This window comes from Xyrauchen texanus, chromosome 33 (assembly GCF_025860055.1).
Source record: "Xyrauchen texanus isolate HMW12.3.18 chromosome 33, RBS_HiC_50CHRs, whole genome shotgun sequence".
In the NCBI taxonomy this organism is placed as follows: Eukaryota; Metazoa; Chordata; class Actinopteri; order Cypriniformes; family Catostomidae; genus Xyrauchen; species Xyrauchen texanus.
The window spans coordinates 23174320-23318498 of NC_068308.1; the positions used below are offsets into that span (position 1 = coordinate 23174320).

General features: G+C 37.7%; 7 protein-coding genes across 9 annotated transcripts in view; 2 read left to right on the top strand and 5 right to left on the bottom strand.

The window, feature by feature from the left end:
- Window positions 1–30583: 30583 nt before the first annotated feature.
- On the bottom strand, window positions 30584–53597 carry LOC127627039 (suppressor of cytokine signaling 5-like). Its single transcript, XM_052103244.1, has 2 exons — window positions 53322–53597; window positions 30584–33429 (listed from the first exon to the last, which is right to left on the bottom strand). Exon 2 carries the CDS (start codon window positions 33408–33410, stop codon window positions 31824–31826), a length of 1587 nt encoding a protein of 528 aa, XP_051959204.1. The 5' UTR covers window positions 33411–33429; window positions 53322–53597; the 3' UTR covers window positions 30584–31823.
- A 7246-nt stretch (window positions 53598–60843) lies between these two features.
- Window positions 60844–74305, top strand: LOC127627043 (GTP cyclohydrolase 1-like). Its single transcript, XM_052103251.1, has 9 exons — window positions 60844–61044; window positions 61495–61581; window positions 61762–61857; window positions 69425–70333; window positions 70781–70890; window positions 71079–71134; window positions 72224–72255; window positions 72538–72622; window positions 73528–74305. The coding sequence occupies exons 4-9, from the start codon at window positions 70027–70029 to the stop codon at window positions 73655–73657; spliced, it is 720 nt and encodes a 239-aa protein (XP_051959211.1). The 5' UTR covers window positions 60844–61044; window positions 61495–61581; window positions 61762–61857; window positions 69425–70026; the 3' UTR covers window positions 73658–74305.
- A 246-nt stretch (window positions 74306–74551) lies between these two features.
- cript (cysteine-rich PDZ-binding protein) lies at window positions 74552–79666 on the bottom strand. The gene is made up of 5 exons (XM_052103257.1): window positions 79579–79666; window positions 79118–79183; window positions 77531–77585; window positions 77271–77374; window positions 74552–75739 (listed from the first exon to the last, which is right to left on the bottom strand). Exons 1-5 carry the CDS (start codon window positions 79592–79594, stop codon window positions 75675–75677), a joined length of 306 nt encoding a protein of 101 aa, XP_051959217.1. The 5' UTR covers window positions 79595–79666; the 3' UTR covers window positions 74552–75674.
- Window positions 79667–79949: 283 nt separating this feature from the next.
- LOC127627044 (phosphatidylinositol-glycan biosynthesis class F protein-like) lies at window positions 79950–93219 on the top strand. 2 transcript variants are annotated; one of them, XM_052103253.1, is made up of 6 exons: window positions 79950–80144; window positions 80626–80875; window positions 81043–81134; window positions 81213–81329; window positions 87188–87296; window positions 92354–93219. In XM_052103253.1, exons 2-6 carry the CDS (start codon window positions 80648–80650, stop codon window positions 92465–92467), a joined length of 660 nt encoding a protein of 219 aa, XP_051959213.1. In that variant the 5' UTR covers window positions 79950–80144; window positions 80626–80647; the 3' UTR covers window positions 92468–93219. The 2 variants fall into 2 exon arrangements, with proteins under 2 accessions (XP_051959213.1, XP_051959212.1); XM_052103252.1 differs by having other exon boundaries at window positions 79950–80124.
- A 22-nt stretch (window positions 93220–93241) lies between these two features.
- rhoq (ras homolog family member Q) lies at window positions 93242–119121 on the bottom strand. Its single transcript, XM_052103254.1, has 5 exons — window positions 118676–119121; window positions 118324–118382; window positions 97522–97686; window positions 93587–93682; window positions 93242–93402 (listed from the first exon to the last, which is right to left on the bottom strand). The coding sequence occupies exons 1-5, from the start codon at window positions 118815–118817 to the stop codon at window positions 93247–93249; spliced, it is 618 nt and encodes a 205-aa protein (XP_051959214.1). The 5' UTR covers window positions 118818–119121; the 3' UTR covers window positions 93242–93246.
- A 19893-nt stretch (window positions 119122–139014) lies between these two features.
- On the bottom strand, window positions 139015–141672 carry LOC127627047 (cytochrome c oxidase subunit 7A-related protein, mitochondrial). The gene is made up of 3 exons (XM_052103256.1): window positions 141487–141672; window positions 140593–140727; window positions 139015–140229 (listed from the first exon to the last, which is right to left on the bottom strand). Exons 1-3 carry the CDS (start codon window positions 141556–141558, stop codon window positions 140089–140091), a joined length of 348 nt encoding a protein of 115 aa, XP_051959216.1. The 5' UTR covers window positions 141559–141672; the 3' UTR covers window positions 139015–140088.
- Window positions 141673–144003: 2331 nt separating this feature from the next.
- The window catches only part of kcng3 (potassium voltage-gated channel, subfamily G, member 3), a 6169-nt gene continuing 5993 nt past the window's right edge, over window positions 144004–144179 (bottom strand). For both annotated transcript variants that reach the window (XM_052103246.1, XM_052103245.1), the window contains one exon: window positions 144004–144179. This exon is cut by the window's right edge. The gene's annotated coding sequence lies outside the window, so the exon portion shown is untranslated.

Below are 144179 nucleotides of genomic sequence, written 5' to 3' on the forward strand. Positions count from 1 at the left end.
ACTCGGGGGTTCCGAGCCATGGAAAAATAGGCGAGAAAGTGCGTCTGCCTTGAGGTTCTGGGAGCCTGGACGAAAAGTCACTGTGAAGTTGAATCGGGTGAAGAACATAGCCCACCGGGCTTGGCGAGGGTTCAGTCTCTTGGCTGCGCGGAGGTACTCTAGGTTCTTGTGGTCGGTAAAAGCGACAAAGGGGAACCTAGAGCCCTCCAGCCAATGGCGCCATTCCTCTAGGGCCAGTTTGATGGCCAGCAGCTCTCTATTCCCGGCGTCGTAGTTCTGTTCAGGAGAGGACAGTTTGTGAGAGTAAAAGGCACACGGGTATAACTTGGCAGGAGTCCCGTGTGGTTGGGAAAGCACAGCTCCTACTCCTACCTCAGAGGCATCTACCTCTACCACGAACGGGAGAGCGGGGTCTGGTTGCTGTAGGACTGGGGAGGTCGTGAAAGCTTCCTTAAGGGCTTGGAAGGCCTGCTGGGCAGGTGCATTCCAGGTGAGGAACTTCGGGTTGCCCCGTGTGAGGGACGTGAGGGGTGCGGCGATCTTTCAGAAGTCTTTAATGAATCGGCGGTAGTAATTGGCAAAACCCAGGAATCGTTGGAGCTCCTTGAGCGTACTGGGTTCGGGCCATGATAGAACTGCGGCAACTTTGTCGGTCTCCATCTCCATAGTTCCTGCCGACAGGACGTAACCCAAGAAGGAGACAGAGGGGCGGTGAAAGGCACATTTCTCTGCCTTTACAAACAGGTCATGCTCTCGGAGTCTCTGCAACACCTTCGAGACATGGACGGTGTGTTCAGAGAGGGAGGCTGAGTAGATTAATAGGTCGTCGATGTAGACGATGAGAAAAAGGTCCAGCATGTCTCGGAAGACGTCGTTCATGAACGACTGGAACACAGAAGGGGCATTGGCGAGGCCGTATGGCATCACCAAATATTCGTAGTGCCCCCTAGTGGTGATGAACGCAGTCTTCCATTCGTCCCCCTTGCGGATACGCACCTGGTTGTACGCACTCCTGAGGTCGAGTTTGGTGAAGACTCTAGCCTTACTGACCTGTTCGAGGGACGGCTGGATGAGAGGTAGGGGGTAGGCGAACTTCACGGTGGCCTTATTTAGGGCCCAGTAATCAATACAGGGGCGAAGCCCGCCGTCCTTTTTGCCCACAAAAAAGAAGCCGGACGCCACCGGGGAGGTGGACGGTCGGATGAAGCCTAGTTTCAGTGCCTCGTCAACGTAGTCCTCCATGGCTTTGGTTTCAGGTAATGTCAAGGGGTAGACTCGGCTCTTAGTGAGTGGGAACCCCGGAAGGAGCTCGATGGCGCAGTCCACACTACGGTGGGGAGGAAGGCTGACCTGGGTTCTCTCAAACACGTCAGTGAAGGAAGAGTAGTCAGGAGGGAGGGAGACAGAGGCTTTCACTTCGGGGCTCTCTACAGAGGTGGAAGACACAGGAAGGGAAATGCACTGTGAAAGGCAATGGTTGGTCCAGCGCAACAGCTCCCCCGTGCGCCAGGAAATGTGGGGGTCATGAAGCGCCAGCCAGGGGTGGCCTAAAACCACAGGGTCTCTGGGTGAGTGCACAATAAAAAACTGGATTACCTCCGTGTGAAATAAGCCCACTTGGAGGGACAATGGCATGGTCCGGAAGGAAATGAGACCCGATCCGAGGGTGCCCCATCCAGAGAGTTAACTTCGGAGAGGTGGCACGACCGGAAAAAGCGGGAGGGATAGCTTCTGGACCAAGCCATCGTCTAAAAATTTCCTGCTGCCCCGGAATCCACTAGGGCTGAGGTGGAAAAGAGACATCGTTAAAACTCAACATAACAGGGAGACAGACTTGTTTTTGGGTTACGTTGAGAAACACGGATGTTCTCACCTGGCTTCTGGAGAGGGAACGCCGAGGGCCGGCAGGGCAGGAATCAATACGGTGGCCCGGAGTGCCACAGTACATACAGAGGTTCAGCGTCAACCGTCTAGTCCTCTCTGCCAGGGTGAGCGGAGCGCGACCAAGTTGCATAGGTTCAGCTGGGGGAGAGCGCTCGGGAGTCGCGGGTTTGGACGGGTTGTGGCCAGTAGAAGGCTCGTGGATGACAGAGGGGCTCCGAACAGAACGGTCCCACAGAAGGTTGTCCACAGTGATGGAGAGCTGGATGTAGTCCTCGAGTGTCAGCGATTCTCCGCGGCACGCCAATTCCATTTGGAGCCAGTCATTCAACCCCAGACGGTACACAGTGAGTAAAGCAGGATCGCCCCACCCGCTGCCCGCGGCAAGGGTGCGAAAATCAAGTGCGTAGGCGGCAGCAGTGCGTGAAGCCTGTTTTAAGAACATGAGACGGCTGCCCACATCTCTACCAGCTGCGGGGTGATTAAAAACTACAGAAATCTGGCGGCAAAACTGGTCATATGACGACAAAATGGGGCTATCGGCAGTCCATAATCGCGGTGGCCCATTCCGTGCTTTACCGAGAGTAGTGAAATTAAAAAATGCACTCTCTCACGGTCAGTGTGTAAAATGGGGTGATAAGTCATATACACTGAACATTGCATTAAGAATCCCTGACATGCGTCTGACGAGCCGTCGAACCGCTCGGGGGTTTGAAAGCTCGCCGCGCTGGGAAACACAGTGGGAGCGTCAACGGGCACAGGGACAGACACAGGGGGAGCAGGCAAAAGCTGATCGGAAATAGTACGTACCATCTGCAGAATTTCCTGAATTTGCTGTCCCTGAGCCGTGAGTGCTCGGTCGTGGTTGCCAATGGTGGATCCTTGGGCAGAAAGCGCTGTGCACATCCGCTCTAGTGAGCTGCGGAAATCCTCGGCGGCTTCCATTGTGACTGCCTTCGGTGTGGTTGGTTATTCTGTAACCCGCACAAGAAGAGACAGTCACAATGTTGTAGAAAACTGCTTTTTATTATAAAGAGCAGGCAAACGAACAATAGGGCAAATCCAGAAGAAGAGTGGTCAATGGGCGCGTAGGGTCGGAGCCGGGGAGTCAGGATATATATAAGGGGCAAATCTACAATAGAATAGTCGAGGAAAGCGGGAAGTCGTAGCCGGATAATCAGAATAAGAATAGCACGAAAACTAACAAATAGAATCACAGGGGAACTAGGGGAACACTAGTGTGCTGGCAAAGTGCAGGGGTAAACTATACGATAACCAACACCGGAGAAATGAATGTGCCGTAGTAGTTATAGTGAAACAAACAGAGGTGCAGGTGAAACGAATGACTGGTGATTGGGACTAAAGCAGGTGTGTGCAATGAGAGGCTGAAAGAGGCGAGTGCGGAAGTGTCTAATACTCTGGCGATCGGGAGCGGGCATGAAAGCTCGAGGAAACAGAACGAGTACGGGAACTCGAGCGAATGGGTTGAACTGAAGGAGCGGGGTTCGTTACACTCATATGGTTCTGTGTTTGTCCTATGTTATTTTATGTAGCACCATGGTCCTGGAGGAACGTTGTCTCGTTTCACTGTGTACTGTACTAACTGTATATGGTTGAACGACAATAAAAAACACTTGACTTGACACTTGACTTGTGTGACTGTGAGGTCACTGAAACAGACAGGGGTGCTTGGTCATAAGGTTGTGAAATGCAGTATTTTTCCCTTGACAGTACAGCTGCTGTGCAAGTTTGATGCATGCAGGCATTCATAAGTAGAAATCAATTGAGGCAGATGTTCCAAGCTTAGCTTTCCACTATTACTACATCACCTTGAAAAACAATATTTCCCTTCCTGTTTCATGCTCCATAAAACAGTGTGTGTGCAGGGGTAATGTTAGGATTTTTTGGCCGCATGACCACTTTGCATTCTGGGTACTTATCGCAATCAGTAAAAAGAAAATCAATTCTCATAAAAATTATGATTATTAATAAAAGTAAACAAAAGCTTGACTGCACATTAAATAAGTGACACTTAAAAAATCTATTTAAGTTTGAATAGTTTGTTAAAATAGCTTAATGTATTTAATTAACATGGATGTTTGATCATGTCATTTTAGTGAGTTGGAACTGTGCTCCAAATGGAAATGTGGTCATTTTATGTGTTAAATGTTGATTTAAGTAATCCCTTGGAATATCTAAAGGCATATTCTGCGATCTGCGGGGCAAGTACACCTCGAGACAAAGCAACCAACAGAACAGGTAATCGACACTAACACAGGAGAACACGGTTAGCACAAGACAATAAGCAATAAACCAGCAAACATACAGGGGAAACAAGGGATAAATTAGGGAGTGCAATCATAGGAATCGTTGCCTCCCTGGGAGAGTTCAGCGTTCCTATGGAAATGCTGATTACACCATAAATACTGTAGTAGGTCACCCGGGTATTTCTTGCTTACTGTTCTATTAATACTGAATTTTCAGACATACTACTCCATTGGCATACTCTTTTTGGAATACTGTATAAAGTAGTATGGAAGTATGATTATTCGACGCAGTGCTAGTTTATGATGGGTCCACTAGTTTATGTGCGAGGATCCGTGCAAATCAGTTTATATTTTACTGCGTGTGCTCATATTTAAATGTACATTTAAATGTCTCACACAGTGGTGTGGCGAATGCCTGAATGTTCCCAAATAGTATACCGTTGCTCGGTTGTTTAGAACTTATTTTGCCCTGAATGAATAATCCAGAAGTATATCAGGGTCTTTAGTATTGTCCCTACCAACCATGACCCCACCTCCCATTACGTTGCCCCTGTGTGTGTATATGTAAAGAGTATTATACATTGCATTGTATCAAAGCCAATCCCTCAATTTTAATAACACAGGCCATGGCAGAACAGCGTCAGAACAGCTTTTTCAATGTATCTGACCAGCTCCAGGCTTCTATTAGCGGCTTGACAATGCTTATGATCAAACTTGTGTGCTAACTGCAGCATGCGAGCCTCTGACACTATGAACACATCAGAGATGAGAGAGGAGAAAAGAAAATCAAGGTGATGAAATTCTAGTCTGACTTTTTATTATTCTCTGTGAGAATTCTCTCTCATCCATGTTTTAAGCTCCTTTCTCTCTCTCCCACAAAGAAAAGGACTTGCTCAAACTGAAATGTTAATTACAATACCAACAAAGGAATTCTGAAAATAGTTCTTGTGTGTTTGATGAGGTCTGTTTGGCCATCAGAAGCCGAGAGAGCAAGGGAAAAGAAGGAGGACTGGATTATGGAACCATGGAACGAGAGCTGAGAGGAGAGAGAAGATAAAAGGAGCGGAAGAAAGCAGAGCAGCAGTGGAGACAGTGGCAACAGAGTTGAAATGGGAGGAGAGTGGGGGCGTATAGAGCTGTCATTTCATCTTAGATTTTGCTCTCTCGTTGTCTCCACTCATCTTGCTTGGTGAAATGTTAATCTGGCATGGAGTGGAAAAATGCATAGAAGATCACAAATAGGTCAGAGGGAAAGAAAAAATAGAGAGAGAGAGATGGAAAGAGAGAGAGAGAGAGAGAGAGAGAGAGAGAGAGAGGAACGTGATCAGGTTCAAGATGACGATAAAGAGTTTTACTGAAACTGAAAACAGATTTTACCACAGTATGATGACAAATATGGATAAAACAAGGAGAAAGTGAGATATTGCGATTAATGCATTTCTAAACAGTTGTAACCTATCCTGCATTATAACATAAAAAATCAACAAACATCTGACTACTAATATTCAGTGTAATTCAGCTTGTGTAGTAGTTCCCCTGTGCACAGGTTTGACTTGGAAAAAAAGTTTTTAATAAGCATTTTTTATTATATAACATTTGATTATGTTATCATATAAACTATTACATGTTCAATTCAAGTTATGCTCAATCGACAGTCTTTGTGGCATAATGTTGGTTACCACAAAAAAACTAAAAAGAATTGAACTTGTCCAACCCAATATCACGAGAAGCCGTTACAATAGTATGAGGTGGCAACTTTGTACCAATTTGTTCATAGTTATTCACCCATAAATGATAGACACTTCCCTCGTATCTTTATAGTTCCCGATTTGCCAGTTTAGTGCTAAATCAAAACTGTGTTTTTGCAACTTTAACCCCAAACCCCATCCTTAAACCTAACCATATAGTGTAACATCTTACCATACCAGGACGTAAACATAGCCATGATATAAATGTTAAAAGACCTGATGTGTAATACAGAAGAAAGGGACACTTCTGGGTTCCAAAAGCGTGTTCGTTAAGAGTATGTGAGTGGTTGATGTATAAGTCACATGTTTCCATGCAAATTAAGTCAAACAAATTGGTAGGAATTTGCCACTTGGCAGAATTGTGACAAATTCTCATGAGACTATGTTGCGGTTAAAGTGAGGTGCTTACAATGGAAGTGAATGGGTGACATTTTGGAGGTTTTAAAAGGCAGAAATATAACGCTAATAAATTTCAATTTGACATTTAAAATGTACTACTGCACTTAACCTGCACTTAATGTACAGAAGAAAATAAATGATCTTCTGTCTAGGTCTTTATTCTGTGCTATTATCTTTACAACTCCAGCCACTGTGAGAACTTTGCAGTCCTATACTGCATATGTTGTTAGACTTTGCTTGCTATGTGTCTCATTTGTAAGTTGCTTTGGATAAAAGCATCTGCTAAATTACTAAATGTAAATGTAAAAGATATACTTCCAATAAAGCACATCAGTCTGGTTCAGGAAGTTAAAATCCCATGAATTTCTTCCATGGCCAAATTGATTTTACATGCTAACTTATAAATGTTTAAATACAGACCTACCATGAACTCAGAGATTGTTTATCAATGATATATGCTTCTGTTGAAGCCATCCGTCTGCATTATTTCGACTTTGCTGTTTAAAAATCATCTTTATTAACGTAATTCCTGTTGAACGATTACATTGCGTTCTATTTGATGCGAACACTCTGCATCTGCGTAGAGTCCAAGCAAGCCTGTCAAAGTATACTCCAAATAACTGTGCGCGCATATACAGACAGTTGGTGCATGCGCACTACGACTGCTATGAGACACCGGACTTTCTCTTTAGGAGTTTAGACCCATAAGCATATCTTTATATTCCTTTAGACTCAAATGATACAAATGCAGGTATCTCTAGACCAGGCGTACTCAATTAAAGTTCCACGAGGTCCGGTCTCTACATTTCCTTCCCAGCAAAGATCTGGATAATAATACGTTGCTTACACATATTATAACTTGTTACATTGGCAGCAATAGTACTTTGTATATAAAAATAAAAAAATAATAAAAGCAAATCCTAAACAGTCAAAATAGTCTCTTCAAATCTGGGCAGGGATGAGAACATTGGGGGCCCAGAGACAGCCAAATTAATGGGGTCTGAGGAATCTTTTACCAAAAGATTCAAATATTTCATCAAGATTTCATCAGTCGAGGGCACTTGAATATGAATAATAAAAGATAAGATCAACAGTTTGTTTTTGTCATGATTCACTGTTGTTTTGCCTTGTGTTTTACCTTGTGTTTTACCCCTGACATCTGTTTTCCCGGGACTACAATTCCCATAATCCCCTGCCCTCATCACTGCCAGCTGTTCCCTATTGTTCTCACCTGTGTTTCATTTCCTCATTTACCCCTGTGTACATAATGCCCTGATTTCTAACTAGTCTTTGTGTTTTGCTCCTGTTTGATGTAATGGTTGTTTTTGTTGCCTGTTCCTAGTTTTGCCATGTTTATCCTGTTTTGTACTTTGGTTATTTTTTGATTAAATTAAGCTGCACCTAGATCCTGTTTTTTGTGTTTAAATATTTGTACATTCAGATTATATATGTATGGAACATAATATCATTTTGATAGATAAAAAAAAAAAAAAAAACACTGTATGGAGGTTCCTTTGCACTGCATAGAAGTATCCAATGAGAAAAAATGTAAAAGTCTAAATGGAGCATTTTTATATTTTCCTTAAAGTGAAAATCCAAAGTTGTCTGATATCTGTGTTTGCCTACTCTAACCTTTTTTTTTGTTTGTTTCAAAAGTGGCTTTTTCTTTGCAATTCTTAAATAAGGCCTGCACCCCTGAGTCTTCTCTTAACTGTTGTACATGAAACTGGTGTTGAGCGGGTAGAATTCAATGAAGTTATCAGCAGAGGACATGTGAGGCGTCTATTTCTCAAAATAGAGACTTTGATGTACTCTTGATTATTTGTACATCTGGCCTTCCACATCTCTTTCTGTCCTTGTTAGAGCCAGTTGTCCTTTGTCTTTGAAGACTGCAGTGTATATCTTTGTATGAAATCTTTTTGGCAATTGCAAGCATTGTATAGCCTTCATTCCTCAAAACAATGAATGACTGACAAGTTTCTAGAGAAAGCAGTTTCTTTTTTGCCATTTTTTACCTAATATTGACCTTAAGACATGCCAGTCAAAGAATATGTTGAGCTTCATTTAATGAACCAAATAGTTTTCAACTGTTTTTGATATAATGGCAAGTGATTTTCTAGTATCAGATAAGGATAAGGTGTTGGAGTGATGGCTGCTGGAAATGGGACCTGTTTAGATTTCTGATTAGCATTTTTTATTGATTCATAAAGATAACAAAGAAAATCTAAACATATATATACTGAATCATTTAACCCCCACTACTATCCCTCATCAACCCCCACTCCCACCCTGACCCTCAACAAACATCCCTGTGGTCACATATAAGTATACACACAAAAACAGTATGCTACTCCCAAAAATAGTACAGAAAAGGTGGCACAGCTGTAAATACCTAAAGAACTGAGATCTGGGAATCCCAGATTTCAAAGGATCTCAACACTCCACTCTCAAATAGGTCACAGAGTATAGTAATCCCTCTCATAATCCACTCTGACCAGCAGAAAGGGGACTTATACCCTTATTTGGCGTTCAGCCATATGCTCGAGACAACATTTAAATAAATGTCAGAATTAAACACTCTGGACACTTTTGTCCATACCGAGTGCAAATGCAAGATAACAGGGTGTAACTTAACTTCTCCGATTAGTTTGATAGAAAGGCTTTGCAATGGTGAAATAGGGACAAGAACTTCCTGTTCAATACTAAACCAGGGAGGGTGGAAGCAACCAATGAGCCAAATGTCTGAGACCGAATGCATAATAATAAAACAAAATCTAAAGTAGACCTGGCCCACCTTTGCCAATCGGCCTATGCAACTTACTGAAATGTAATCTGGGACATTTACCATTCCAAATTAAGGACTTTGCAATGCTGTCAAATTGCTTGAAATAAGAGAGGGGGACATCTATAAGTAGAGACTATAGCAGGTAGTTGAATTTTGGAATACAAATCATTTTAATAACGTTAACCTTCCCAATCATAGATACCTTTAATGAAGCCCACCTGCACACATCGCTCGAAAACCTTAATTAAAGGGTCAAAATTGACTCAAATTTGCTGGGCATAAAATACCCAAATACTTAGTCCCCTGATTGGGCCACTGGATGGCGCCTGGCTGAAAAGCTGTTATCTGGCATTACACTGAGCTTCGGATTTAGACCAAATAATTCTGTATCCCAAGAATGTAGAAAAGGAATTGATAATTCTGTGGAGGCAAGGCATAATTCTTGTAGGGTCAGAGACAAATAATAAAATATAATCTGCATAATACAAAAGCTTATGTACCACATCTCCCGCCACCACCCCTGGAAAATCATCCTCTTTTCTTATAGTGGCTGCTAATGCTTCCAGGGCAAGAAAGAACAATAATGGGGAAAGAGGATAACCCTGCCGAGTGCCCACATGTCATAAATCAATCAATTTGACATTTTGACACATAGTATAGGTTATAACTACTCATGCACGCATATGAGAGCCCCCGTGACAACTTTGCCATCGGATTCCTCAAGTCCGGTATTTCTATATAAATTTGTGTGAAAGAGATACATAACAAAATATAATCTATAAAACAAACTCCAGCCAATAGGCAGAATAAATGCAAAGAACATGTAGATTCATCCATGTAACTGTCCCGAAGGTAAATTATTCCACAAAACGCTCTCAGTTTCCTCAGACAGTCAAACGACTGTTCAGTGAACCGGCCCATTCGGCTGCTGAATGAGTGCAACAAATGACCCAATCAATCCAATGTCTTGCAAGAAATACTCCACAAAACAAACGCCAGCCAATAGGAGGCATAAGCACAAAGAGCGTGTAGATTCATCCACAAAACAGTCCCGAAAGAGTGTTACTCAACAAAACAAACTCCAGCCGGTAGGCGGAACCAGCACAAAAAGAAACAAAAAAGGCTCTCAGTTTCCTCGACAGTCAGTGAGTCATTCCATTCGGCTACAACATGATTACCACAAAATAACTTACTCCACTGACTTTATGAAGGATATCACTTGCTGTGGGCATGTAAATATTTTACGGCCATCCTTAGCATCTATTCTCAATTTGGCCGGGAACAACAGTGCAAGAGCGACCTTCCATTGATGTAAGTGTTTCTTGCGTTCCTTTTTGCAAAGTCTGAGAACAAAAAAATATTGTGGTTCTTCCAAAAAAGCCTTCCTTTACTCTTCGCCTCAAGAAACACGTGATCTTTATCGGATGATCTCAGAAATTTTGCCAGAATTGATCAGGACTGTCTCACTCAGTGGATGGCCAAGCCAGAACCCTGTGAGCTCGATAGACTTCCATCTTATGGCCTGTTATGTCATATCCTGACACTCTTCGGCTTCAGGAATTCCGACGATTCTGACATTATTCCGCCGGCTACAGTTCTCCATATCCACCTTGGTCACTAGTGGTTAAGCAGCTAATTACCTCTCCATTGACTCCAAATAATCAATCAGTTTCTTGACATCCCCCACTCTTGTAACTACCTCAGAGAACTTCGTCTCCATGGCAGTGATCGATCAACGTATTACAGCAAGATCTTCCAAGTCAGCAACGACCTTCGTCAGCATTGCCGACATGTTCAACATTTCTCGTAGAAATTCCATCATTTCTCCGACCAAATCTGCTTCCTGGCTCGCGGCCTTCTCAGGGGTATCAGCTTGAGTACGTAAGTGCCTTTTAATGTCTCCAGAGCCCGAGTTTTTTAATTCTTTGACATATTGTCCTCCTAAAACAGATATGTAACAAAGTGTAACGAATTTCACTGGTTTATGTCATTAATAGTGTTAAAAAAAGCAAAGTGCGCAGAGCTCACCGTTCACACGTCCGAACCTCGCATGGCATCACATGACTTTTCAACCTGTCTAAATTTGATAAAAAATAACTTTTCAAACAGTAATGGTGCTGTTATTTACATCAATAATGTCCTGACTATACATTGTGATCAGTTGAATGCCACTTTGGTTAATTAAGTACCAGTTTCCTTCCAAAACATAAAAATCGGTACATTATTCCAAACTCTAAAGGTGGCAAGTTAACGTGTCCTGACACAAATCTGGCTTTGCTGAACCATCTGAATCACATATCAGACAGATGAGGATAGTTTCACTTTGCTTCATTTTAGATTTCTGCAGTATGTTTAAGAGAAAGATGAGTCTCTGTAGTGGTGTCTCCACTACTGTTGTTAAAATAACAGCGCCTGCAGTAAACGTACAGTAAATTAGGCTTTGTGGCACCTCTATAGCTGGGAGAGATGCAGCAAGCAGGAATAAAAGTGCATTCAGCGCTAGGGAATAATTGCGTAGTGCTGTACACACTTTTATTCCCACTCTAGTGAGAATATATTTCACTCTGGTGCTGAGCGCGCTTTATTCCAGCTCAGCAGACGTATACACGTATGCTTACACAATCACTTTGCTAGGTGTCAGATAACTAGCACAAAGATTTATATCTCTGGCCAGGTACTATCGAGTACCCCTGCTCTAGACCTCCTCGCAAATGCGCTCTTGACTTGCACATAAACTGTTGTTGTTTTTACCTTCATCTCCTTATGTTTTTCTTCCAGCGCTTTGTCGTGACAGCAATAGCTCAAATGTGAGTGTTGCCACCTTGTGGACCCTCTAATTAGTGCAAATAACTCCATTCTGCATGTTTAAAGATGCACGGTAAGAAAAATCGGGCTGCGCACGTTCAGTGCTCGTACACTCTGCTGATGACGAAATTCACGTCACGCATCCTGTACACGTCTGATCGAAGCATACTTCTCCATTCACTTCCATTGTAAGTGCCTCAGTTTTTTTTTTTTTTGCAATGTTTTAAGGATGTTTAGAAATGTTTGGTAAAACAAGACAAAATACTAAATAAATGCTGTGAAAATACTCAAAAAAATCCTTAAAAATCTTTTTTTTTTTTTTTTCATTTTTATATCTATGGCAGAGATCTTCTTATTCTGCAATGTCATGCTTCATACAGAGCCTCCAAATCCTTCTTGCTTCTCTCTCTCTATTGCTTCATACTGTATCAACGTGCCCTCTTCAGCTCCACTGTCCAGCCTCAGCTTCTCAGGATCTTCGAAGGAGCTGTGTGCAGATCTTAATTCCTCCTCCACTCATTCCCTCTTTCCCTAACTGCAGAGTTGGTTTTGTAGCAGGGGGTGGGGAGTCAGTCCACAGACTGCATTTCCACACTGATGAGTGGAGGAGAGAAGCAATAGAGGTTAAGGAATGAGGGAGTGTGATGAGGAGAGAGTGGAAGACAGAGTGATCTAGGAGTACATGAATTAATGCAGAATAATAAGAAGGCACAACAAAGATGCTGAGATAGGAAGCACGCACACATAACGCAAATGCACATACTCCTCAATTAACTTGCCTTAAGAGTTCCTTTCCTGTCACAGAGCTCTTTAGTGTCCTCTGCTGGTTGAGATACAAATAGCATCACCAAACACAGATCAACATCAGCGCTCAGCTAATAAAGGTTCTTATGTTAAAGAGTTTCATGTACTTGGCCCTTGGTGTGCACCTGCTGTCAGGCCAGAGCTCAGGAGCTTTGCTAAGGGCAAAACTTTGAAAGCCTTGAGTATGTTCAAAGGTAAGTTGGAAATCTATATTCACAACCTTTTCTAAGAAGACGTGAATGATGTAGAAATATTATTCTCTGGGTTCGTTTAATGGATTCTCAATGTGGAAGCTGTTTCTCAGGGTTTCCAGAAAAAGCAAGGTACAGGAATCAGGGGATGCACATGTAGTTTGATTTTACTGAATAAAAAGGTAAGATTAGTTTTATAAAGTGAGCTTAAACTGAAATTCAAACTACCCTGCTTACAAGACCAGCTTAGGCCAGGGTAACCAGATTTCACCAATTAGAACATGTTCTTGAATAAACAAACTTTTTTGGCCCTTGAACAACATTTCTATCTATATTTCAATCAGATTTTAGGGTTAGATTTAGGGTCAATGTTAGGGTTAGGCTTAGAGCTAGGGTTAAGAGCTTGTATACCATTTGTATCAACCTATCATTTCCCTCTAATTTAGAGTTGCTAACTTTTCACTACGAGGACACTTGAGCATGTTCAGCACTTAAGTACCCCTTGAGTGTTCCGGTGGCATTCCGCCACTGAAAAATGGGACAAGAGGCACCCCATAGGGGGCATCATAATTTTGGCCAAAATACAGGACGTCCCAGCTAATATGGATCAGTTGGCAACCCTACTCTAATTTTAGGGTTTGACAGTGGTTAGGGGTATGGGTATGTCTTTTTTTGACATAAATGTTGTTCCAGGATCAACATAAGATGTTCTCACTTGACAAAATCACAATTAACTTATACCAGCATAAACTTCCACATTGGTTCAGGCTGGTTTATAAAGCTTGGTGCTGGTTTGATGCTAGTTTAGCATAGCCAGACCTATGACTGTGGCATAGATCTGGGATCTATAGCTTCTTCATTTGACCAAGATCCGCCCATGTAAAGTGGCCAATCACAGTCGATTTTGTCATTACAAGGTAATGTAATGTTAGGGTCTGGGTTATCGGAGATTTATCATACCATAAATAAAAACTGACATGGGGGAAAAATTCTTTATATCATGGCATGTGAGTCTCCGTGAGCGACTGCACAGAAAACACATGGGAGAATAGCAGAAAATATGTACAGAGTCTAAATACAGCACAGAAAACCACATTATTGAGAATTTCACAGACTACTCTGCTCGTGGATATCCACGCAGACTGATGAAACATCCTGTGTCCGTCTACTCACGGAAGTTCCATCAAACCAGCCAATCAGATTTGCTCTGATTGATCGAGAAAGTGCTTTCCAGTTTATGCGCTATAACCATCAGAGTGTTAGAGAACGGATTGTGGGTGGTCCGTGGGCGTGCCATCTGAGGCTGTGACTAATTTGATGCTGGTGGAATTGTATAGCATTGCAAAACATAGCTGATGAAGGTTGACCAGCAAGATCTTTCTGATGAGGCAGCTTAACCAAGGAAGTTTAGCTAGTAAACATAACATTTGTTGGTGATTTTCAGGTGGGTATATTAAATCATAATTTTGTTCCACACGAAACTGTGATATTGTCCGAACACCATGTTCTGTGCTCTCTGCATTTTTTTTAAATTATTTTACATCATTCCATCAGCGTACAATTGTATTAATATTAGGGCTGTCAATCGATAACAATTTGTAATCTAATTAATTACATGGTGTCTTATCGCAAATACAAATATTTGCTGAGAAAGACCCTCATATAACAATAATTCAATATATAATGATGAAATAATTATACATGGTTATCTTTAAATCTTAAAAAAAAAAAATATATATATATATATATATATAAAATAAAAAATATTCAGATCATTAAAATGCATTATATTCTTGTAGCAGAAGAGTTAATCATTGATAAGATGATACAAAAAGCAGCTTTAGAATACAATGTATTGTTTACTACCATATTATTGATCATAAGTCAATCATTGGCATACAGTTCACAGCAATCCATTGCACAAGTGAATTTGTCAATCAGTTTGAGATTTATTAAGGGTCCTTGTTTAAGGACCCTTCAATTTACACCTGTGTCAGACATTTTTATTTCTTTTTTAGAAACAAGCCAGGGGTATACATATTACACAATACTACAGCTATATTTTACAATAATGCCAAGACATTATAATCATTACATAGTGCAGTGGGTTTCAATGCTTTGGAGTTGTTGGAGGTACAAAGAGTATTTAAATAATATTTTAAGTCTTTACAAAAAAGTGCAAATAGGGGCTTAATAGACATAAATTTACACTTATGTATAAAAACACTTGGGAAGAAAAATAAACAGATTAATCAGAAAATATTAACTTAAGTTATCAAAACTGTGAAAACCAAATAAAACGTCTTTATAAAGCAAAGAAGAACTAGTTAAAATAGAGGTACGTACAAACAAACAACATTTTCTTCAAAATACTAGAGCGTGGACACATTCCCAAAAAAATGTGAGGGGCAGATTAATCTACAGCATTACAGAAAGAGCAAAGTGGATCTATTTCAGGGAGCATGTTTCTTAAATAAAGATTGACTGGGTTATAACGGTGTAACAGTTTAAAGGACACCTCCTTCACCTTGTTGGTAATTAAATATTTGTGAGGTAAAGACCGTACGACCTGCGTTAGACATGCTTGTGTTGCGTCTCGGGTGTGTTGCGTCATAAAAGTAAAATGTTTAGGTCACTGTGTCAAATTAAATATAGTTTAATACTCAATCTTTAAACACATCTTGTGATCCCTGATTTTGCACGTTTATGTTGAAGAGTTGTTAATGTTTTGTTCGCTGTAATAAACTGTGTGTTGCTCACACAGCTAAAATTTCACTTACTGCCCTCTTGAGTAAACAGGTGGTACTACAAGCCCTGGAAAGCATTGCGATTAAATGCGTTAATTTTTATAACACGTTATTCTTTGTAAAATTAATCGCACGTTATTAATACTCACAACATCAGATGTGCCAAAATGTTCACTTGAATCCTCTGTGACCTCATAATCACAAAGCTTAGCCATTTTATTATCTGAAAGCAATTTGCTGTTCAACTGTTTTCATTTCTCTGTTTTGGTTGCGTGCATGTAATATTTGTATGTGTGTTTTGCAAAAGCCTGGTTTGTAATACTGTGCTAATGTAATCCAACTCCACTGCACTCACAGACCCCCATTATGAAACTAAAAATGAGTAAAGAGAAGTGCATCTTTTTAAGGAGGCCAGTCTCATCCCTTGTTCCTTTCTTATAAGCCTCTCTTCCATCCAGTTGGGGTTATCATTTTACTTCAACTTCCACCCACCCATCCCCATTACATTGCATGCAATCCCCCAGCTCAGTAGGCCTACTCTGAGAGGTTATAATCTGCTCTTATTGCCATCTACTTAATCACTTCTATCCACCGCAACCTACTGCAGAGAGAGAGAAATGGAACGCCACCGTTCATGACAAAATGAGCCTTAGGTAGAAAAAGCGGAGCCTTTTCAAAGTTCAAGAAAAAGTGACACGTCCAAGGCCACCTTTTTCCCTCAACACTCACACACATACACACTAACACACCTCTCTCTGGTTTTAGCTCTAATTATAATGAGAAGTAGGCTGCTGTTCTAGTTCAGCGCACACAAGTGGGTGGCCTGATTCACCATCACTGGGTGTGGAGAGGATTGGAGGGGGTGAGAGAGAGAAAGCGAGAGAGCTCACAGCATAATGTGAAGAGGGAGATGATAAGCATGGTCTTACATGGTGTTCTCTGATCAGCAGGAAGTGCTAAAAGCTGTTCAGTCTATTGTGGTCTGCTGAGAGAAAGGGAACTGAGATGAACTCATAAAATGCATTGGAGATTATTTGTTTGTGTTGATACTGTTGTCATGCTGCAATGTGGAAGGCAATTAAGCATTTACGTTATGCATCATGGCATTTATTGATTGAGGTCTTGCACCCTCTGATTGGGTTTATTTTGCAATAATGACCACCTGACTGTACATAATCTCAGTTATTACATGGTTACTTACCAAATATATAAATAAATGCATATGGAATGCTGATTATTTTTTATTTCTTTTTTTTTTTTGTGAGAAAAAAGAGACCATGGAGTAGTAAGAGAGACATGCAACTAGGACACTGCAGAGTTTGGTTTCCAGGGATAGCAATCACATATTAGTTTAAAGGTCATTATACAAAAATATTTGATGCCAAATGACAATTGGCCAATCAGAATCAAGAATTTCAGAGACCTGTGCATTAATAAAATATAGACTGGAAGACTGGGGCAAGTTGACACAATGGCTACAGTATATCTCAGTAACAGTAAGATTTTGAGTCAAAAGTCCATCCTTCAAATGTGTGCTTTCACTAGCAGTGGTTTTATATGTTGGTTTTAAACACATAGTTCAAACCCTTCTTAAATTAGAATAACTTTTGTGAAATTACATTTTCATATTTTTGTTGTTGCCCATAGGTAAACAAGCAAACATAATCAAATCATACCGGCATACATTCAGGCAACAGTCAACTATATTATGAGGGTAGATTTAGACCAAAATGTTTAAATGTGTTTTTAGGACAAATACATTTTTCATGCAAGTCAGGTTGGGGCATGTTGTCCCATTTTTATCGGAGCACGTTGTCACATGTGTTTTAAATGTCCGAAATGTATTTTGTATCAATGACAATATTATTAGGTCAAACAATGTTTTATATTTTTCCATGTTAAGTTTTCCATTTTTGTTGTTTTATGAATATGTTTGTGCATTTTACTTAATTAAAATGTTCAAATTTGGATGAAAAGCCTATAATAGGCTGTTTAATGGATGCGTAGATTTACAGAGACATACCGGTAGATTTTCCCTTTTGATGGTGGGACGTTGCCCTGTCACCCCCCAATGTCACATGAAACATACACCACTGGTTTAATGAGAGGTTCCAGTGTGACAATATGACTTGCTGTTGGGACAAGTTGTCACAAAAGCCAACATGTGTTCAATGGACTGTATCTTTGTTCCCAGGCAGGATACAGGTTTTTTTGTAATCAAGACTTCAAGGTATGTGGCTATGCAGAAACTGACTTTCAAAAATAAACACATTCTGAGAAATATTGACTAGAGTAATAAGTGTGACAACTAGCCATGGTTACCCTTATTTTTTACTATTTCTCCTGTGATCAGGCTGTTTGGACCATCCAAAACACACCTGTTTATCTGATTGTTCACCTTCACATTCAGAGAGACAGACATTATTTGATTGTAAGTTGTTGTTTAGCAACTAGGCATCAGCCTAATCAGGACACCTGTAGTCTGATCCTCCACCTGATATTCTGGAGTCCATGGGCATAGATATGTATCCTCAAACACACACACACACACACACACACACACACACACACACACACACACACACACACACACAAAGTGTTAAACAGAGATCCTCTCATCTTCAGATAATTATCCCCACCTCCAGCGACCAAATTCATGAGTCTGTCGTGTGCCTGGACAATCTTTGACAGATTTGACAACTGTAGCTAATCATCAACAATAAAATACACACTAATCTGCACTTAGAAGAAACAGGCCCTAATGAAGAGAGCCTAGAGGTGACAAATGAAGATTAATAGAGAGAGAGAGAGAGACAGCGAGCGAGAGAGATTCTTTATTAATTCTTTGGCAATATTGTATGTAAACACAATCATGCTAATAAAGTACTTTAAATTTATATTGAAAAATTTAATTGAGAGAGAGAGAGTAAATAAAGAGCAAGGACTTGCATAACCATGAGCATGGTTGGGGAGTAACGGAATACATATAACAGGATTACATATTTAAAATACTAAATAAAAGTAACTGTATTCCACTACAGTTACAATTTATATCATTTGTATTTATTTATTTATGTATTTATCATATTTTTTTTTTATCAAGAAAATTCACGTTAGATCATAATTTCATTTTTTCTAGTAAGACCTTTGATATTAGGGCAAAAATCATATTCTTGATAATAATTTTTGTATTGTTTTCCTGTAAAAATATCAGAAAATCCTTAAAACAAGATCAATTTGATTCATCTTGATTTAGAAACAACACTGCATATGATATTTAGGTTTTTCAGAGAATATATTTTTAACATGTGTTTTGTCTTACTGTACTGGCAGAGTTTTTATCGTCAAAATAAGTAAAACAATCTACCAGTGCTGAAGAAGTAATCCAAAGTATTTAGAATACGTTTCCCTTGGGTAATCTAATGGAATAGGTTACAAATTACATTTTACTGCATGCATTCTGTAATCTGTAGTGGAATACTTTTCAAAAGTAACCCTCCCAACCCTGACCATGAGTAGCTTCTGGTGAAGCGGTGGTTGCTAAGCAACGCATCCACGCAGCAGCTGCATTGCGACATACCGAGTCTGTAGTTGACCACTCTCTCCCCTTCCTGTTCTCTCTCTCCCCATTTGACATACTTTCTATAAAGCTGTGAATTTGAACGGAACCCATGAATTAGAAAAAGCATCAAACAATATATTCCAGTCTGCTTTATGAAAAACAGGCGCTCATATGATGACTCAAATGCACAGATTGTGCAGATCATGGATCAGTCTATGAGCTGTACTGCTGAGTCAGACTGAACCATAAAGTGTAGAGTTAAACAAATCATGTATGGAGGAGTGTAGAAGAGAGAGACACCACAGAGAAAAGAGAGAGTAAAAGAAAGGGTGGGAATGATATAATCAGGGCAGGAAAGAGAGCGAGAGAACTTAATTATTTTTTTATATTTTGTAAGCCTTTTATCCAAAGCAAATTCCTGCACACTAATTGTAAAGACAGTACCACTGCAGCCTGTTTGGTCCTCAGCGCTGGCCTGCCACATACAATAAACAACAGCAAGTAACAAAGAAGAAAATACTTCAATATTTCAGTTACTCAAAGTTGGAGTTATGGCTCCAGAGCGCAAAAACAGCAGAGGAACCTGACGCTCTTATCTCATTACAAAGTAGCAGCTTTTCCTGTTATACAGCAATGACACCTGCTGGACACAGAAGAAAACACAAGAATGCTCTCCTATTACACAACATAATGTTGTTCCAAACCCCATATTAGGGGCCGTTCACACCAAACTTGGTATTTGCCTCTGTCTGTGCTCATTTTCATTTGTAAACAAACAATATGGCCACTTTGACCACTGCACCACTTCTCTCTGTTTTGTCAGCATCTCTCGGGAGTGCTAAGTTAAAAAGAACTGTTAACAATGCATCTTGAAACACCTACGTCTTGCTTTTTTATGCAAGAAGTTGATGGGCAGTTTCTTTCTTCTGTGAAACACAAATAAATAAATAAATGTTTTAAATATACTGGTCGTTTTTTTTAAAGGGATATTTCAACCAAAAATGAAAATTACCTCATCATTTACTCACCCTTATGCTATCCCAGATGAGTATGACTTTCTTTCTTCTGCAGAACACAAAGATTTTTAGAAGAATATTTCAGCTCTGCAGGTCCGTACAATGCAATTGAATGGTGACCAGACGTTTTTAGCTCCTAGAATCACAAAATGAAACAAAAGTAATCCTTTTTTTATATAATTTAACTCCTTTTTTTGCTCTAAATCTCCACTTTTACTTCCACTTTCAGATGTGAAAGTGAAAGTGAAGATTTAGAGAAAAATTACTTAATTTTGTTTACTTTAATGTTTCCTTTATGTGGTTTTTGGAGCTTGAAAGGACTGGTCACCATTCACTTGCATTGTATGGACATACAGAGCTGAGATATTCTTCTAAAAATCTTCATTTGTGTTCTGTTGAAGAAATAAATTCATCCACAGCTAGGATGGCATGAGGGTGAGTAAATTAGAGAATTTTCATTTTTGGGTGAATTATCACTTTATATGCAATTATGATGGTAGGGACTATACATTTTTAAGTTTCTAAAGGAAGTAAATGCACCATGAAAGTCCATACAACTTGCACTATATTCCACCTCTCCAAGTCTTCCTTAGCTTCATGTGAGGATCAGATTTAAGTAAATTCAGTGATGGGAGAATTTCCAATTTTAGGTAAACTATTCTTTTAAAGGATTAGTTCACCCAAAAAATGTAAATGTGCTTATAATTTACTCACCCTCAGGCCATCCAAGACTTTTAGGATTTCATTTCAGGCCTCCTCATTTAAACAATGCAAGTGAAAGTACTAAATTTTTTGACAGTCCAAAATGCATATTTAGGGTGCAACAAATTAAATGATATTATCAATATAAAACATTTAGAAAGCAAAATAATGCTGCTTCTTCCACATCATGTATTTACATAAATATGCATTTATTTAAAAAACAAATTGCCATTTTAATCACTATGGGTGGCATTTTGGTTTCATCATTATGGCATATCAAATGCTTTTCAATTAATAAAAGTGCATTTCTCATCTATGGAGCATATTCAATGTTGAAGATGAAGTAGATTGCCATCAGAACCACTAGAGCCACTGTGACATCTTCTACCTCACAGACCTTCTTGACTTCATCATTATTTCCAAAATTGAATCTGCACCCAAGGGGCTTCCTTTAATATATAGTACAGGGTTGGGTATATTTGGTTCCTACACAAGGAAGGGCTAATGTTATACACGGCTAATATATAGTGAGTATATTATGAAAAATCTTTTTTTTTGTCTTAAAAAAAAAAAATGGAACCTTTCACAATGTAATACAAGTTTTGAAAAGTTAAAATTGAAAAACGGGGCAGTGCCCACAGTACACAGCCTGTGAGTAAAAAGAGGGCATGTACAAAGAAGTCTTAAATGACCAAATAATTATCCGAGAGAGGGTGGAAAATGATTATGGAAAAGTAAAGGAAGTGTTTTTGGTGCAAGAAACTAGACTAACATTGTAAGTGGACCACTGAGAAAAATACAATTATAAATGTAAAATAAATTATGAACAAATGTATGACCCTATTAAAGGGATAGTTCACCAAAATATGAAAGGTCTTTAATAATTTAGTCACTATTATGTTGTTCAAAAAGCAGTGTCAACATTTTTCAAAATTCCTCTTAGTGTTCCACTAGGAAAAGAAAGTCATACAGGTTCGGAACAACATGATGATGAGTAAATCATGACAGAAGTTTCATTTTTTTGGTGAACTGTCCATTTAATCCTTCTTGTTGCTGTTACAGCTGAATCTGCAAACAAAAATAACCCAGTAAACACTAGTAAGAAATTAGTTGTAGATATCTGTAATTGCATTTTGAATAGGTTTGAATGACAGATCATTGTGAAATTCTACTAGTAAAAATTTAATTACAGATATCAAGAATTGCAGTTTTTACGAGTAGATTCTATTTTTGATATCAAGAATGTGTATTTCGGCAAGTGATGAGTTCATTTTCGAAATCAAGGATTAACTTTTACTAGTGCAAATGTAATTACTGATATCAAGATATCATACTGATATCATTTCAACTAACTAGTGAACATTTTATTGTTGAGATCAACAGTTCCTATCTTGCGAACAATTAAAAGTCAAAAGGGCTTGCCATTAGCCACATGCAGTTTATATTTGAAGCTGAGCTGTGTGATTTATTTATTTTGTATTTTTTTCAAAGGTGTCTTGGGAAATGTATCATAGTAAAAGCATCCTTTTAATCTTCTCAAGTAAAAGTCAACCTAAATATTTAGGCTATACTCAAAGTAAAAAAAAAACCTTCAAAACAGTACTTAGTAGGCCCATTAACAAAGTATTTGTACTTTGTTACAGTACATTTATTCGAAAAAGTCAGTACAAAAAGCCACTTTGCTTTGGATAAACGCATCTGCTAAATGTTTAAATGTAAATCTTTGAATTGAAGCAATCATTTTGATAATTTGGCTGCTTTTTGGTCTTGAACGTCTTATCAAACCAAGAGGAGGCTAGCAGCTTATATACATGATGTACTGCACTACATATAGCAGTTGAACAATTCTTTTCTTACCTTGTTTGAGTTGGATGACTAAGCAAAAAATGCAAATCAGAAGTTGAAGAAAGAAATGTGTGAAGTCGATAAACTTTCTTGCGAACACTGTCCTGCGATTGTGATTTCTGTGAAAATACATGTATCCATTTTGTTCTACCCACATATTAGTTATTAGAGCATCATAAAGATGATTCTGGACTTGTGAGTATGTATTTTGCATGTGCTCTCTGTAGGTTCACCAAGGAATAACAAATCAAATCGACCGGCGTACACAGACACCAATAACATATCTGAGGTGTTTGTTTTAGATCTTTATGGCTGGAAAACATCACGTTTCTCAAAAATATACCATTCAGTTCTTGTTTAACCGTTTAGCAGTTAACATGATTATTCTAACACAAGAAGATCATGAGAAATGTATTGCAAGATTTTTATTTGCAAGGCCCAGCTTCCTGAGTATATTTATTCACTTTAAAGACTTGTTGTTCCAAACAACTGCTAGGCCTAGATGTCCCACCATTAGCCATTCCAACTGGTAGGATGAACTAAACACTTTCAGTCACATTGGTGCAGGTGTATAAGTCACCCTGTTGAGATTTAAACATGTGATTTGAAGTTAATAATGCATTACATTGAGTAATTTCAGTGTTCATTTTCTAAGTTGGATTCTTTCTCTCACTCCTACCTCTCGTCTTCCATCTCTTCCTCAATCACTACAGCCTTTGAGTTATTTAGAGGTCTACTAACTGAAACCCATAACACACGTGCTATTTTGACCTGACTTCAAAGGAATACACTGCAGAATGGGAGAGACCTATATGTCAACCAGACCCCGGCCATTGGCTCCTCCTTATATATATATATACACACACACACAGTATCTCACAAAAGTGAGTACTCCCCTAACATTTTTGTAAATATTTGATTATATCTTTTCATGTGACAACACTGAAGAAATGACACTTTGCTACAATGTTAAGTAGTGAGTGTACAGCTTGAGCACGTGCACTCAACTTCTTTGGTCGACCATGGCAAGGCCTGTTCTGAGTGGAACCTGTCCTGTTAAACCGCTGTATGGTCTTGGCCACCATGCTGCAGCTCAGTGTCAGGGTCTTGGCAATCTTCTTATAGCCTAGCCCATCTTTATGTATCTCTCAGATCTTTGCCATGAGGTGCCATTCTGAACTTCCAGTGACCAGTATGAGGGAGTGTGAGAGCGATGACACGAGCGATTAACACACCTGCTCCCCATTCAGACCTGAGACCTTGTAACACTAATGAGTCACATTACAACAGGGAGGGAAAGTGGCTTATTGGGCCCAATTTGGACATTTTCACTTTGGGGTGTACTCACTTTTGTTGCCAGCGGTTTAGACATTTTTGGCTGTGTGTTGAGTTATTTTGATAATAGTAATCATTGGTAATCAGAATACAGTTACATTAAAACAAGTATCTTGATTACTGAAGAGATTACTTTGCATTTTATAGTCATTTGTTCCATTTATTATTTAGTCCTTTAAGATGGAAAAATGTATCCATATAAATTATGCGATCCAAAGTGCATTTGAACAGCAGTGAAACACTTAAGATGTGTTACATTCATACGAGCAGACAGAGAAGTACGTTTGAAGTTTGTTTGTCATGTGAACCTTTAGATTTATAGGAAGCTAAAATGCCATATCTATTTTACATGCAACTCTTTCCAGGCATGATCTTTTTTTTATCAATAAAATTCATATTTTTTCCTCTAGTAAGACATTTGATTTAAGGGTAAAATGTGTATTCTTGATTAGAATGTTTATAAATGTTTGTTCTGTTAAAACAATTGTTTTAGAAGCAACACTGCATAAAGTATTTATGTTTTTTCTTCCAGAGAATGTATTTTTAACATTTATTTTGTCTCACTTTACTGGCAGATTTTTTTATAGACATAACAAGTCCAAATAACTCAGATTACATTACTGACCTTGAGTAATCTAACAGAATACATTACAAATAACTTTTTACAGCATGTATTCTGTAATGGGACACATTTCAAAAGGAACCCTTCCAACCCTGTTAAAATGTCAGAAATCAAATAGATGTGTATGGGAAGGGAGGCTGAAAATCTGAATCAGAACTAACAAAAGCAGATGACACATACAACACTTTTATTTTCAAATATTAAGACAATGAAGCGTAAGCCAAGAGCACCAAGAGTGGCAGCTACTGGTGAAAGAGGGGCATACAGAGCTGCATTCCTCTGCCCCCAGCAAAAAAAAAAAACTGTACTACAACAGAGCAACTTAGTAACAGCCTGTATGTACCATTAACTGTACATAAGATAAAATAAAGGAAAGAGAAACTCATAGGACATCAAGAGAGGTGCAATTTCTTACATTGTACAGTAAAAACCCTGGGAAGTGTAAAAAAGAAAAAAGAATTATAAAATAATGAAATTATACATAAGATAAGATGTTGTGAGGGATACCCATGGTGCTTGTTTCAGCAAGTGTTTTGAGGGGGCTAGTCCCAAGAGTCCTAGGTGGTGCAAGAGTCAACTTCAGTCTATCATGTGGTCACCACGGCACCAAGTCCTAAACCCCATCTTCAGCTCCTTCCTCTAAAACGAATGCGCATAAAGAGCTTTAAGGTGACACATGTAACCATGTGATGATTGTGAGTCAATCTTTTTTATTCTCAATGAAACAGAATTGAACAAGTCAGACAACCAATCAGTCTTTCCTTCTACTTTTGTTTCGGTCTAAACAATTCGTACCACCTCCCAATGATTTTAAACATCTCAAATACCATTCAACAGAAACAAGTGTTTCCTGTTGGCAATGTGCAAGGCTCTGCACAAACCCATAACTTGCAATATTCACTCTACTAACGCTTTGTACCATAGTGTTGTTACGTCTAAGGACAATACTCTTAAATTACATTTTTTAATTCCACCAACTGTACCAAGGCAAGTGGCAGGCATATGTGTAAGGCCACATGCTGCCAATCTAAGCATTAGTTTCACATACATCTTTATCCCTCTTTGTGATCTGTGATAAATATTCCATCCAAACATACTTTATCAATCAAACACCTAAGGGTATATGAAAAATTATATAAAGTCATGTAACCATACTTTACCTGTGAATGGGGATAGCACAACTCTGGATCTTAATATATGGAGGATTATAAAATATGGAGGATTAGATGCTTTGTGTACACCAATCCTTGATGATATATTCATCCTTTCTGCACACAATTACACACTTAAAAACTCATAAAACTAATGCATCCATGTTTGTTGCATTTTATACAACAGGGAAATTTGCCTGTTCACCCAAAAATGAAAATTCTCTCATTTACTCACCATCATGCCATCCCAGATGGGTCTAACTTTCCTTCTTCTGCTGAACACAAACAACCTTTTAGAGGAATATCTCAGCTCTGTTGGTCCATACAATGCAAGTGAATGGTGATTAGAACTTTGAAACTCCAAAAAGGACATAAAAGCAGCATAAAAATAATCAATTTGACTCCAGGATGATATGTGTGGGTTAGAAACAAATCAATAATTCCTTTAACCATAAATTCTCCTCCGTGCCTAGTATGTTGCAATATGCATGAAGAATGTGAAACGCCAAAAACAAAAGAAGAATGTGAAAGTAGAGATTATGGTACAAAAAGGACTTAAAATATCAGTCTTCTTCTCACCCACCTATCATATCGCTTAAGAAGACCTGGATTAAACCACTGGAGTCGTATGGATTACTTTCATACTGTCTTTATATGGTTTTTGGACCTTCAATATTCTGGCCACCATTCACGTGCATTTAATGCACATACAGAGCAGAGATATCTTAAAAAAAAAAAAAAACAGTTTAGCAGAAGAAAGTTATACCCATCTGGGATGGCATGAGGGTGAGTGAATAATGAGAGAATTGAAATTTTTGTGTGAAATAAATAATTTCCTGCAATATGCAAAGGGATGGTTCACCAAAAAATGAAAATTCTGTCATCATCTACTCACACTCATGTTTTCACTTTCATTCCAAGGAAAAAAAAAGATGCCATGAAAGTGAATGGTGCCTGAGACGAACACGTTTGTGTTCCACATAGTTAAATAGTCATAAATGTTTAAAACAACATGTGAGTAAAGTGTGAGTAAATGATGACATCATTTTAATTTTAGAGTAAACTATCCCCATAACTAGGGTATTGGAAGGGAGCGTACAGCGATTCTATGAGAAGGTACTTCTAAATGTTAAATGAACAAATCCATACAGTAAGCCAATTAGCATCCTTTAGGTCTAAATTTTTAGGCCCCTTTTTACTTTGAAATGTGTGAATTTTTTTTACAATTACTTTGGGAGGTGTCTGAATGCAAACACTAACAAATGTTCTGTTGATGACAGTGAAAACCAAAACCTTTGGTCACAGTAATATAGATTCTCTCATACACCTTAATGACACAATGCACCAAATCCATTATGTCATGATGTGAACATGATTGATTCTCCCCCCGAGGAAAGTTTCAAAGGAGACCTTCCTATCAGGCAAGGTTCTTCACAGGGTCATCCATATAGCTAAGCCCTAGGACATTATTGCATTTTTTTTTTTTTACAATTATTTATATTAAAAATATTTCATATAAAAAATGTGTGTGTATGCATGTATAACGTGTATATATATATACACACACACACACACACACACACACACACACATATATAGATCGATATATACTTTGAATCCATTACTACTTCAGTAAAACTAGGGAAAAGGAGAGAGACGAGACACCACATTCCCATTCTCTACTCCCATCTGAATGAGCTATAGTTCCTCCCCTGATAAAAATGGGCAAAACTTATGAAACCCATCAAGACAATTGGCTCATTTGAGATTAGCAAATTCTGCACAGAACCAATCACAGGCAGGTGTTTGCTGGTTAGAAATATGTCAGACTTGCTGTGATGTCATGGCGACGTATGTAAAAAATACTAGCAATGTTAAGAGCCAGGCAGCCAAGTCACTTTCTCCCAGCTGCGCAAACAGCAAGCACAACGGGAAACGACTTGCTGACGACACAGCTTAATGCTCATTGGCTCTTTTAAAATGTTTGATTTTTTTTTAACTCCGATATCATGTTTTTATGCATATAATTATGAAATATTCCCAACACTCTAAATGTATGGTGTCTGTATGGGATATACATTATACACTGGCCTCCAAAGTTTTGGAATAATGTACAGATTTTTCTCTTATGGAAAGAAATTGGTAATTTTATTCACCAAAGTTTACCAATGAGTTTCCAGAGAAAGCAGTTTCTTTTTTGACGTTTTTGACCTAATATTGACCTTAGGACATTCAGTTTATTGCATACAATAGCAACTCAAAAACAAACAAAAAGACAATGTGAAGCTTCATTTAACAAATCAAATATCTTTCAACTGTGTTTAATATAATAGCTGTAAAGTGATTTTCTAGTACCAAATTAGCAATTTAGCATGATTACTCAAGGATAAGGTGTTCGAGTGATGGCTGCTGGAAATGGGGCCTGTCTAGATTTGAACAAAAATTACTTTTTTAAATAATAATGGTGCTGTTTTTAACATCATGCTCTGACTATACTTTGTGATCAGTTGAATGTCACTTTGGTGAATTAAAGTACCAATTTCCTTCCGAAACTATCTGTACATTATTCTAAACTTATTTTTTTATTCTATAATCCTCACATTTATTAAAATAAAAAAAGACATGGTTTTTGGGATGAATTGAATAACAGGTACATCAGTTGACCCGTTCATCATATTAATTTTCATTTAAAAACAGAATTGAAATTCGATCCACTTTATCAGAAACCAAGCAAATTAACGTGAATCACAGAAAATCTGCCTTTGATCTCATAGGTGGCTGATACACTATTAGAAGTGAGAACTGTCCGACCTGCCAGCACTTATTTCACTCCTCCCCTGACTGCAGCCACTTAAGTCTTCTCTCAAGGCCAAGAGTTTGGCATCTCATCCTGGTTATATTTAACGCACGCACGCACAATATTTTGTGTTAAGTCTACATTTAGGACCATTAAGTAGCCATACATTTTCTAGATGCAAAATAGAATTTCTTATTTGATTCTTTTGATTTTTGAGTTAAATAGGGCCAGAACATTTCCTTGACAGGTTTCGTGAGAATTCACCATTATAGGTACAAATCAAGTTTGATGGGTTAGTGCACTTAATAGTCTGGAGGTAAGCCAAGCATGACATACTTTTACAGGAAAGCAGCAAGCAGGACAGCTGGCCCCTTCAGAATCAGATCCTTTTGATGCCATGTCAACCTGGAACCTGCTTCACTACCACCATCCCAGCAGCAGCTTTAAGTTGCACGAATTTCATCCACAATGTGCAGAAAATGGTGGCGAGAATACAAAAGACCCTTTGCTTGAATTTGAATTCATCTAAGGGAGACATGACCCCTGACATCCTCTCTTGGGCAAGAAAAATTATAAAAAAGACTCAATTGGACAAAGTGAAGGAAGACATCTTTAAATGCATCAGGATCATCTGTTGATTGTGTTGCCTTGGAGAAGCAGATAATACAAAACTTTATATCAGCAGAAGTCTCTTAAGGTTGGAAAGGAGGACAGGGGCAATGCAACACAAACACGGCTGGTTATAGTTGTACTGTAACAAACTGCTGTTTGTGTGTTGTTAGCCTGAGCTTAGCCTAACGTTAGTATTTGGCAGTTGTACCTGATCAGTATCATCAAATAAAAATAACACAAAGTCTGAAAGGTTCGGGAACCAATAGCCATATCACTAGTAGCACTCAAAATACATTATACATCAGCACCAGGCCAAGAGGATGACTCTCATGATGCCATTGACTCTTGGTGCAGGCACAGTTGTTTGAATATGAAAACTTGTCTTTTCCAATAGGACTACTGTTAGTAACATGTCCATTTAATGCACCATAAGATGAACTAAAAGCTCTAGATGTATGAAGGTGCACTGCTTAAAGGGACAGTTCACCCAAAAATGAAAATCTGTCAATTACTTACCCACATGTCATTCCAAACCCATATTATTTACTTTCTTATGTGAAACACAAAAAGAGATATTTTGAAGAATTGTTAAAAACTGAAAGCCTTACTCCCCATTCACATTCATTAAATATTTTTCCATACAATGACAAAGTTAATGGTCACACAAGTGTGAAAAGACATGCAAGTAAATTAAAGAATTTTCCTTTTTTTGTGAACTAAGTGATTGGGTCTTTTTACACGGTGTGTATTTTGGTACTAAACAGAGGAGGAAAAAAAGCACAAGAGTTACATAGGTGTCTAAAGACAATATACATAGGGTATAATTAAATCTTTAATTTTCCTAAAAGTTTTTGCTAGATTTTACAGATTCTGAATTGATCCAGAAGCTGGATCTAAGGGGCCTATATGTGATTTTTTTTCTTTCTCAGGTAAACCTTGAAAAGTCCTTTTTAAGTCACTTTGGATAAAGGTGTCTGCTAAATTAATAAATGTATATATACTGTATTTAATATTCATCTATTAACTACTAAACTAATCCTAGAATCAAGCTGGCCTCCCACAACAAGCCAGAACGACCATAGCCAATGACACTGATGGGGTCATAAAATACTCCATCCTCTCTAGAGCAATGTGGCTTAGACAAAGTGAGCGTAGTTATTTTCTACAGAATATGGGAGAGTGTTTATGCCTAACAACAATGGTCCCAGTTTAGAAGGTTTTATATTGCTGCTCCCACGAACATAAGCACAGATAAGGTAAAGTGCTCTTAATCAGTGCCCAATTACCAGGGCACTGACAAACCATTCACAACAATACAAAAAAGATGATATAGAATTAGTCCCCCCCCCACACCACACCACCACAGTGCAATTAGTGGTAGGAATTAATTATTACAAAACATTTAGAAACAAAAACAAAGTAACTCTGTTTTTGGAAAACCAAGCGCTCTTACATCAGATCACATCCTCTTCCTGATCACTTCCCGGAAGTGTTAAGGAAGCAGAACATCAAAGAGCCCTTCTCTCCATTGCTAGTCAATCCATATTTCATGGATCTCTCTGCCTTCTTTATGAGCAGGGCAAAACCCTTTCTATTTCCTGCCCTACAATGCTTCCTCCTCTAACCATGGAATGAGCACAGAATGTTACCATGGTAACCTAAGACAGAGCACCATGAAAGCTAAGGACTATGTAAGGAGCTAGAAAAATTTAATGTAACCACCCAACCTCCATTTCACCACCCATCAAAATGTGTCCAAAATATTATTTTGATTAAAAAAAAAAAAATTTAATGAAAGGGAATTGAGGGCAGACAGGGAAGTGAATTGGTAGCTCAACAAAAAGATGAAATGGCTCTAAACCACAGCCAACCAATTAAAAAAAAAAAGCATGAAAGAGGCATTAAATATAATGTAGAAGTGTAACCCCCTTGTTTCTTTTGAGCAAAGCTATGAGAACTGAGGGAGAAGGGAAAAGTAAAACTAAAAAATTCAGTTTTCCACGTACCGCTACATCTCGCAAATAGTGCGTATAGCACAAATTTTGTCAACAGCTCACTTGTACTGTGCGCAGGTAGGCAAGTTTTTGTAGACATGTGGACAGTCTGTGCTTGTCGTCCCCACATACCCCTGCCGTTGACTGTCCTAAAGAGTATCACAAAGCAGCAGTCATAGTGCGCATGCATTGAACGTGTCCATACAGTCGCGGTCAAAAGAGTATACTTTGAAAGGCTAGAGCACTCAAACGTGCGCAAGATGTAATTACAAGCGGAAAAACGAAGTACACCCTAGCATTAAGACCTCTGCTGATTTAGCCAACTCCAGAAGCTGTAGTGAAATGTGCACACTGGAGAGCCACATTGAACTGTATATGATTTCTTTGTTAGAGTGATAACAAAAAAAAATATAGAAGCTTATATTTTGTGATCAGTTTCAGGTCCCTCCTTACATACCTCCATCCCCAAACATCCAAACCCTTCCCCCCAAATCAACTCTTAATTCCTCCACCTCTGCAAAGTGCTGAATGGACTTTAGAAAGGAAGAGTTTGCCTTGCCTCACTTGGCCTTGATTGGCTCCCTCTCAAGCCAGCGTACTCTCACCCTCTGCTTATAATGATACTCCCTGAGGTAGTCCTGCAGAGCAGGGGGCAGTGACAGAGCCCTGATGCCATCGTAGGTAATCCAATGGCAAATGGAGGCTCGGGCAAGGTATTGCAGGCCGAAAGGGAAGGTCCGTTGCAGAGGCACGGTCAGCAGCGGCTCAAAGAACATGCAAGCGCTAGGGTCCTTGTAGTGCTCCAATAGTGCTGTGACGGTGGCTGCGTGGAACACGCAGGGGTCATGTGCGTCAAAGCTAAAGTTGTGATTCCACTGCTCGATGCGTGCATGGAGCGAACGGCCATAGCGGCGGAAACTAACGGAGAACAGGTAGTCTTCTTGAGCAGAGTCGCGAAGCAGAAAGGTGCCCTCGGGCCGACCATCCAGTAGCGCTTCAGCCTCATAACGGTCCATCACACCCCAGTAGCAGGGCAGTGCCGTGATCTGTTGGAGATCCGGAACCAGGCAGTGGATGTAGTCAATCTGGGTGTGGACCTTCCAAGGCCCTGGCTGCTTACCTCCAAGATGACTCTCTGCAGAAGCATGCCGCTGTTTGGGCCTGCGAGCTTGTAAGCAGAGTGTGGTGGTTTCATCGTCCTCAGAGTCACAGATAACTGCTGTTGCCCCCAAGCTATTGCTTAGTGTCTCACTCATTCCAGGGGTCAGCTTAGGTCCCAGCTTATAAAGAGAAGCTAGGGGGGCAGTGATAGTCTCCACGGTGTGGATCTGGGCATCTGGGGGTGGGTCCACACCCTCCTCAATGCTGAGCCGCCTTCTTTCTCGCAAGCGCTCCTCCTCATCTTCTGGTGTTGCACAGGCAGCACCACAGGCATCAGAGGATGAATCCACTGGCATCACTGTGACCGGTGCTGTGTGCTGTTTAATAAGATGCCATTTCCGGGCAAGGTCTGATCCTGGTGCGAAGGGGCATGTCTCCAGCATGAGCTCTGTGATTTGGATCTTACGTTTTGGTGGTGGAAGGTAGGTGCTTCGAGAGGATGAGCGCAATGGGAGGCACAGGCCTACTGTATCATGGATCTGCTGGCGTAGTGAACGTGTTGCCCCCGGATCGATCTCCTCTTGGCTGCTACCAGTCCCATGCCTGCGCAGAGACCGGCTTGATCGCCGATCTGTGGTCTCTAGTGAACTCTGAGCGTTAGTGGAGTATGAATGTCTCTTCTTTCCACTCCAAGGGGCATGACGTGAATAAGAGTCCCTGCGGGATCCCAGGGGGGCACGAGTATCTTCATTGTCCTGCTCAATTGTGATGTCTAATATCTGGGGCACATTCCCGGCACAATTATGACCCCGTCGCACCACACTCCCACTTGACCTCCATGCCACTAGAGAGTGAGCTGCAACACAGCTGGAGGAACTAGGTGCCTCCTGAGTGCCAACTGCCTGAGAATTTTCCACACTGTGGCATACTGTGTCTGCAAGTGGTTGAATCTCTGGTGGCATTTCAACACGGGTGCCCCCCTCTGGGTGAATAAGTGAATGACATCCCCTCTTCAGGTTGCTCCACACCTTTCCAACTTTCTCCATTAGGTGGGGGCACCTGAACCTGGGGAGTAAAACAAAGTAAGTTTTACATTAGAGCATGATTATGAAAACAGCATGTCAACAGAACAAATTAGATCAATTAAATTTTTTATTTTTTTTAAAGACGTACACATGTTTTAATGTGCCACAGAGCCAGCAAATCAATAAAAGTAATAACTATATGAAGATATACATTTTATATTGTTTTATTCTACACTCATTTGATTAGTCTACAGTCACTAGACTTAACTACACATAACACAATAACAATTAGTTATTTTTAAGTCAGACATGGTAAAAATAATAAACTAGCAGTCAGTTAACGAGTCAGATAGCTGGCTCCACTATGTTTTACGCTGTTAATTCAGAAGCATCACAGTGAATAATAGTGAAGGAAACACTGTTAAGAGTAGCCTATTTTCATTTGGTGTTCCATCTGCTTCAACTGAACATTGCACATTAGAGTTCCATTGACAGAACCAAAAGTCATGAGATTTTCTGTCAACAAACTTATAATGTGCAAAATTTGGCATAAAAAAAAATTGGAACCAGTTCCAAAAAATTCCTACCCCAATTAAAATAACTAACATTTTGCTCAAAATGTCATGTTTGTGATTAGATTGTTCATATTTTCGCCTTAAAATGTAGTAGTGACACAATGACGTAGCGAGTGATATATATCAGAGACACTCCCCACAGTTAAACAGGTTAATACCAGGTGAAAACGGAACTCTTTCTCAGCTGGCCACTTGCGATTGGATCACCCAAGACGGATGTTAATACCAGGTGTAAACAGGGTCCGAGTGATTAAAATGTTGCCAGGCAGACTCTCGGAGGCTCAAGGGCAGCGCTAAAAATGAACTTGTGGAAATGCTCGCAGTCAACCTGCTGCGGTGGGCTGAGTTATTGCTGGTCTGGGCCTGTGTTTTTATGGCCCACCACAGCAGAACAATTAAGAGCTTAAGGACAGAATGTAATTCATTAACTGTTCGCCCACTCATTATTAGTAAAATGCAATGTATTGTTTTTTTCAATTCTGAACACATGACATTTCTTGGGCTGAAAAATGTCAAAACAGTACAAATGTGTGTCAGCAATAGAAGAGTGATCCCCTCCCAGTGATGCATGAACTCAAGAACTGCATGTCCCCAGAAAAACTCTTCTTTATTGAGCACATGTACTCAGGGTTTGCAGAGAAGTCAAGTCAAGTCAAGTCAAGTGGTTTTTATTGACTTTAATTAACTTTCCTCCAATGAATACATTAAGCAAGCAGTATTATAAGCTCAAACAATAAGGTTTACATACACCTTAGCCAAATACATTTAAACTCAGTTTTTCCACAATTCCTGACATTTAATTTTAGAAAACATTCCCTGTCTCAAGTCAGTTAGGATCACTATTTATTTTAAGAATGTGAAATGTCAGAATACTATTAGAGAGAATCATTTATTTCAGCTTTTATTTCTTTGATCACATTCCCAGTGGGTCAGAAGTTTACATACACTATGTTAGTATTTGGTAACATTGCCTTTAAATTGTTTAACTTGGTTCAAATGTTTTGGGTAGCCTTTACATAAGCTTCTCACAATAATTTGCTGGAATTTTGGACTATTCCTCCAGACAGAACTGGTGTAACTGAGTCAGGTTTGTAGGCCTTCATGTTCGCACATGCTTTTTCAGTTCTGCTCACAAAGTTTCTATCAGATTGAGGTCAGGGCTTTGTGATGGCCACCCCAATACCTTGACTTTGTTGTCCTTAAGACATTTTGCCACAACTTTGGAGGTATGCTTTTGGTCATTGTCCATTTGGAAGACCCATTTGAGACTGAGCTTGAACTTCCTGGCTGAGATGTTGCTTCAAAATATCCACATAATTTTCCTTCCTCATGATGCCATCTATTTTGTGAAGTGCACCAGTCCCTCCTGCAGCAAAGCACCCCAAAACATGATGCTGCCACCCACATGCTTCACGGTTGGGCATGTGGATGGTGTTCTTCGGCTTGCAAGCCTCATCCTTTTTTCTCCAAACATAACAATGGTCATTATGGCCAAACAGTTAAAAACATTTTCAGTTTCACCGGACCAGTTATTTTCTCAAAAAAGTAAGATCTTTGTCCCCATGTGCACTTGCAAACTGTAGTCTGGCTTTTTATGGCAGTTTTGGAACATGGGTTTCTTCCTTGCTGAGCAGCCTTTCAGGTTATGTTGATATAGGACTTGTTTTACTGTGGATATAGATACTTGTCTACCTGCTTCCTCCAACATCTTCACAAGGTCCTTTTCTGTTGTTCTAGGACTGATTTGCACTTTATGCACCAAACTACGTTCATCTCTAGGAGACAGAATGCATCTCCTTCCTGAGCAGTATGATGGCTGCGTGGTCCCACTGTGTATATACTTGCGTACTATTGTTTGTACAGATGAACGTGGTACCTTCAAGCATTTGGAAATTTCTTCCAAGGATGAACCAGACTTGTGGAGGTCCACCATTTTTTTTTCTGAGGTCTTGGCTTATTTCTTTTGATTTTTCCATGATGTCAAGCAAAGATGCACTGAGTTTGAAGGTACAGTAGGCTTTAAAATACATCAAGAGTACACCAATGACTCAAATTAGCCTATTAGAAGCTAATTGGCTAATTGCCTAAAGGCTTGACATTATTTTCTGGAATCTTCCAAGCTGCTTAAAGGCACAGTTAACATAGTGTATGTAAACTTCTGATCCACTGGAATTGTGATAAAGTGAAAATCTGTCTGTAAACAATTGTTGGAAACATTACTAGTCATGCACAAAATAGATGTCCTGAACAACTTGCCAAAACTATAGTTTGCTAATCTGTGGAGTGGTTAACAAATTTGTCAACCTAAGTGTATGTAAACTTCTGACTTCAACTGTATGTGGTAAAAAATAAATACTGGAAATTATACAACTAAAATGCAAGTCTTTGACAGTCCTGAAGTGATCCCAAACCAATTAGCCTTTTTAAAAGGACTTAAAAATAAAAAATTGTTAAACTATATCATTGCATGAATTTGCACACGATCATAAACCAAGACTTAACATTTTTTTTATGAAATGTCACAACAGGAGCAGCTTGAACGAAAGAGAGAAATCTGCCATAAATACTTAATGACAGTTTATCAAGTCGCCTGATAAAAAGAACAGAATGTAGGTCATGTGGGAGAAAGAGCTACAGTACATTATTCACCTCTCAGATAGCAGAGAGCAAGAGGATGAGTGTCATGTATTTAGAGGCTGCTGGATGACATTGTGAATGGACTACAAATTTGAGATTGACCAATTAACGCCTTGTGAGGATGATATCAATCACAGATTTTGACAGCATGGATTCTGATACTGATCTGTGGTGGGGTGTAACCATGCAGACAAAGACATAAAAGATTACAGTACAGAACAAAAATAAAAATCCTGTCATCATTTACATTTTGTCACAAACCTGTATGACCTTCTTTCATTTAACACAAAAGGAGATATTTGGCTGAATGTTAGCCTTGGTCACCATTCACTTTAATTGTATAGAAAAATTATGCAATGAAAGTAAATGGTGACTGTCAGGGTAGAGACCAGGAGATCGGAGGTAAGTGATTCAAATATAGTTTTATTCAAGTATAGAAGGTGAAAGGTAAGTATCAGGTGACTTTTCAGGTGCTGGTTTAGTGAAGATAGTTTGTTGCATGGAGAACAACTGGAAATCCAAATGACTTGGATCGTAGAACATTCACTCTGTATCAGTTCGTTAACTCCTTCTCTTTTCTAGGAGCAATCGGGCCGGTTTGATCAGATCTCAGACAAGGGTTCAGGAATCGGATAAGTGATCTGGAGATGGCAGAACAACAGTGCATAGTGTTAGTATGAATCAGGTAAGAAAACGGAATACTCAGGTTTTCAGGATCGACGGAGATATCAGGACTCAGGGAGAAATGGTCTGTTCCTGTTGGAGGCTTGACAAAGACTGGATACAAGGTGAGTGTTTTTATGAGTTGGCTGATGAGGTGATAAGTGATGACCAGGTGTTTGTGATTTAGAATTCTGGGGAGAGTGATCTTTGAGTGGTGGACTGCAATGAACTTGACTGATCTCTGACATTACCCCCCCTCCAGAGTCTGCGCCAGCGGACCTAGTACCTTGACGTCGTGGGGGTCTACCTCGGGGTCGCGGAGCAGGCCTTTCAGGATGAAGTTCGTGGAATTCTGTGAGTAACATGGGGTCGAGGATGTCCCTTCGAGGTACCCAACACCTCTCTTCTGGGCCATAGTCTTCCCAGTCTACCAGATATTCGAGTAGACCCCTACGACGTCGGGAGTCCAGGATTTCTCTAACAGTATAGATGGGGTCGGCTTCAATGGGAGGTACTGGGGGGTTGTCATCGTGCACTAGGTCTGTGGAGGGAACAGGAACAAGCGGATGATGGGGTTTCAAGAGTGAGACGTGGAATGAGGGGTGGATGCGATATTGGGCTGGTAAACGGAGCTGGTAGGTGACTGGGTTAAGTTGTCTTACAACGGGGAATGGACCAATGTATCTCGGACTTAGTTTACGACAAGGGAGTCTTAGACGGATGTCTCTGGTCGAAAGCCAGACCAGTTGCCCAGGCTGATATTCGGGAGTGTTACTGCGGTGAATGTCTGCGAAGTGTTGTTGACGGTTCAAGGCTTGTTGGAGATGATGATGAGTTTGGTTCCATACCCTCTCACTGTTTTGGAACCAAGTGTTAACTGCGGGGACTTCAGATGACTCACCGGACCATGGAAACAATGGTGGTTGATAACCCAGTACACATTGAAATGGTGTTAGATTCGTGGAGGTTTGTCGAAGGGAGTTTTGAGCATACTCTGCCCATACGAGATATCGGCTCCAGAGATGTTGATTCGAATGGCAAAAAGTACGAAGGAAACGACTGACATCTTGTATTTTTCGCTCCGCTTGACCATTTGCTTGTGGGTGGTACCCTGATGTTAAACTCACTGTAACATTCTTTAGAGCAAAGAAGGCTCGCCACACCTTGGAGATAAATTGTGGCCCTCTGTCTGACACAATATCCTCCGGGATGCCAAAATTCCGGAAGACGTGTTCCATCAATAGCTCTGCAGTCCTGAAGGCTGTGGGTAAGTTCTTGAGGGGAATTAATTTGCAGGCTTTGGAAAAACGATCAATAGTTACCAGGATACATGTATTCTCGTCTGAGGGAGGAAGGTCAGTGACGAAGTCGACTCCAATGTGCGACCAAGGTCGTTGCGGGACTGGCAGAGGCATGAGTTTTCCAGTGGGTAAGTGACGAGGGTTCTTGTTCATGGCACAGAGAATGCATCCTTGGATGAAATTCTTGATATCCTGTAACATGTTGGACCACCAGTATCAAGTTTGAAGTGTGGAATAGGTCTTATTAACTCCAGGATGACCTGTGCCGACAGACGAGTGTGCGGAGGAGATTAGAGAGGTACGAAATTCTTCGGGTACGTATATCTTTCCGATAGGACATTCTGGAGGACTGGGTTGGTGTTGAGACATTTCAAGCAGTTGTTCATTTAGGTCCCACTGAATGGGATTGACAAACATTTTTTCGGGAGTATACTCTCAGGTTCTTCGTGGGAAATTTCGGGGGCATGGAGACGGGACAAGGCGTCTGCTCGGACGTTCTTCGAACCCGGACGATAGGAGATCTGGAAATGGAAGCGAGTAAAGAAGAGTGCCCATCTGGCCTGGCGTGGGTTAAGTCTCCTTGCCTCTTTCAAGTACTGCAGATTCTTGTGGTCTGTGAGAACTAGGAATGGATGTTTGGCTCCTTCTAGCCAGTGTCTCCACTCTTCTAGCGCAAGTTTAACGGCCAGGAGTTCTCGATTACCAATATCATAGTTCACTTCTGCAGGAGATAGCTTGTGGGAGAAGAATGCACAGGGCATGGGTTTAGGTGAGGAAGCAGAGTCTTGTGACAACACCACTCCTACTCCTGTTGTAGAAGCATCTACTTCCACAATGAACATCTTTTCAGGGTTCGGGTGTTGGAGTAAGGGGGCTGTGGTGAATGCGGTTTTGAGAAATTGAAAGGCATGTTCAGCCTCAGTGGTCCAGAGCAGTATTTTCGGTTTTCCTTTGAGTAGAGAGGTCAGAGGAGCTGTAAGCAGGCTGTATTGATAAATAAATCTTCGATAGAAATTCGCAAATCCAAGAAATCGTTGTAACTCTTTGACAGACTGTGGAGTGGTCCAGGAAGTAATGGCTTTGGTTTTACGATCATCCATCTCTACTCCTCTTTCACTGAGGTGGTAACCGAGAAATTTGACTGAGGTTTGATGGAAGGAGCACTTCTCTGCTTTCAGAAACAGGGAGAATTCACGTAGCCGTTGGAGTACCTGAGAGACATGTTGCTGATGCTCCACCAAGTTTCTGGAGTAGATTAGGATATCGTCTATGTAGATAATGACAAATTGATTCAGGTAGTCTCGGAAAACTTCATCCATGAAACTTTGGAAAACTGAAGGGGCGTTGACCAGACCATACGGCATGACGAGATATTCGTAGTGTCCTGCTGGAATGATGAATGCAGTCTTCCACTCGTCGCCCTTTCGGATTCGAATGAGATTGTATGCACTTCTCAAATCCAGCTTGGTGAATATCTTGGCTTCTCGAAGTTGTTCAAGTGAAGAGGGGACCAATGGGAGTGGGTAACTGAACTTGACGGTTATCTTGTTTAAAGCTCTATAATCTATACACGGACGTAAACCTCCATCTTTCTTAGGGACAAAGAAGAAACTGGCGGCAGCAGGTGAAGTAGAGGCCCGAATATAGCCTTGTTTTAATGCTTCTTCAATATACTGTTTCATGGCTTCTTGCTCAGGAATAGCCAGAGAGTAGATTCGCCCCTTGGGGATGGATTCTCCGGGAATCAGATCGATGGCACAATCCCATGCTCGATGGGGTGGTAACTTGGCAGCCTTGACGGGGTTGAATACATCTGAATAGTGAGAGTAGCATGAAGAAATGGATACCGACAAGTTGTCTATGGGGCTTTCAATGGAGGTTGAATTCATCGGGATGGTGTCGGGCAAGTTGGCGATGGGCGATACGGGGTGTTCAAAACTCATGGACGAGCACAGGCAACCCCATTTCAAAATCTTACCCGATTTCCAGTCAATGTTAGGTTGATGTCGTATAAGCCATGGACGGCCAAGGATAATATCAGTCTGGCTATTCTCAAGTACAAAAGGTTCAAACAGTTCATGGTGGGTGTCTTCAACACAGAGTAGAATAGGTTTAATTCGAGACGTGACATACCCCTGATTAATGGTTTCACCCGTCACTGCATGGATGGCGTATGGCTTGGAGGTGGCGGATTGTTGAAGTTGGAGTTTCTGACAGAGCTGCCCGGAGATGAAGTCTCCTGCTGACCCGGAATCCACAATGGCTGTAGCAGAGACATGGAAACGTGTAGATTTCAGAATCACAGATATCGTTAACGGAGCTGATACAGAGGCGGACGTGCAGACAGAACTCACAAGCACTCTAGGAGGTCGTGTAGGGCATGAACGAAGAAAATGTCCTCCCATTCCACAATATAGACACAGTTTTAACTCTTGATGGCGAAAACGTTCAGCTTGGGACAGTCGATAGTTATCCACCTGCATCTTCTCGACAGTGACTTCGAAGGGTCGTTTATCGGGGTACTGAGGTGGTGAAAAGGTGGGTTGCTGGGCTTCGCGATAGCAGCCTTGAGATCTTTGGTGCACACGGAGAGCTTGCTGTATGAATTTCTCGACCCCCAGGCTATCATCATAAATCGCAAGTTGAAGGCGGAGTGCAGGATTCAAACCACGTTGGTAGATGGAAATGAGCGCTTTTTCGTTCCACCCACTGGCGGTGGCTAGAGTGCAGAATTCCAGTGAATATTCAGCAACTGACTTCTTGCCTTGGTGTAATTGCAATAGCTTGTCACTGATGGATGAATCATCTACTGGATGCCCGAAAACTTCTTTGAAATGGTTTATAAATTCTTGTACAGAGGAAGTAACGGTAGATTCCTGCAGCCACAAAGTTTCAGCCCATCTTAATGCAGCTCCTGATAACTGTTGAATAATAAAAGCAACCCTTGACTTTTCAGTGGGGTATAACTGGATTTGTTGTTCTAGAGCGAGCGAACACTGTAACAGGAAACCGTTGCAATCCTCCGCCCGGCCGGAGAATGGCGCTGGACGGGAAGTTGGATTGGCGAAGCAAACCAGAGAAGGAGCGGGGTTTACGGAAGTGCTGGAAGCTGGCTGACTGGGATTAACAGCGGCGGCTGTCGGTTGTGCAGGGTTATCAATATTACAAACAGATTCCATCGCGCTGTTCTTCTTCCCCTTTTTTCGGCCAAGCCTTCTGTCAGGGTAGAGACCAGGAGATCGGAGGTAAGTGATTCAAATATAGTTTTATTCAAGTATAGAAGGTGAAAGGTAAGTATCAGGTGACTTTTCAGGTGCTGGTTTAGTGAAGATAGTTCGTTGCACGGAGAACAACTGGAAATCCAAATGACTTGGATCAGTAGAACATTCACTCTGTATCAGTTCGTTAACTCCTTCTCTTTTCTAGGAGCAATCAGGCCGGTTTGATCAGATCTCAGACAAGGGTTCAGGAATCGGATAAGTGATCTGGAGATGGCAGAACAACAGTGCATAGGGTTAGTATGAATCAGGTAAGAAAACGGAATACTCAGGTTTTCAGGATCGACGGAGATATCAGGACTCAGGGAGAAATGGTCTGTTCCTGTTGGAGGCTTGACAAAGACTGGATACAAGGTGAGTGTTTTTATGAGTTGGCTGATGAGGTGATAAGTGATGACCAGGTGTTTGTGATTTAGAATTCTGGGGAGAGTGATCTTTGAGTGGTGGACTGCAATGAACTTGACTGATCTCTGACAGTGACTGAGATTAACATACTGTGTTCGACACAATAGTCAGTCATGCAGGTTTGTAGCAATATGAGAGTGGAATAAATAACAACAGCATTTTCAATTTTGTGTGAACCATTCCTTTAATGTCTTGCTTTAACCTTGCCAGCTCTGCTAGTTCTAGGTTGGTTTAAAACTGAGTGGATCCAAAAGATATAGGTTAAACATTTCAGCAAATTGCACTGTATCTCAACAATAAATATCAAAACAAGTGGAATTTACTTTAAAGACATGCATCACAATATAATAACAAAGATATGTAGCATATGTAGCATAAATCAAAACATTTCACAAAAAAGATTGTTAGGTTTCAAATTACAAAACAATAGATATATTGTTCAAAATTAAGACAATAAGCATTTGGACACATTCTAGTTGACAAACGTTAGTAAAACATGTCCACAGTAATGTGAAGATCTACACATGTGGCAACTCTGATATAACACCTTTGTGAACTTGACGGTTGACCGCACACCTCCACAAAAATCTACTTGATAGAAGTTGGTTGAATTAATTGCAAAAATGGCAATGAAAACTTAAGATAGTTCTGAGAAAGGGTCTGGCATAATTTGTTTGCAAAAGCCCCTAGGGTTGATATTTTGTTGTCTAATGTAATGAAATGCATGCATTTTAAGATTTATTCCCAGCATCATCCTTATCTCTCTCCATTCCCTCCCACTCTTCTCTTTTTAGCCAAAGCATGGATGGTCATAAATCAAAGCTTAGATCTGTCAGTGCAGCTATGGTGACAATGTGAACAGAGGCCAACAGGCTTGACCTTTCCTCCAATCTCAGGAACCTTGCTCCACATAAAACTGAAATCGCAATACAGAACATTTGTAAAACTCTTGTGGTGTAGTCAGCAGTGTACATGAATAGGGCCAATGAGTTCATATATGAAGTGAAAGGTCACTTCTCAAATCTAACAAGATGATTGTGCAAAATGTGTTGCATAGCTATCATTAGAACTAGTGAAATGAGTAGAATAATGGTAAATTGCTATAATATTAGGGCAGGGAGATTTTATGGTTTACATTTTGAAACAATTTTTTATTATTTGTTTATTATTTTTATATCTGGGAATCTAGGTTTTGCATAAAAACATTATCAAATGCTATAGTTACATATGTTGTCAATTCATCAATAGCTGGATAATAAAAAGATAAAAAAGTAACTTGTTTGATGCCGCCCCAAACTTAACGTGGAGACTGAAGAGTCTTCATGTCAGAATCCCCTTGTGTCAAAGAAAGCCAGTAATATTTCTAGTGTGACTGCAGGTCGACTTTGTCCAGCATGCATGTATACATCTTAATCCGACCATATCTGTCCTTGGTGCTGTGCACATTTTGATTAACAAAATGGTCTCCTTTGTTATTTTTGAAATACACATAATAAAGCGTTACGGATGTGACCCCTACATGTGCTTCATATCAAATAATCTGAATACAAATAGGAGAATTAAACATCCCCCGCTCCTTTTACAATGATGATTCAGATAGATTGATAATTATTGTATTGATCCGTGACATGTTTTAAGTGTACTGCACCTATAGACAAACTTCGCAATTTGAATTGTACAAATTTATTCTCATATCAGGGCCTGAAACTCGGCACGGGATTGTGCACAAATGTAATTCCAGATTCATAATGCAGATTTTTCCTGCACACATTTATTCATGTTAACATGTACAGTAGTTGAAAATGTGTAAATTAAACCACACAGATTTACAAATCAAATCAATAATTTTGTCTATCGCATGCAATCGATGCTACTGCCAGTCTCTGATGTCTCGGTCTTGTGCAACATTCCGCAGCTCATTGGACGATTGTTGAGTTAAGCATAATATATTAATACTTATGTAATTATACAAATGAACACTTATTCTAAATATATAAAAAATTTGTTTACATTCACATTATGTTGACAACTTCCTTTGTGAAACGCCCTTAGGTTTGTAATTTTTTTGCCATAATCGCCCAGCCCTACAACATATAACCTTGTCTTGGCAAGCCAGGTTGGGAGAGACAGAGTGAATGTACATTAACCTTGCAGTGCACTCTGATCATGGGTCTATTAAAAGTCAAGTCTATCACCTAAACCAACCCCCTCTAAACACACACCAACAAAACCAATGGGCTAAAGACCAGTTCCCAGAACAAGAGTACATCCCTACACCTAATGAAATGTTCAGACCTGAGGGGTTTTCATTGGATGAAATGATAAAAGTGTTGCAGGAATCTGTAAATGTTCAATGCAATACAGGGTTGCACAATGAATTGAAAAAATAATCAAGATTACAATTACAGCTGCCACAATAAACTAATAGTGAAAAGCATCAATTACAAATTGTTACAAATCTATTCAAGCCAAATTGAGAATAGATACCAAGGATGGCTGCAAAATATTTACATGCCCAGAGAAAGCCATGTCCTTCATAAAGTCAATGGAATGAGTAAGTAATTGTGTGATGCTCTCGATGCAGCCGAGTGGACCTGACTCTCTGAACAATCACTTGACTGTCCGAGGAAACAGTGCGCCATCTTTGTTTCTTTTTGTGTTGGTTCCCCCTAGCGGCTGGAGTACGTTTTTTTGAGTAACACTCCTTCAGGACAGATTGTGGATGAATCTGCACGTTCTTTGTGCTTATGCCTCCTATTGGTTGGAGTTTTTTTATAGATTATTTTCTATTGTGTAATTCTGTCACACAAAATTTGTATAGATGCACTAGACTTGAGCAATCCAAAAGGCAAAGTTGTTGTGGGGGCTCTCGTAGGCATACATGGGCTGTTTGAGTTTAGAGGGATGGACGATAGTTGGCGCTGTTGAGCGTAGGGTTAATGTGCACATTTTTCATGTTTCTGTTGGTTTGGGGTTTGATTGTTGCACTAATGTTGGAAGGTGTTCTTTATAATTTTATTTTTTACACAATCAATTTTTTCTAACATGTCAAAATTAAAAATGTTAATATGAGTGGATTGTCTCTCTCCATGTGGAATGTGAATGGGTTGGGGCACCCTATTAAAAGGAAGGAAGGTTATTTCTTTTCTTAAATGTAAGAAATATTATATTGCATTTCTTCAAGAAACACATCATTTCCTGCGGGAAGCTGAAAAATTTGTGAAGATATGGGATGGACATGTTTTCTTTATTGCTGGCTCAAGAGCAGGGGAGTCATTATATTGATAAGTAAGCATCTATAATTCAAATGTCTCAAACAGATTGAGTCATTATTGTTTTAGCAGAAATTCAGGGGCAAAGGTTGATTTTGGCTAATATTTACAAACCTAATGCTGATGATCAGAGCTTCTTTATAGATCTTGCAGGGATGTTTCAAGCCGCTGGCACCCCTCATGATATAAAATTAGGAGGAGACTTTTATCTTTTGATGGACTCATTCCTTGATCATAGTGAAGCAAAAGTAAGCCCCCTAGAGCAACATTGACACTTATCATGAAGTGTGAATAGCTTGGCCTTATATTTGGAGACTTTTGAGCCCATCTGGGAGGGACTATACACTTTTTTCATCATTCCATAAGATTTATTCTAGAGTAGATTTTTTTTTTTACTATATCCAAGTCCCTCATTTAATCTGTTGTTTGCTCAAGTTAAAACAGCTTAGTCTCAGATCCCGCCCTGGTGAGTTTAGAGGTGTTACCACATACGGTGAAAAAGAAATCATATAATTGCCATTTTAATATACCCCTTTTGCAAAATCCTGAATTCCAATAAATGTTAAAGGCTGAAATCAATGTTTACATGGAAACCAATTGATCCTCAGTATTCTCTGTGGGCGTGGTTTGGGAGGCACTTAAGGTGGTTCTTAGGGGTCGGATCATACAGTATGCCTCCTTCAAAAAATCAAAAGCACGAGAACTCGTGGAACTGGAAGGGAATATTAAAAATGCAGAGGCAGAGCTGAAGCGCCGAATGTCGTCTGATGGCCTCAGAGAACTGACCCGATTGAAATAAAGATATAATACTATTTTGTCATGGAAGGTGGAGTTTTGGCTATTCAGAGAATAGTCATACTTTGAGTCGGGGGACAAGGTAGTAAAAAAAAATTATTAAATGTGCCATCACATTTCTTGTATGTATAGATACAGTCCAGATAGGTTAGGATCAATTACTAGATTGGATATATGTCTCTAAAAAGTCAGTTAACACCATTTACAAGAACCGTTTTAAATGTATTTCTGATTTGTTATATCTGCTCTGTAGAAATCTAAAGGATATTATCATTTGGCTACAGATTGCAGAGGACATTAAATCCAATAAGAATTGCATTTCTCATTTTCAAATAATTCTTCCTCAAAAGTACTACAATAACTACTGTACTCATTACTGGAACCGGAATCGTAACTGTTAAATTCCTAACGATTATCATCCCTAACAGAGAATGACCAGACTAGGGCTGCCACCGACCAAAGATTTTTCTAGTCGACTAGTAGGCGTTAGTTTAAGCCATTAGTCGACTAGTCATCACACGTTTATGATATTACTTTAATTACTTAATATATATATATATATATATATGTTGGGGGCCTCAGAAAATTGTTTGATTTTCATGGTTGAGAAAGAATATTATATGTAATATTGCTAACACTGCTCTACATTATAGAAAAATACTAAACCATAATAATGAGCCTTTAAAATATACATTTTACAAGTGCACGCATGAAGCGAGCCGCAGCGACACCGGTAAAAGTGGTAATGATTCTGAATGTGTCAGAAAAACCAGCAAGGAGACTGTCTGAACATTTTGTTAATTTATAGAGAAATGCTCATTAGGGTTGTGCCGACAGACGATGATCTCGGGGATCGTCGATGGTCAGAATGATCGCCAACAGCTGATGCCTTTGACCATGTCAAGACAATATTTGGCACGTATTCCCATGTATTAAATTATTATTAATATTATAATTAGGCTAATAATTTGCCCCGTGGCACACAGACACCCGCTTGAAGAAATACGCTTTATTATTTTTTTAAAACAGATGAGAGAAAAGCCGTCTATGTGTATGACACGCTCCCATTTGTACAGAGGCGTGCAGTCTCATGGATAACACGCATGTAAAAGATTCTCACTCTTTCTTTGTTTCTGTCTCCTGATTTATTTATTTATTTTGCAAGAACAGTATCGTATGAGTGCTGCAAATGACCTCAGACATCTCAACTCAGGAGGTGCTTCGAGTTCAGTTTGCTTTATTTCCACAGAGCAGTTCATTGTGACCAACTCTGCAGCCTATACATCTGTGATTAAAAAAATTTAATATATATACAGTGAGGAAAATAAGTATTTGAACACCCTGCTATTTTGCAAGTTCTCCCACTTGGAAATCATGGAGGGGTCTGAAATTGTCATCGTAGGTGCATGTCCACTGTGAGAGACATAATCTAAAAAAAAAAATCCAGAAATCACAATATATGATTTTTTAACTATTTATTTGTATGATACAGCTGCAAATAAGTATTTGAACACCTGTCTATCAGCTAGAATTCTGACCTTCAAAGACCTGTTAGTCTGCCTTTAAAATGTCCACCTCCACTCCATTTATTATCCTAAATTAGATGCACCTGTTTGAGGTCATTAGCTGCATAAAGACACCTGTCCACCCCATACAAACAGTAAGAATCCAACTACTAACATGGCCAAGACCAAAGAGCTGTCCAAAGACACTAGAGACAAAATTGTACACCTCCACAAGGCTGGAAAGGGCTACGGGGAAATTGCCAAGCAGCTTGGTGAAAAAAGGTCCACTGTTGGAGCAATCATTAGAAAATGGAAGCTAAACATGACTGTCAATCTCCCTCGGACTGGGGCTCCATGCAAGATCTCACCTCGTGGGGTCTCAATGATCCTAAGAAAGGTGAGAAATCAGCCCAGAACTACATGGGAGGAGCTGGTCAATGACCTGAAAAGAGCTGGGACCACCGTTTCCAAGGTTACTGTTGGTAATACACTAAGACGTCATGGTTTGAAATCATGCATGGCACGGAAGGTGCCCCTGCTTAAACCAGCACATGTCAAGGCCCGTCTTAAGTTTGCCAATGACCATTTGGATGATCCAGAGGAGTCATGGGAGAAAGTCATGTGGTCAGATGAGACCAAAATAGAACTTTTTGGTCATAATTCCACTAACCGTGTTTGGAGGAAGAAGAATGATGAGTACCATCCCAAGAACACCATCCCTACTGTGAAGCATGGGGGTGGTAGCATCATGCTTTGGGGGTGTTTTTCTGCACATGGGACAGGGCGACTGCACTGTATTAAGGAAAGGATGACCAGGGCCATGTATTGCGAGATTTTGGGGAACAACCTCCTTCCCTCAGTTAGAGCACTGAAGATGGGTCGAGGCTGGGTCTTCCAACATGACAATGACCCGAAGCACACAGCCAGGATAACCAAGGACTGGCTCTGTAAGAAGCATATCAAGGTTCTGGCGTGGCCTAGCCAGTCTCCAGACCTAAACCCAATAGAGAATCTTTGGAGGGAGCTCAAACTCCGTGTTTCTCGGCGACAGCCCAGAAACCTGACTGATCTAGAGAAGATCTGTGTGGAGGAGTGGGCCAAAATCCCTCCTGCAGTGTGTGCAAACCTGGTGAAAAACTACAGGAAACGTTTGACCTCTGTAATTGCAAACAAAGGCTACTGTACCAAATATTAACATTGATTTTCTCAGGTGTTCAAATACTTATTTCCAGCTGTATCATACAAATAAAGTTAAAAAATCATACATTGTGATTTCTGTATTTTCTTTTTTAGATTATGTCTCACAGTGGACATGCACCTACGATGACAATTTCAGACCCCTCCATGATTTCTAAGTGGGAGAACTTGCAAAATAGCAGGGTGTTCAAATACTTATTTTCCTCACTGTATATATATAGTGAAGGAGGGAACAAAACAAATTTATTCACAACAATGTATTTTCCCGGAAAACAAAATACCCGACTTGTAGAGAATGCACAGATGAAGTAGTTTTTTGTCAGAGAGATGTCGTCCTTTACAACTGTTGTAAAGCCATCTTTCAAAAAGTTGAACACACATTTTAAGTGCACTTAATTTTTTTCCAGTTTCAGTAACATTTTTAATTAAAATATACAAAATATAAAGTTCCAAGTTTGAAATCAAGGTGTCTTGCTTTATTGTGTAGGGCAGCCCTAACCATGCTTAATGAAAATTACCCCATAGAACTACCTAGCTCCCAACCAGCGGTAATAACGGTGTTCATCGGTTTCCTGTGGAGTTTTTTTTTTCTGCAACCAACCAACTAATTAATTAAAACTTGGTCGACCAAGACTCTTCTTCTTGACTACCGTTTGGTTGAGTATTGGGGCAGCCCTAGACCAGACTGGTTTGAGCTGACAGAAAGGCTATGTTAATTCAGATAACCACTCTGTGTAATTGTAGTGAGCAGATAGTACCTCAGAATGCACAACATGTCGAACCTTGAGGCTACAACAGCAGAAGACCACAGAACCACAGAAGGCTGGGCACTTTATTAGGACAATTGTGTTCCTAATAAAGTGCTTAGTGAGTATATATTCCTCTTAAGCACATTTTATAATAGCCTGGATAAAACTGTGTCCCTCTGACTCGACATATCACCCAGCCCTACAGTGTAGTAATAATAATAATAATATTATATAGCAATAATTATATAATGATATTTAAGCAATATCTAACAAGCAAGAGTGCTGTTGTAATGAATACAATTTTCATCAATGCATTAATACTGTGCTGGTCTGTTGTGCAGCACTGTATGACAAAAAGAAAACTAATTTTGGATTTCGTTGAGGATTTGTATAGAAGCATTTCTTTATTAAAAAATAATGCAAAGGTATGTTGAAAAATAATTGTTCTGTTTTTATTTGATTAAAGTTTTATTAATTAGTTTGACTTGATACACTTTTGATGATTAAATGTAATTAAACTTTAAAACAAAGAATTTAGAATAAATAAAACGAAATAAAAATAAATAAATCAAACCAATCTCACTGGACTCTATGCTTCAGATCCTTACCCTCCTAAACCGACAGCTTACTAAACACTCCATATCTCCGTTTCTGCTTAAACAGTTAGAGCATATTAGATGATCTTGATGGTTGCTAGCAAGCACCCATCTGTTCTTCTAGTCCCCTTGTTCTTCTGTTGACTAGAACAGAACTGTATGCGAACGACTCCTGGCACAAGATCACAAAACACTTGCCAGTTAAATACTATGCTATTCTCTGCTCAGCTAGGGTTTCTGCTACCAAGAACGCTAAAAAGCCTTGCTTCTGCTTCCTGGTAGCATGGGCCCAGCCCCTTCTGTCCCTCCAGGTCTCACCCCCCTTCACATGATACTGCAGCCAAGTTCTACACCAGACATCTCTAGCAACCAAGCGCCAGAAGAGGAAGCCATCCAGAGCACACACCAGTCTGCTTCGTTCTCATTCGGGACACATGCACACAAATCTAGTCGCTAAACTAAAAGTCAGTTTTTCCTGAGATGTCGCTGTCCTTTTCTGCATATCGCGGTGCCGTTTTTTTGGCCCTCTTCAGCCAGTCATGGCCCATTCGCCATAACATGGCGGCCCATTTCAGCTTATCGCTGCCCTTTTGTCTCCATTTCGAGTCCATTTCAGCTACGATGCTGCTCACTACGTTTTGGAACAGACCCATACACTTAAAGCTATGCCTGATAAATAGTTAGTTAACCTAAAACAATATATTTTGTCATCATGTACAGTACTTCCCCTTGTGTTGTTCCAAACCAAATTACTTTTGTTTCATCTGTGGAATACAAAAGGAGATAATCAGTGGTATGTTCGTTTTATACCTGGTAGTGCAAGTGAGGCTGTCATTCTGCATTACATCTAATTTTTTGTTCCACGTAATATAAAAAAACAAGTCTTTGGAAAACTTGAAGATGGGTGAATTATGACAGAATTTACATTTTTGGGTGAAATACCCCTTTAAATGTCACAATCTCCACTATGCTTGAGTAAAGTTGATACAAGTCTGTGCCCCACATGTGATTGAAAAAGAGTCACTACCATCAGTATGCAGCATCAGTAAGTGTGGCAACCAGATGTATACATTTTATGCATCACCACACCATACCTAAACAGACAATATCAGAAACAGCATTAAATACACAACATTAACAGTAACATACAAGTAAATACACTAACTGGTAGAGTCCTACTGACAGCTGATAACATCCATGCTTGGGATGGCAGAAAGTCAGGGTGGGTTGAACTTCCTTGCACAAAGATAAGAGTAGCAGAGCCACTGCACTTGTGTGTCAAACTAACTTTAGGTGCTCTATGAAGTTCCTGCTAGAAACAAAATGAGCTAAAGCCAAAATGAATATAAGTGACAACATAATTATGATCCAAGAAATTAATACATGAAGAAATTGTACACTGCTGATTTAATATCAAGCTAAGCAGCATTATGAAATACAATACAACCTTTAAGGGATACTCAAAAATGTCTTTAAAAATAAAAATCACCTTTATTAGTAAGGTGATATTTTCCTGACGATACTAAATTAAGCAATATCGTGAAGAGTTGTTTGAATCATATAACTTGGTTAATTGGAGGCTACACCTGGTAAACTTGGAGATGTACTTACTGATGTAGCTTTCTAAGAAAAGTATTTTGCAATGTCTAAGCCCTGCTCAGGACAACTAAAATATCTGGGCAGGCCTTAATCCCTGCACATGGAAATATGCCAGCAGGCGTTTACGATACGCTTCCCATTTTCTAATTGTCCTGCATGCCATGAGAACATATCAGTGATACTCTGAGCAAGCATATATTTAAAAAGCTCATTTAATTCCAGAATGAAAATTGTCCAAAAGTACATATTCTGTAAATCAGAAATAGAATATGTTCCCAGGCGTTCTCCTTATGCTGCACAAACCACACATTTTGGGGAAAAGCACCTAGACAAAATACTAGACAAAACTGTAAAGCTGTGGTATTGAGGACTTTTTATGCCCCATATGTGGTTATACCACTGTATATCTGATGCAACAATTTCCCAAAACTGCCTTTTTAGGAGATATGGATATATTGAGACACATTTCCAACTTGATAACATTTGGATCAATGCACTTTTTTGCTTACTTGAACATCCAGCCTGGCGAAGCACTTTGAGGTCTGATGGCTGCACAACACATTAATGAATCCTTTCTGCACAAAATGCATAGTTTGCGTACTTTGTCTACTATGGTGTATTAGTGTTCAATTTATGATGCAACATTACATTTGCATTAATGGTTTAAATGAAGTTCCAAAAATGACCTTAACCACACAAAGGTCTGCCTCTTTTATTGTAATGTAATTTAAAGGACAGTTAAGGATCGCCATGGGCATAGAGATACTAATCTAAAACAGTTGCAACAAACAAACCCCTCAAGTTAGGAAAACCATTATTGGCAATTGTATTTATTATTTAATTGTATTAAATAATTGTATTAATTGCAATTTTATCTAAATGCTTCATTAACTTTGTAGCTGGGCAATGCATCTCAGATAAACAAATTATATTTACTTGCCATGTGCTTAAAAGGTAGGCCTGTTCAAATTAAAGGTCCATGATTTATTTACTGACATGCATAGAACGTCTAGATAAACAGTCTAGGCCTTTGCAATTATGAAAATAGCGGTATTTATCTGGATACTTCAGGCTCAATCGAATTCAACGATTCAGACCTCTCCACACGTCACCTACTGTAAACAACTACTGTTGTGCACGAATCACATGTGGATTATAAATCAAAGTCTGGGCTGAACAACTCATTTTACGACATTTAAAATATATCAATGCATTTCTACAGGCTGCTATAGTTGAATCGGCCCAGGATCTTAGAAAAGGGGGCAGACTGACAGCAATACTAGTTAAAAAGACATCGAAACATGCGCGATAACATGACATAGTCGATGCGCGTTTACAACACACGGAGAGATACACTCACCGATACTTCTGTCGTGCTCTTTTAGAGTTTTTTCGGATGTCTTCTTTTGTTCGCGAAAAAACTGCGATGAGGAATAGTCGGGTACATTTTCCCGAGGCTCGAGACAACTGTGGATAAAGCAAACTGACAGGAGACGTTTGAGCTCATATTTCTGCGATAATCGAGAAGCAACCTGCAATAGTATATGTTTTACATTTTGTAAATATACAAGGCCGTAGATCCCTTCATCCCTTTGGCATTTTCGTTCCCTTACGGCCGATATGGTCGCCAAGTGCAGCAGAGAAGAGAATCAGGAGAGGTGGAGGCAAAGCTGCTCTTGACTGACATCAAGCAACTCCAATTGCACGGAGCTCTGCGTTCCGGCGGAAACTTATTTTTCTTCTTTGGGGGTTTTGGCGTATTCTGCACATCCGGCGTAAACGGATGGGGAATGGCTTTTTAAAATGCTTTTATTTTGAATTTAGAAACAGTAAAGGGTGATATATATTCAGCAAATACAGCATGAAATAAACAAGTTAATAAATGAGTGCAATAATTCACATACACACATAAAGTTTAATATATATATATATATATATATATATATATATATATATATATATATATATATATATATATATATATATATATATATGCACACTACCAGTCAAAAATGTATTTATAAATGTATTATAATTATTTTCTTCACATTTTATAATAATAGTAAAGTAATCAAAACCATGCAATAAGATAAATGGAACTATGGGAATTATGTTGTGACTAAACTAATCAAAAATAAATAAAAACTGTGTTATATTTTAGCATCTTCAAAGTAGTCACCCTTTGCCTAGATTTTGCAGGCATGTACACTTGACATTTTCTCAACCAACTTCTTGAGGCATCACCCTGGGATGCTTTTTAAACAGTATTGAAGGAGTTCACATCTGTGTTGTGCACTTATTGGCTGCTTTTCTTTATTATTTAGTCCAAGTCATCAATTTCAAAAACTTTTTTTTTTTTATTACATTTTAGTTTTATAATGAAATAAATTTATATGGTGGCACAATTTTATTTTTGTCTACAAAACAAATTTCAAACATTTAAGCATACACCTTCAGATCAAAAGATTTATATGATCATGTGAAACATTTCAGTCAATTGATTCAAAAGTTTTGACTGGTAGTGTGTGTTTGTGTGTGTGAGCGTGTATTTATCACTTTGTGGGGACCAAATGTCCCCATAAGGATAGTAAAACCCGAAATTTTTGACCTTGTGGGGACATTTTGTCGGTCCCCATGAGGAAAACAGCTTATAAATCATACTAAATTATGTTTTTTGAAAAGGTAAAAATGCAGAAAGTTTTCTGTGAGGGTTAGATTTAGGGGTAGGGTTAGGTTTAGGGGATATTAAACCCTACCCCCATATCTATGGGAAGTCCCCATAAAACATGGAAACACAACATGTGTGTGTGTGTGTGTGTGTGTGTGTGTGTGTATAAAACAAATTAAATAAATATAACATTAAATTACTAGTATAAAAGAAGCATTACTTCTGCCTCGAATTCCAGCCAGCAGGGGTAATGATGGAGCATTGCCTCAGGACGATGCTGGCTGCTCAGAGTGGGAAAATATTTGGTCCAGCAAAACAAAAATTATTAAGACAAGTGCACAGTTTATGGTGTCAACATAAAAGTAAATGTGTCAGAATTGATCGTAACTTACAAATAGAGTTTTCTTCTTTAAAAATATTTATTTAGGAGGATTATGTAACTATAGAGACTCAAGCAGTCACAGTGACACTCCACTGCTTCGGAAATAACTTGAACATGAATTTGAACAGAGATCTGATAACAACCACCGTGTTTTACCTATTCACCTAATGCGCCAGAGAAACTAGCGTACATACATGTTAAAATGATTGTCTATAAACTTCCATTCTAGCGGTCGCTATATAGATAACTATGGTGTTGATGTCAAAGTGTAATTAGATAGCGAAGTGGATTTTCAGGATATGGAGTTGTCAAAAGCTATCATGAGTATTCTAAGGTGTTCAGGGGATGTCATAACAACGGGAAATACAAAAGATCCTACCTTCACTCTGTGAACGTACTGCTATTCTTCTGTGTTCATGAAACTCCAAGAGACAACTCCAAGATCTGCAAGGTCCAATTTACCTAAAGTAAAAAACTAACATTTAGAGTGACAGAAAAAACACCTCACTAGCATTTTCACATAGTAAAGGGGTGGTGTAGACTCACACCATCAACTCCCAAACGTAATCCGTTTAGATCGAATCTTCTCAGTAGCTTCAATACAAACAGGAAGTTAGATGACAAAATTCGGAAGAGCGGAGCGCAGAAAAGGGGCAGGGCTGAATAAGGTGACCAGTAGAGCCTTGTTACTTCTGAAACCCTTTTACATTTTGTTGTGATGTGGGTGTGGCCGAGCAACATCTGTGGAGAGTGAGGCCGTAAGAAGAAGAACGGTAAGGATTAGCACTTGTGGGAAATTATCTCTAACGGCTGTTCTGGGATAAGAGGGCGGTCCAGACTGCCGGAGGGGAGAGAGAGAGAGAGGCATGCAGCGTTTTGATGTGTGCACTCAGTTGTGTTATGCTGAAAAGCAAACAGTGTGAGGATACTGAAAAGTATTAAAAATAAAGATTTACTTTGGACTGTTTCTCCCACTTCCTCCTTCACAACAGAGCAAGAAACATGTCACACATTTACATAGTTCTATAATTGTTAAATGTTTCACGTATTTACCAACGGATCTTTCCATCCTCGCGACATAACTTATTTGTAAGTGTACTTTTCTACTCGGTTAACATATTTATCATCCCCAAAAATAAACTCCAGCTAGGGCTAGCATAAGCTACATGATTATTACAAGATATATCGACGAGGCACCTACAAAGATTTAGAAAAGTATTTATATATATACTGGTCATGAATGTGTTTGTGCTCTTGTGAGGGTAGCTGAGAGAAAATTAAACAATATTGGGATAACTGTAATGTGGGCTAGTCTTCCTTTCCATGCAACCTACAGTAGTCATGTGACATGGGTGCACGTTGTGTGACAAAATGCAGACTGTTCTATAAAATCCCCCTGTAAGCCATGGGTGTCAACTGCTGGGCCTTACAACTACTGTGAAGTTGATTTGTGCAGTGTGCAAACTCTAAAACCCTAAATGTTTTTTTTCTTACAATCCACAGCAAATGCTGTTAATATGCTCCATTACTTTAGAAATTTACTTTGGATTTAGAAAGACCATATCAACAATATTCACATGAGCAAATTGTATCAATGACACTGCAGTACTTATCTTTGTGGCAATATTGTAAACATAATTGAAAGGAAACATGCTATGATAGCACATCTGCATCTCATGCAGAAGTTCTCATGTTTTTAGTTGTAGTGCATCTAATGTGTCTGCTCATTAATTTTATCTATGTTTAATGAATCCATAAGTAAACAAATATTACCTCCCTATCTCAGACAGGGGTAATTACCTTAATACCCAAGCCAAATAAGGATACTCTATCACTAGATGGGTGATGATGACTAAATGCAGCCGGTGCCAGCCAAACATCACTTCAGTCTATTATGATGGACTTCAGAGGATGAACTGGTGCCAACTCCAACCTGCATCACCTCGGTCTATTGATGGACTACGATCTTAAAATTGAATACATAGACTAACTATTGCCAACAAAAGCCTTCAACAGCCAATTAACAAGAACAATTGCATCTATGTGAACTTCTGTAGTTAATCCAGGATGGACTTCAAAGACTTTGGTCATTAATCTTACAGTTCAAACACAATCGATGTTTAAACACTGACCCTTAACACTTACTTAGTTTAATCATTTAAACCATGACTTTAACTATACGTAAGTAATATTTACATTATATTCATGATGTTAGTCAGAGGGGAACTGGCTCTCACAGTGAGTCTGGTTTCTCCCAAGGTAATTTTTCTCCATTAATCTACATCTTATGGAGTTTTGTGTTCCTTGCCACAGTTTTACCGTCTGTTAATTGCTGATCTTCTGTAAAGCTGCTTTGAAATGATGTGTGTTGTGAAAGGTGCTATACAAATAAAATTGACTTGACTTGACCCATACATTTTTTAAACAGTGTTTATGGGTTGGATTCCCTTATTGATCAATCTCAGTCAGGTTTCATGAATTGGAGGCATATTTGCAACAATATTCTTATTATTGTTGATCTTATAGATTATAACCACCTTCTTAATGATGACAACCTAATCCTGTTTATTGATTTTAATAAGGCATTTGATTTAGTAGAACACAAGTTTATTTTCATAACACTTAAATACTTTAAATTTGTGTGGGTGTTGCCGAGCGATGAGGGACGGCTGGGGGAGAATGATTGCAATCAGCCATGAGAGGGATAAAGTGGAGCCGGAGCTGCAATTTGAGAGAGAGACACACACACACACACACACACACACACACACACACACACACACACACACACACACACACACACACACACACACACAAACACAAACACACACACACACACAAACACAAACAAAGCCTGTCTGCGTGCATGCGTGCGTGTGTGTCTTTATGTTTATATGTAGCTGGTTGAAAGTAGTGTGTGTTTTTGTTTTGTAATACACTGAAAAGTGTTTATTATATGCCTGATGTGGATTGTTCACCCGGTCCTCGCTTCCTTCTTTCCACGTTGAGAACCTGATTTGCCACATTGGTGCCGAAACCCGGGAATCAAGGGAGGAAGAATGGCGCCATGGATGCCTCACCTCAGGAGGATGTTTTCAAGACCCTTGCCAGCATCCACCAGACACAACATCATGTCCTCCTCGAGCTGCGCACCGAACAGGAGTACTGGTTTATTGTGCTTCACCAAGCCCAAGCGGAGAACCGGCAGGTGCTCCAGAGCTTGCTTCACCAGGAGAGTGCTGCTGCCACGACTCCGTACCCCGCGACCGTCCCTCCCCATGTTCCACTGGTCAAGATAGGCACCCAAGATGATCCGGAGGCTATCCTGGAGCTCTTTGAGTGGACCTGAGTGGGTGCCTGCGGATGGACGAGCACCCAGTGGGTGGTCTGGTTAATACCACTGTTGTCCGGAGAAGCCAAACTCGTGGCGCAGTAGTTACCAATGGAGAACCTCCTGGTGTACGCCGAATTGAGGACAGCCATCTTGCAACGTGTTGGATGGACCAGTAGCGTCAACGCTTCTGGTCGCTGACCATTGTTGAGCACGGCCGCCCTTTTGCCTTCGTCCAGCACATCCGGGAAACCTGCCGGAGGTGGTTGCTGGCTGAGCAACATCATGTTGAAGCTGTGATCGACTGGGTGGTACTGGAGCAGTTTATCACTCAACTTCCGAGAGGGATGGTGGAGTGGGTCCAGTGTCAACACCCGGCCATTCAAACAGCCATCCAGCTGGTGAGGACCACAAGGCGGCGTATTCGGGAGCCGACAAGCCCCGAGATCCTTCTCTCTCTCTTTCTCTCTCTCTCTTCTCCCTCCCTCCCCTTCTTGCTCTATCTTGTTCTTTCTCTCCCCTCTCCTCCCACTCCATCCAGTTCGAGAGAGATAGAGACACATGTGAAGTGTGTTTATGTTTATACATAGCTAGCTGAAAAGCAGTGTGTGTTTTTGTTTTGTAATACACTGAAAAGTGTTTATTAAATGTCTGACATGGATTGTTCACCCGGTCCCTGCTTCATCCTCTCCACACTGTAAACCTGATTTGCCACAATTTGGAAGGTTTTTTTAGAGAAGCAATAACAACCCTGTACACAGAGTATAGCAGCTCTGTTAAAATGATTCATGGGACTTCTGGTAGATTTTTTTATTTCTAGGGGCATTAGACAGGGCTGCCCAATTTGTACCATAAGTCATTTTTCAGAGGTATCTGGTATCAAACTAAATATTAGCAAATGAAAGTTATTTCCACTTAAGAGTGTTAACTTCAATTAAATTGAAGGATCCCTGTTAAGGAGGATGCCAAATACTTGGTGCAAAACTTTGTAAAGATGAAACATCTCATGCCTCTCTTTACTTTGATCCCAGTACTAAAAGAGTTTAATTCTTGAATAAAGAGAGATTTGTCCATTTATGGTTGTGTTTTACGGTCTAAATCTGAAGGTTTGTTGAGGTCTGCATATATCTCCCAGGCTCCCTTTGTACCCAAGTCATTTAATAAAGAGTTTGACAAATTCAATAAACAAACCTCATTACTTAAAATATGCAATCCACATGATCAGGGTGGTTTGAATATTTTGTATTTCAAACTTCGAATGACACTTTTAAGATAAATTGGCTAAAGAATTGTATAAAAAATTGTTTCTCTATGAGGAATATTTTCCCTAACCATTTGTTTGAGCAACTTGGTGGTATACATTTTTTATTATTTAATTTTAATTTGATATTTTGTTTTTCATTTAATTTCTAAATATTTGTTTTTGGATAAGATTGATGTAATTAATGATTAATGCAGTAATCAGATGATTAGATCTCTCTTTGATAATATTTCTACCCCTCCATCGAAATTTGTATGGATAAATAAATATGTTTCCCTCTTTTGTTTGGGAAAATAGGTGGGGAGTTGTTAATTGTTACTGTGTAATGAATAAAACTAAAGAGGTATCCACATTTCACTTGGCCCTAAAACAATCAACAGTTTTACTTCACACAAATGAATATGACATTTCAAAAAGAAGTGTATGTTATTGGTTTTTTTTTTTATTAGGAAAATGTTATATTCATCAGAGTAAGTGGAGTGATTTAAAACCCAACTTTGTTCATTTCCAAACAGCCCTTGCAATTTATTTAGAATCTATCATTTTCAAAAAACAATGTTTGTTTTTATTTATTTTCTGTTTTGTTTTAATTTGTATTTGAACGGTTTGTGTCAAATGTCTGAAAACTTGTTGAAATGTTTTGTATTTTTTTAATTCAATAATAATACAAATATTAGTAATTCTCAACTCAACTCAACTAAATTTTATTTATAAAGCACTTTCAAAAACCACACTGGGTACCAAAGTGCTGTACATGGAGTAATAAAAAATAAATAAAATCACATTAATACAGCTTAAGATAGTAATAATAATGTGTCACGCCGTACCCCTCCCCACGTCAGTTGTTTTAAACATGTTTTGTAAGATATGCTGCCCTTTAGTGATTCAGTTGGTACAAAACATTAAAGTTCCTTTCTTTTTAATTCCGCAAACACAAATGAAAATAAGAAGACATCTCTTCAATGTATCTGTACATTTTTATATATAATTTTTTTATTTTTTTTTTTTTTTTTATTTAAATATATGTATATATACTCACGCTCAGGCCATCCGAGAGTTTCTTTCTTCATCAAAACAGAATTTAAGATTTTTAGGATTTCATTTCAGGCAGAGCCGGCCCAAGGCTCTTTTGGCCCCCGTGGCCACCAGGGGGCCCCAAGAGCACATGAAATGACAGCTTGATTGTTTTATTTTGTATTTATTTTATTTATTTTTTTGCGATATATTATGTAATGGACAATGGTAATTATACAAAAACGCAATATTAAACACAATATTATGTTAACGGGCTGCAGGATGCAAGCACAGTCAGACAGTTAGTTGATGGAAGAGGCAGCAGCGTTGCAGCAAAACAGCCATGACACAAAAAAGGACATATCCCTCTGGTGCAGAGAAAAGGAAAAGGAGAAACCCGAGGAAGAGAAAAAACAGCAAGATAAAGGTATGTTAAATAGCTAGGCTATGTTGCGAGCTAACGTTAGCTGGCTAGTTAGTTAACATAACATAACCTAGCTAGCATATCTTTTTGTTTTATTAAACATCCGTAAATGGCTTTGACATCTTAATATATTATAATACAACATATTACTAAGCTTGTTTTGGTTTAAAGTTTTTGTCTCCTGTGTAAAAAATAACTTGTTCCTGTGTATATATTTTTGAAATACAAACAAGCTTCTGTTCCATAAACTTGGCACTGATAACAGCATAACATTATTTAATTTAGCCTACCATTTTGGCGTCTTTGCTATTATATTCCAGTATTATTATGCCTCAGTTAGCTAGTTATAGATTAAGAGTTGTTTTAGGTGTGCTTGCTGCTGTGTATAATAATTTATGTTGTTAAAATAACATTCTATTCCGTCAACTATTCACTCTTATGAAACTTCCCAAGGAGCACTGTGGAAATATTATGGAGGTGGGGCACAACCAATGCCACCTGCCCCAAGTGCCAGTGCTACAGCTGATGATGATACATCAGGTGAGTTTTCAACATCCCAGATCAATATATTTATATGGATAAACCATGCCTTTTGTGAGATCTTTTTTTTTTTTTTTTTTGACAAGACAGTTGCATTACCTTCTAATATGACATCTAACATAGCTAGATTTTATTATTTGTAATTATATTATAATTATTATTATTTTCACCTTTCATCAGGTCCATCCTCTGCAGGTGAGGAGCACTTACCAGCTCCTGCATCCACTGATCCTATTGTTCCTTCCATGTCTGTTTCAACCTCAGTGGATGTGGCAGGTAAGTTAATAGCACAGCAGCCTTTGTATTTGCTCAGTTTCCTGTAGAATGTCCTGAGATTAATATGTCTAATTATAATTATTAAGGTAATACTGTTTATCTTAAGTTATTTTATTTGCAGTTGATTGTTCTGCATATTGCAAATTTTTTTTTTTAACCAAAAGCAATTCAAGTGGGTAACTTGTTTACAGTAAATGCATTGTCTTCTGTTTTTTTTTTTTTTTGCTACTTTTCAGGATATCACGTTAAGTATGCCACTTAGAACTGTAAGACTTTGAATATTAAAGTGCAAATTAACACCTGACCGCTCTTGTGGGCTTGCTAATGTTACAATTAAAAACCATAGAAGGGTAAAAACATGCCAGGCTGACATTGGTATGATGTAAGCAAATAAAATGTATAAGGGGTGTTAGATTTATAGTGTGCGAATAATCAAACATTGACAATGGTCAATCGTATTGGCGGCACCGAGGGGCCCCCAAATCAAATTCTGCTTAGGGCCCCTTAAAGGCCAGCCCTGATTTCAGGCCTCCTCCTTTAAACAATGCAAGTGAATGTACTCTTGCATTTTTGACTGTCCAAAATGTATATTTAGGATGCATCAAAATTATCCACACGACTCCAGTCGACAAAGTTCTTCTGAACCCAAATGATTGATTATTTTTAGAAACAAAACAATACTTCAAACGTTCACTTCCATACATCTCTGTAATGCGCGCTTATGAGAGGTTTGAAGTAAGCTCGTTGGTAAGGTCACACGCATCACGTGGAAGAGGCAGGAAACACGTCATTGTTTACAAGAGAAACTTGCATAGACCACAGACCAAGCACCGTTCACAAACCAAAACAGTGCAAAACATTTCAAAACAATATAAAATAAAAATAATAATTTCCAAATACTAATAAATAAAACATTACTGCAGTAAATAACCATCATTTATTTCAAAACAATGCAGTTGCGTTATCTACTTGTGCTTTTTCTTTAGCAGAAATATATAGGCTATATGACTGTCACGAATTCAAGCCACACAAGTTGTAGTTAGTGAAATCAAGTGCGAGAGCTTTACTGAGATTCACAGGGTTTACACAGTGAGATCAATACTACAGGTGATATCACACAGAAGAGAAGCTTCACAAACGTATTTATGCAGGCAGTGATGAGCGAGTGAATTGAGTGCAGGTGCAGTGAATTAGAAATCGGGTAATGAGGAGCAGAGCGCTGATGGAGGTGCAGAGACCGAGGGAGCATGACAATGACAAAGTTTTCACACATACCTGCGTTTGCTGGAAAAACAGCATAAAAATCCTCTGATAAAATGTTCACTGCACACATTTCAATATTTGAGAGAATGTAGTGGTGTACTGATTTCCAGGTTCAGTGTAATAAGGCAGGGCTTCAATCGCTCATGATCATGTATAGGCAATCGATGAAAAGTTTATATTTTTCCCAGCATGCATTTTCTTAGGGGTTTCTGAAGGTTGAAGCATCCAGGATACACACACACCAAACGACCATTGTCAATATGCATTTTGGACTGTCAAAAAATTTAGTACATTCACTTGCATTGTTTAAGGAGGCCTGAAATGTAATCCTAAAAATCTTAAATTCTGTTTTGATGAAGAAAGAAACTCTGATATATCTTGGATGGCCTGAGGGTGAGAAATATGTCAGTACATTTTCATTTATGGGTGAACTATTCCTTTAAGATGACCTGCTGCTCTTTGCTACCTTCATTTTCAGTAACCACACCACACATCTTTCAGTGGTAAGACTTCGAGACTTCCAAGAAGCAAGAATAGTTTCCATAAGATTTTCTAAGGATATTTAGATTGAGATCAATGTGAAAAGTCATGATTTGGTATGCTTTAGGAATTCATGTGAATGAACTTTGAGGAATCACAAGATCTGAAATGCATGTTCCAGGGAATTTGGAGGTAATACTACAATGGCATTAAAGACTTTAAAGTAGAGAAGTACAGTTTTTACACTGAATTATTTTTGCAGTTGGTATACATTTTTTTATTAAACTATAAAAAAAAAAACAGGATTTACCTGCTAAAGAACACCTCTTGTGCTGCTTATTTTCACAGTCTAGTAATATGTTTTCACTCTGGTTGGCAGTAATCGGTGTTGGGTGTAATCTGAAAATCAAAATAATCGATTTATTTTCTTATCAGAAAGTAGAGTAATGCATTAAATTCTTGTAATCAGATTACAGTTACTGATTTTCAATTAAGGTAATTACTTTTAAGAAGTGTTATCAATCGATTCATTTTCAATCTAATTAATTACATGGTATATCAATTAATTAATCGAATTAATCGCATACAAAATCATTCAATAATTCAATATATAATGATTAAATAATTATAAATAGTTATATTTAAATTATATATATATATATATATATATATATATATATATATATATATATATATATATATATATATATATATATATATATATCTTGGACTGATTGATGAACTCTGTTTCAAAATGGATTGATATGGACTTTAGACCAATGATAGGCTTATGTACAATAATATGGAGAAAAAAAACAAAACAATATATTGCATTTTAACTATACAGATAATTAAAATGCAATATATTGATTATTTTCATATTATTGTACATAAGCCTATCATTGGTCTGCAGTCCATAGCAATCCATTTAGTAGCTGAATTCATCAATCAGTCTGAGATTTATTATAAGAGCTTGTTTAAGGACATGTCACTGTACACCTGTGTCAGATGGACACTTTTGGACTATCTCGGTTGTGTGGCATCATAAACATCTTAGGTCGCTGTGTCAAGTTAAACGAAGTTTGAAACTTAGAAAAACATGTCTTAAGATCCCTGCGTTCGAATTTTCGCATCATCAAGTTGTCTGAACGCAAGAACATGTTCTCATCTCTTGTTGTCTGTCCTCTGTAAGTTGTTCTGTCTGTTTAAGCTGCGTGTTGCCTATACAGAGAGTTTCGCTCACTGCTCCCTGGAGAAAACAGGTAGTACTCCAAGCTTGAATTGCTCAAATATAAAGATATTCCTTATTACGGTCCAGGGACAAGATTGTGTTAATTTTTCAAAGTGTTTTTTTTTTATTAATTAATCTCAATTAACACGTTAAATCAAAAGCCCTACTTTTAAGTAAATAGTACTTTGGTTACACATATATCTAAAATAATATAATGTATAGTACATATAATATATGCATTCATATAGTCATATATATGTCTATATGCATTTTTGTGAAACTGAAGAAGGCTTTACTTTAATATAAACCTTACTTTGAATTAGTTTAACAGAAGAAAAAAAAACTTTCTGTGAAAAGTGTTTTATGAAGTAACTTAAAAGTAAAGGAATTCGCAATGTTATTGCTTTTCCAAAAAAGTAATCAAAGTACAATTTATTACAAATAAATTACTATTTGAGTAAGTTGCCAACACTGGACGTAATCCATATGCTCTCTTCAGTTATGTAGCATGAATTGATTTCTGATCATTCTCTGTGCAGGCACCTAATAAACAACTAAACCATACCACTAAACATTAAGAAGTTTTTCCTGGTTAAAAACCTCAACACTAATTAAAAAAATACAAGGCATGACATTTTAAGTCATAAAAGGAGGAGAAAGAGTTGAAGGCCATCACATGGGACTAAATCTGTAAGATGTTTTCATTGCTTCTTTCCAATGTTTTGCTCTTCTAAATTATATTCTTCCACTAATATTCTTAATGTGTTCTACTTAGTACTTTCTGGATTTGTCTTCATTCTTGATTTCTATGATTTGTCACATGCAGATAGTAGTTATTGCCATCCAGCACACTTTTGTGTAAAGGGTAGCGTCTCTTTCTGAACACATGGTCTCTCATATGCACTGTATCTCAAGTGTGATCGATACAGCTTTCGTTCTTCCTGTCATCCGCTCTGGTAAAAGTTGTGTGTAGAAAGATGTTATCCACACCGATTTGCACAGATAACATGTCTTTCAGTGCTTTGTACATGTGCCTTGTAACATTTACATTAAGCATTCTTATTTCCTTTTTTTATAGTCATTAAGTTGTCCCCTTTTGATCAGTACAAACAGAAAATATAGGGGAGACCAGGTTGAGTGTTCACATTTTCCTCCAGGGAATATTTCTTTGGGTATATCTTTATTTTTTAAAGTCACTTTCTGTATAGTCACATGTACATTAAAGTCTTGACCACACACACTAAAAAAGCTATTGAACATTTTCACCGTTATCGCCCAGTAGATAAAATGAATTGAACACTTTTGTGACAACATACACTAAAATCGGGGCATAAATTGTAATTAAATACAGCATTCAGAAACATCTTGCCATGATAAAAAATTTGACAACCTGCCCCAAACTTACATTTATGAAAAATAACCTCGTCCAAGAGAACACAATTTAACTTCTCACTTAAAATCTACCATATTAAAATAGTTGACCCTGGCTTTTATGTCAGTGTGGTTTATTATGTTCACTTGTCTACCCAATTTATTACAAATAAAATGATGATGATATTGGAATTTTAGTTTGGAGAAATAGGTGTTTGATGTACAACAAAAATGTACAACAAAAACCACTGCTAGAGGAAATGATTATATGGTGCAAATGGACTTCAGGGTGACTCAAATCCTGAGAAAAAAACATTATATATAGCCCTTGTGACAAAAACCCCTGGTATCCCCTATATCTATTTTTTCAAGCAACTAAACTCATGATTGTAATTTAAAAATAGGAACTATACTGAAGCAGTGCATAGGCTGCACAAGAATACATATTATATAGCTGTTAAATAATGAATGTGGCAAAATCTTACAATATGGAGAGAAGCAACCTTTCTATGTACTGTGTCAATCAAATAAACATGCAGGACTTTTTTTTTTTTTTGACAATTAGAACTCTAGCTCTCTTCATGCACATACAGTAGGTCATTCTGCACAGCCCGAGGGGCAAGCAATTTGTTCGCCTGGTCTCCAAGGTAACATGGCTTATTTGATCTGCTTGCATGGGTACTGTGATTTATGATGTGCTCTGATATCCTGATATTGTCATCTACTGATGACATCAGATCTGTTAAAAGCAGAACGCCATAACCCTCCTACAATGTCAGAGCATGTCTACAATAAGCCGGGCACACAGTACGCCTTAACACAGTCACACCTGTCGAGCTCACACATCACACACTTTATTCATGTTCATCTATTGAATATTCCACTGTGATATAAGTTGTGTTCGAATTCTAAGGAAAATAAGTGTGTGTCAGTCATCCCTGCATTTCACATTTCAAAGGCCAGCATTACAAGGACCCTTGGAGCATCATCACAAATATATTGATGCAATGGAGCTGGTGTGCTGGTTTATTTTTGTACATTGCATAAAGGAGTAATCCCATTTTGGTTATGATCTTGGTTTCTGTGGCCTTTTGTACTGTATGGGGAGAGGGATTTAAGTAAACAAATGTGCTGGAACACTGTTTTAAATCATCCATATTCATCCATATAATTCCTTCATTGTTCAAACACATAATAAAATACAAATATTATATATACAATTATAATTATTAAAGTAATTTAATATTATCATATTAAGTGTAATTATAATATATTTAAATGTTTCTTTCTGGCCTTTGTTATACAATAGACGCCATTCTGCAACAATATTAAAACCACCTGCCTAATATTGTGTAGGTCCCCCTTGTGCTGCCAAAACAGTGCAAACCCGTATCTCAGAATAGCTTTATTCTGTGTTCTCACCACAATTGTACAGAGTGGTTATCTGCGTTACCGTAGAATTTTCCAGTTCAAACCAGTCTAGCCATTCTCTGTTGACCTCTCATCAACAAGGTGTTTCCATCTGCAGAACTGCCGTTTTTTGTTTTTAGCACCATTCATAGTAAATTCTAGGGACTGTTGTGTGTGAAAGTCCCAGAAGATCAACAGTTACAGAAATACTCAAACCAGCCCGTCTGGCACCAACAATCATCCATGCAATTATCTAATCGGCCAAATGTGTGGTAGCAGTGCAGTGCATAACATCATGCAGATATGTGTCAGGAGCTTTAGTTAATGTTCACATCAACCATCAGAATGGGGAAAAAAATGTATCTCAGTGATTTGGACCGTGGCATTATTGTTGGTGCCAGATGGGCTAGTTTGAGTATTTCTGTAACTTATCGCTGATCTCTTTTCACACACAACAGTCTCTAGAATTTACTCTGAATGGTGCCAAAAACAAAAAACATCCAGTGAGCGGGAGTTGTGTGGACGGAAAGTCCATGTTGACGAGAGGTCAACAGAGAATGGCCAGACTGTTTCAAACCCTCAAAGTCTACAGTAAATGGTCTGCACTTATATAGCGCTTTTTTAACCTTAACGGTATTCAAAGCGCTTTACACTGACTCATTCATCCATTCACAAACACACACACACACACACACACACACACACACACACACACACACACACACACACACACATGTTGTGTTTCCATGTTTTATGGGGACTTTCCATAGACATAATGGTTTTTATACTGTACAAACTTTATATTCTATCCCCTAAACCTAACTCTACCCCTAAACCTAACCCTCACAGAAAACTTTCTGCATTTTTACCTTTTCAAAAACATAATTTAGTATGATTTATAAGTTGTTTTCCTCATGGGGACCGACAAAATGTCCCCACAAGGTCAAAAATTTCGGGTTTTACTATCCTTATGGGGACATTTGGTCCCCACAAAGTGATAAATACATGCTCACACACACACACACACACACACACACACACACACACACACACACACACACACACACACACACACACACACACACACACACACACACACACACACACACACACACACACACACACACACACACACACACACACCAATGATGGCAGAGCAAGGACACTTCAGCATGTGGAGTCATGTGGGCTGGGAATCGAACCGCCAAGCCTGCAATCAGTGGCCAACCCCCTCTACCACCTGAGCCACAGCCGCCTACGGTAACTCAGATAACTGCTCTGTACAATTGAGGTGAGAAGAATATAATTTCAGAAGGCTATTCTGAGATGAAGTTTGGCAAAGTTTTGGTGGCATGAGGGGAACCTACACAATATTAGGCAGGTGGTTTTAATTTTGAGGCTGATCGGCGTATAACTAATCCATTGTTCACTCACTGATTTCTTGATTTTGCATTAAATAAAAGTTATATACATTATACTTTATTGTCCACTGACATGGAAATTTTCATTAGGCATCTCACCACAATACAAAACACAATAATCACACATAAGATTTGCATGAGAGAAAATAATAATAATATCAAATAATATAATATCAAAGCTGTTTGATAAATTCAACAGCTTTATGCTGTCATAACCCGATATAAACAAATTGCACTTAATCATTATGCCTGATGTTCACAAAATGTCTAGGAAAAATTCTCAACCAGAGAAGGCAACTTTGTTTGGGGTTGGGGAAGTGGAGTTGCGTCACACAGATCAGTCTTGGATATGCTGATGTGAGAAATTAATTTATTTTTTATGTGTACACAGGATAAGCGGTTGACGATGGATGGATGGATGGATGTTCAGTCATATGATTTCTACAAGAATAGATTATGACCTTTAAAACTATAATTGATATGGACGATCTAATTGAAATATGTGCCTTTTGTGTGTATAATAATAATAATAAAAACAATGATGCATAATTTAAATCTTTAAATAATTTTGCATTTCTAATGCAGCTTTTGGGGATCTAGCTTATGTGTGAGCACGTGAGGTCATATGCTCAGAAGTTTGACACTCACCGCTGTGTCTTCACATTCAGACTAGCAAATCACGAATCGGTTAGCGCCGTTTGCATGACAGTTACGCATTGTTCAATTACACCATAAAAATGGGTGTGACATATGTAGCCTACAAGATAATAGAGCGCGTGGTCGCTGACGTGCTCAATTGGACACAGTGATAGTGGAGAGGTACTATAAGTGCCACGCAGACTGCGAGAGATAGTTGAGACTCAGGCAAGAATAGCACAAACGGAGAACACTTGTGGTTGTATTTAAACATATAGTTCACTTAATTTTATTTGGTCTGTAAAAGACTATAAAACTACTTTATTCTCTTTTAAATCAGCAATTCTAGAATATTCAATGGAATACCAAAATGCGGCAGATTTGAACGGTTGTTGCAATGGCAAAATTGTCACAGAGTATCTCTGCCGAAACGGCTTTAGCGAGATGTCAGTCGAGGCGAAGAAAGTCGCTGTCCAGCACAAAAACGAGACATCCCGCAAAGAGGAGGAGGATGAGTCGCGGTTACCTGCGCTGGAGGCGGCGTACACAACCATATTGCGAGGACTCGGAGAAAACACTGACCGACAGGGGCTCCTCAAAACCCCACTCCGTGCAGCCAAGGCCATGCAGTTCCTGACCAAAGGGTACCATGAAACAATCTGCGGTAAGTGATTTTTTCAGACTACGCTTTTTACGCAGTGGTGCGTCTGAGCGCGTCAGCTTCTGCGCTACTAGAGTATTCTACTGTTAATGAGGGGTTACATACTTTACCTAAACGTCATTATAACATTCTGGAATTGCTCAATGCTGAAAGCACCAAATTCATTAATCTGGCTGGTGTGAGGGGCTACTTAAACTAATCCCCTTTTAGTTCCTAAGTACTTGCCTCTCTCCTGAACTGAGCTGATTTATGAAAGGGGTTTTAATGCCTATTGTTTTGAAAGTTTTTCCACAAAGCAATTTCAACTATTCCATATGTGCCCCTTTAGTAATCTACACACAATGCATGCCTGGTAGATGCTAGAACGAGAATGCTCTTTCCAGTACAGTAGTCATTATTATTATTATGGCATCTATTTTATGTGTTAAAAATATATTTTTGTCTCCACAGATATCCTTAATGATGCCATCTTTGACGAGGACCACGAGGAGCTGGTTATTGTGAAAGATATTGACATGTTTTCTCTTTGTGAACATCATTTAGTACCATTTTTTGGCAAGGTATGTCTCAGAATGTGTGTGCTGAAAGTATCAGTAGCTATTGAATAAAAACGTAATCTTTACTGTGATCATTGACCCATAAATTGGGAGGAGAGTTCAGTACTGTGAGGTTAATGGTTTCTTTCCAATGGTTTGCAGTGCTTGGGAAATAAATTGATAAAATTATTTTATGTCCATCTAATCCTTAGGTTCACATAGGATATCTGCCAAGTAAAAAGGTGGTTGGCCTCAGTAAGCTTGCAAGGTGAGTATGCATCATGCACACAAACATAGAGAATTCAGAGTGCCAGTCTTCGATGAATGGTAAAAGGGATTGTTCTCACATTAGAGTGAGTTAGAAAAAGGGCATGTATTAGTTACAAGTGGTTGAGTTCTTCTGTTATCATAGCCCATTCACTTGAGGCTTAGATCCAAAGCCTGGCACAGTATCCTGTCCCATCTGAAAAAAGCCAGACTAGCTGACTTTTGGCGCTGAGGAAATCCCCCTCAACTCCCCTATCCACTGTGGAGTGGTTGTGGGAACCATTACCATTGCTAGCCTCACTAACTATAATGAGCCTGGTGCTTCCTTTGGCTGAATAAAACAACCCAGACTTCATGAGATGCATTTCATCCACTGCATTTACTGTATATCTGAGTTACTTCACTATGTAGAAAACTGTCTAAAACAGTAACAATTACATTACAGTTATGTATCTTTATAGATTCATTTTTAGAAGAAAAAAAACACAAGTAGTGCTTAGAGAGAGAGAGGGAGACTATCAAGTTCACTGCATGATGTTTAAGGGCAAAAGGGTGTGTATTGATCATCAGTACACAGAGAAACCAAAGCACAAATAAAGAAACCTTCATATTCTGCTGATATTGTCATATTTTGGTATAAAGCAAATAACTATCCAATAATGGACCCCTTTTCACAGACAGTGATGACTCGTTTCCACCTTTATTTAGCTGCGTAAATCTAGCAAACTTTTGTATATTTGCTAGTTTTAAATTATTTAATGTACATGTCTAACATAATACTTTGTATCATATTACCCTGGAAATAGTAAAAAAAAAAAAAAGAAAAGTTCCCAAAGGTGCAGTGAGATTTCTACAGCTGCTCAGAGAGTAACCGTAAATTTGCCATCTTCTCTCTTTTGACGGTCGTAATCCATCGCTCTACATTTTTTCTTCACTCCCATTCACCACTATCGAAGTTTTCCCTGCAATAGTTTACTTGCATGATCCAAAACCCGGAAGTGTGAAAAGGGTCCATTGGCTGTTTGATTAGTGCAGCATTTTTGGTGAGTTGTTTTAACTTTGTGCCATGTGCATATTGTTCCCTTTTTAGAATTGTTGAAATCTACAGTCGCAGACTTCAAGGTAACTACTCTCCATCACATTTAGTGTATCTTGTTGTCTACACATTTAGATAACTACTGTATATAGTAGTTTTCAGTGTTAGCATAGTCTGTGCAATTCCACCTCTGAACTTCAAGACATTAAATGTGATCTCATCTCACACATTCTATTGAATCTATGCTTATCCATGCAATATATAGTGACATTAGGGATGCACTTGCAGACAGTGCAATTTTATGTGCACTTTTAAACAACATTAGTTGCTTGCTCAGTTTTTTTACTTTTTGGTTTTCCTATTTACAGTGCAAGAGCGTCTAACAAAGCAAATAGCTATGGCAATCTCTGAGGCTTTGCAGCCTGTCGGTGTAGCAGTTGTCATTGAGGCAGCGTAAGTATTTGAAATACAAAACTTCCCTTTACAAAACATTATTTATCAATTAATTAATAACCTAGTGATTATGACACTAGGTTATTTAAAGTTATGTAACATTTTCTTATATAATTTTTGGAATGCCCAATTTGCACTATTTACTAGGTCCTCACGGTGGCGCGGTTACTCTCCTCATTCGGGGTGGCGGAGGACAAATCTCAGTTGCCTTTGCCTCTGAGACAGTCAATCCGTGCATTTTATCACGTGGCTTGCTGTGCATGACACTTTGGAGACTCACAGCATGTGGAGGCTCATGCTACTCTCCACGATACACGCACAACTTACCACGCGCCCCATTGAGAGTGAGAACCACGAGGAGGTTACCCCATGTGACTCTACCCTCCCTAGCAACTGGGCCAATTTGTTTGCTTAGGAGACCTGGCTGGAGTTTTCTTGGCACACCCTGGATTCGAACTCACGACTCCAGGGGTGGTAGTCAGCATCAATACTCACTGTTACCCAGGCCCCTGTAACATTAGATTCTTTGTAACAGTAATACATAACCTAAAAATCTCTCATAATCACTAACATTTAATTGATACAAAGCATTGCAATTAAATTTCATGGATTCAAAGCTTATAGTTCACCCATTCAGTATCTGTTTTAAGTGCCTGTCATGGCTGATTAATTCTTCATAAATCAAAAGTTGCTAACCGCACACTGAATTGCAAAACAGACCGAAAAAGGTCTAGCAAGAAATCTTTCAAAAATAAAAATTGCAAAGTGAGTTAAAAGCCAGGCCAACAAAGGTAGATGTTTCAGCACAATGCTTTCTTTAATGTGTTCTTCATACAATGATGAGCATGAAAATATGTATATCAACTGTTAATTGTGACTTGAATGGATGTGTGTTGTTGTTGTAGTCACATGTGCATGGTCATGCGTGGAGTACAGAAGATGAACAGCCGTACTGTGACTAGTGCCATGCTGGGTGTGTTCAGAGAGGACCCAAAGGCTCGGGAGGAGTTCCTGGCTCTTACCAAAAGTGCATAGTAATCCACATTTCCCTGCTCCTACTCTGTGTTTCCTTACAGTGAAACAGGTCAATGATTATTCTCTACATATTAAAACCCTCTATGGTGCTAAGAGAATTTCACTGAGCCATAGTTGAAGTTCTTTTCCACCAGCTACTGAGACACAGAATGTGTGTACTTTAATGCCTACAGCTGAAACTCAGGGTTCTTCTCTGTATGCATATATTGAAATCCTAATATATAAAATGTGAATATTGAAGAATCAGTGTTGCTACACACTACTACTTTTGAGGAGAATTCCCTGTAGGTACCAGTTTGATAACACATCACTGAATTCTCAGGCAAAATAATTCTCAAAGCTGCCTTAAAACTGACATATTTAATATTTTTCTTTTTAGTAAGTTAACAATTATTTCAGTTTGTCTCTGCTATTAACAATTATGATAAGTCTATGTTTAAGCTTTTTCGTATATTCAAATTAACATTGCCTCAGATACTTCTCTAACTTTTTACAACATGAAAACATTAGAAAACGAATTTGTATATAACTTATAAAGTAATACAAATGTTTCTGTCACTTTTTTCATAATCCCTGATTAGGTAATTTTTAATGTCATATGTAAACATGTAAACCTGTTGAATAATTTATAGTTACAATAAAAGTAATTGTGCCAAAGACCAGATTCGTGTGATTTATATTTGTGGCATCATTTCTGTGTAATTCGAAGAAAAATTGGTGTTGCGATATTTTTTTTTTACATAATATACATTGGTTTAGATTCTATCATGAGACACTTCAATGTTAAAGCTCCAAGTAAAGGGATCAATGGAAAGGGGGAGGCGAGAACCGGCTTGACAATATAAATAAGTTTAATTGGTAAACTTAAAACAAGGACACAAACACACACATGACGGACATGTCCGTAAACTATCTTGCTCTCCCGCACGATCCTCTGCAGCCGACCTTTATCCCTCTCGGAGGCTTAATTTGGCCTAATACGGGACCGGGTGTGTAGGATCACGACCCTGCCCTGCCACACTCCATTATTAACAGCTTCTTCTTGTCATTGCTTTCTCATTTAAAAGAATGATTTGTGCAAGAGGTCATCACAATTTTATTTTGCAAAAAAAAAAAAAATATATATATATATATATATATACACACAGACTTTAAAACTGTCCCACGATGTAATTGGTGTCCCACACTCTCCATAATTTAATAGATATTACATTTTACAGAGTCTTAAGTAATGACTACAAATTATATTTTCAGTACAAACTACAAATCTGGGATTAAACAAACAAATCTGGGATTCACTCAACATTATCATTTAAAAAGTAAACAACAAAAGAGATACAGATGCCACTGTTTTGACAAGAAGACCCAAGTGTGAGATGGACAATGCTGAGGGCAAATGGAAATTTAAACAGACTATCAACATCACTGTACATTAAACGTGTTACTATCTTACATTGACGTGTCATAATCTACTGGTTTCATATTTACATTAGATGCTTTAATAATTACACTGACTTAAAGGGTCAAGGGAAAACAATATTTTAAAGAAAAGAGATTATAGAAAAGATGTTCTTGACTTGGGGAAGGGATTTAAATGTCAAAGTAGACTTTTGGCCAACTAAGTTATAAAAAAGGTGCTATAAACTGCCATGAAGTGACCCGACTGGTATTTCAGGGTCCAAGAGATAGGTGGATCATTGTGTTCTGTAGAAATAATCACTGACGGAAGATGGGAAAAAGTTCCAAACTAATGAGAACATTTGAGGAAAACAGGTTTTCAAAGAGATTTACTTCTGCTTTGTCCAAACAGTATATGCCAAATATTGCTCTAAGGTTAAGTGAGAGAGGAATACCAATAACGTATGCTTCTCACAACTAACAGTTACAAACACGTGCACCATTTTCTCAGCAATTTCTTGGTCACAAAACTCTGTAAACTGCTCTTTTGTGACCATCAATTATAATTATCTCCAATAAAAACGAACCCAATCATCTGTCTCCAGCTAGAAAGAATGAATCAAACAGAGGTCTGTTTGTAGTTCTTGGTATCAATAACCTTTTTCCCACACATGGCACAAATTCCTGCAAAAGTAGAAATAGAAAACACATAGATGAGTTGTGTAAAGTTATACAGTTGTGGCCAAAAATGCACTATTGGTAAATATGAGCAAAGAAGGCTGTGAAAAATATATTTTTATTGTTTATACTTTTGATTTTTTTTAAATATTCACAAAAATATATCCTCTAAAGGATATCAAACAATTGCAAACACAACAAAAGTTTAATCAAAAAACTAATATTTCTGTCAAAAATACGTATGTGTGACAATTATTGGCACCCTTTTATTCAATACATTATGCAACATGATTCTTGAGTCTTCTCTTATAATGCCTAATGAGGTTAGAGAACACATGGCAAGTGATCTGAGGCCATTCCTCCATACAGAATCTCTACAGATCCTTCAAATTCAGAGGTCAGTGTTGGTGGACTCTCCTCTTCAGTTCACCCCACAAATTTTCTATGGGGTTCAGATCAGGGGACTGGGATGGCCATGGCAGAACCTTGATTTTGTGGTCAATGAACCAATGTGTGTTAATTTTTATGTGTATTTTGGATCATTGTCCTGCTGGAAGATCCAACCAGGGCCCATTTTAAGCTTTCTGGCAGAGACAACCAGGTTTTTTTGTTGGTATTTGATAGAGTTCATGATGCCATGTATCTGAAAAAGATGTCCAGGGCCTCTGGCAGAAAAACAGCCCCACAACATTAAAGATCCAGCACCACATTTAACCGTGGACATTGGGTACTTCATCTCTGTGTGTGCCACACCCATCTATGGTGTTTGGTGCCAAAAAGCTCTATTTTTGATTTATCTGACCATAGAACCCAGTCACATTTGAAGTTCCAGTAGTGTCTGGCAAACTGAAGACACTTGAGATTGTTGTTGAATGAGAGCAGAGGCTTTTTTCTTGAAACCCTCCCAAACAACATGTTGTGATGTAGGTGACGTCTGATTGTAGTTTTGGAGACTTTCTGACCCCAAGACCCATCTAATTTCTGCAATTCTCCAGATGTGATCCTTGGCGAAATTTTGGCCATTCAAACCATCCTCCTCACTGTACGTGGAGACAACATAGACACATCTCCTCTTTCAGGCTGATTCTTAAGATCTCCAGTTGATTGGAACTTGATAATTATTGCCCTGATGATGGAAATGGACGTTTTCAATGCTTTAGCTATTTTCTTATAGCCACTTCCCATTTTGTGAAGCTCAACAAATTTTGCCTCACATCATACTTTTATTCTTTGGTCTTACCCACTCTGATGGATGACTAAGAGAATGTGGCTTGTGTGCTACCTCATATTTATACCCCTGTGAAACAGGAAGTCATGGCTGAACAATTTCATGTTTCTTGTCACCCAGGTGTTCTAAAACATTTAGAATATGAATGAGAATATATTTCAGATATCTTTTACTCATAAGAATTTCTTGGGGTGCCAATAATTGTGGCAAACGTGTTTTGGAGAAAAATATTTATTTAATTATGAAATATTGTTGGCCACAACTGTATATAAAAAGCATCCAAAAAGATTCCCTCGCTGTCCATCTCACCTTTCTTGTATGCACATCCCTGGCAATAGTGTGAACCAGACTGATGAACAGAGCTTTTGCATATTCTGCAGGTGGCAAAACCAGCCTTTCCATAAGGATCAAACCTGTCCAAAAAAAATAATAATAATAAAATAAAAAAACTTTAATATTAATAATGATAAAAAATATTATGCAAGCTTTCAATACAAATGCATCATAAATGACACAACAAATGCATAACAAGACTATAGTGTTGAAGTATAAAATTCCAAACAACAGACCTGGCTTTTTTGGAGGTCAACATTTTATTTTCATTAAGTTTTCGCCCACCACTTTCTGTAATACAATAGTTTTCATGTTAATATCCATTGTTGACAAGTTATACATACTACCATTTACTACTATTTAAACACTAATGGATATAAAGATACTAAAAATATATGGTAACACTTTAAAATTAGGTTCTATTTGTTAACAATAGTTAATGCATTAGGTATCAAGAACTAACAATGATTTTTGTTTTACAGCTTTTATTAAACTTAATTTCTTTTAATTTATAAAAAAAACTATTGTTTATTGTGAGATCATGTTAGTTTATAATACATACCTAATGTTAACATATACAACTTTTAGTTTTAAACTTTTATTAGTATATGCTGAAATTAACATTAAAGGTGCTGTAAGCAATTTATTAATGGAAAGATATGTAAAAGAAATTTCAAAATCCGTTAAAGATATTAATGAAATAAGAGTCCTGAGATATCTCACCGGTCTCAGCAACAGCTGAAGACTTCTTAAACAGCAAACAAAATGTGACCACGGACATTGACGATTTTCACCTGTCAGTCATTTTGCTTGATCACATAGTAATGTAGTTGCAGCAAATTATTGAGGATTAATGCCATTTTTAAGCCATGTTGTTCATAACAGTTGTCTGTTGAAGGCGCTATTTTTAAACAACCTGCACAATGTTGGTCTCAATAAAGCTAATTTGTTATCTTTGGAGTTCGGGATTTTGGAAAGAGGGGGTGTGGCTAATCCAAAGGCTCACTCTTGTGGAAGTAGAATTGCTGAAATTGCTTACAGCACCTTTAACCAAGATTAATAAATGATGTAACAATATTGTTTATTTTTAGTTCATATTAAAGGGATAGTTCCCAAAAATGAAAATTCATCATTTCATCATTTCATCACCACCATGCCATTCCAGATGTGTATGACTGCTGAACACAAATGAAGATTTTTAGAAGAATATTTCAGTTTCTTGGTCCTTTCAATGCAAGTGAATGGAGGCCAGAAATCTCAAGGTCCAAAAATCACAAAGTCATCATAAAAGTAATCCTTAAACTCCAGTACTTTATTCCATGTCTTCATAAGCGATATGATAGGTGTGGGTGAGAAACAGATCAATATTCAAGTCCTTTTGTACTCTAAATCTCCAATTTCACTTTCACATCAGAAAGTCCCATGTGGCACCTGTTTAGTTTCACTTTCACATCTGAAATTTATAGTAAAGAGATTTAAAGTAAAAAGGACTTAAATATTGATCTGTTTCTTGCTCACACACCTACTGTTTCATATAGCTTTTCAAGATTTAACCACTTGAGTCATTTGAATTACTTTTATGCTGCCTTTGTAGGCTTTAGATTTCTGGCCACCGTTCACTTGCATTGAATATTCAACAACAAGCTGAAATATTCTTCTAAATCCTTAGTGTTTAGCAGAAGAAAGTAAGTCATACACATCTGGGATGGCATGAGATTGAGTAAATGATGAGATAATTTTCATTAAATATTAACTAATGTTAACGAATACATTCGTATTGTAAAGTGTTAACAAAATATTATCTAACCAGCTAAATAATTTACCTGTCGTGTTTCTAGCACCATCTTTCCAGGTATCAGGAGTGATGACCCGTCCTAGTTTCTTCTCGCCTGTTCGGGACATCAACACATGAGTAATTCATAAAAATACAAACCCCTTACATCATTCATGCTTGGCTGACTTCACTATAAACAACATAGTTATATTAATAATCGTCGAGCGCAAGAAGGACAGAATACACGTATGTTTACAGCAGATTGCTTTGTTGTTTACTACAGTTCTTTTGCTACTGTAGTACTGCTAGCGAGTAAAACACGACCTAAAATTACTTGACTAACATACAACTGACTCTCACTCTCACACTCACACTATCTATCTATCTATCTATATATATATATATATATATATATATATATATATATATATATATACATACATACACACACACCCACATTGCTTGTAAAACTAAATATTTTCTGATTTACAACAAGATTCAACTACTTACAGTTTTCGCAAACCATCTTCAAAGGTGACAGAAAATCGTAGCTAACACGACTGGATAGTTCTCAGTTGTTCAAATTGAAGCTAGAAACAATTTTACTGTTCTTAGTGACGTTTATGAAAAGTTGTCAAAATAAAAGCCCGAAAAAATGTCAGCGAATATAAACGTTTATTACGAGGGACTATAATATAATATGATAATGTTTTTAATTTTTTTTTTAATGAAATTAAATTAAACCTGGAAACTATTAAAAGTGCATGCAACAATGTGGCATACAGTGGTACAATCAGTTGTCTATAATAAATTCTCGGATCTTTTATTATGTTTTTTTAAAAGCAGTTGGTCATTGATTGTGAGTTCATTATACCGGAAGTTCAAGGGCAGTCATGTTTTGTAAATAAAGTGCTCGATGTTATGGACTTCTGTCCTAGAAAGGATAAAATCAGAATTTTTGATGGTTTGTTAATTGTTCATAAAGTGCTGGAGGAATCTGGCTATCCAACAAGTTGAATTAGGAAGCACATTTTAACTGGATAGTAGTTCAACCAGGTACAAATCTTAATTTAATAGTAAGTTGAATTATTCACGAATATATGAATAATTGCCATTCATTTAAGATCATTTTACCAGCGAGCAATATAATGCCCTCACTGTTGTTTACTTAATTGTAAATGTTGCTTTCATACAGAAATCTGACATATGACCTTATATTTAATATGTTTGTTAACATTTTTGTTCTATTTTAAAATTATATGTACAAGTATGTGACTTTTTATATCGGTGAAAACCATATATGAACATATATTTCATAAATGTGTTTTACATATATTGCCAGTGGCAATATTACTTTATAAACTATAACTTTAATTGATTTAACATTGCTTACTTGTTGGGTTCCTATTTGTATCTTGTGTCCTTTCTTTGTCCAGTGACACATGTTGCAACTTTATATGAAATAATATGAATTCTCAAGGCTTCCAATAAACACTGCTTTTGCAATTATTAATTCAGCTGTTCACTCAGTGTTGTTCGCTCATCCCTCTTCGACAGGTACAGTCGTTTAACCTCCATTATGTGGGATGTTGAGATCAGGGGCATGGCATCAGCCCATGTCATCATTGCGTCCTCCATCTTCATGGCAACTGTAGTGCCCTCTGTGTTGGTGGAAAACTTCTCTGTTTACGGGACTCACATGGTTTGGCTGTATTCTGTGGCCGGATCTGTTGCTGTAGTCAACATTGCAGTGTTTTGGCTTCTAGGCATCAGTCCACCAACAAAGAAAAACACACTGAGCTTCAAGGTATAGGAGGAGCAGAGTATTCTCCAGTGATTTGTCAGTTGGTGACTTAAAGGAATGAGTTTTATAAAGTTCAGTGAAAGAATCCATTTGGTTTGGTTGGAATATTTTGAAATTCTCATGGAAATGTATAATTCTCATAGTGTTTTCATTTGTTATTTGTTCCACAGATCAATAGATTGTTGAGATCCTGTCTGTACTTTCTACTGTCATGCCTCTTTTTTCATAGTGTGGTTGTACTGTATGGCGCACCTCTACTAGAGTAAGTATTTGCTTGGCGTTACAAAATGTGGAGTCATTTTGTGAATGTTAGACATTTAAGTCTTATGTCATGTTGCAGGTCTGCCTTGGAGACGTTTTCTCTGGCCGTGCTACTGTCGACACTTACTACATTGAGATGCTTGTGCATACTGGGCCCTAACATACAAGCGTGGATCCGGGTTTTCAGCAGAGATGGGTATGTGCTGTATAAATGATGCTCCATTTACAGTATGGGAAATGGGTTTGTTGAGCAGTTCATGTGTTACACTGTTCCACAGTTGCAACTTGCAACCCTCTATGGCTGTAATCCACTAGATGGAGACCTTGATCAACTTTGAGCAATGGGTGCAACAGTTCACAAACAGCTATAGAGGGTATTCTAGGAATTATTTTAAAAAGAGAGCTTGAAACATTTGAATGAATGACACAAAACCATTTTAAAATGGCAATTGTAATGTGTTATCTGCATTTAACTTTAAATGAGTGTGGATTAATGCTGTTAGACAAAGTAATTCCCCATGGGGCATGAGCTGGTTCTGATCTTTTCCCATTTTCTATTTGTATATTTTCACATAGGCCAAAGCACTGTCAATTAATAAAATCAGTAATGCTTCTCTGTATGTAGCATATTAGCTTCAATGAGATATTGGACAATTGCTTGAGACTGAGATGTTTAGAAACAAGCACAAACTCAGACTACAGAAGCATGTTTTGTGTTATCATTTAGTTATTGTTTCCAATGGTATGATGTCAGAGATGCTGTGTGTTTATACAGATGTAGTATCTGTTTAACCCTTAAATTCATGGTCATTTTCCCAAATACTCTTTATAGATCCGGCACTTATATCTATAAAACAATTATGTACAAAATGCCCAGAGAGTGTATACTTTTGCAAATATTTTCAAGACAATTAGAAAAATGTAAATAAAACATATTTTCATGTTTTATATAACATAAATTTAAGACATAATGCAACAAATCAGGACAAATAAAGAACAGGATTCATTATTTTCTCACTGAAATTTCATGAGATGTAACTGGCTGTCAAACACATATTGAGCTACACATAACAATCTACTGGTGTAGTGGCATAGTGGGCAAAAGCACATAACTAGTAAACAGAAGGTTGCTGGTTCGGTCCTCGCACCCACCACCATTGTGTCCTGGAGCAAGGCACTTAACTCCAGGTTGCTCCGGAGGAATTGTCCCTGTAATAAGTGCACTGTAAGTCACTTTTGGATAAAAGCGTCTGCCAAAAGCATAAAATATAAATATATCTTATGTGTGTTTTCTCAGGCACTTGTTGAGTTTAAATGCACAGCATACGTTATTTCAGTAGGACACCCAAATTACAGTAGTTATATCATACTTTTCATGTGTTGCACTCGCTGAAAGTTTACTTTGATGTTGTTTCTTCATCAAATAGCAATGTCAAATGTAAATCAAGTCAATCAATGAAACATCGGTCCCACCTTGAGTAAGAAATAACAAGTATACTATGTTTGTGTATAAAATACTGATAATTCACCATTGTTGATAGTTCATTGAAAGTCTGCATGATATAGTATTTATTTGTATGAATATAGTACTCATTTATGTTGTAATACACAAAGAAATAGATATCCTGTGATGGTAAACTTAAATAGATTTTAAATAATTATAAAAAATATAATTTATGAAAGTGCAAAAAAAAAAAAAGGACTTAGGTCATACCCCCTATAAACTTTTGGTACTTAAATCATTATAAAATGTAATTATTTATTTATGTTTTGTTGCAATTTTGGCATTTTTGTGTCTATTTATAAAAGATAGATTGAGGAATACTAAAGAGATGTAATTCCAAAAAATGGATGAGGTACAGGTGGTGGAATGAGGTCCCGGGTCTCCAAAAGACCCGAGGTATGCGTTTAAGGGATAACACTGCAGGAAATTTGTTTCTCAGAGTTAAATACTCTTAAACTCGTAAATACTTCTCTGAGCAGCTGAATCAATGGGTTGTTTTCCTTGAACAGTCTTACTCCTATATCTTCATCTTTTGGGACCAAGCACAGAAGGTGTGAAGCCCCTATTGTATCCGTTAGTGTTCTTATTATTATTCTTTTTCCGCTGTTGAAGTCTATGGCAGCCCATAGAACTGTACATAGGAAAGTTATGAAATTTGGCACACTGTTAGAGGATACTCTCAAATGTAACTGACCCAAATTAGCTGGCTCTACTCAAACCCCATAGTGTAACTTTTCAAAATTTCACACTTGTTTCAGCCTATAACTATAACTTTCAGAAACAAATATTTGTTCCTTTGATTCCTCAGGTCATGCTAAATCTCAATAGAGCTGTTCAGCTTGTAGTCCAAAAACCCGGAAGAGAATTTGCCATGGGTTCCCTCTGGGATTTTCCAATGGGTTTTTATAATGGGGTTTTTGAACTTGTGAGAAAAATAAGGTCTGTGGTAAACAATACTTGACGATATGTGTGGTTTTGGATAAATTACACACAATCATACCTCAAACATAAATTTTGAAGCAGGATTGAATTACATCCTTTTTTTAAAAAAGGAAATAAGGTGGCTTCAAATTTCACGTTTGAGGTATAACTGTGTGTAATTTATGTTATACAATAAAATGTCCACGTATCGTTATGTACTGTGATAATGTTCTATAAGTCATGTCATTTTTGAATTCCGGCCACTAGATTTTCCAACATTTAACATTTTCTAAAAAAAAAAAACTACTTTTTCAAACTCTTCTAAGACCGTTTGTCCAATTTACTAAATCTTGCACGTACTGTATCATCTAGAGACACTCATGAAAAAAAATTATTCTCTTTTTCATGATAGACCAAACCATTCTCGTGTAACTGTTCAACCAATTTGACCACGAACACGGCAAAATGGACATGATGCTCTATGTTCGCAACGCTTTAACGTATTGATACCTTGGTATATGTCGTCACAATCGTGACTTGAGGGTACCTACAAAGTTTCAGCACACACACACACACACACCTAGTGGTCAAGAAATATATATTTTTGTTCCCATATTTTATTTATTTATTCTTATAACTTTTGAATAGTTTGGCCTGAAATCATGAGACTCTTTGGATTCCTTGGGGTATACCAAGTCAAATGATACTATATTTACCTATGTCGACCATATTGGGCATCGGCCAATTATAATTTGTTCTAAAATTGCTGTATGTTACAAACGCATGGCGTATCATCACAAAATTGGTGTGTTTCTTTGGGGCCATGTCCTGAAGGTACTCAAAACGTTTGACCACATATTGGTTAAAAGATACAAAGAAATGCTTAATTTTGATCAGAGGTGTATAATAATGAAGACAAATACTTCGTTTCTGTATTTAAGTACAGTTTTTTTCATATTTGTACTTGAGTATAAATATTTCTTTGGACTTTTACTTTCACTTCTCTACATTTTGAAGAGAAAATTTATACTTTAAATTTATAAATTTCTCCATACCATTTTGTTACTTTTGCGACATGATAGTGATGTGTGAAAGAATCATTTGAGTCTAATCTTTTATATTTGATTCCTTTGAAGTCAACAAAAAGATTCAAAAAGTATCTGATGATTCGTTTTGCGAATCATTAATCTGAATTACAATCACAAGTGAAACGCATGCCAGATTATGTGTTCCTTTTTCTGTCTGGGGAAGACAAGAAACTGCTCATGTAAGTCTTATCAATTTGATAAGTTTTGGCTTAAACATTACGAAAGCTGAAAAATTAAAAAGTTATGTGTGATCAGTCTCCCACTTTTTCAGGAGACCTATTCATATAAAAGTCAATCACATGCGTTTACATTTTACATTTAAACAAGGTGCGATGTGTATGAATAATTACCAGCACTAATTAAAATGTCCAACAATATTTATTTGATATTTTATGAAGATGGATGAATGGTCTTTGCCTAAGCAAAACTAGTTTCTGGTGGTTGCTAAAGTGTTATATTTGCCTTGTAGCACATTTATACTACAGTATGTGCTTACTAGGGTTTTCTGGATGGTTGCTAGGGCATGCTATGCAGTTCTCAAGGTGATCTGCTGTGTGTTTTGGTGCATTGCTACAGTATGTGGTTGCCAGGTTGTTACAGTGCTGTTGCCAAGTTGTTTTCTGTGTTTTAGCACATTGCTCTGCAGTTCACAGGTTGTTCCTACTCTGTTAAGTTGTTTTAACTCTGTTTTTAGCACATTACTATGCAGTTACCAGGGTGTTCTGGGTGGTTGCTTATTGGCCCAAATGAAAGGAGCCCACCTCCACAAGTCTCTGTTCTGGTCACTAATATGACTCAACTCTCTATTTTAGTGTTCCAATTTTTATGAACTGTGGTGTTCATTTACACTCATCCCATAAACATGATCATTCTGATGTGACTTGAATGTGCCATTAAAGGGATAGTTTGTTTAATAATGAAAATTCTCTAAATTTTCTGACCCTCATTCGATCCAAGATGTGTATGACTTAATATAATAAAAATATTTTCAATATTTTCAAAAGAATAATGCTGTTATGTAGGTCAATTCAATGTAAGTGAATGGTGGCCAGACCTTTAAAGCTCCAAAAAACACAAATGAAGCATAAGAGTAATACATAAGACTCCAGTTGTTTCACCAATGTCTTTTGACGGATCCAGTTGGTTTTGGGTGAGAATAGACCAAAATATTACTCCTTTCTTGACTATAAATCTTGACATTTGCAGTCTCCTTGGGATTTCAAACTCGATTACACTTCCTATAGCACCATCTAGTGCTCTGTGCATGCATCAAGCACTAGAAAGTGAAATCAAGCTTGAAATCATGATCATGCCTAGAGACTGTAATGGCAAGATATACTGTACAGTGAAAATTAGTTACAATTTGGTTTGTTCTCACCCAAAACCAACTGAATCGCTTCAGAAGACATGGATTTAACTCCTGAAGTAGTATGGATAACTTTATGCTCCCTTAATGTGCTTTTTGTAGCTTGAAATGTGTGGTCACCATTCACTTATATTGTATGGACCTATAGAGCTGAAATGTTCTTCTAAAATCTTTGTGTTCTGCAGATGAAAGAAAGTAATACACATCTGGGATGGCATGTGGGTGTGTAAATGATGAGCACCGCCAATCAAATAAATCGCCATGGCTTTAATGAACTGTTCCATAATTTATGCAATTTAGTAAGTACATTTAAAATCAGTTACTTCAATATTTTTATGTAAGTCGTTTTCTAATGAGCTACTTTAACATTTATCTGAGTCAATTTCCATGAAGGTATCTTAATACTTTTACTCAAGTATGAAAATTATACAACGCTGCTTTTGAGTAATTTGGTCTATTGTCATGAGTCTCGTGTCGTTACTTTCCTTGGGTCATGCCTAGTACATTAATACCAAATTTACCATCGTCGGCCATACTTTCTGATGGCCATTTTGAATTTAACTGAAAACCTACTTTTTATAACTCCTAGGACACAAGTCCAATTTGCACAAAATTTTACATCTACACTGATGACAAAAAATTATGAAAAGCTTTTTGATAGACCAAACTGTTTTAGTGTTACTCATAAACGAATGTAATGGCAAGATGCCAATAAGGATCTGACACTGTATTGACATAAAACTTCATATACAGTATGGCATTGTGACCAAGCCATTACAATACCATATCAATTTGGTGACAGTGCCACCTATTGGTCAAAAGTTATAAGCATTTGTTTAACACTGTAAGAAATAAAACAAAACCACTCTGCTTAAAATCATCACCAGGATTCTATATTCAATCTAAATGCTTGCCTTTGGTGTGCTTGGCTCCGTAATATCTGCTTGCAGCTATATTTCTACTTTATATCAGCATACAAACCCTTTATTTAATCATCTGTTATCCTTAAATAATGCACATATATCCAAATTTGTCAGTGTACTGTAAAGCCATTGTTTGATTAGTTTATCTGTTCATATGAACACTGCTTGTTTTGTACGGTTGGTATTCTCTCTTCAAGAACAAAGTGTATTGTTTGCAGCAAAGTGATGATTAAACAAGCATGATGTTTTCAGGGCGATGTCAGTGTGGGACACCTCTCTTCAGATTACCACTGGCTGTAGTGTGGTTGGGGCCTGGCTGGGAGCTTTTCCTATTCCTCTCGACTGGGACAGACCCTGGCAGGTTAGTGTAATGTTGGAACACAACCATACGTACACATACAAATTTGACTCCTTTCAACGGTAATGATGAAATCTTTCAATCCTGTGCACTACTTTATTGCAATGGCAACCTAGTATCACAAATTACAGTAATAGAAAAAAGTGTATTGTGATGCAGTTAGCACACACGCTAAGGTGTCGTGCCCCTGTGGGTGATGCAGGTTTGAGTCTGGTCTGCAACATGTTTAAATCCCATTTCTCCTCTATCCCCAATAATTCCCTGTCTTTCTTCACTATATCTATTTAGTAAAGCAAAAGCCCCCAAACGTTTTTGAAAAACTGTCAAACTTACTAGATTTCTACTTGGGCAGCAGAAGTTTAGGAGAGGGTTCCTTGTTTTATGGCTCCTGCTCATATGCTGCATCAGACCTCAGAAAGGAGGAACATGCCAGAGAATTGTTACGATTGAAAGTGACTTCCTGAAACTGAGATGGCATACAGTAACTCCTACATGTTAGCCTTGTGGGAAGATTGTGCATTAAGCATATTTTTTGTTTAAATTTTTGTTTTACATTTTACTAATTGATGCTGTCTGTATATTTAAGTAATACTGTATCACACAAGCAAGAGTGCGATATGGCCCTACATCAGCACTGCTGTGATTCGGCCACAGGGCGAGTGCCGTAGATAATTGCAGCAATGCTGGTGTAGGGCCATATAGCACGATTGCGAGTGTGATATTGCTTATATACAATAGTTTAATGAACAAGTAAATGAAAAAAATTTGGAAAAACCGAGTACGGTCATAAAAACGCATTTGTGCATGGAACTACTTTCTTACGTGACGGATCAGAAACTACTGTTGCTGGTTTAAAACAAATGATGCATTCAAGCCTTCATAAGTTATTCAAAAATTTCACTTAAGAAATAGTATCACGGCTTGTGCTGTTTCTAACAAGTTATTGGATAAACAAGGATTGATTGATGGGTGTGGGTGTGTGTGCGTGAGAGAGAGAGAGAGAGAGACACGGAGCGTGTGCGATCACCTTTTGCCACTCCCAAGCAGAGATGCTGTCAGCGTTCTGAAGGTCAGCTTTCTCAGTGGAAAAATGGCGTCCAAGCGGGGGTATTTCTCCCCATTTCGTGGTAGCCGCACAGGAGTCATTCACAATAGAAACAGCAATATCCTCCGCTATTTTAAACAGTGTGTATCCAATGTGGAAACTCGGGTAAGTGCCTCAAGTTCTGTAATCAATCGGTCTGCTGTGTCTCTCAGCTGCGACGAGCCTTAATCCTGAAATTGTTAATTTAAAGCCTTTTAAAACACTGTCCTAGTAATGTAGTGGTAATACCAGCGATCACAGAGCGCTGTTCTATGTAAACAATGACTAACAGATTCAATTTAAGTCACCAACTGGCTCATATAGCACACAAAAATGATGTTTTGCCACCACCTGCTGGCTAACACATGTAATTTCAAAAATAAAGACCGTAACTCCTAACATATTATGGACTACTCTTACACTTTAGTTTAGAATGGTACAAACACAAGCGGAGTGATACACACAGTGAAGTGTCCGAGTGCTGATACTGTCAGATCATCAGTGCTCATGGAACGACTCTCATCCAATCAGATTTGAGGATATACAGTGCAGCCGGTAAGTATTCACAGCGCTTCACTTTTTCCACATTTTGTCATGTTACAGCCTTATTCCAAAATGTATTAAATTCATTATTTTCCTCAGTTCTACAAACAATACCCCATAATGACAACGTGAAATCACGTACATACTTTGTTGAAGCACCTTTGACACCAATTACAGCCTCAAGTCTTTGTGTATGATGCTACAAGCTTGGCACACCTATTTTTGGGCAGTTTCTCCCATTCTTCTTTGCAGGACCTCTCAAGCTCCATCAGGTTGTGAACGGCACAGCCGTTTTCAGATCTTTCCAGAGATGTTCAATCAGGTTCAAGTCTGGGCCAATCAAAGACATTCACTGAGTTGTCCCGTAGCCACTTCTTTGTTAGGAGGCCGTTTGGGCATGTGTGAAGTCTGTGTGAAGATTTTGTCCTGTTGGAAGATGAACCTTCACCCCAGTCTGAGGTCCAGAGTGGTCTGTAGCAGGTTTTCATCAAGGATGTCGCTGTACATTGCTGCATTCATCTTTCCCTTGATCCTGACTAGTCTCCCAGTTCCTGCCACTGAAAAAATTCCCTACAGCATGATGCTGCCACCACCATGCTTCACTGTAGGGATGGTATTGGCCAGGTGCTGAGCAGTGCCTAGTTTCCACCAGACATGACGCTTGCCATTCAGGCCAAAGAGTTCAATATTTGTTTCATCAGACCAGAGAATTTAGTTTCACATGGCCTGAGAGTCCTTCAGTTGCCTTTTGGCAAACTCCAGGCGGGCTGTCATGTGCCTTTTACTGAGGAGTGGCTTCCGTCTGGCCACACTACCATACAGGCCTGATTGGTGGAGTGCTGCAGAGATGGTTGTTCTTCTGGAAGGTTCTCCACAGAGAAACGCTGGAGTTCTGTCAGAGTGACCATAGGGTTCTTGGTCACCTCCCTGACTAAGGCCCTTCTCCCCCGATCACTCAGTTTGCAGGACAGCCAGCTCTAGGAAGAGTCCTGGTGGTTCCAAACTTCTTCCATTTACAGAAGATGGAGACCACTGTGCTCATTGTGACTTCAATGCTGCAGAAATGTTTCTGTACCCTTCCCCAGATCTGTGCCTCGATACAATCCTGTCTCGGAGGTCTACAGACAATTCCTTGGACTTCATGGCTTGGTTTGTGCTCTGACATGTTTACTGTTAACTGTGGGACCTTATATAGACAGGTGTGTGCCTTTCCAAATCATGGTCAATCAACTGAATTTACCACAGGTGGACTCCAATCGAGTTGTAGAAACATCTCAAGGATGATCAGTGGAAACGGGATGCACCTGAACTCAATTTTGTGTGTCACGGCAAAGGCTGTGAATACTTATGTACATGTGATTTTTTTATTTTTAATACATTTGCAAAGATTTCAAACAAACTTCTTTCACATTGACGTTATGGGGGTATTGTTTGTAGAATTTGTGAATACTTTCAATGCTGTGAATACTTTCCTGTATGTATATATTATAATTTTTTTTTAGTCATGTTATTCTCTGTATGCAAAAAATGATCTATTTTATCCTTAAAGGAATGTTCCAGGTTCAATACAAGTTAAGTGCAATTAACAGCATTTGTGGCATAATGTTGATTACCACAAAAAAATTATTTCGACTCACCACTTTATAAGAGGGGCAAAAATTGCAGTTACAGTGAGGAACTTAAAATTGGTGAATGGAGCCAGTCCATAAACACGAAAATACATTGTTTCAAAAGTAAAGCCACAAAATGTAAACATTATAAATATTAACATGATTTGAGTGATAAAATAGCTTACAAACCTTATGTGTAAAGTTATATCCATTATTACAACATAAGTTTCATGAAAGTTTTTTACATTTGTTTAACAGGGACAATACACTAGGCATTGTTACACACAGACAACCAAGATAATTTGAATCCCTCATCCCAGAGCCTGTAATCCCGATCTTGTATGTAAGTTTAAACAGAAAAGTTTAGTTAGTGCACTAAAATCATGCTAACATGTATAATTTTCACATATTGTGGCTATACTTCTGAAACTTCCATTGTAAGCGGTTGAGCCTAACTTGCATTGAACACAGTACATTCCTTAAACACTATTAAACCAACCAACAAACTACTTGTCATTTTTGTTATGTAGATACATAGTACACATGGAGCTTGCTTTCTTTTATACCATAACTCGCATTTAGACCCACAACTGGGTATTACATTGAGTGAAATCTTCATGTGTAATTGAACAACTACAGACTGTTGTCAAACAAAGCAAATTATGCACAGTTAACATTGAGAGCACTTTAGACAACATGTCCCTCAACCAATAAATCTGCAAGGACAGCCTGAGAAAGACTTTGTTGGGAATAAACCAATCTTCATGAAAAATTAAATCTTCTCAAAACATGGAAGGACTGCACTTAGTGTTCAATTATTCATGCATTGCACAAAGACATTGATCAGAGGCCAGCATGTGCCCTCATTTTGCCCTCAAAATGTCACACTGAAGTCTCCCATATGTGCTTTCTGACATGTTCTCTACACACAGATGTCTAGACGAGACCGCAGTGTTGAGACTGATGAATTATGGTAGTGAGAAAGCTGTAGGGAGTACAGTTAGGTTGGCATAGAGTGATTCCTCCACAACATGAAGTGTGAATTAATGAGAAACTCCAGGGTGGTTGAGTCATACTCACACTCTGTCCTCTCCGCTATAATGGTGCCCATATCACTTCCATGGTCTTGAGATAATTGAAAAATCAATTTGAGTGAAATTTTTTAATTCTGAGCCACTACGCAAAGCTTCAGTCATTTAATCAGTATTCTGCCTTAATCTGCAAAACAGAAGATGACAAGAAAAGCTACTCAGTCTCTTCAACTTAATATAATAATACAAAAAAAATGCATATTTATGTGTTTTATGTGCAAGTCTGAAATATGCTTTAACAAGCTACGAAGAGGCAAGACAACAAAAAAAAATGACAATGTTATAAAAACCAGTTTCGTCTTGAATTTGAAATTCTCACAAAACCATTGTGCCTTTGGATTTTTAGATTTGCATTCCATTTATATACTGTTCATATGTAATATTTATTATGGCTTTTTTCATCGTTCACAATGTGCTGGAAGCCTTAAAGACCACTCAAACAACTTTACATATTTGTAATGACTGCAAGAAATTTATTTTTAAAAGCAAATAATGTTTAAAATCACTTTTGATCATACAAAGCAAAAATTCGAAAGGCAAAGCAGTCGGCACAGACCTGAGAGGCAAGGCCACCAATATGTGAAACTCAAACTCTACGTTAAAAAAAGAAAAAAGCAGTCTTGAATACAAAATTTGGTTGGCAGAACACCACAGGGATTTTGAAGAATTCACAGCCAATCACTTGTGCTCCAGCAGTTTTAGATCTCTTATTTTTGTGGCTCCTCTGTCTAGGTTTGGCCCATCTCCTGTACCCTTGGAGCAACTACTGGATTTCTGACTGGCCTTCTCACTGCTCCTGTCTGGATCCACTGGCATCGCAAACTGCTCACCTACAAACTTAAGTGAGGAAAAGGTCTCAAAGTTATAGGCCTTTAGGAACTGAAAGAGTGAAAGAGATCCAGGCTTGTTTAAAAATAGAGAGAGAGAAAAATAAATAAACTATTGTCCTTCCCAGTGCCAGGTCCATGTCCATGCGGACACTCAGAGGACACATTTCCAACAAAATATAAAAAACTGTTGTTGTGAGTTTGTTTTTTTCTTTGATGAATAGAATATTTTGTTTATTGTATGCTCCTCATGGCAGTTTATTTATTTTATATTTTTATCTTCTTGTAAATGCTGACTAAGAAATGCTGTAAAATGTTTTACAAACCAAAACTGAAATGCACAGTTTCCCCTTTTCCAGTTAAATAAAGTCTTACTTCTGTAAATGACTGATGGGTTTGGCTGAGCTGTTTAGGCTGTCTGGGTTTCCTCCTTCAAATGTACTCCTGCTCACAGAGCCAGACACGAAAATGCAGATGGGTTTTTAATCAATAGTAGGGGTTTCTCAGACATTTGTGTCTCTTTCATTTCTGTGTGCTTGATTGTGAAATAAGTTATGATCTCTCATCATTTTCCTGGTATACCACCTCAAAGTATAATGTTTTTGTGTTGTTTGTCCCTGAACATCATGTTTTATGTCAGTTGATCTTGTCACCCCCCACACCTCAGTTCATAATAGCTGTTTTCTCAGTTGTAGAGATTGTAATATGGTTGTCAGTTGGACTTGGAATAACCATCATTTGTTATGGGTTCTTGCTCTCTTTCTCGTGGATGCCCCTGAGCTGGTGTATCAGGCCCCCTCATGTGATCAGGCAGCAGTTAATGCAGCGTGGGCCCAGTCTTCGCTTGAGGGCACCTTTCTTAGGAGCCAGAATGGCTATAATGGCCTCATCGAACACCGTTTTCAAGCCTTTCTGTGTCAGTGCTGAGCATTCAACATAACAGCAGGCACCAATCTGAAAAGGCATAAAAAAAGGTCTAATGAGACACCGTTTCTTTGCAATAGCATCTCGCAAGCACCAGAAAGTCACGACAATGTGGTTTGTCCCTTTCCCTTTGACCAATGTCTGAGATTTCTCCCAGCAGAGAGATGTTTTTAAACTTTAACTTGAGGAAGAGGAAGTATTCCCTTTCCCTTACCTCCTTTGCAAGCTTTTGGCCTTGTTCTGTCACAATGGGCTTCTCTTTCACATTGTTCAGCTTGGCAATCGTCTTTGGGTCATCACGCAGGTCGATCTATAGCCAAGAAATGTGACAGGGAGAAAAAGTCACAGATAACTGAAATAAGGTGTAATTCCTGTGCCATCTGCATTCCCAAACAGAATTGCAAAAATTATAGCGGTTTTCAAACAGGTTTGATGAACAATCCCACTGTCTGACATTGGTAGATCGATAGGATAGTCCCACCCCAAACTCACACCATTGGTTGAGCTAATGTTACTGTGTCAGGCTGGTTTTGAAAGCATCATAGAGCCACAGTTTTTACACTTTTTGGGGAAATCAACCAATGAAATGGCTTATTAATAGTTGCCACTCCAAATTGAGGAAAGTGCACACATTACCGTTAAGAAAGTCCAAAGTCTTGATTCTGAGATGAAACAAAGTGAAGCACTAACTGTAAGTGCACATGTGCTCTCCATATATATTTGGTGGATGAGATTCCATATGATGAGGTTTGTTTTTAGAGCAGAAGGTTCTCGGAAATTCAACCCAAGGCCAGATGGTGGCATGCGTCTGCAGACTCCCCTTTCACATACAAAGTTCCACCACATTTGTCTAGGAGGGTCTCTGTCTCTACTGTTTCCAATTAAAATTCTTCCTTATCCAAGTCTGATTTCTTACCAACTACACCAGATGTATGAATTTTTTTGGGGGAGGACTCGTAACCTCTATATCTGGCAGCTACAGGAATGGAAGTACCATCTTTCAGTTGAAAGAGCCAATCATCTTTTGAAAGAGATGTTGCTCTACTTTTGTTTGTACAAACATGTGCATTAGGACAAGCCTTAAAATAATAAACTTTGTATGATTTCAGCTGAAAAAAGCAACATTGATCATATCGTTTCCGTCTTTCCATGTTCAAGTAGATAGGAGCTGTACTTGTTTTCCCATTACCTTCGTAAAAAAGGACAGTGGGCTTTAACAAGATGGTCATCAAGTGGACTGATTTGCCTTAAGGGACTTCCATAACTCACATATGATCAGTTAAAGCTCACGATTTTTTCACCTCTACATATTGAGGATAGTGAAGGCCGATGCCGATATCCTGAGTACAGGATGGCCGATACATCACACAATTTAATATAGTAAATAAAAAAGATAAAATTGCTAAAGAAAAATGAATAAACTATTTTTAGCACTATATTTACTCAATTTCACCTGTGAAGCGCTTTTACTTTGAAGTTGCACTCACGTGCAATAGTAGCAATCTCCTGACAGTTTAAACAGCCTGGATCGCCTGCTTGGATTGTCATGTAGTGACAGTCATAATTTGTGAATCAGAGGAACTTTTGATCCTGAAGTTTTCATTCTAGATGATAGAATACACGCTTCAGTAGAAGATATTTGATGAGTGCTCGATGGGAAGAAAACGCTGGATTTTCCTAAATTTCGTGAATGACATCTTTTAAAACCAGATTGAGATTGAAATCTTATATTTGCCTTTTATCATTAGAAAAGATACAGGGAACTGTTGAGGAGAGAGTGTTAGAATACGTGCTTCAGATGAAGATTTATGAGCATTCCACACGATGCTGGATCTGCTGAAGATGTGTGAGGTTGGTTTATTACATTTGTTTAAATGAGATATGTGCATATTTACAGACAGTATATGATATTAGTTTTATTGATATTTGCCTTTATCATTAAACAAGACAGTTAAAAGTTACAGGGAACTGATGAGGAGAGAGAGAGAGAGAGAGAGAGAGAGAGAGAGAATGAAACAGGCGAGCGCTGTAACATTATGAGCACAAATGTGTCTGACATGGTTCTGATATGCAGACCGTCTAAATGACACTGTGTTGCACACCGGTCTACAGTATTACTGTAGTAACACGATGGCACGCAACAAAACAAACCGTGACTGGTCGTCTACATGTCTCAGATGCTTCACAAACAAGCAGTCATTCTCAGTGCCCTCAAGAAACAAATTGGCCAAAGGGGAAAATGTATCACCCGCTGCCTATAATTAAAAGAATTCTGAATATCGACTGATTTATCGGCCCCAGCGATATATCGGCTGACCACTAATTGAGAATAACCCTTTTTGAATAATGTGAAAGGCATTCTAACGGAGTGATTCATTTGCTGGTTTACAGTAGTAGTGTACCTTTGTAAACAATTGGCTGTTTCGGTGGCTGTCTGGTACCTCTCTAATCAATTACTCTGCATCAGTATTCACCTCATTAAGGCCGAAACTTTAGACACAGCCATAAACATGTACGACAGGACTAGGGCTAATGACAAACTCTCACTCAAACATTGTCTGCACACACATTCGCTTAATACTTGATTAGGAATTCTATGGTCCTAATAAAGTGCCCGACGTAGTCTTATGCTGTTGTTGCCCATCTGCCTCGAGGTTCGACAAGTGAATTCTAAGATGCTATTCTGTTCACTACAATTGTACAGTGTGGTTATCCGAGTTACCGTAGCCTTTCTGTCAGCTCAAAACAGTCTGGCAATTCTCTGTTGACCTCTCTCATGAACAAGGCGTTTTTGTCCGCAGAACTGATGCTAACTGGATGTTTTTAGTTTTTGGGACCATTCTGCGTAAACTCTAGAGACTGTTGTGTGAAAATCCCAGGAGATCAGCAGTTACAGAAATACTGAAACCAGCCCGTCTGGCACCAACAATGCCATGGTCGAAATCATTGAGATCACATTTTTACCCATTCTGATGGTTGATGTGAACATTAACTGAAGCTCCTGACACATATCTGCATGATTGTATGCACTCCACTGCTGCCACAGGATTGGTTTATTAGATTGCATGAATAAGTAGGTGTTCCTAATAAAGTCCTCAGCGGGTGTATATACTGTATATTTGCCAAGTCACACCTGTTAATTCATCTACAATATAAGGCTATATTAGAGCAATTTCATTGACAATATAATGACAGGAAAACAATGTTTGAACCTTTCATAATATAATCAGTATTTTCAAATCCATAATATTGCCACAAATATTACTAATATTACCTATATTACAGGGCTACACAATTAATCAAAATAAAATCGGAACCGCGACATGACCTTGTGCGATTATTAAATTGCAAAGGGCTGCGATTTAATTAAATAAATAGTCTGCTCCCTTCAAAGTTTGTGCTGCTCTGTCCAGTCTATATTAAGTTAGATCATTGTTACAGTGTTTTCAGAGTGGTTTTGTGCTCCACAACTCCCTCTCATGCTTAGAGTATTGATTGAAAGTTGATTGTTTCAAAAACTAATGATGATGATTAGTCATCGGAGTAAATCTGAGAGTCAACACAGAATAAACAAAAGCAGACAATGAGGGTGTTTTGAAAAGAAAACTTAAGTTTCATCCAAGTCTGATTTCTTGCCAGCTACCACAGATGTTTGAAGGGCCCTCTCCACTAAAACCTCTAAATAGAGTTGTACTTCTACAGGTCCAACACTAAGGCTATGTTCAGAATACTACATTAATACTACCATATTACTCATACTACTCAATACTCATTCTGCAGAATGTATACTGTGCACAGTATACACATATTCTGTATGTATATAATACCAAGATGACCTATTATTTTTGCCAAAATGTGCAGTAAACAAACAGATTCTGTATCCCATAATGATACACTTGACCTTTCACTTCCAGAATATAAGAAATATAAATGTAATTTAATCAAAAGTTTAGACATTTTTATTAGACAAATTTCAGAGACGATAACAAGAACCCTCTCACTTGAATACTAGTCTTTGAAATGTTTATTATTGTACATCTGTTTCACATACAAATTTGTTATATCTAGTGGCAGTATAAACTGCACAGTATGCAGTAAGAAGGCTGTTCCATTTTGAATATGAGTGTTTGGTGTAGCAGGTGTGCATACCTGTGTGCCAATGAGCAGGTAAGGTACATTGGGTGCATACTCCTGCAGTTCAGGGACCCACTCCTCTCTTATGTTCTGGAAGCTTGCCGGATTCACAACAGAGAAGCAAATGAGGAAGACATCTGTCATGGGGTAGGAGAGGGGTCGTAAGCGATCATAGTCCTCCTATCAGAGCAGAGGACACTGGGTAAAAACAAGTATGCAGCCTTTTACTGTTCATTAGCCAACGACCTTCAAAAAAAGTATTTATAACTCAAAATATTTGTCTAATCAGAAACATTTATATTATTGAATTACAATAGATAACACAAGATAGTTATCAGCGGAAGAGAGGAATTGAGATCCCTAGTAATGCATGCTAGAACTCAATCTTTGGCCTTTTCCAGGGAAAATATGGAACACATGGATAGTTCACTCAAAAATTAAAATTATTTCATCATACACTCATCCTCATGTTGTACAAACCTGTGTGATCCGTATGAACACAAAATATGTTAGGCAGCATGTAAGCCTCAGTCAAATTAAACATATGGGGTTGAAACAATATGAGGTCGAGTAAATGATGTGTACATTTTGGATGAACTAACCTTTAACTGAAAGCATCCTCCACTGTATTGAATGACTGTCCACAAACAATCTGCAATGGAACACTATCAACCATCACTTAAGCAGAAAGCAGACATTACACTGGCGCTTGTGATCAAGCAGAGATTAATATGATTTAGATTATGACTCATGACCTAAAAATCAATTTTTCATTCACCAGCATTTTGCCGTCTCACATTTCGCTCTCTGAAACAGCACAGAGGCAGCAACATGTCCTCTAGGAACCAGAAACCCAAGACGCTATAACAGATAAGCATAGATTTAAAGGGGACATGTGACTGATATTTTTGGGAGCATTTCTTTTTCCAATGTGTGCATCTCCACATTCACACACCATGTATGCATATTTGTATCCAGTCATCCATGGTTAATCTTTGTAATGGAAGTGTTTAAACTATAATAGCTTGTGACTCTGGCCATGCATTGCTGTATAAACTTTTTATTTGCAGGTTCTGGCTTCCAGAAATTACACTTTAGAAATGTTAAGTGTGTCTCTGTGCTTCCGAAGTACATATAACATGATAATTTCTCTTTGCATCTGAACTATAAGAGACTTTACCAACAACTTGACACTGAAGATTATGAGTGCAAGCTCATGCTACCTTCCATGACTCTGAGCCCTTTCAATGTTTCTAAAGCCAAAATCATTCTTGTCTGTTCCTGGGTTAGGACACTGGGGGAAAGCTTGCTGTAGCTTACATCAAGTAAACACACAGGCAGACAGTTTCTCAGCCATCAAGAGGTGTGACCCCAACAGATTGGAGAGTGATATAAACCTTCTGTTTTTACTCAAAACTGTCAAGGCTTCAAGGCCAAATGTGCGGAGATATGAACCAAAGATATATCATCTCATGAATTACAGCCGTACCGTTTCACTGTACCTCAGAATACATTAAACACCATGGCCGTGTCCGAATGCCTGTTTTTATTATGTAACGAATTCAATGAAAAACGTACCAACGTATCAATCAAATGTAGATGAAGTATGTTGTATAAGCAGGCATGTAATAGGAATACATTCCCAGAGATACTATAGCTTCTATGTTGACCTATGATGTATAGCCAGAAAACAATTTACCAAGATATTTTTAAACATGTCCAATCTAACCACAATGAACAACTTTATTGGTACCTTTACCACTTAAGGTGCAGTCACACTAGGCTTTAAGCATGCACATTTTTTCATACAACGCAACGGACCAGGATATGATGTCAAGTGGGACTTCATATCCTTCTGGTGCAAGTAAAAAAGACATCACAAAAATCAAATGTATTCCATTAAAAAGAATTTAAATATAGTGTCTACTTACAAATATCGCAGCTTTGAAATATGTATCCTTTGAATTAGGCCAAGAGGTCACGTTACGTTTCAGTCTCCTATTGTCATACGAATTCACAGTTCACCAAGCTTGAACTTTGGTACGCAATGTAGTATTTCATTTCTTTGCATGATCTTGCATTTCCGCTCTGCTGTATTCAGATGCATTTGAATGGGAGTGAATTGAGTGTGAAGTGTAGTGTGACCGCTACTTTACACTTGAAAAGAGCTGCCCTGCACTGAAATTGCATTGTATCCTGCTTATGAGACACATATACAATATAAATGTCAATTCATTTGCATCTACATAAAAACATATGTTAAACCAACAATATTCCCCCAAATGTTGTCCCAACTAGCCTAATAGAGTTGTCTGAACGAACAATTTCATATTGAACAATGTTGCTGATTTCAAGTTACCAGAATGAATTGCAACATTTTTAAACAATGCAGTTAGTGTTATAGGCTTTTTTTTTTTTTTGCTGTTTGCTGACTTTACGATGTTATTTTTAGTTCCCATTGTTAGTCAGTTGTTGAGTGGTGATGTTAGGAGCTCATCTTTTAACTTGAAGTTTGTTTGTCACCATTGAGGTTTGTTGTTTGTCACCAATATTGAGGTTTGTATGTCTATGTCAAACAATTGTATGTCTTGCAAGGCAGTATGTACCTCTCTTCAGGAGGCAAAGATTGCAGTTAACTTCATGTAAAAGTAATTGAAATGGTGACAAAATTAAACTTCTAGTATTGTGAATTGAAAGTTGGCTGAACAAGAAATTAGTTCCCTGTACAATCATTTTTGAATTCACATGAACTAAAACAATGTTACTGAGGACAATTATGAAACAGTTGTTTATAGAACTCAAAAATCTTACTGCATCATGTTGCTTTGATTGTTTAAGGGTGCTCAACAATTCTTTTTTTTCAGTGAGAGAAGTAGGGACACAGGTGTACATTCTGTGGTTGGGTTTGCTTTTCCTATAGGGAGACTGTCTACTTCATGCCACAGGCCAAATCAGGATTTGTCATAACACAATCTGACAAAAAGTTGAACAGGTGCATCTCATCTGTGGTGTAAGACGTTTGTGCAAGTTGTTGTGTCATCCCTGTGGGCCAGTTATGTTATAAATACACACTCCACCACTCAACCTCTGGCCTGTTAAAACATTCTGCAGTGGGTAGGGTGGAAGGGGTGGTGGTTATTTACAGCTGGCCTCTGCCAGAACTGAAAGTAGAATGAGCCAACACATCATCCACCCCCGTCGCTTGCATATCTCCAGCTCCTCCAGAGAACACACATTTGTTTATATTCCAGAGTCGCAAGTCTGCTTAGCCGAAACAGGCTACTTTATTTAAGCAATAAGGTACAAGAGGCCATACTTTTTTGTGAATGGCAGTGGTTAAGGCTCTGGGTTACTGACCAGCAGTTGGGGGATCAAGCCCCAGCACCGCCAAGATGCCACTGTTAGGCTCCTGAGCAATCTGTTCCAGGGGTGCCGTATCATGGCTGACCCTGCACTCTGTCTGCAGCTTAGCTGGGATATGCAAAAAACAAACAAAAAAAAACATACACATACACACATACATATTTCACTGTATGTGTGCAAAATGTATAATTCGTGACAAAATAAAGACTACTTCGAACAGGGATGGCCCAATACCATTTTTTGGAGAACGACAATGAGTATCGAAACTTACTTTTCGGTACTCGTGGAGAACAATACCTTTTCTTTTTGTGAAATGTTGCAGTTATTTGAGATAATTTCAGGACAGCTTGTTTATTATGTTTCAGAACTATTAATTATTAATATTATCAACTATTACTCAAGACATCACAAAAGTAATTTTTTGCAATCTATCAATAAGGATTCGTAAGGGGCAGGTGCATTCATGAACAGGGGCAGGTGCATTCATGAACAGAAGCATCTCTGAATGTTAACATGTAGGGCCCTATGAAATCAGTTTTATCTTTTCCAAATTCTGTATTCGACAGTTTAATCCAATTTTATCATCAAAAGGGTGTCAAAATGAAAATTGAACAATTCATTTTCAACATAATATGGTATTATCTTTATCATATGAAATACTTCTATACAATCCAAAATACAGGTGGTGCTCTCGGTCATCTTCTACACTACAAGAGTGATGCATGCATGATGATGATGATGATGATGATGATGATGATAAGGTGGTTTGGGTTATAGTAATAACATTATATTAAAGCTCAAGTGTGTAATTTCTGTGCAACTACGTCACCAAACAGAATTGCAAAAGTAATCATTGTTTTCAAACAGGTTTCCCCGAACACTTTCCCGGTATTCCATTGGTTGGAAAACAGTCCCATCCCAAACTCACACCATAGGCTGAGCCAAAGTCACTGTCAGGCTGGTTGGCATGCACACACAAATAATGTTTCGAAAGTGCCACAAAGCTACTATGTTTACTCTTTCCGAAAATCAATCTACAAATTGATTTGAATGTATTTTAAACATTGATTTATTTGTATTTTTTACTTCAGCTTTAAGGACACATTTTAATTAAAACTTTGTTCTTAATAATTTCAAGTGACATCCTTCTACTAGAGGATATATTCACCATATATAAATAATAAGATAATTTTTCTTCAAGTTACAGACAGACAGATGTGTCGTGTCATATCTGTTACTAGGCTTTATTGTGTATTTTAGCATGGCTTTGTATTGTACTGTCAGTATTGACAGTATTCAGAGTCCAAACTATACATTTTATAATTGTTTATAATGAAGTTAGAATGTGTTTTGATTGTGGCATGTGAAAACCAGTTGATTGAATCTCATTAGTCCTGCATTACCTTGAAAACACCCTGTGACTGCTTATGATCCAGAGCTTGTTAATAATAAAAAATAAATACATTTATGTGGAAACAGTGCATGTGTGTATGTGTGAGTGCCCTGTTCTTTCAAGAGCTGAGGGAAATGGACTGGACAAAATCGAGACAGAAGTCTAATGCAGTCAACCTGGAAACATCCTTCTCTGCTGCTGTTATTACCATAAAGTTCTCCCTCCAGCTGATACCACCCGCCTCACGCTGCCAATCCCAACATCAGCCCTCTCACACACAACAGACAGGCTCTGAATGGATGCATTACTCCTGGAGTATGAAGACTGTGACAATAGTCAATTGTACACTGAACAATCCAACTCCTGCCTCTCACAGTCCTCTTTGTTTCTTTCTTGCAAAAAGCAAATATCTGATATGGGATAGAGTAGGATTTTTGTATCAGCCATCTGTATTGAGATGCCCAGTCACTGTCGTTTTCTTGCTATTCAAATCAGTTTAATATTATTTCTCCCTATCCCTTGCATACGCACACTCAATTTAAAATGTATGTGTGTGTGTCAGGGCTGTGGCCTAGCAGTAAGCGCATAGGTTCATGCAAGTGATGACAGTTTGAATCAAATTTCCAGATCGAGTAAGCACCTTTTCTTCCAACAATTGTAGAGTGTACATTTTCTGTTTACAAATAGTTTTTGTGAATTTTAAGTAAATATTGTTTAAAATAAGCATTCAGTTTACTAACTGTTGGCATCTTATTTGCAAACTTTAAATAATATTACATATATCAGCATTATGGCCACACTGTTATCTAGAAATCAGTATAAGCCACAAAAAAAAAAAAAAAAAAACACATCGGTGGATGACTAATGTAGTGTATATATTCTTCTTAATGTTTTGTAATTATTGTAATGTATTCTGTATTGTTCTGTGTACCTGTCATACAATGTTGACTGTGTCTGCCTGCTAATGCACCACAATTTCCAACATTGGATCAATAAAGCAAGCCTGTGGTATAATATTCACAAAATATGGCCTTTTGTGAATATTATACCACAAAGGGCTGTGATGTGATTTAATCAAACAGTCTGCACGCAATGCACGTGCACAGCTCTGTTCAGAGAGAGCACACGTGAGGCGGTTCTGTGCTCACTCCACAAATGTTATCTTGTGCACAGAATATCAGATGTGTTTCATTGGTTTCAGTTTGGTAACATGTGCTAAACGTATTATATAGTTCTCCAAATTCACATTAATTGTTCACTGCAAGTTCCTATATAAATCCTGAACAACCATACGACACCAGGTTTTTGTGGACAGAAGAGGAGGTGAGATTATCTTGAAGGTATAACCAGATCTCACAGCAATGCCACGTACAAGTTTATTAAATTATTAGAGAAATATTACTTGGGTATAATAATAATAATAATAATAATAATATAGTTATTATAAAAACAATTGTAGGCCTATATTTAATTCTGTAATTTCTTAATGTAGTAATAACCATTCATATTATTATCATCATCTTCATCAGGGTATGAAATTCGGCATTGATGCACATATTGTGTACAAATTTCAAAGTTTATAATGTGGGGAATTTCCGCACTACTTTATTCATTCATGTAGCAGAGAACTGGTAAACCAATCCATACAGATGAACTAATCAAATCAATAATCTTGTTTATCTATCAAACTGTAATTCCACAATCTGCAAGAATAAATAATCTCTTCCACGTCTCTCTCTCTCTCCCTTATACAGTTTCCAGGTGCTCATTAAACACTTGAGTTCAGTGTAAGCGTGCACAGTGATGACGCACATATTTACTGAATTAAGATGTTACAGATCTATAAACCTGTTCATTCAACAATGATTGGCATTATACGGAGTCTCTGTAATTGAGCGATGCATTAAAACTATCACTTTTGTTCATAATCAACAAAGCTGTCAACATTGCAATCAAATTTTGCCCTCTTTCATTCCATGGTGCTTCATCATAAAATACAGGACCAAGAAAGGCAGAAATGGCAAAAAATAAATGGCCTTAAGTGCAACCAGAACTGCTCATCTGCAGGGTGAAAAGAAACACTTAAACAGCTTGAAGTCAGAAGTTTACATACACTTATGCTGAAGTCATTAAAAAAATAAATTTTTAACTACCCCACAGATTTCTTTTTAGGAAACTATAACTTTGGCAAGTCGTTTAGGACATCTACTTTGTAAACAATTGTTGGAAAAATTACTCATGTAATGCACAGACAGATTGTTTCACTTTTAATTGACTATATTGCAATTCAGGTGGGTCAGAAGTTTACATACACTAAGTAAACTGTGCATTTCAGCAGCTTGGAAAATTCCAGAAAATTATGTCAAGCCTTTAGACAATTAGCCAATTAGTTTCTGATAGGAGGTGTACCTGTGGATGTTAAGGCCTACCTTCAAACTCAGTGACTCTTTGCTTGACATCATGGGAAAATCAAAAGAAATCAGCCAAGACCTTAAAAACATAAAATAAACTGTGGACCTCCACATGTCTGGTTCATCCTTGGAAACAATTTCCAAATGTCTGAAGCTACTATGTTCATCTGTACAAAAAAATAGTGTGCAAGTATAAACACCATGGGACCACGCAGCCATCATACTGCTCAGGAAGGAGATTCATTATGTCTCCAAGAGATGAGTGTAGTTTGGTGCGTAAAGTGCAAATCAATCCCAGAACAACAGCAAAGTACCTTGTGAATATGCTGGAGGAAACAGGTAGACAAATTTCTATATTCACAGTAAAATGAGCCCAATATCAACATAACCTGAAAGGCTGCTCAGCAAGGAAGAAGCCACTGTTCCTAAACTGCCATAACAAAGCCAGACTACAGTTTGCATGTGCACATGGGGAAAAATATCTTTTTGGGGAAATTTCCTCTGGTCTGATGAAACAAAAAAAATGTTTTGGCCATTATGATCATCGTTATATTTGGAGAAAAAAGGGTGAGGCTTCAAAGCCGAAGAACACCATCCCAACCGTGAAGCATGGGGGTGGCAGCATCATGTTGTGGAGGTGCTTTGCTGCTGGAGAGACTGGTGCACTTCACAAAATAGATGGCATCATGAGGAAGGAGAATTGTGGATATTTTGAAGCAACATCTCAATAGGTCAGCCAGGAAGTTAAAGCTTGGTCGCAAATGGGTCTTCCAAATGGAGAATGATCAAGCATACCTCCAAAGTTGTGGCAAAATGTCTTAAGGACAACAAAGTCATGGTATTGGAGTGGCCATCACAAAGCCCTGACCTCAATCTGATAGAAACTTTGTGGGCAGAACTGAAAAAGCGTGTGCGAGCAAGGAGGCCTACAAACCTGATTCAGTTACACCAGTTCTCTTTGAAGGAATGGGCCAAAATTCCGGTAACTTATTGTGAGAAGCTTGTGGAAGTTTGACCCAAGATAAACCATTTAAAAGCAATGCTACCAAATACTAACAAAGTGTATGTAAACTTCTGACCCTCTAGGAATGTGATGGAAGGATTAAAAGCTGAAATAAATCACTCTCTACACTATTATTCTGACATTTCACATTCTTAAAATAAAGTTGTGACCTAAGACTAAGGAATGTTTTCTACGATTAAATGTCAGAAATTGTGAAAAACTGAGTTTAAATGTATTTGGCTAAGGTGTATGTAAACGTCTGATTTCAACTGTACATATCATCTCCCTTGAGAAGTTAATAAATATGTAATATACATAAACATTAATGGTAGCAATATTAATAATATAATATTAATAAAATACATCAAATTAAAATATTATCAATCTATCTTTAATATACATCTTACATAAGCAAGGTTTTCAGAATTTCATTTGTTAATATTTTTATTTTTAAATGTTATTTCTTGAGTATTGACTTGTACTCTTAAAGTGATAGTTCACTCAAAAATGAAATTTCTGTAATAATTTACTCAGCTTAGTGTTGTTGCAAACCTATATACATTTCTGTCTTCTGTGGAAATTAAAAGGAGAAGTTAGAGATAATGTTAGTTGGCAACATTCAATTTTAATGTATGGAAAGAAAGATGCAGGTACAGTGAATGTTAACGGAGACATACTGCCTATATCTCCTTTTGTGTTCTACGAAAGAGCCAAATTCATAAAGACATGAGGGTGAATAATGACAGAAATTGCATTTTTTTTTTGGTGAACTGCCCTTTAACTACCTGTTAGAGTATTTGTTTAACCTGTTGATACGCATCCCCTTTTTGAGCACATACCATGAAAATGACATACCTGAACTTAAATGGTTGTTTTTACTGGACCCTTTAGAGGATGGACACAGTTGTAGTATCTTTTGAAAGAAGACACTTTGGGCTTTAATTCCCAAGTTTCAGAATTAATATGTTGTTATTTTATAAAGTTAGAGAAGCTGAAGTTTATAGTAATTGGAAATATTTTGTGCTGAACATGTTTTTATCATCTAAAAAAACAATAATAAAAGTGCCAAGACAACCCAGAAATACAATGTTCTCAAAGCCACAACTCTAAGGTTCCTGCAAGCTTTTTTCTCTGTAAAATCACTGGGCAGAGTAAAATTAAAGCTCCGCCTTTCAAGATGACAAAATCTGACTGCACTGCTTGGCTATTATGAATAAAACTACGCCCCATTTTTTAAAATAGACTTTGGAGACCTCTCATTTTGTTTATGAGACTCTAATATAGAAGATAATATACAGTTTTACAACATTAATGCTGCTCAGATTGCATAGTTTGTTGAAGAACGATGACTGAAATGGTAATTCTTTCAGGCGAGATCTCATGTAAACAATGGAGAATATATCAATATTTCTCAGATTTATCACTTTTATGGTCAAAAAGTGCTATTGGATGTTTTTCAATGAACGCTTGACATGGACATTTGACCCAAGTGTGGCGAACTGGATTCATCTGGCTTCATCTTGCATGTTTTAATTTGTACTCCTGGCACAAATAACTAAATTGCTGTTTCTGGATCATTGCTATCGCAAAACAGAGAACGGATTTCAATGTTGAACCCTTAGACCTTTGAAAAGATGTATAATTTGTTAACATTCATTACATTTATAGACAGTAAATTATATATTTAACGTAAACAGAGTGACGTCACCACCACATGTGGGGAAAGGTTAAGGTATCTGCCAAGAACAACAACATATGTAAGTCAACACATGACTGAATTAGATCTTATTCAGTGACAGAAGAAAAGAGCCATAATTTACTTAATCATTCTGAATAAAACTAGACAAGCATTGAGAAAAGTAGATCCCTGTGATATTTAGGTGAGATTTCTGTAAAATTTCAGATGTTTTAGTATTACAAATTTTATGGGTTGGTGGAGCATTTCCACCCGCTGCAAGAGCTGAATTCTATAGGAAACACTGCTGCATATACAGTATATGCATGTATTTCTGTACTTCTAATTCCATTAGATTGTGTCTGAGGTCTGTCTACTCTGAGGTCCGCCTTTATCAACCTTCTGTAAAATGGTGTGTGTGTGTGTGTGTGTGTGTGTGTTTATCTGTGTGAACTCCTGTAGATCTGCCGTGGTGCAATAAGTGGGTCAATCAGCTGTTGATCGTCTCTTTTCATCTCAATCCTTATAGAAGAGAGAAGGAATCAGAGGGAATGAGAGAGAGCGAGAAACCAGCTAATTAAAATAACTGACAAGTCCCATAATTTATTTTGGAGAAAAATAAAATTGAGAATGTAATGGCTGGATGATATTCCAAGGAACTTTTTATATTCCAAAGGAGATGCAGGAAGGGAGACTTAAGGGAAGGAGGGAGATGAAGCTAGTGAAAGAAAGGAGGTTCCTGTGCAGTTATCCACAGGTAATAATTCATGGCTTTGTTTACTCAGACGATTCAGATTAATTGAAGATTGTTGTGCGTTACAGCAAGTAAACACACACAGGCAGGTTAATCAGCCCAAATAAAGCTCAGTCAGGACTATTCTCTCACAGAGGTTGAGACACATTCAGGGTAGATGATTCAGAAGTGTACAAGCATAAATTCCTGCACCTGTCTGCAAGAACACACTGCTCTCTTAAATCCCTAACCAAGCAAAATAAAACACCTGAGGGGGAAGCAAAGGTGGTCTTGTAAGGATCATCATCATCTGTGTTGAGAAACTAATGCTCAAACTTTCACACCAGTCCCCTTTGTGATGGAACAAGCTTACATCCTCCACCTGAGACCATCACAACTTCAAAAAATGGCTAAAGACACATCTCTTCCACAAGCAGATGTATATATATGAAACTTAATTCATAACAGTGAAAAAAAAACACCTCTCTACTTTACCAAAGCAACACTTTTTCTCCAGCTTTTGTACTAAATTCGTTCACTTGATATCTGCAACTAAGTCTCATAACGATACATCCCGTTGACGTGATGGCTTTGTATGAGCAATAGATGCAAATTTAAGTCTTTATGCAACATCAGAATCCACATCTGCCGTAACAATCAAATTCTGCACTCGTTTAAACATTTAAAATTGACTACGCTGACGGCAAGTGCCATTGGCTCTCATTTGTTTTAAGACCAATTCTAATGTTTGGATGTATATTTTTGAATGAGATGTGACTGCCTTCACAGAGAGGAAGATTTTTAACAATTAAAACCTTAAAGGGATAGTTCACTCAAATGAAAATTCTCACATCATTTACTCACTCTCATACCATCCCAGATGTGTGACTTTTTTCTTCTGCTGAACACAATCTACGAAAAGTCTTTTAGAAGTAATCTATACAACTCCAGTCATTTAATATATGAAACTCTTCTGAAGTAATGCAATTACTTTGGGTGAGAAACAGATCAATATCTGAATCCAATGTATTCTCAATAGCTGAATCCAATGTATTTTCAATCACTTTCCACTCCCAATTCATCTAAAAACGAATAGCAAAAAACAAAAAGGTTTACCCAGTCAGAATTTTTTCCTTGATGCTTACAAGCAGAGTTGACAACTTTCACAAATCCCATGCCTGAAGCAGCGCGTGAGTCTGAGCTCCACCCTGTCAGACCTTCAGAATTTAAACAGAATCCCTCATCAGTGTCAGTGAATAGACATCTAAAGTCAGATTCATCAGCCAATAAGATTGATTTATCGGTTCTTGGTGGGTGTGGTCTTTAGGATATGTCCCGGTCGAGGCCTTTTAGCTGGCCTTGAGTGACGCAATCACGCTTTAAGTGATGATTTGAAAGCGAACAGCACGAGATCTTGATGACGAGATGGCTGTCATCACTGCTGTTATTGCTGTTAAAAAGAGATCCTTATGGATTTAAAAACCTGAGGTGTTCTGCATGAACATTAATTAAACAGGAAAAGAGGACTGATTTTCAATGCAAGTAAATTGGTAAATGCTTTTTGCATTGTTATTGCAACATCAGGAGTTTTCTAAGTGTAAATTAGCATTCAGTGTCAGATCAAGTTTTGAAAAGTAACTGTGTACCCTGACTAAATAAAATTTATTGCAGGAAAAATGTTAAATCGCAAATATTATTAGAGCTTTTTCTTGGTATTAGACCTTCTTGGTTCTGGCTTTCTGTGTTTTTAAAATGTCAATTGGTATTATTAGTTGACTGCCACATAATGTATGATGGGCATACAGTGTCTTATTCATTGTGAAACTGTGTTTTCTTAAATGGCATTAATCGCACTAAAGGCTTAGACTTAAAATGCACAGGCTGCGGCTGCCCACACCCATTACATTGCTTCTGAATTATCCCTTTAAGCTTCAAACTGTTCCTCACACAGAGCTATTGTATGACTTGAGGATTTTGAATGCAGCATAAGTCATTTGTATACCTTCATAGTGCTTTTTAAAACATAATTATTGTGCCAGTACGTGTATCTGCTTATTGTGTCTTTTATATTGTTGGTTGGTTATTGGAATGTCCTTTTAGGCGCAGGGTTAGGTGTTCAAAAATATCTATATTATGACTGTGACTACATTTACCTGCATGTTACATGCTGTGACATGTATTACATTGTTTATAATTGGATGGGATTAGGTGTGGGGTGGGGTTAAGTGATCTAAATCTCTTAAATAATATACAGTATATGATAGTATAATGTTACTCCACTAATAGATTTATAAGTATAATCAAACAAACTGTGGTTAAACTGCAATAAATCAGAATATTACAGTCTATGACAGAATTGAAGTGAGTTGCAGGCAATAATTCTCTACAGTTATCAGTCGTAACACAAATAATCTGCCAACATTTCTGTATCAATGCATCCCCAGTGGTCTGTGATTTGTGTGCTTTTGCAGTCCTGTCTCCACTTATAATAGGTATAAATGTGTATGTGCATGCTCGAATCAATGCCCTTCTTTCATTCCAGAAATAGAACTCAATCCCTGTAAGAATTCAAAGCAGTTATGAAAGGACCAAATTATTTTTCAAATACAATAAATCAATGGTTCTATCATGAACAAATACAGAAGAAACTAGAAGGGTGGGAGTTTCCTGGATTGAAAAGAAATGCAAACTGCAGCTGTGATTCACATCTGGGGCCCAGTCCCGGCTCACAATCATTTGAAGCTCAATAAGGAGAGCATGTCAGTTCAAAGCCCAGTTTAAACATCACCTCAGAGAAAAGAGTGAAAGGTGTAGAGCGGAGGTCAGGATTTGACAGCAGAGATGGAGCTGCAAGACAGATGCCAACATCTAAAGAAATTGTCTCTTTAATGACACTAGCAAACTTACTCTCTGACTCCTCCTGAGGCAAATAGCATGTCAGGACCAATCAGACGGAGTCTGTGAAGTCATTCAACTGACATGCATCTGCTTTTGAGCCAAGAGACGCCCTCCTTCTTGGTACCCACAGGTTCTGCAACTATTTTTAACATGCTAAAATAGAATGAACACCTGCTTATTTATCCAATTTAGATACCATTTAAACACCACACCAAGTGTTTCAGACTGTGCCAGTCTGATAAACAAAGTTTTTCTCTAGTCTCAAGGAGGTTTGAAATCAAATGTCTATGGGGCACACTGTCCTTAAAACCAGAGCCAGAGAAGGGCAAGTCACCAAATGTCATGCAGTGAGAATTTTTTATGAGGTTCTTTATCTAGTCAGTGCAGAAGGGAGTGTATGTATTAATCAGAATGTTGCAGTCAAATGCACAATATTACTACTGAAAAAATCTAATTATGGATGTGAGATGTCTTAAAGTGCAATCAACAGATTAGTTCAGTCTATGGTCTAACACAACTATGCTAAATGCATTTTATTCCTATCAAACACTCATAGTTCAAAGACCTGAAATGTTTGGCAACTGAAACATATTCTTTGATTTGCCTCAAAGGGCCTTTATATGAGACTGTTTTCTAGTGCCCTGGTAAATGCGATGTAGTGTGGAGAATATACCAGTTCATAAGTGATCATCAGTAAAGGGATGCTGAACCTTCTCAGAGATTTCTGCATGCCATCATCTCTTAAGGCCAAACGCACAAGCTGCTTTGAACTTTCTTTGTGTATCTTGGGTGTGTGTGTAATGCACAACATTAATTCCTGATCATGATCATTAGAAGAGGGAAAATACAAATGTAAACACATTGTTTTCCTTAAGTCTGTTTAGCTCTGATTTTGTCCCATGTCCTCCATCCTGTTCCTCGGCTAAACAAACCCTCTTGATCAACTGATCAGTCATGGTTTCTGTATGGTTCTAACTGGTGCCAGCTGTGCACATGGGGAGGTATTTCTGCATTTGAACTGCTAAGAAACTAAACCATACCGCCTGTACCTCAGTGACACAGCTGGCCCACCACTTATATTCTTTGTTTTTTAACAGGAGGTCACTTCAGATTGGCCCCAATGGAACAAAGCAGCTGTGTCAGATCTACTTCTACATTATGTTTAATGACTGTTAGCTTAGAAGTGGATTTTATCTCATGGTTTGTCCTGAGGTTCAGATTAATTGTATTTGGCAATAGTTTGTGCATATTTTGTGTGCAATCTGTTTCCTGATGAATATGGAGCCATGAATATTTGCATGCAAATGTAAGGACATATAAGGTTTTATATATAAAGTTAGAATAACACTATAAAACATATTTTATGGTATATAGGGGTAAAGTAAATATAGCAGTAAAGTACTTTTTTTACATTGAATAAGTTAGTTAACTTAAAAATATTAAGTAAATTCTACATTTGTACTCAATTCAAACATGATGCTCTAAATATGATTCATTATTGCTATCTTTACTGTGTCATCATCATGTGTTGATCCTAAAGGAGAAAACCTGGTCATATTTATTTGCTTGAGTAAATTTCACAGGTAAATAAAACAAGTGCATATTTCTTAACTTGTCGAAGACGTTATTACTAACATGCACCGTGCTTGAATAATTAATGAGCTTGTATGGTTTCACTGTTTGCAAATTGATTTGCACTGTTTTAATTGTTGATTATGTTAAATCTGATAATCTCTTGTTTTATGAAGTCTGAAGTAAAATTTCTACTCACAATTACCCATGCATGATCAAAAAGAATGATTGTTGCTTGTTACAGTCATCATGTTTTGTGCACCAAGTGTAAAGGTCTGAGTGCGGAGCTCTGTATCTTTATTCTATCGTCTTTAATGCAAGGTAATACTGACAAAGGCTACATAGAATGTGTTAAGCTACCCTATAGAAAGCTTCCATCTGTCATGTGGTACATGACTAAGTATGTTACAAAAGCATTGAAATGCTATAACACTTAATAGCATGGCTTAACTTTGCTTGAGTAAAATGTACAAAGAGTGAGTAAAATTGACTTGAAATAGAGTATTTCAAGGTGTGGGTTAGGTTACTTTACATGAGAATTTCTATTTAAAGGAGTCATATCATGAGGAATCAAACTTTCCTAGATATTTTGACATATAAGAGGTCTTTCTACTTTTAAAACACAACTTTCAGAACTCAAAATGTAATCCCAAAGCAATAAAATAATTGATTGAGACCACGGTGCAAAAACACCTTGTTCTCTTCTTCCACGACTACCCTACATCAAAAGGGGTACATTCTTGACCGCCTCTACAGTGAAAAAACATCCTTCTTAAAATCATTGCACCGCCTAATGGTTCTTCAGTTCATAAACTGAGTGACAGCATGACAAATATGCCTACTGTGGCCTCACTATTCCTAAACACCAAAGGGGGCCCATCTGGACAATTTTTTATTATTGAATATTTTACATGTCATGTCTGTTTGATAGTTTATGGTGATGAGGGTAAACAGTTGTGCTTAAGATGAAAGGTTTAATACATTCGGATGCAATGTGTTGTATGTGCATTGTGTAAATGCCCCTTTATAGCATTTCATGACCCCTTTAAAGCCACCAAGAATTGTGTGTAGCCTTTACTTGAAAATATGGTCTGTTAAATTTAATATCAATTTATGTGTGCAATTGTTTCCTAGGTTTAAGTAAACCCCACTCCAATTTGCACCAATACAAAATGTGTGCAATAATTATTTAGAACAACGTCTGTCAATACTGATACCAATATTTTGGTGTTTTTGCTTTTATTATGCTACCTTGTTTTTAAATCTCTGATAATTCATTTCACATCTTCAGCAGAAATGTAAATCATTTTCTATACATCTCATTTCTCATACTCTTAATTTAAATGTTCTAAACCCATATTAACAGAATTCTTAATCAGAAACAAAAGTGTCCCTTTTAAGCTGAAACAGACTCTGCATTAGCTTTAACAACTCTTGCTGTGTCAAGCTTTAAAGTGAGTAATCAAATCAGTTGTGTTAAATTTTAATGGTAGTTGCACCTCATGAAATTGTAGCAAAGCCTACTAAATCACTGTGCTGTCATTGTCACAATTAATTCCACACAGGAGACATTTGCTTTCACACACAGCACAAGGTGTAGGCTAATTGTGACACATTTTTCCGCCCCTTTTAACAGGAAATAATTGGCCTTGATCAGCAGTTGTTTTTAAACAGTCAGCCAATGTCCAATAAAGTGCACATAATTGCTTTTATCTGCCCATACATTAGTGCATCTCTATCATTGAGATTGTCATACTAACACATTCTATGTATTAAAAGTGCATCACAAGTATCAATTTAATGCATTTATTGGGAAAGCATTGAATGTTAAAGTCAACCATATTCAACTGTTCAAAAGAAATAGTCTGATGAAGTGATGCATGTTGGGTTTCAGAAATAAAATAAATTACTAGACATGCAGTCCATAGTTTAAATAATTAATCAGAGATCAAAGACTTCAGCGCTGACAGATATACAGATATTAGAGATTTGAACCGTAATGCACAGACTGCTCCTGAGCAAGCAGCTTGTCTGACATCAGGCTCAGAGCTCAATCTACATTGCTTGATAGATTCTAACATGCCAAAGCATAAAGTGTGCTGTTCTAGCAACAACCTCACCAGAAAGACAACCTGAAAATACTACACAAATAACTCAGGCATAATTTAGAAAGTCAATCCACTTCATTTCTGCTTTTATTTCTTTCATCACATTCCCAGTGGGTCAGAAGTTTACATACACTTTGATAGTATTTGGTAGCATTGCCTTTAAATGTTTTAACTTTGATCAAAAGTTTTGGGTAGCTCCACAAGCTTCTCACAATAAGTTGCTGGAATTTTGGCCCTTTCCTCCAGATAGAACTGGTGTAACTGAATCAGGTCTGAAGGCCTCCATGTTTGCACACGCTTTTTCAGTTCTGCCCACAAATGTTCTATCAGATTGAGGTCAGGGCTTTGTGATGGCCACTCCAATACCATGACTTTGTTGTCCTTAAGCCATTTTGACACAATTTGCAGGTATGCTTTTGATCATTGACCATTTGGAAGACCCATTTGTGACCAAGCTTTAACTTCCTGGCAGATGTCTCGAGATGTTGCTTCAATATATCCACATAATTTTCCTTCTTCATGATGAGTTTTAATGACTTCAACCTAAGTGTATGTAAAGTGGCCAGTATTGATGGGAACTCCAATATTCTTTTAAAAAGCATCCCAGGGTGAAACCTCAAGAAGCTCGTTGGGAAAATGTCAAGAGTACATTTCTGCAAATTCTATGCAAAGGGAGGCTACTTTGAAGATGCTAAAATGGAACATAGTTTTGATTTATTTATTTATTTTTTAATCATAAGATAATACCTATAGTTCCATTTCTGATCTTCCATAGTTTTGATGACTTTTATCCTTAAATGTGAAAAATAATAAAGAATGAGTGAGTGACCCTAAACTTTTGACCATTAGTGTAATAAAATGCAGCACAATGTAGTATTTTTGTAAAGATAAAATAGCTGGAGGTAGCTTATACCCAAAGTGGTCCACATTCAAGTTTGATTATGGCAGCGCCCTAGTTTAGCTGAAAAATAAGATTAAATGGAGGTGTCTTTACAATGACATTCCAGGTTTCAATTGAAAAGTGTAAACTTCCCAATTATGCTGTTAAACCTACATATACTTGTTCCTCCAGAACTGAAAGATATAAAGATCTTCTTCATTCATAATAATAGGGCTGTACAGCAGTAGTAGTGTGTTTTATTTAATGCCATGTCAGCGATCAAAGCTATTTTCATGGCAAGAATTCAATTACAAAAAACAAATATCATATAAATACAATAAAAACAAAACAAATATAAATAGCAAGTCATATTATACAATATTTTTTTTAAGATTAATATATGATAAGAAATCCAAAACCTTTTCAGGCACAATCTCATTAAATAAGTCCTTTAATGAGGTAACTTCATAAAAGAGCATTCTACTTGTGTTAAGACCAGGACAATCTAGTAAAATATGGCTGTACAGCAACTTTGATTTCATTTTCAACAACATAATTAAAGGAATATTCCAGGTTCAATACAAGTGCGTGTGTGTTTTGGATTGTGTGTTCGGTCTTCTGCCAGTTTTAGTCTCACCCATTTATTTCTGTGTGTGTGTGTTGTGCATTGTGGGTCTCACCCCTTCATAGCTGTGTGTGTTCTGCATTGTGATTAATTTATAGATTTTATTTGACACATTTCAGAATAAAAGCTCTGTGTTATAGTCCCACTGTGCGTGTGTGTTTTGCACGCCGGATGTTTACAGAGTCACTGCTTCTTTTCCATGTGTGTTTTTAATACATTGTGGCTGATTTACAGACAGGGTTGGGGAGTAACTAAATATAAGTAACTGGATTATGTACTTAAAATACAAAATATAAGTAACTGTATTCCATTACAGTTAGAATTTAAATCATTGGTGATTAGAATACAGTTACATTCAAAAAGTATTTTGACTACTGAAGAGATTACTTTGCAGTTTATTGTCATTAAACAAATTTAATATTTCAGATGGAAAACATTTATACACTTATAAATAATACAATCCAAAGTGCATCTGAACAGCGGTGAAACTATTTCTTATAATGTGTTACATTCATACGAGCAGACAGAGAAGTACGTTTGAAGTAAGTATGGAGCAGATGAAATAGAAATAAACCTTGTGTAAATTGTCAGCTTTACACTAAGCTAAAATGCTATTTCTAGCCATTTTACATGTACGTTACCAGGCACAATCATATTTTTATATCATTTTATATCATATCAGATTGTATTTCAAAATTAATAGATCATAATTCTTTCATAATTTCATTTTTTGTATGCAAGACTTTGATATTAGGGCAAAAAGTTATTCTTGATCATTTTTGTATTGTTTTTCTGTAAAAATATCTAAAATTCCTCAAAACAAGATACATTTGATTTATCTTGTTTTAGAAACAACACAGCATAAGATATTTAGGTTTTTCAGAGAATGTATTTTTAACATGTGTGTTTTGTCTTACTGAGTTTTTATAGTCAAAACAAGTGAAAAAAAATGTACCAGTGCTGAAGAAGTAATCCAAAGTATTTAGAATAAGTTACTGACCTTGAGTAATCTAACGGAATACATTACAAAGTACATTTTACTGCATGTATTCTGTAATCTGTAGTGGAAACATTTCAACAGTAACCCTCCCAACCCTGTGTAGAAATTGTATTTCACAAATCCCCTCCTCTCCAAAATAAAATTTGCTCCGCTTTATTGTCTCTTCCATTCATTACCTATGGCCGGTCCATTTTGACTGCAAACATAAAAGGGGTCACTTTTTTATGACCACTTAGACCTATGGAATCTATTCATTTTGTGTGTGTGTGTGTGTATGTGTGTGTTCAGATAGCAAATGGGAGCAAAGTCACTAAGTCTCGTACTTATCAGATAAAGGAAACAATTTTTATTAAATATGACCAAAAGTATTTGGAGGGTTTAAAAAGCAAAAAACAAGGTTACAGTAAGGCACATACAATGGAAGTGAATGGAGCCAATTGTTGGAGATTTTAAAAGGGCAGAAATGTGAAGCTTACAATTTTATAAAAACATATTTTTTTATATATAAAACCATCTTTTGGTAAAAGCTGTATAAAAAAAAAATATTTTTTTTAAATGGTCATTTTAGGGTTTACAGCATCGTGTTTTCATGGCAACGAAGTTGTAAAATTATCTATGACTTTAACCAGAAAGGTTATTAAGTGATTTTATCACATTAAAATCATGTTAACATGCATATTGTGTACGTCTTGTGGCTATACTTTTGAAGCAGTGAGTGTTATAACGTTTACGGATTGGTCACATTCACTTCCATTGTAAGTATGAAGAGAAGGGACCAAGTAAGAAAAGTAGGGACAAGTCAAAATAAGCCTTTATAGTAATCATCATAATGACACAAATGCAGTTGATTTAGCTTGACTTGTATTGAACCTGGAACATTACTTTAAAGCATGACACAAAGTAAATATTTCAGATTGCTGCTGTATTCCCACAGCTTTGCATGTTTATTTTGCCCCCTGGGAGACTCCAGTGTGTACTTACCTGTTGAGCTTGGCATGGACTTGGTAATTCTTTAAGCATAAAATGCCAAGTAATGATAAGACTTTATAAAGTTGGATTTGAACAGGCCACAGTGTATTTTTCCCTGTACTGACTGAGTTACTATTCCCAATGAAAAAAGCCACAGGTCAATGAGAGAATAAGGGTTTTAACCTACCTGACCCGCAGTGTCATACAACCCCAGCAGGTATTGTTTCCCTCCAACCGTCACACTGACTGAAAAGGAAATTACAAATATTTATTTCTCAAATATTCAGACTCAAATAGATTTAATGACTGAATGAATTGTGCGAGAAGACAGATGCTGGTGTGCACCAGTTGCATCCTCAGCCCCACAGGTGGTTTCCATCAGACACACAGGCGCAACACAATGCAAGTCACTGCACGACGCTTTCAATGTATATGTTATATCACTGATTTAACTGTACACACATTCACATCAAATGCACACTGTAATAATTTGCGTAATGTGAATGATATAAGTCCTAATAGCATACTGATTAATTTACCTGCATAATGATCAAAGACAGTTGGCACATATTCCTCGGGAAAGGCGTCGTTGGCATAGCTCATCAGCAGACAAGTTTTCCCAACGGCGCCGTCGCCGACGACCACGCATTTCAACATGATGCTGCCGATTCCGTTTGCCATGACGATAAAACAATTGAATTCAACATCTTCTTCGGTTGCTGTAGATATATCATGTTATGTTAAAGCTCCATCCCTGATCAGACGTCACCGCTACCACCAGCAGCAGCGCCACGCTCGTTCTGCGAAAAGAGCTGAAATGCCATTTCTTCCAGCCCGCTTTTCAAATTTGGCGTTATCATTCACTCAGTACTAACACACTCCGCGCGCGATGAACTCCGCGTTGTCAATAAATTAACCTGAGAGCGCGAGATTCCCGAGGCCGAGCCGCGTGCACAACACACTACGCCCTCTCTCCACTGTCCCACTTTCTCTACTTTCCAACCACAGTATCACCTCCTCTGACACGGGTTGACTTGCGACATAGGCGGGGTAATAACTCCCAATCAAGGGATCAAGTATAAAGTTTTGCTATCATTGTTTCGTGTCTGAATCAAGTAACCAATATGAAACACATTCAGTCCTTACTAATCCTGTGGATCAGAGTCAGACTGAGGCTAATTAAATTATGGTGCTGTAACCTGAACATTGCCAAGTGATGACAGGAATGAAAACGAGACGTGCAGCTGTGGGAACATAAAAATAAAATAAAAAAGTTGACAAAAAAACATTAAAACACGTTGTGAAAATTAGATGTTTTCTAGGCCTTTATTCGGTACAGTTGAAGAGACTGTAAGGGGGGTATTGCCCAAAAAAGTATTTGGTAAAAGAGTGTTTTTTTTAAACGACGTTCCAGTGTGTATAAAAGGTGTAAATGAAGTGAAATCAATGCTTTTTAAAACGAAATCGTCTTATGCCTCCTACACACGACACGACTTTCAAAGACGTTGGATCGTGGTACCGTTCATATTACACAACAGGCGTTTTCAAATTACACAACGAATCAGCGACGGGTGAACACGTTACAAGACATTTCACTATTTGCACTAATGCCTGACGACTCTGTCTGGACTAAAAAATTATATTTCACAACAGAATACACACGAGAAGTGATACTAGATACAACAAAAAAAAATGCATGATCATATGTTATGCATTTCAGAATATGATGTGTATGTTTTTATTTGCCTAAAAGCATCATATATTTTATTGGTTATAATATGAGAAAGTACCTGCTACTGAAAAATCTACCTATTTGCTTAACTGACTGTCCAAGAGAATTGGCAATTCCTCTCCAACTCTTCTCTTTCTCCACCCGGTTGTGGTACAGTTCAGATGAAACATCAAATATGCACTGGTGCTCCTGCCAATGTTCCACACATTTTTCCTCCATTTCTTTGGTCCAATGAGACTTTCTTGATACCGCAGCCATGCTAGTTGATGTTCTGTTGCAGGTACATCAGGACTCCTCCCACTGAAACTTCCCATGCCCAATTTATTGCTCTCTCATTGGCTGTAGGTCAACTCTGCAGTTGTATTCAGTCAAAACACAATTTGGTATTGCAGACAGGTCCAGATATTTAACATGCTAAATATCTCGTTGACATCGGTGATGCCTCGGCGATGTGTCAGCGATCGCGTCTTGATATGATAGTTCATACATTGCGTTCGTTGCTCACAGGAGTGAGCTCTGATTTGCCTATGATTTCAGGCTTTTGTCAGCAATCTCCATAAAACTGTCGGCAAGCAAAAATCGGGCTTAAAATTGTGTAGTGTAAACTCGGCATTAGTGTGGATGTGGCCCAGAGGCGGCACTAGGGAGGGGCTAGCATGGGCTTCAGCCTCCCCAAGAGAGTACTTAGCACCCCTGTAGCACCCCCAGCAAATATTTGTACCAGCCAGCAGATTATCCTCTGTATGAAGACTGATCGATGAAAAATTTTCCCAGACAATATTTTAGCAATCGTGTCATGTGTTCCGTACTGGTGATGCCTGATTTATAAATGAATTACTCATTTGAGTCAATTCCTTCAAATAATAATTAAAACTGTTTAGTAAGACGGTCATTTGGAGCGTTTCTCACTCTGTAAAAACAAAAATGACTTAAATAGAACAGAAAACAAACAAGTAGAATATTTACTGGCATGATACATAGAGCAGATGAGGAGGTAAACTTTACTGTTTAAACTTTAAACATACTCTGACTGCATGTCTCACAAAAACTCTCTCTCAGTAATGGTGGATCAGCCCCCTTAAAGGTGCACTCAGTAATTCTAATCCAATACACTTGGGTGGTTCTTGCGCATGCACAGGATGGGGGTGGGGGCCGAGCAAGAGGAAAATTAATTAGATTAGCGATGCCAAATCTGGCTTATGCAAACTTTCTAAACTCCAAGGAGGAGAAATGTCTGAGAAACAGACCAAGAGAAAAAGGTCAGACGAATATAAGAAAAAAATAAGGATTTTAATAAATCGAGGGTGGAGCTTTCAAAGGAGCACTAAAGGGAGGGATGTGTTTGTTTTGGCAGTTGAGTTCGAATATCAACAGTGTTTCTTAGGAATCACTGAGTGCACCTTTAACCTAACACCCCCCCAACCCAGCTTTGTAACAACCAGAGCCCTTCTACCAAGGGGAACCTGCAAAGTTAGCAAAAGAAGCATAAGGTAGCAGTCCCATAGACATTCTTATGGTGGTTCACTGGTGAGGAGACAAGAGACAAGAATAATAATCTGCTTTTGTGAGGAAACAGAACATAACTTAATGAACTGGCCACCTGGTCACTAATTTTCAACATGTTTTACACTCAACAATCCTATTGGAGTGAGCAATGTGTGGAGTTTTACTATGATAAAAATAGAATAGAAATGTAGGTGTCAGTTTACGGCTCTACCCGTTCATATGGTGACAGAGATATTTTGAATCAAAACCTGCGAGTGCATCCTTTGATTGACAGCGATGGATAATGTCTTTATTAAGTTCAACGCATGCATGTGCAGATTTTGAACAACTCAAGATAAAGCCATATTCCCAACCAAACAGGTATCAGAAAGTATCATTGCATGTTTTTTTACATGCATTGGAGTACTGTATAAATACCATGGTATACATATATGCACCGCAGTATTACCATCTGATATTATTACAATACCATGGTTCTGCCAGGTACCATAGTTTAAATGTAGCTGATTTTGAGAAACTTTAACTAGTGCTGGATGTGCTGTGTGAATTAGTCTTTTATCAATACTTTGTAGCTCATAGTTACATTAATTGACACTCAAGATATCTACTTGTGAAAAGGTAAAAATGCTGCTCATAAAGTTACCAGAATGAAATGCTTTAGTGTCGTTTTCACCCCTGAAGGTGTGTTGCCTGCTTTATTGGGGTTGCAGTGCAGAGATTTCACTACTGTTGTCACCACATGCAAACTGATATTACTAAAACCACTTGGCCTCACCAGGTTTTGCACATAGTGACCAAAGCTCAGCTATCCCTGTTAATGATTTAGCACATCTTCAGCACCAGCCATAAAAATTCTCTGTCATCACACCTGGTGTGGCCTATGTCTATCTCTCACAGTCTTGTTTTCATTCCCGTCAAGAATGAAATATGGCGCTACTCTGAATACGTTTTTGGCAATTCACATTATTTGTGCATATCACCACCTACTGGGCAGGGAGGAGAATTTATATTAAAAAAGGACTTAAATTGATCTGTTTCTCTCCCATATCTATCTCATCGCTTCTGAAGATATATATTTTACCACTGGAACCTTATTGATTAATTTTATGCTGCATTTGTAGGCTTTTTGGACCTTCAAAGTTCTGGCCACCATTCACTTGTATTGTATGGACCTACAGAGCTGAAATATACTTCTAAAAATGTACGTGTTCTGCAGAAGAAAGAGAGTCATTCACATCTGGGATGGCATAAGGGTGAGTAAATGATGAAGGAAGTTTCATTTTTGATTGAACTATCCCTTCAGTTTCTGCAATAATATCACATCTATTTTGCTGCATGATGTTTTCAAAAATGGATTTATATCGAAAGCAATTTGAACTCTTTAACGAAAGATCAACTTGACTATATATTGCTTTAAGTAGATCAACTCGTTTCTTGGCCAATTTTTATTTTCTATCAGTTATTCTACTTATCAATATGTTCGTTATGGTTTTTTTTGTTTGTTTTTTTTTTATCAGGTAACATTATTGCTAAATGTCATTGTTTGATATCATGATTCTGCACTTTGTAGAGGATCCCTAACACCTGATCGCAGTCCAATCAGCTGGAAGCGGGCTGGCTGGTCAAGGGTGTGCTGCTGTATCACTTTTGACAGCTACTGCAGGAGTCATGTGACCAAACATTTACCTCATACCTTGTGAGCGTGTGTGAGTCTCGGTGATCATGTGTGTATATTTTTGTGTGGGCGCGGGCGTGTACACGCACCCTTTTCTCTTTGACATCACTGTGTCTGGGCAAAAATTATCTTTTAAAAGGTTTTATCATGATGTTCATTTACCTGATTGGGTCACTGTGGCATTCCATGTCTTAAACGTCTTAACTAGTCACAGAGCTCAGGTCACAACGACAGGTCCTGAAGAGCATGTGAATGTTTTTAAACGATATTGAAATTTTTTCTTCTGAGGATTTTTACTTGAAAGAGTCTCATCAACATTGTACTTTTGAACTATACTGCATTTTAACTGTAGAGCGAGAGAGAATGTAAGAAATGATGTACTATATCTCCCTCTTGTGGAAGGTTAATGTAATCCGATTTCAGCTTGCCAACATTTATTACATTCAGGTAGTTTATAATAAATATGAGATTCGTGATAAATATAATTAAATACACTTTTACCGTTCCAAACCACTAGATTGATAGACTTCTTAAACCTAATCAAATATATTTTAACTAGGGCCATAACCATTAAAGGAATAGTTCACCCAAAAATTAAATTCTCTCATAATTTACTCACCCTTATGCCATTCCAGATATGTATGACTTTCATTCTTCTGCAGAACACAAACAAAGATATTTAGAAGAATATTTTAGATCTGTAGGTCCTTACAATCCATGTGAATGCACAGAAACTTTGAAGCTCCAAAAAGCTATAAATAGTCTTTTATTAACTATTTTAATGGTATTTTAATGATGATTTTCAATTATTTTGGAGCTGGACAGCCATGGTCAACATTAATTATTCTTTTATTGAAAAGAGTGGTGTAAAGATTGAAAACACACACACACACACACACACACACAATGAGGGTGAACAACTTGAGGGTGAGTAAATAACTTTGTGTATGCATTTTGTTTCCTGCTAGCCAGCAAACATTCATATTTTACAGGTACATCAATAATGAAAAGACATTAATTCATTAATTATTTTCGTACTTTCTTTGAGACAGCACAAAAAAGAAAGCTAAGCTGACTGAAACAGGCAAATTGGTACAGTGCATTCACAGTGGTAGTCTTGTACTACATGAACTACAAAAAAAAAAAAAACTATTATATCATTATTCAAAATGATCACATTTTAGGCCTTTATCACATTTTGCATTCAAAGCCTTTACTATTTTAAAGAACTAAAGAGGACCATTATTTGTGACCTCAACACTCACAAACCCCATTCACAAATCGAATGTTGAAGACATGGTACTGGCCCAGAAAATAGGAGCAATGTATGCAGGTTTTTTTAATGTATTTTGTTGGTAAACAAACAAAGAAATCTCATGTGAAAAAAATTGCATGTTTCTTCTGGTTAGTATTTATGCAGTATAGCAAAAAGCAAATTTTACACCTATTCTTGGTCTAGGTAATGTGTAATGAAGTCACAAACCTTAAGTAGTTCCAGTTGCAGCCAGTAGATGGAGCTAGTGGTGTACCACAATACACAACTCAACCAACATCGAATCAGCTCAGATTTTTGCTTGGGAAAACAGATGCAAAAGATAATTTTTAAATGTTGAAGCACTTTAAAAAAATATATAATAATTTAAAAGTTTAACTCGAAAGTCATAAATTGTGAATTATATAATGAGACTGAACTGATCAATGACACCAGTGATAGTTGAGTATTTAATAGAATATATTTTAAAATCTTTTAAAATTAAAGAATTCCTAAATCATTAAAAGCTAGAGAAATAGAGAAATGCAGTGTCGTGTCTCACAGAAATGGAGTATTGGGACTAATACATTATTCATGGCTCAGTGAAATATTGCCTTCCTAGCAGTGTGGACTGAGGAGTGTAATTAGTTGCCTGCAGCCTAGTAGTCCAGTGTCAGGCCTAACCAATCTCGAATTCACAAATCTTTCTACCTCTATTCATCTTAACCACTCTTCAATATTCTCTCTCTCTTTCTCTGTCTCTGTCTCTCTCTCTCTCTCTCTCTCTCTCTCTCTCTCTCTCTCTCTCTCTTTCTCTCCTCCTCCTCCTCCCTCTTTCACTTATTAGGTTTTTCTGCATGGTGCATAAGTATGATTTGTCTTCTGTCCCTCCTGCATCTTTTTTCCTGACACTTGTTGAAAGGATTTCAGAGGACAAAAAGAGAGGGGGAGAGAAGAGTAGAGAGGTGGGAGGGAGACTAATGCTTTTGCATTGCCTATCTAAGTGCCACTTACCCTTTAAACAAGAGACGGAGCAGCCCTGTCTGTTTATCAATTCATTTCTCCCAGGACAGTCATGAAGTGCAGGCCTACAACTCTATTTTTCACTCATATTGATATTGATGAGAATGAGTAAGGGTACGAGAAAGACAGATTGTTGGAATGGGAATAGACTATTATCTGAGTGTAAAATATATAACTTTTTGTATATAAGGCTTGGTACCCTCCCTACTTTGAAAGATTGCAAAATGTTGAGCTGAATGTTAGCTGAGTGTTAATATACAGTTTTATTATACTGTACAGCTACTTGTAATGCTGGATCAATTTAAAAGTAGTCTGGATTACAGTAATGCATCAGGTTGAGTGATGAGCATTTATGGAAGCGACGTTTGAAAAGTCCCCCTACAGCTGTGAGAATGAGAAAGAAACAAGAGCCATTTTAATATTAGAGCAGCACGACACACTTGACAGATTTTATAAAGGAATGAACATTAAATTTTAATTTAATTCTGAAATATGAAGTTATATTTTATTGAGGGCATTAAGTTTAGCCTCAGACCATTGTTCACATCCAGAAAGAAGAAGAAAGAAATACTTGATATTTCAATCAACAAGATGGAGAGGAAATGACAGAGCAGCATTGTGTGACCTGTCAGGTAGCTGCAGCTAGAAGCTCTGAGATATGTGTAAATATTTGCCTTGCCTTTCTTTTAACATGAACCGTGGTTGTAAATATATTTTAACTTCCCTAATAATTTATCCTTCATAGATTCAATTAAAATTTTAGAGCCAGTGATTTCTGTGTAGTCCTGTGCAAATATGACTTCTTGTAAATAAACTGCAGTATACTGCTTCAGCTAATTTTTGCTGTCTGTTTCTGTTGTGGTGAGGGCTGAAACCACACTGAGAAAGTTAATTTTGTCCGAATGGCTGGCCCCCAGAGATTGGTTTGTGGGTTCAAGGTCCATTTCTGGACCATTTAGTCTTTCCGATGCCCTGGTTTGTACAGTAATCCTGTTTGATTGAACCTGCTTTCTATTACACTGTATCTTCCGCAGAGCCCATTTCAAGGGAGAGGAAATGTGTTGCCTTGTGTCAATATAAATAATGATTCACTTTATCTGGGTGTTCGAGAACATAACTTTTCAGGGTCAGCTGAAATAGAGAAAGTGGTATTTTATGTTATCAAATCAAACTCAATCAGAGCAAGCAATGAGATTATTGATTTTTATCAGAAATCAAAGTGTGTAGTATATTGGTGATTAGTAGCTTCAGATTGCTTTATTGAGCAAAGGTCAGTTTTGTGAGAAAGATGAATACTTCATAGCAAATGTGTGATATTGCTCAAACCAGATGTCCTTAACAGCTCTGCTTGTGACACAATGCCATAATGTTTTAACCTTAGACGTATGTTATACTGTATGTATTTTCCAAACTCCTTCACAAATTTAACCAAGATCTTAAAATTGCCCATATTTTCCAATGGACAATGCTACAATAAACCATTAAATGGCCAAATAAATGCTTTAATATGAAAAAGTCACAAATCTATTCCTTTTGCCTGGAGACACACACTGCATATAGTACATTAAGCATCATTCAAAGGTCTGGCACCACTGCTCAGAGACACGATTCTTCATGTCAAGGACCATGCTTTTGTGACTGTGGCAGGGCGGATTGTGATTCTACACACCCGGTCCCTTATCAGGCTAATCAAGCCTTCGAGAGGGATAAGGGCTGACTGCGGAAGATGGTGTGGGAGAGAGAGATCTTTAACGGGCATGTCCGTCATGTGTGTGTTTGTGTCTTTTGTTTCAGTTTATCATTAAAATATGATTTATATTGCCAAGCCAGTTCTCGCCTCATCCTTTCCATTGAACTGCGTTACACTGGTGCCGAAACCCGGGAAGAAGGAGGCATGTTCGTAGAAAATTCCTCGACACTGCCGTCCACCCGGGGGAGCGCTGCTGCCATCCTCCGGGGGATGGAGTAGTCCGACCGCCCAGACGTGGTGAACAAGTGGGGACTGAACTCCCCCGTGTGGACGGCAGTGACGAGGACGCCGCGACGGGCATCCCTCCTCCTTCCCCGGTTTCGGCACCAGTTTAACGCAGTTAGCAGAGAGGGAAAATGGGATAGGAATTTGATAGTATAGGATAGAATAAGAGAAGTTAGGATAGGATAGGATAGGATCGGATAGGATGGGATTGCATAGCATAGGATAGGATAGGACAGGAAAGGATATGATATGACAGGATAGGATAGGATAGGATGATGTGATATCATATCATACCATACGATACAATAGGATATTATAGGATGGGTTAGGATAGGATAGGAATTGACATGATAAGATAGGGTAGGATAGCATAGGATAGTATGGGTTAGGATAGGATAAGAAAGGATAGGACAGGATAAGATAGGATAGGATAGGATAGTATGGGTTAGGGTAGGATAAGAAAGGATAGGATAGGATAGGATAGGATAGGATAGGATAGGATAGGATAGGATAGGACAGGACAGGATAAGATAGGATAGGATAGGATAGGATATGATAGGATAGGATAGGATAGGATAGGACTGGACAGGATAAGATAGGAAAGGATAGGATAGTATGGGTTAGGATAGGATAAGAAAGGATAGGATAGGATAGGACTGGACAGGATAAGAAAGGATAGGATAGTATGGGTTAGGATAGTATGGGTTAGGATAGGATAAGAAAGAATAGGATAGGATAGGATAGTGTGGGTTTGGATAGGATAAGAAAGGACAGGATAAGACAGGACAAGATATGATATGAATGATATGATATGTAATGATTCAATACGATACAATAGGATTGCATGGGTTAGGATAGGATAGTATGGGTTAGGATAGGATAGTATGGGTTAGGATAGGATTGCATGGGTTAGGATAGGATAGGCACCGTTGGGGAGTAACTGAATACATGTAATGGGAATACGTATACAATGCTAAATATAAGTAACTGTATTCCACTACAGTTACAATTTAAATCATTGGTAATTAGAATACAGTTACATTCAAATATCTATTTTGATTACTGAAGAGTTTATTTTGCATTTTATTGTCATTTCTTTCATTTAATATTTAGTCCTTCAGTTGGAAAATATTTATACGTATAAATTATGCGATCCAAAGTGTATTTGAACAGCGGTGAAAAACTTTCTTGTGATGTCATTTATATGAGCAGACAGAGATGTCTGAAGTAAGTTTGGAGCAGAAGAAATAGAAATAAACCTTGTGTAAATTGTCAGCTCTACGCTAAGCTAAAATGCTATTTCTATCCATTTTAAATGCACTTTACCAGGCACAATCATATTTTTTTATCAAGAAAATTCACATTGGATCATAATTATTTGTTTTTTCTTGTAAGACCTTTGATATTAGAACTGATGTTTTATAAACAACACTGCATAAGATATTTTCAGAGAATGTATTTTAACGACTGCACTGGCAGCGTTTTATAGTCAAAACAAGTGAAGAAAATGGTATGTGATGGGATAGGATGGGATAGGAAAGGATAGGACAGGTTAGGTTAGGATGGGACTGGATAAGACAGGATAGGATAGAATTGGATTGGATAGGATAGGGTTGTACACTATTTATCCACTGGGGAAATTGAAACATTACAGCAGTAAACATAAATATAGAATAGGAAAAAGCAATAAAAACACAAAAAAACACAAAAAAACACAGTACAATGCAATACAAAAGAGAAAATGAGAGAAGGCAATACAAATAATATAGCTATACACTATGAAGATAGAAATATTAACATGTACAAAATCATGTTCTGCAATATGTCCTGATGCTTGTGCAAGTATTGTGCATTATGGATTATAAATAAGAAGATTAGTGGGAAAGAAAAGAAGCAGCATGATTCTCCATATTATAAGAAGATGCTATCTATACTATCCTATCCTATTCTGACCCACCCCATCCTCTTTTGTAAGTCACTTTGGATAAAAGCATCTGCCAAATGAATACATTTAAATGTAAATGTACTATCTCAGAGAAGGGATCTCATAAAAGAAGTTAGAGTAGGTTTAAAATAAAAATTAAGGCTGAAGTTCATCATTTCTGCATCACTTAAATCACCAAACAGAATTACGATAAATAATGTTCTCTCATGCAGTTGGTTGAGACAATGTTGCTGTGTCAGGCCGTTTGGGATGCTAAAACAAATAAAGCAATGTTTTCATAGTATAACAGAGCCACAATATTTACTATTTTCACGGAAATCAATCCACAAGTAACACTTATAATTGTTTCTGCACATTAATATATTTTGGGTTGAATACAAGCTATAATCAATCAACGGTATTTGTGGTGTAATTTCTGGCATTGATTTAATGGTATACCATAAATTTAATTTGGACTTGATCCTCTTTAAAAAAAATAAAAAAATAAAAAAATAAAAAAATTATCTGTAACAGGTTGGAAGTGAATGGGGCAAATCCGTAAACATTAAAATACTCACAGTTTAAAAATTATAGCCACAAGACATAAAGAACATGAGTTTAGTGTGACAAAATCGCTTTCTAACCATTTTTTTTTAAAGTTATATCTAATTTTAAAACTTTGTTGCCATGACGACTTGGCACTGTCAACCCTAAAGCTTCACATTTCTGCCTTTAAACCCTCCAAAAATGTGTTCCATTCACTTCCCATTGTAAATGCTTCAATGTAACCTTGATTTGTTTTCATTTTTTTTAAAGGAAAAAATAAGTGTGTGTGGGGGGGGGGGGGTGTATTTCAAAGTTTTTCTTTTTTTGTGGTAACCGTAACTATCATTATGCCACAAATGCTGACGATTGTGCTTATCTTGTACTGAGACCGGAATTTTCCTTTTAAGATGGGATAGGAGTATTTAAACAAAGAAATACAAATAAAAAATACACACTTAATTTTGAGACTATCAACAAGCCATGTCATAAGATTTCAATAAAACTTTAGTCAACTACTCTCATAATATTTCCACAGCTGACTGCAAGTAGCACACTCTTCAGTGCTTCAGTCCTCATTGATTAGAGAGGATCTGCTGGAGCTAATTTCAGGAGGGATTGTACTGCATCTCAACCATGGGTGTCCCCGAAGGCCAGGTCACTTAGGAAACATGAAGAAGCAGAGCTAATCATAGCTGCGATTATGCCCCTCCTGCTTCTCTCCCAACTCTAATGACTACATTCGCTCCCTTTGGCAAGACCAGTCCTCACTCAGTCCGCCTATTATGAGACTGCTTTTCTTCACTTCTTTCAGAATAATCAAGGACTGCAGTCAAGATCTTTATTGGTCATTTTCTGCAGGCATCCTCTGAGAAATTAGCATTGTAATGATTAGTGGGTCACAGGTACACTGGAATAGTCTGAAAGATAATCTGCGTAATTGAATTTATTCCCTCATGGCGCAGGAGTGAAAAATACAAACAAAGTGAAAGCTTGAGGAGGTGTCATTAATAATCAGAGTAATATTGAGGCAGAGTACAAATCCATTTTCCCTTTAACTCAGCTCTTTTAAAAGTGTAGGAGAGCTGTAATAGTAAATAATCTTTACGTCTTTTTGAGAGCACTCAGAACAAGCAAAGCCTTTTTTGACATCAGCTTCCATCGCAAACACAAACAGCAGCACTCTAAAGCGTGAGAGGAATATTAATGAAATGAGAACATCACAGGGTCATTTCAGTCTGATCTGAAAATTATTCTCTTTTCATTTTTTCTCATTTCAGTTCCACAACCTGTAGAGCTGACACTGATTACATTTCCTCTGCTCAAGAACAATTCTGCATGGGCTACTTCATCAAGCTGTAAGAAAAGTCACCACAGGGAACAACATACTTCCCTCATGGCCAAGTTGATTTAGCAATAAGCCTTTGTATCAGTGATGTAATGATTCTTTTCCAGCTCAGCTGACATTTGATGATGGAGTCCCATAACAGAGCAATTACAAAACACACTTAAAAGCCTGCAGACTCTGGGAGAACCACAGAATAGCACACTCTTATAGTACATGCTCTCACCAAAGATCACAGTGAAGGGAGATGTCTGTGGCAAATATATAAATGGAGATATATCAGGATCAGAAGCATACTCCTGGAGAATAGATTTTTCTATGTCTCATAGACCACAGACAAGAGATTGAAAGTTAAGATCAGAGAATCCTAAAGCACTGCTGTCTGTTTTTGTATTTCTGTCACCTGAATATCAATCGCTTTGCCTGATTGCTATAAAACTTTGAGAGTTCAGTAGGGCATGAGTGATTTGATATGTTTAAATTTGATGTACTCTTCTAAGATTATGAGAGACGGTATCATGATTGTACTTCATTCAAAATCAATATGACTGCAGAAACAATAATGGTGATTCTTTATGTTGAGTTTTGCTACTTAAAAAGGTGGACAAACATATGACCTGTGTTTGAAACAAGAAAGTTTGTTTGATTTAAAAAGCCTCTTCTTTCCCAGCTGTAAGCATGCAGGGAACCTCTTATCCATGCAAATGACAGATCACTGATTCCCCCAAAGAGAATACAAACAGAATGTTATCTCCTTTTCATCATTGCATGTGATTACCCACTGTCTGCTGTAATATTATAGCCAAACCCAGACACAAATCTTTTGCTGGATGTCATTGAACTATTTGCTTTTGAAATTCAATGCAAGATGAAAAGTAATTTATTTTGTGTATTGTATCTACCGTGAATCATGAAAGATGTCATTATAATGTCTCTGGGAATGGCAGAGAGACTGCTTTTCAGTAGGTTTCAGCAGCTATTGTCTGCTGCTCTTACAAATGGACATTTCTGACAGAGATGTAAAAACAATATACATTGAGAAAATCCATAAAACTGACATTTCTGCTTTGGTTTCGTTGGTTTATTAGTGCACCTTCAGTGCCTTTTCTGACAGATTGCCACATGTGTTACACAGAGCAGCACCACACACAGTGTACTGTATAGAGATGAATTAATAACTCACCCTTTTTAAAGGAACAGTTCACCCAAAAATGAAAATTCTCTCAACATTTACTCACCATCATGCCCTCTCATATGTTTATGACTTTATTCTGCAGACAACCCAAACAAAGATTTTAAGAAGAACATTCCAGCTCTGTAGGTCAATACAATTCAAGTGAATGGTGACTAAAACTTTGAAGCTCCAAAAAGCATATAAAGGCAGCATAAAAGTAATCCATGAGATTCTAGTGGATTAATTAATGTCTTCTGAAGCGATCTAATCGATTTTGGGTGAGAAACAGACCAAACTATAACTCCTTTTTCACTGTACATCTTGCCATTACAGTCTCTAGGCATGATCATTATTTCAAGCTCGATTACACTTCCCAGTTATTGACACATCGACAGAGCGGTAGATGGTGCTACTAAGGTGAGGCTAGTAACTGTTTTATTGTTTAGAGTTTTATCTCATCTGTAATACATCTATATACAACATTTCCTCTCCGATGTCTAATAGATGGATGTTTTTGAAACATATATGACTTAGAATGTATGTAAATCTGACAATTGAATGTGATGCTTTCCAGAGAAAATGCTCTTACACAGATGTTGGAGATGTAAGTATACTATCTGGGAAGGTATGCATTTCTTCTTAAATCTGAAAAGAATACAAAAATATGAAAGATCAACACATACAATTGGAATTTATTTCTTGCACCTGTATGCACTTTTGGCATTTTTTTATGCCTTTATACAGTCATTTCAAGTTTAGTCTCAGAGGGACAGAGAGAGATAGCATAAGGAACACAATCAGACTGAAAAATGTATGCAGATATGAAAAGGTCAGAACTGCAATTAAATAGAACATCACAAAAATGTCTTATCACATTGTAATTGTTTAGAAATTCTAGACTAGTTTTTCCATTATTTTGTGACAGGTTATCTCTACAAACCATATTTCAGGCACTATCCTTGTGCTGTGACTTCTGTGATAACATTGTGTTCGTAATTGGAAATGTACAAAATTCTCCTGCATCAACATTGCGGACCTAACTAAAACAATGCTTTGAATACAATACCAGAAATGTCCAAAGGCTGGAAGATAGAAAAGATTTGGGCTGTACAGCATTACAGTATACTGTATTTAATATAAATAAGCTATTTCTGAAATGTATATTCTTTGCTTGTAAGCATGCCCAATATTGAAGTCTATATCCTGTTCATGATGTCCAGTGACATTACTCCTTATCAAACTTCAAGTTAGAGCAATGGCTCCAAAATTACACAGTAGGTGGCTTTGGTGAGGAATTCATCACCCTTTTAAATGTTAATTTCAAAGAATGTTTATTTATAAACTATTAAACGATTTCTGTTCTTCATGGGTATATGCCCATGGTGTTAGCAAAGGTAGAAATAATTCAAAGTCCTGTTGATTTTGTCATAAATGAATGATAGTTAGGGCAAGACGGTGTCCCAGTGGTTAGCACTGTCATCTTACAGCAAAAAGGTCCTAGGTTTAAGTCCCTTACCCGACCCTGGGTCTTTCTGTGTGAAGTATGCATGTTCTCCCAGTGTTGGCGTGGGTTTCATCCGGGTGCTCTGGTTTCCCCCACAGTTCAACAACTGAAAACTCTAAATTGGCCACAAGTGTAGGTGTGAGTGTGAAAGTGTTGTCTGTCTATATGTGTTAATCCTGTGATGAACTGGGTGTTTCCCTGCCTTGGGCCAGAGACAGCTGGGATATGCTTCAGTACCCCCGCAACATAGGATAAGTGGCTACAGAAAATGGATAAAAGAGAGTTGCTCATGTCCTAATCTTGTTACAACTACAGCACAGCATTGTGAAAATTAGATCACTGGTCCTTATGCCTGATGTAGATTGCTCAATGTTGACTGTTTCTAGAGCAGAATCCTCAGGCTTTGGCTTGCGGTATGGTTGTGGGTGTTTGTCTTACGAACAGTTGGTGTGGCTCTTAGCCAGCACAAATTCTGTAGACTGTCGCCCCATCCTCCCGTTCCTCTGAAAACACTGTTAGAATGAGTTAACGGATTCCATTTGAGAATGTTTCCATTGTTCTCCACATTTTAAGGAACTGATATGGTGTGAAGGAAGGCTGGAACCCCAAATCAAAATTAATATCCCTCAATTGACCAGAAAGCATTTGTGTATAGATGACTTTTGTGTCCAGTTCAGTAATAGACACATTTTGTCATCAGAAGAAAACTCTTGAGTCAACACACCAAACTTACAAACTAAATAATTTCTTTATTTATGTATTTGATTTTAGTTTATTTTTTAGGTCTGAATGGCTTAATTAAAAATATACAGTATTCGAATGAAAGAGGAAATCTTGATTAAACTTGATTAAAAGCTCTTCTTATCTGGGATCCCTCAAGCATATCGCTGTTTACACAATCTTTGGGCTGGGGGTCCTATACCTCTCAGTGCTGATTGGTATGCAATCTGCAATCAGAAAGGGGGACAGAAAAAGAAATCAGTAGAGGGTTGGGTGTGGGTAATGAGGAATAAACAGGAGACATAAACTGATAAGACAAAAGAATAGAGGATGCCAAGACTAATGAACACTGACATAATGAAAGACTCTGTCCATTTGCTTGTCTAAACAATTGGGTTCTTTAATTAGCAAGAAATTGTTTGTCTATTAACCCTTTTGTGCTAATAAGACTTTTTCACTTTGCAGAAAAACAGATATCTGTCTCAAATCTGATTTTTTTTTAGACTGACTGTTCAAAGTCCAAGTTATATGTGGCCAGATCTGATTTGTTTCTGTTCAGACTGCAGTTGCACATTGGTTGTCATACTACTGATGCAAACTTGCAACGGTTCACCAAATGTGAGCTTAGCAATTGATGTTTTGCCATTGATTATATTTTTCATGAGAGCAGTATCCAAATATGAACACATTCGTTACAGACAATGGGAGAGTTGGCATTTGCAATGTTTGTTGCTGCTAGGGTTGACAAATGTTAGGGTTATAAACTATTATTTAAGTCGGGACGTCCAATATAAGCTGACATTACGATGTCCCATACTAGACCCCTATTATCACATATTTTAGCGGGCAGAAAAACATCCTGTAGCCTATTTAAGGCTTTGTGTCCTGTATTGAAGTGGGAAAATTCTCAAATGGTTGGACAACGAGATGGTTGAAGGGAATCTCCATCCGCTATCATTTGTGTTTTTTGGATCACAACACATGTTTTATTATCGCAAAATCAGACGTAGCATCCTGTTGTGCATAAATGAGAAAAAAAAAAAAAAGAAAAAAAAAACACTCCACAAAAAACACTCCGATCTAACCTTTCTGACTGAGACGCATTAATACAAATTTAGTTTAATCACAAACCACCCAAGAATGTATTTTAGATGCTGTCGTTTGAGCTTAACTTATATTGAACCCCAAAATATTCCTTTAAGGAAAGTTCAGTGGATAGTTCACCCAAAAATATCAAACATATTTTTAGACAGAATGACCATTTACTTTAATTCTATGGAAAAAGTGTAATGAATTGAATGGTGAATGAGGCTGTCATTCTTCCTAACATCTCCATTTCCATTCCACAGAAGAAAGAAAGTCATAAAGGGTTTGAACAACAGGGAGAGTATATGAGGATTTTCATTTCTGGGTGAACTATCCCTTTAAATGTAAACAGCCAATAATGTATAAGGGCTATAAAGGAAACCACCTTCTTCTGAACCTTTTAAACTCCTATGTGAGTGCACATACACACCATTCCCAGGGAAAAGAGAAAGCTTTTCTTAGCCAAGTGAGCAGCAGGGATACAGATGGAGATTAGCAACTGCTCTCTCTCACCCTTAGCTCCACACATTAGGGTCTTACACCAATCACACACACTCCCCCAAATAAACATGCTTCCACCACTGCACACCCCCACAATGTCTGTTTTTCTCCAGCTAATTTCTTTTGTTTACTAATGAGAGAGTTATTTAGAACTTTAATTATTGATGAAATCAGCAGTGTTTGTTTAGAATCAGGTCAAGAGTTTGGGAAACGTGAGCAAGAATATTGCTGTAAATGACTCCAAAGACCTTCAGATAAATTTTATTTCATGATGTTGGTTAATAAAATGTCAGTGGGGCGCTATATTGCGATATAGGTTTATACATAAATGTTAAAGTCTTCGGATGCATAAGTCAGGCATATGGGGTATCATTTGAAAGCTTAGAATCTGAACTTTTCATAGAATTCCATACATTTTGCAATTATGCTACATAAAATAAAATAGAAACATTTGTTTTATGCAGCGACCATTGCTGATGTAAGCCCCAAAAACATTATATCTGCTTTTACATTAGGCAGTTTTGTACAAAATTAGCCATTTTCTTTACTTGTATGTGAACTTGCTTGAGTGAACAGTGCAATGTTTTATTTAAGATGTCCACAACAAAAAATGCAGTCGGTAGGAAAAGCATGCTAAACAAATAATTTGAAAACGATTTTATTGACTATTGATGATAAAATATTGTATATAATTACTCCTAATGACACCTAGATTGAGCCTCTAGTCCACTCAGAATTACAAGCTTCAAAAAAATATCAGACTTTTAACATATAAAATGGATACCAACTCCAACCATAAGACATGGGATACTTCATATGCCATTGTCTGAACCTTGGATTTAGGATGGACCACACCGAACCTCACCGAAATTACCGGCCAGGTTGAACTGCGTTTCACATCCCTATTGATGGTCTACGATCTTACAATGGAATGCATAGACTAACAATTGCCAACAAAAGCCTTCATCAGCCAATTAACAAGGACAATTGCATCTATGTGAACTTCTGCAATTAATCAAGATGGACTTCAAAGGCATTTGTCATTAATCTTACAGTTCAAACACAATCGATGTTTAATCACTGACCCTTAACACTTACTTAGTTTAATCATTTTAAACCATGAATTCAACTATACGTAAGTAATTTTTACATTATATTCATGATGTTAGTCAGAGGGGAACTGGCCCACACAGTGAGTCTGGTTTCTCCCAAGGTTACTTTTCTCCATTAATCTACATCTTATGGAGTTTTGTGTTCCTTGCCACAGTCGCCTTCAGCTTGCTCACTGGGGTTATTAATACAATTATTATTTAATTACTTATTTTTAAACACGATAAACAATCGTATTTTATCTAATTACACAGTGATGATTCATCTACATTATAGACATTACAGTTTTATCATCTCTTAATGCCTGATCTTCTGTAAAGCTGCTTTGAAATGATGTGTGTTGTGAAAGGTGCTATACAAATAAAATTGACTTGACTAAAATAGTTTTTTTTTTATTAATAATTTGAGTCTTTTCTTATTATTTGGAGGTGTATTGAAAAAATGACACCAATTTTAGCAGTAAGTTTATGGTGTGTGTGAATGGGGAGCTTTTAAATTTGAGAGTGAAAAAAAGTGTTACACCAGTTTAAAGACATTTTAAAGGTCAGATCAAGTAGAAATTGTTCATTAATGTAACAATTGCCCAGTTTCTTTTTTACAGTGTGCGTAACCTATATATTAAATGTAACACTGTACAATACTACTGATCAATGCAAACAAACCAACCAACAAATATGGCCACCTGGAGGACTATTTGAAATGTCTGGGTCTCTTAACATAATTTAAAAGAAAAATTCAGAAATTTTGAAAGTCAAAATAGAGACAAAACAAATACTGTGGAGGATCAAATCCATTCTTCATTCATACATTCAGGCTCAAGTAGGTATACAACAGAGATCAAGAGGAGAAAATCAAGAGGGAGCAAGTGAATTAAAGAACAGTGGGTTTCCTTTGGCTTCACATAAGAACATTACAGGTAATGGGCCCAAATCAGTAAATGCTTTTATAATGTGTTATAGCCATCATGTTTATGTCCAGACAACAGATAGTTGCATATTCATTTAGATATGAAATGCAAATCATGGAGAGATGACTAATGTCACCAGAGTTAACCGCTACCTGGGAAATATGTGCACGCCTGGAAAGAGTCTTCTGGTTGTCAAGGCTACATCGCTTTCGTGTAATGAACCCCATGTGGGGTTCAAAGAAGAAAAGATTAATATTGATTGTCCTGGAACAAAGTCCTATACGAGGTCATTACCTGTCCCTGACAAAGACATTATTGACCTCTTTAAAATGCTCCATGTGACGTGTTGCTGGTGTCTTTTTTCAGTAGTAAGTTGCACAGATGTTCTTTTACAGCTATGGATGAATTTAGCCCATGCTGGATGAATCATAGCCTCTCAATTGTCAGATTGTTTCACTCTGTTTTGTGCTCTGACAGCCTATCACATGCCAGCATGCAGTTAGACAGTCAGTCAGCCTCATGTTGTGTTATTACCACTGACTATAAAGAAACTTGGAAAAATAAGATCTGGGTACAATAGAGCTCCATTCTTTTCAGAGTTCTAACAGTGCTTTGGCTGTAAAAATACAGATTCAAAAGGATTTTTGGAAGTCCTATTATGCACCATGTCTCATTGCCTTGTTGCCATGTGAACAGCCTGAACAGGAAACTCGAAGAGCTTTTCAAGAGGGGCCCTACAGTATATACACTACAAGAATCAGCATAGTCAACGTAACCTTAAAGTTTTTATGCTTTTTTTCTCTATTATTTCAAATTAAATATCGTACTGAAATCCCATGAATTAAAAGAAGGAGGTAGACAAAGACATCAAATGGTTAATCAAGTTTAAATTTGTTAAATATTCTTTAATTAAACAAATGTACATCCTAGGGGGGCAAAACAACAAAGGAACTTTTGAATACTGTACCAGCAGTTCCTGGAGGATTATAGGCACTGCAGCATTTCTTGTTCTCAAGTGCACTAAAAATAACCGAATAAAGACTGTGGAATGACCACGTAGCACAACATAACATACATTGGCAGAAATCTGAATGGAAAGCTCAATCCAAAATTACTCACTCGCTTGTTGTTTGAAACCATTTATGGCTTTGTCTTCTGTTGAACACAAAATGATATGTTAGAATGTTAGCCTCAGTAACTCTTCAATTGATTGCAAAATTCAAAACAGTAAGAGTGAATGGTGACTGAGGCTGTCATTTTACATTTCACTTCCTTTTGTGTTGCACAGACGAAAGACAGTCATACAGATTTGGAACAACATGAAGGTACATTTTTATTTTATTTTTCAATACTGCTCCAGATTTACAGAATCCTCTCAATTCCAGCTCCACACACGTTTCTTTCATCATTAACGTCCTATACGTTTTCCTAAAGACATTCTTAATTTGAATGGCACACTTATGATGACCAAGTGTGTAACAAACACATTAAACAGCAGCACCAATCAACACTAATGAAAAGTATGATGTCTCACCCTCAATTTCTTTCTCATCCTTTTCTTAAGTGTCAGAGTCCTCCTTAATTATTACCAAAGCACCATTCACACAGTCTATTATTTTTGATCAGCCAGTACACATCAAGATTGTACCAACCTGAGCTGATAAGGAATAATTGCAGCTGAGAGTGAATGGTTTATTGTTACATGTGTATACTAGAGGGATGATGGGTCTAGAACATAATACCCAAACATACAAACTAACAGCATCCCATTTTAAGTTTAAAGAACAGAGCTGATACAGCACACTAGTAAGTCTTTTTCTTTTGTGTTAAAAGAAGTCAGGACAGAGTGCCTGTTTATGGTGATTGAGGCTGGGAGACACATTGAACGGCCTTGCTAATGTTCATGATAAATACAGTAAAGGTACATGGCACATGTATTATTTAGATGAGTTGATATCAAGAGGCTGGATACAGTTCATTTGTTTTTGGGCTGTGCTGCTATATAAAGGGCTACAAGACAGTAGAGAGCTCCCCCGATTGTTAGAGCCATAGTGGTCCTGTACAGCAGTCTGTCTGGAACACCTCGCTTTAGATGGACAGGAATCTCATCTGAGGCCTGGAACAAAAACATTATGAGGACAGAGGTGAGCAACAAGTAGAGGAGGAATTTAGTATTCATGCACTCAGTTAAGTAGCTTTAGGGTTCCCAAGCCTTTTGATTAATATATTTCCATGACATTTCCAGTAATTGGTCATAAAAAAAAAATTCTAAATCTATATTATATTAACAAAGAATGAATGAATGAGCAATGAATGAAAAAAAAAAACATTCTGACCATACCTATACATTTACTAAATTATATTAACTAAAAGGAGCGTTTAAAGATTTTATAAATTACAATGACTTTTCCAGTAGTAGAATTTTAAAATACCCTGATATTTCCATAATTATGCTGTAACTAATTTGTTATATGCGCACCTGAAATATCCTCTGGAGGTCTGGAACCTTGTTGGCACCCATATACTCAATGACAGCACCCGACTCAGACACGATTTTAGTTGGGGTGGCAAAGATTATGGTAGGGGATTCAGATGGTATATTTGACCTCAAGCCCTGAAAGAAGTTTAAAAGAAAAAGGTTAAGTTGATAAGTACTATCTTTACTGGGTCTATGTAAAACAATGTCCTCTTAAGTACTGTCTACGAGATGTTTTGGCCATAAATCTCCACTTTCACTTTCAGAATGTGAAAGTGGATATTAAGTGTAAAAAATGTTTGCATCTGTTTCTCACCCACACCTATCATATCACTTCTGATGACATAGATTTAATCACTGTTGTTGTATGGATAACTTTTATGCTGCCTTTATGTGATTTGTAAAGCTTCAAAATTCTGGTCACCATTCACTTGTATTGTATGGACCCACAGAGCTTAAATATACTTCTAAAAATCTTTGTTTGTGTTCTGCAGAATAAAGAAAGTCATAAACATCTGGGATGGCATGAGGGTGAGCAAATAATGATAGAATTTTAATTTTGGGTGAACTATTCCTTTAAGAATACCTACAACTCAGTGATCTATTTAATGCAATGATGTATAACACAGATGAGTTCAGCTGTATCATAACTGCGCAATAGTCCAAGCAAGTTAGTGTGTACATGGTGCGACTCAAAATTTTAGTTATTAAAAATAATTATATAATAAACATTATTTTATATCATTCATTAACATCCAAACGCGTAGGCCAGAGAAAGATTTCTTCAATACCTAACGACTGTTTTAATATAAGACACATCTATGGATAACAAGAGCAGGTTAGCTATAGATGAAGGTCAATTGAAGTATCCTTTAAGAAACTTAATCTGATACATACCTGGGGACTGTATGCGGGGGACGGCGCTGCTCCCGTCAGTCTTTGTGTGAAACCACTAAATTTGTAATACATTTTGTTATTTTAGCTGTAACCGGCCAAGACGAGAAGAAAGTGACCGTCGGGAAAACTCCACTCAACCGGCTTTTTTCTTGTGTAAGAATTTGTCGCAGGAGTATGACGTCACGTACAGGCACGTTTGATAACTCATCACACTGTTCCATTTAGGTCATAACCATGGATTTCTTAAATTAATTCCCCAAGTTTTTCCTCTTCACTCACAGAAAACAAATATATAAATTACTATGTACTCAGTGTGGCGCATGGAGAACGGGACATTCACTGCGTCGCCAGGGTCTACTACGCAGAGGATTAGATCAACTACGTCATGCAGCGAGCAAGCTGTTGTTTTTATGAAAGAACTTGAAAAATACTTAATTTCAATTAAATTGTCTGAGAACAGAAAAGCCTTAAAAATATTATCTGTTCGCAATACTTTTCCTTTTTCAGTTGTCATGTAATTCTCATAATTTGTCAATATGTACAAGTTATATTATGTGCACCCACAGCTTTTAGTTTATTTTTTTCTCTTCTTTTTTAAATGTATTTTGTTGTTGACTGTTACAATAAAGCATTAAAAAAAAAAAAAAAAAAAAATATCACACTGTTCCATTTAGGTTTAAAAAGAAGATGGAACAATCTTGTTTCAAGACGCGCGCGTGTGTGTGCTTATACTACATTGTGGGGACCAAATATCCCCATAAAGATAGTAAAACCTGAGATCACCTACCTTGTGGGGTCCAGCCAGCGGTCCCGTGAGGAAAATGGCTTAGGAAACATAATACACAATGTTGTAATGTAAAAATGCATAAAGGTTTCTGTGAGGGTTAGGTTTAGGGATAGGGTTTGGGGATATAAATTATCATTAGATCTGTATGAAATCAATAAAATGCATGAAGGTCTATGGAGAGTCCCTACAATGATATAAAACAATTGTGTGTGTGTGTGTGTGTGTGTGTGTGTGCGTGTGTGTTTAATAGACAAGAATTACTTGTCTCGCTTTACTTGATCACTCTGGACCCCACTCATCCAGCCCACTACCTTTTTGAACTGTTGACTTCTGGCTGACGCTTCCGAGCTCTGAGCACCAGAACCGTCAGGCTCAGGAACAGTGTTTTCCCTCGGGGTATCCATCTCATAAGCAGTTAAAGCTGCCCCATTGAGCAATAATTATGTGCAATACACACTTCTGCCATTACATACAAACTTTTTGCACTGTACATAACATAGCCTACTGTATTTTTGTACTTAATATAACGGATTTGTTTTAGATTTGCACTACGTATGTGTGTGTATGTATGAAGGTGTGTGTCTGTGTGTATGTACGTATATGTATAATTTTATATATATATATATATATATAAAATTATACATATACGTACATACACACAGACACACACCTTCATACATACACACACATACGTAGTGCAAATCTAAAACAATATATATATATATATATATATATATATATATATATATATATATATATATATTATTATCTATGTCTTGCTGCTGTTTTTGTATTGTTTTTGTATTGTTGTGCACTGAAAGCTCCTGTCACCAAGACAAATTCCTTGTATTTGTAAGCATACTTGGCAATAAAGCTGATTCTGATTACAAACTAAAGTGGGTTTTCTTGTTAATTTCTGTCTAATTATGTAAAATACCATATGCATAAGCATTTCTTTTTATACATTTTTGTACATTTATATATACATTTGTGTCAATACAAATCACACTGTTTCATATCCACTTAAATCTAAATGTGGAAAGAACAAACCATTGTTTTGTGTGTGTGTGTGTGTTTTTTGTTTAACTAAAATCCAGAATAATAAAACTGTGAAATTTGTATAGCTAACAATTGTGCACCATTAGTATGTTTAACTAATCCACTTGAGTTTCTTTTGTATATTTGTTTAGTAATAAAAAAATAAAAATAAGATTAAAATAAGCTTTAAAATGAGACTAAAATGAATTCAGTCCTTAATATGTAAACTGCATTAAATCATGAATATGATATATAAAAAGGACATCTATGCTTAATGGGATAGTTCATCCAAAAATGAATATTCTCTCATCATTTACTCATCCTCATGCCATCCCAGATGTGAATGACTTTCTTTCTTCTGCAAAACACAAAGATTTTTAGATGAATATTTCAGCTCTGTAGGTCCATACAATGCAAGTGAATAGTAACCAGACCTTTTAAGCTCCAAAAATCACATAAAGGCAGCATAAAAATAATCTATAAAACTCCAGTAATACATATCTTCAGAGGTGAAATGATAGGTTTGGGAGAGAAACAGATAAATATTTAAGTCCTTTTTACTATAAATCTCGACTTATGTTTGCGTTCTTTAGAAGAAAGAAATTCATACACATCTGGGATGGCATGAGAGTAGTAAATTGAGAGAATTTTCATATATGGGTGAACAGTTCCTTCAATAAATCACAATTTATTTGCATTATGCCTCTTTGTGTGTAGGCTATTTAGCTATTTGTGTTATAGGAATTGTATTGTAAATGGAGAATAAAATAGATCATCCACAAATCCATAAACATTTCTTTATTTTCTTCATACACATAATTGCTTTTACCAATTAGAATACACTTTAAATTGTAGAATAGAGCTACAT

Coding starts and splice junctions, on each gene's coding strand:
- LOC127627043 (XM_052103251.1), top strand. CDS start 70,027: ATGGAATACCAAAATGCGGCAGATTTGAACGGTTGTTGCAATGGCAAA. Junction 70,891..71,078: donor TAGTACCATTTTTTGGCAAG/GTATGTCTCAGA, acceptor TCTAATCCTTAG/GTTCACATAGGATATCTGCC. Junction 71,135..72,223: donor GGCCTCAGTAAGCTTGCAAG/GTGAGTATGCAT, acceptor TTCCCTTTTTAG/AATTGTTGAAATCTACAGTC.
- LOC127627044 (XM_052103253.1), top strand. CDS start 80,648: ATGTGGGATGTTGAGATCAGGGGCATGGCATCAGCCCATGTCATCATT. Junction 81,135..81,212: donor TATGGCGCACCTCTACTAGA/GTAAGTATTTGC, acceptor GTCATGTTGCAG/GTCTGCCTTGGAGACGTTTT. Junction 87,297..92,353: donor ACTGGGACAGACCCTGGCAG/GTTAGTGTAATG, acceptor TCCTCTGTCTAG/GTTTGGCCCATCTCCTGTAC.
- rhoq (XM_052103254.1), bottom strand. CDS start 118,817: ATGGCAAACGGAATCGGCAGCATCATGTTGAAATGCGTGGTCGTCGGC. Junction 97,687..118,323: donor TGTATGACACTGCGGGTCAG/GTAGGTTAAAAC, acceptor CTGCTCTGATAG/GAGGACTATGATCGCTTACG. Junction 93,683..97,521: donor ACCTGCTCATTGGCACACAG/GTATGCACACCT, acceptor TCTTGGCTATAG/ATCGACCTGCGTGATGACCC.
- cript (XM_052103257.1), bottom strand. Junction 77,586..79,117: donor TGGTGCTAGAAACACGACAG/GTAAATTATTTA, acceptor ATTGTATTACAG/AAAGTGGTGGGCGAAAACTT. Junction 75,740..77,270: donor GGGATGTGCATACAAGAAAG/GTGAGATGGACA, acceptor CTACTTTTGCAG/GAATTTGTGCCATGTGTGGG.
- LOC127627047 (XM_052103256.1), bottom strand. CDS start 141,558: ATGTATTACAAATTTAGTGGTTTCACACAAAGACTGACGGGAGCAGCG. Junction 140,728..141,486: donor CCCCCGCATACAGTCCCCAG/GTATGTATCAGA, acceptor AACTTCTTTCAG/GGCTTGAGGTCAAATATACC. Junction 140,230..140,592: donor ACCTCCAGAGGATATTTCAG/GTGCGCATATAA, acceptor TTTTTGTTCCAG/GCCTCAGATGAGATTCCTGT.
- LOC127627039 (XM_052103244.1), bottom strand. CDS start 33,410: ATGGAGAAAGTTGGAAAGGTGTGGAGCAACCTGAAGAGGGGATGTCAT.